Below are 116312 nucleotides of genomic sequence, written 5' to 3'. Positions count from 1 at the left end.
CATTAACGGACACCTTTGTTGCTGGAACACATTTAGGCTAGGTATATTTAAAAAAGGATTATTCTTAAACATTCCATCTCACGTTGTTCCCGAACTTCTTCCTCGCCAGCGACGCTATGCAAATCGAGCCAATAAGTTTTCGTGTTGTATTAATATTAACATAAAATATTAAACATTTCATTGTCACGGGCTGGAGTGGCAAGAAGTCCTCGTATGGGCGGAGACCTGTCTCGCGTGCAGCCACTTCGTCCGCGGAACAATGATCATTCCACAGCATTGTTCACTAATGGGTAGTGTTTTAAACGAACACCTTGTTGGTATGTGGCTAAGTAGCTTTGCTCAAAGCTCATTTTAACTAGACACAAAACAACGCAACAGCTTTCCAAAAATCAGACTAACAAGCTACATGATGATATGTGTAGGTATTTTTTGTGTAACGCCTCTTCGATAGGATCAAATATTAAGCGGCACAGCGAAATAAGAGAGCTATAAATCAAACACAAACTAATTAGGAACAGTAGTTATGATAGCGATACGTTACGCTGCGGTCGCGTAATCCGATTTAGGACGCGCCGCTCGTCCCCTGACAATGGAACAAGCCGAATGTTTATTTGCACAAGATATTTAGCCACTTCCCCGCCAGATTAGTGGACAAAGACGAGGGGTGCACGTTCGAACAGATAAAGTAAGTGAGGCTAATAGAAGGGGCGGCCCGCCCCGATGCAACATCTATCTACAATAATTGTGTGACTTAGAGGGATTACGAGAACTCGAACGGCGAAGTCGTAATCGAAACTTGGATTCACCAGAATGTGAGGTCGTATTTCAACTGAGAACCAACATGAGAAGCGATTATCGCTGTATACAATGAAATACGGCGTATGTGGTACTTTCACAAACATAGATTCGTAATTTTGTTGCTTTTCTTGTACTGCAGGCAAACTAATGTTACACATATTAAAGATCAAATAAAACATGATTTATCTCTGTGTTAACAAAAATCACCACGCATTATGTTAAGTTGTGTCCGGAAATGAAATGGCAATAAAAAACAATGACGAATATGCTTTTGTGTGCCCACAACACGACCATAAATAATCGAATTGTTTAGCCATCGAAAAATTCCCTAAACAACATTAGAGCTGAATGAGTAAATTGACACTTTGTCACCATGGTCGAGAAGAAGGTCCATAGGCCTCTGACAATCGGAGGGCATACAGAGTGCACCGCGGGGGGCCCTATGGGATATCTGGCCCTCATTTTTTGACTACTTATACCTCAAATATCAAGTTCTTGTCACTTTGTATCTTTTAAGATTCGGCGTGTGGTCATTTTTCAACTATCGCTGCTATAATATTATCATATTATTATTATGTTTACAAAATATGGCCAATAGGATTGTGATATTCTGAAATGTTTGAGTTTATACTGTTATCGCTTCGTCTTATTTATATAAACCGCACCTATAGGCAAAACACTTTAATAATATCGTCATCATAATAACAAACAAACTAAACGACTACAAAATCACATAAAACCTGGAGCGTAATGTATAATGCCAAACACAGATTAGTTAGATATTTGGAGACAAATCTGAATTCACGTAATGGAGTTCAACGGTCGAGGATAAACTTAACAAAACCTGGGAAATTAAGTAGGTTTGACCTAGCGCTACTTCTAGTTTACAAACAAAATATATACAACACTGGTATTTTTCATATTTAGTGTGCCCGATCGGGGATCGATCCTGGCACCTCAAGTTTCGTAGTCAGTTTCTCTAATCACCAGGCACAGCTACATATAATATCAATTAAAAAAGAAGACTTGTGATGTGACTAGAGACAAACATTGTAACGTTTTTAAGTAAGAATTTAATAATGGCGTAGCACCTATATGCGTAGGTAGTTACTTTGATTACTATAATAATAATAATAACTATAGTGACTGGGGCAGACGATGATTTTCACTTAATAATATAACTGTAATGACAAAATTCCAACTGAGCGACAATAACTCGCCGACACTGCGAATACTAAAAAAAGCAAATACACGGCAGCTGTTCGCCGAGCTTCGTGAAGTTTATTATTCCATTATTTAATTTGTCGTTACATTGTCCGCTGCCGTTGCCGCGCGGGTAATGTTTCCGTATTTACGATTTACATGCGGAATCCGGACAGAAGTCAAGTTTGACAGTGTCAACATGTCACAGCGACAATGGCCGTCACACGTCAGGGGCTGTCAATCGCGGAGCATGAGAAGGAAGCGGGCCCGGGGGAGCTCGTGGGATCAACGGTGAACGAACGGTCAAAAGAATTAAAATATACAAATTTCTAGGTTTGATGAAGGATTGGTCCCAGGACGAGATTCATTTTACGCTCACGATTTATTGTCCGACGAAATCATTAAAAAAGTTAGTACATGTTTGTAAACGCATAGTTTACAGCTCAGGTAGACCTAGAGCTAGAGCTAGAGCTTACTTCTATTTTTTATGCTGTGAATAATAACTGACAGTAAGCGGATAATATTTTAAGCGTGTTATGTTGTATCCCTTTTGCCTATTAATTATTTTAATTTACGATGTGTGTACACAGTGATGATGTATAGACAGTTATTTTCGCCCCATTTGTAGTTGTCTATTGTGTTCGATCACACCAAGTCAGTGTGGACGACAAAGGCACTAGCGGTGTGAGGAGAACTGTGCTATGTCCGCAAACAGCGAGGGCCGCGCCAGTGCACAATAACTGATTAATGGCTGGGTTTTTGTTATCATTCAACGGTCTTTATGCATTTTGTGGCCTCGTTTCACGGTTAATTTTATCAACTATTACTTATCTAAAGTAATTTAAAGGTTTTTTGTTTAAGCGCGTGCATTCAACGTCATGAGCGCGTAAAAAATATCGAAGTGACATTTACTTAGCTCTTACAAAATCCAACTATTAGCCGGTACTTAAAACGTATTAACGATGAACCATAAAATCAACTCATAAAGTGAAGTGTGCGATGTAGGAATCCACATAAAAGTATTAGGTTATTGGTGTTGGTCGGATTGAGCCCTACGCTGCGTGAGAGTCGGTTTTTTGGCTATAAAACGCGCGTTTTTTGTGTCACAGCGCGTTAACTGTCGCCTTATCGCCGTGTCGAGTTGTCGACGCCTGCGCCGCCCGCGCACCCACCGCAATCAAAACACCGTTGAGATGGTCATTAAAAATGATATAAAGGTTAATTTACAGTGTAGCAGGACGACGACGCGGCCATGGGTCAATAGATCAAAACCCAGGTCATTTCAAACTTTAATTAACATCATGTATAAATCCATTCAAAGTAAACATTGCTATGTTAACTAGATCCTTGATCTTGCATTCCTACCGATCATAGTAAAAGAACTAACAGCTTCATTTAGCTAAAAGTAAAAAAAAAACTTGTACTAGATACAATCAATATATCTACCTAACAAATACAAATAAATTATTCTTCACGTCATTATACTTATTACATTGATTTGTGTTTTCTAATATGTAGAACCAATTATAGCGAACATAAACAGATGTGCCATAATGTTAGTTACCTACCTCAACGTAACCACTAGAGATAAGTTTCAGGCCTTAGGAAGAAGGACAGCTCGGTGCAGATTCTGCAGTGTCCTCATCGTGCCAGGGCGCAGTGACTTGGCACGGCCGACGCCGCGGGGCGCGCATTGTTTACGGTTGTAGCACCACTTCCACTAGAATGATTTACGAACCGCCTGCGCCCATAAAAGTGGGGACACAACGCATTAAAAGATACAAAAGGTGCTAAAGAAAAAGTAATATATTTTAAGGTAGAGCGAACGGATATAAAAGTTTGGTGAAATATATCAGTTTTAGTGTTGAGCGCGAGTGTTTGTTTACGGGGACGATTACGCACGCCTCTTCACGCGCCGTTCGCTGCTCAATGGCAACATTCGTCACGACCGTTCTCACGTCCGAGCCTTGCTCTGCAGATTATAGAGCGTGTGGATGTCACAACACGCCAACTTGAGCTTTTATATCTTTTGAAGTGCTTTAGTTTGGCAAAGAAAGTAAAAAAAAAGAACTCGTAGCCTTAGGACTCCGGAGTAACATCGACAAGTTACATTTAGAACAGCTTAAATTAAATGGAGGTTTCACGAGTCTGAAGTAATTATAATTACTAAGTAAGTATATAATTACTAAGTAAGTATACTTACTGAATAAACAGGACTTTGAGGCACATAATGTTGGTGAAGCGGTGAGCGGCCGCAACCCGACACCCGTCAGCGTGGCTCGTTAGCGCTGCGCCTGCGCCTGCGCCTCCGCGACACATTTGTTTTTTCAAGCGACCTTTCACCGGCTGCGGCGGCTCGGGCGACGACGGCCCAACTACCGCCTTACACACAAAAAATCAGCTAAACGGATTCGTACGCAATAATCTGTTGGGATTTATTCCGACCGCGTCGGCCACCCACGTGGTGCCCGTATTTCTTCCTGAACGAGCTAACTTCATTATTGTGGCGTGAGATACAATAGTTAAGCGCACGATTTATAAGGCCAACACGTTGACTTCTGTTTATAGCTGACGGCAGGGCGCGGGGTGGGGGCGGGGATTACGTGCGTCTGCGCACCGATTTATGGTCGTGGCTCGATAAAAGCTTAAATACTCTCAAGTGGGAATTATTCAATGGGCCTGCGATTGTGCTCCTGTGCATTGTGGTCGCGCGCGGGAGTAGCTGAATGGCCAAACGCGAGCCGATCGCTTGATCGCGTGCTCTCGGCTTCCATCCCCGTCCGGACTTTCTGCTCTACCATTTTAAGAATTTGAGCCAGTGCCAACAATAACTTTGAAAAAAAAAGATTCATGACAGCTTTGGCAACTATAGGTATATGTACGACCGCATACAGCCACATAAATATGCTTAATACCTACCTATCTTTTTCTGGAGTCTTTCTATTGACTGAAATTATCCTGGGCAAAAGTTACTCTCGGTAGACCAAAATTTCGAATTGCCAATAAATTGCCAATTTTCAGGCTGTTGTCACTAAAAACACGCCAACGATGTAGATAAGTAATATAATTTAGTATACTTAGTTTTAAAATGCGTAAAAAAATGTTAAGAGTTGTTGTCAATGTAAAAGGCCCCTGTGACGTGAACCGAAGCGAACTTATTTAAATAGGGATTATCGCTCGCTTCGCAGGTTTCACTTTGTTATTTGTCCGACTACGCGACTGCGATTTACTCCCGCATCCACAACATGCCCTCATCCACGTCCAACGTTGTTTTAATAATAATAGTCAATCATTATCAAATTTTAAATCAAACCAATCCGTGGAAGTGGTTTTTAGACTTGCAAGATTTGAAGACAAGTTACATACGAACATTGCAAGTTAGATATAAAAGATTGTAAAAAGGAAAATATGGTTTATCTAGGGGCTAGTAAATTATATCCAGTGCAATTGAAAGGCTTTGTTTGTGTGTTTAAATATATATTCCTGCCCACTAATACATAGTATGTAATTATATGTTTGCTAACAAATCATGGCTTATACGACTCTACCTATCTATCGGTTTTATAAAACAAATGGTTAAAGAAATTATTACTGACATATGTTTAATACTTTAACTGTTAATGTTTGTGTTTAAAGTCTGTATGATAAAAATGAAGCTGTGGTGCTGGCCTAGTGGTTTGACCTAGATCCTCTCGATCAGAGGATCGTGGGTTCAAACCCCGGTTAGCACCTCTGAGTTTTTCGATATTCATGTGCGAAATTACATTCGAAATTTATCACGAGCTTTACGGTGAAGGAAAACATCCTGAGGAAATATGCACAAACCTGCGAAGCAATTCACCATTGAATGTGTGAAGTTCCCAATCCGCTCTGGACTCCCGTGGGAACTACGGTTCAAGCCCTCTTATTCTGAGAGGAGGCCTGTGCCCAACAGTGGGACATATTTAGGCTGGTATGATAGTAAAAAAATAATGTAATGGAATGCGTCATAAATCCAGTCTTTTTATACTAAAGATAGGCACACCTACAATAACTGTAAAATAACACTCGCTATTCAGTACAGCTGAAATCGGATGGATTATGTGTTACTTATTACCTGCTGCTTGGAAAATTTACTGTAATAACTGAAAGTAGATCTAAAATAAAATAATTGTCTTCTGCTCTTCTTCTCGTGTTTATAGACACAACCCACAGAATAAAACTAATTAATTAATTAATCTCATTTAGATTCCGTGTCAAGATGTCATTATAGATATGTATTTGGTTAACTAGCGTTCCTATAGCATAAAATAAATAAATAGTATAGTTGAGCAAACTCCCAGGCGAGCAGTAATTGTTTCAGTTCATCAATTTTACATTTCTTTGGCAATTATATGAGATGTCAACATGACAAGTAGCACAAATGTTCCACCCTGTTCCACCCTGGTACGCGAATCAGTTTCTTAGACTGCACTATGTAACATTGCGTGCAGTGCAGCATTCCGTCATCCATCATTTGAAAAAAAAAACCGGCCAAGAGCGTGTCGGACAAGCTCAAGATAGGGTTCCGGAGCCATTACGAAAAAATCAAGTAATATTTTTCTAAGTATTTCGTATTGTGTATTTTATACCTTAGGCTGCTATTGACTCTTAAACTACTAATAATTCTCAAGCAATCGTAGCGTTATATTTTTCCTTGTAAATTTTATATATGTCGGCGGCCGATCGTAAAATCCGCCAGATCACGAAATTCATAGGCATATCGTGAAACGCCGCCATTTCATGATATGCCTAAACGTTGGCCAGGCATATCACGATGTGCCTGAGAAATAATACGGCAGATCGATTAGAGCAATGCATTCGTCGATATTCCTAGCTCTATACCGGGCACATCGTAAATAGTTTCTTATTTGGCCACTGGTGACGCTGCGTATGCAATGGCGGCCGTGACCAGCTGACCGGCCGTGTTTGTTTAGCACGTGAAAAATGTCGGCGTCGCAACAAAATGATCTTTAAACCGAAAATAGTGATTGAATTCAAAATAGAAGTGCAAAAGAAGCTTTTGAACATCAGCTCCGTTCTTTTTATGTGGATCAAACGGATTCTGTGCACAATGTAAAAAAACCATGGACGTCTGCCCGTATTTTAGAGTTTAGTATTTTGTTGGTAAATAAAGTATTCACTAGTTGTTATTTATTTATACAGAAAAATTTAGGTACGACGAGCGAAGCGAGGAGTGGTTAGTATTAATTGTGATCACGACGCACGAGCCGAGCGAGCGAAGCGAACGTGCCGCGGCAGCGTCCGGCGAAGTGCCAGAACCGATATGGAGGCGTTTCATCATATGCCTAGGAATTTCATGATCTGCCTAAACTGGCCAAATCATGAAATGGCGGCGGTTCATGATATGCCTAGGAATTTCATGATCTGCCTAAACGTCTCTAGGCAAATCGCTAAACGGTGAGTTTTGAACGATATGGCGGATGTCCCTTAGCCAATTCATGAAATGGCGGCATTTCACGATATGCCTTGGAATTTCGTGATCTGGCGGATTTTACGATCGGCCGCCGATATATACATACTTACTAACATGCTGAATTTTTTCAAATTTTGCCATCCTGTTAGGTTTTGATTTTAGGGTTAACATTTGAACTATTTAGCAAACAGATCACTGAATCGAAAAATCGTCTTGGCAACCCCGCAATGGTTTTAAAAGACCTATGAAACGATATCCCACACTATAGTCAAGTTCACTTTAGTCAAGAAAAAAAAACACCCCCACTTTACGTATGTGGGAGGTACCCTAAAAATTTTTTTTATTTTTATTTTACCACTGTCAGCGAGACTGATATGTATATTCATGCCAAATTACAGCTTTCTAGTACTAACGGTCTCTGAGCTTACCTGCGGACAGGCAGACAGACAGACGGACAGATAAGGGTTCCTAGTTAATGAAAAACGAATATAAGTAGTACTTAGTAGTAGTTGACTACGGAGCCCTAAAAAGAAGGTCGCGGGTGAGCAGAGTAATGGTCAGTTCATCAATTTCACTATGATTTCTTTGGCAAATATATGGGCAGTTCACATGACGAAAGTAGCACAAAGGCACCTTGTAAGTGATTCAGTTTCTTTGACTGCACTTTGTAACACTGCGTGCAGTGCAGAATTCCGTCCACATTTGAAAAAAAAACGCCATACCTACCTCAAAATCATCATTTTTAATAACAGAACTTTATTCAGTGTTCCGTGCCTGGATTCAGATTAGAATAAGATGCCGTGGGTGTCATAAAAAGTGGGTGACATCTATTTGGCATACATTTTAATGTCCGAAACTGATTACGAATAACAGGTTTCGCATAATTTATTTACGCCGAATCATAAACTTGCCGAAATTTAGTTCGGCGTAATTTTGTATAAGCCGAATAATGGTTTACCCGAATTTATTTTAGCATAATATTAACATGGCCGAATTTTATTATGCATTATCTTGTTTAGCATATATGTAATTTAGCCGAATTTTGATAGGCCGAAATCCTGTCCAAATCTATGTCCGAAAATAAATTACCTAATTACTATTGATGACTAGAAAAATAGGTTATTATGGTTAGAATTGTATTTATAATGGAACGAACAGGCACCAGTAAAAGTGGCACGGGCATAAAAAAGGGAGGACAGGAAGCTCGGGGGGCGTAGCCCCCCGCATCTAAAAAAACATAACCCTACGAAGGTTTTTGAAAAAAAATGAATATTTGATATTCGGATAGGCGAAACAGGAAAGGGGGTACGGGGGGGGCGATGCCCCCCGAAAGGGGGGCTCGGGGGGCGGAGCCCCCTTCAATAAAGAAAACCCAGGTAACGTGATTGCTCAACTATAGGTTAGGTTAGGTTAGTATTTTGACAAGGCGCGAAGCGCCTTAACTAGGCGGAATAGGAGCTTCGCGAATCGGAGCTCCGTCGACTTTGCCTCAGAGTCGTTAAAGAAGTCGTTAAAAGTTACATTAAGTATGCGAAAGTTACTATCTGCGTAACTAATTTATGCGTAAGTAATTTTCTGCCTAAACAATATTCGGAATTCACAAATTATGCGTAAAGCCTATTCGGCTTACATTGGTTATGCGTAAGAGAATTCTGCGTAAACTGTTATGCGAAAACAGTTTCGGCATAAGTACTATTGTGCGTAAACAGATTATGCAAAATAGAATTATGATATAAAAAAATATGCGTAAACAAGGGGAACCCATAATGGGTAACTACATAGTGAGCAGCAGCGCTCTCTATTGCCTTATAAACGAACTCCGGACTGCAGCACTGCGGTGTGGAAGGCAACGGAAACCACCGCATTATATTTTCCCAAGAAAGCTGTCATGAAGTTTCACTAGTGATCCTCAAGCGACGCCCACGACCACTCTATCAAGAGTGTAGAGAAGAAGAAAGACTTCAGAGTTCAGCTCAGTTGATATCTTGATTTGAGATACAAGCTTTTTTCAACGTTTTCGTTGGTATGACGTTATGCAATGACCGTCCGAATCACAATCCTATGTTATTTGCTAATCCTGCCGCTAAGCAGCAGTGCTTGTGTGCTGTATTTTGGCTTGGAGAGTAAGACAAATAATTAAATTTTTGGCACACTCTAGGTGTGCAACGCATCAGCAATCCTCTGGTGATGCGGGTGTCTAAGGCTGGTGGTGCTCACTTACCACTAGAGAATTCCCACTTGTTCCTTTTCCATCCTATTCCTATTATAAATTTGGTATGTAGGTAGATAGTTTAAGACTGGGAAGGATAAAGAATAGTTTTTATCTCGGAAAACTTTGTAGTTTCTGCTAGATTATACGATTTTTTGGCAGATAAAGTCGTGGACAACCGCTAGTTTCTTATACTTTAAAAAAAAACATTGTAACCTAAACACGGTCACAAAGCACAAGTACCTACTTTTTCATCTCATTCGATCAGAATTGATGGCAACACCGAAAGCTCCAAAAAACAGAGGGCGCTATTTCGGTTGTCGAGGGCAGCGCAGGCGCAGGGGCCGGAAAGTAAGCTGAAACTAATCCGGCGCGCGGGTGGCCGCAACCCGACACCGTACATTTGTCATTTATAATGCGCGCAATTTGTTGCTCCTCACCTCACGAGCCTTTTTATGCTCACTTATACTTTATTCAAATATTCAAGCCTTGAGATGTTAGCAATATTTTTTATGACAGTATATGGCATTTCTGTTTGAGAACTTAAGCCGTAATGCTGTAAGACAAACCTGTTGGAATGTAGAGTTTGTTTAAGACAAAATAAAAAATAAGATCTTAAACAGAATATGTTCTGCTCTCGCTTCTATATTAAGTAGGTACGTGCATAGGCGTGAGCTTCGCCTGGGCCAAAGTTAGAAAACACGCATTTTCCCAGAGATTAGACGAAGCTAGATCGATTGTTCGCCCTTGAAAATTCCCAATAGCAAATTTTCTCAAAATCGTTACAGCCGTTTCCGAGATCTCCAAAATAAATGAAAAAAAATAAACTAGTAGTTAGTAAAATAGAGTTGTTTAAATAAGGTAGGTACACTTATTTCAGCAAGTTGCGATACGATCGTAGCAATAAAAAATTTGATTCACTGTACAGAAGCAAGTTAAACAATCAACGCAGAGTAATAAAAAAATGTATAACTAACTAGTTAATATTGTCACAGATGTCCAATCGCAGTCAGCAATTGATTATGCAAGCACACTCGTCGGCTGAACACTTCATTTCACGCACGATGTGCGGCTGATTTGATTTCATTAACTTTTTTGGCGAAAAGTCATAACTTTCCGCCGCTTTCTAACGTTGCACAATATGCGCCTTGTGTGGCCCAAGCACCATGTGTGTTCCTTCACAAATATTTGGTTGGTATTTGAAAGCCTCATTGATGTTTTGACGTTCAATTTTCAAATTGAAAAAATGGGCGCCTACAGCGGTCGCTCTTTGCGCAAACTGCGCACAATGGCCTGTGAGCTTTGTGCGTGGTCTCACAATCCATTTTCATCCATTCTTGCACTAGTCGCACTACGTTTTACGACCTCGTTGTTGGTGTTGATTTTGAGAATGAATTACGACTTCCGACGTCATGTTGTGGTAAATTTTTTATTTGCTTTGGTTGGGTTTTTGGTGTTAACAATAAAGTTTTTATTATCATTTCTTAGTGAAACGCACATGCTCGTGTGTGATACGATAACGATATGATAGAGAAAATCAAAGTACGACACTTTCCGTTAAAAATGTTTAAGCATCCTATGTATCAGATAAGTACTTTTGAATGAGCTTTGCAGGTTTTACCCTACCCCTTCAAAGTACTAGCGAAGCCGTAAAGAACTGCAGACACCATTTTGCCAAATTGAAAAACACCAGAGTGCCTCATAATGCCTCTTAATGTCTCACCGGGAGAGTTATAGCCCCTTAAGCACGCAGCATTTTTCATATTTTCTCAAATAATGCGCGTACATACGAGAGTTGTGGGGTTTTTATAGGTGCGTTGTAACGTTTGTTCCGCCGGGCTATGGGCTCGTTTCACGAAGGTACAAGGTGCAATGTTACAAGTTTTTTACTTGCTGTAGGTATATATTTAAGCGTGTTCTTCTTGACTTGTACATTTGTATCTTTTGGCTTTATGAAATGGGCTCTTGTTGTGGTTCTACGTAGGCCGTGAGTTGTCGCGGCTCGGGGAGAGCAACCCACGGCGTTGGCGCGGAAGGCCATATTTCACGGTTTATACCTATTACATGAACTCGCAACGCCTGAAGGCGCGCTGTGTTCTCTCATTTCACTTAAATCGGAATGAATTACTAAAACCCTTTGTGTATGTCGAGTCATGTGTCATAAAGTATGATACATTGCGTAAAGATATATTTACGTATCTTTAAGTATGTAGGTTTTGATACAAGGTGGCGCCAGATTTACGCTTGCTTGTTTAAAAAAAAATTAAATTTATGATCACTGATGATTTGGTAATTGAGATGGAATCCTATCGACAGTAGGCTACATTTTGTAATCTTTCTTCTAATATATGTAATACTCGTGTCACAGTGTTTATTATAACCAAACTCCTCCGAAACGGCTGGATCGATTTTTATGTTTTTTTTTGTGTATATTCGGTAGGTCTGAGAATAGGACGCAAACTCTTTTTCATACATCTACGCGGTCGGAGTCACGGCCAACAGCTAGTATTCCATCCAGCCATCCCAGCCTATATACGTCCCACTACTGGGCGCAGGCCTACTCTCAGAACAAGAGGGCTAGTATTGTCTAAAAGCAAATCAAATACTTTTGTCATGATTAAGTTACAGAATTATAAGGTTACATTAGAACTAATTCGCATAATTCTATAGCTCATTATTTAAAAACCGGTCAGTGAAACAAAAAAGTATGGGGAGCATAATACATAAGTATATCTGTTTACAACGTAGGTAAAACAAACAAATCTAATTCATTAACAAATTTATATTTATTTATATTTCAAATGTATGAATTCCTGACCATGAGCGATTCGATTCCTGACGCATCGAACCATAGAATAATAATAATTGTCATAGTAATTTTCCTTGTCTGACAATGTGATATACATATGATATTTTCTATGAAAAGGTTCCATAGCGATTCACTGTTTACTTGATTCGATAGTAATAGGTAAGAAAGTATCTGCTAGTTATGTGGGGTGGACATTTGCGTTAGGCAACCCAGAGAGCGCGAAAGAAGCGTGAGTTGGGTAGGTGTTTTTGGATTTTGGGTAGGTAAGTATACCAAATCAGCAGTTAGTGTACGCTTTGCTGTACTACTGATCACTGACGTTACGGTAAAAAAATTACGCAACCCGGAAGGATAAAGTTGTTACGGCATCGCATCACGGTACCTACGAAAAGTTTTAAAATAAACCGATTTAAGCAGAGCCTGTGTAAGGGAAGGGCAGTTATTTTTAGAAGTAATCCGAGCTTATGACGGATTGTTGTTTAGCTCACTTCCCGCTCCAGTTCAACTGAGAGCTCCCCTTAGGTATAAGTAACTAAAGCTACCAACTTATTTCCCACACAAGAAGTCAAAGTCGTAAAAACGTAAATAGTTATTCTACTGCCACATCTCTTTATATTAAAGCAAAAAAATAACCTCCCCTAATGAAATATTAGAATTTTAATAAATTCTAAAATAAGATTTTGTTAATAACCGGAAAAATTAATATCTCTATTTGAAAATACTTAGGTGAACAATTTTTAGTGCTGGGACAAGATTAGTTACAAAACTACATAAAACAGCTAATATAAAATAAAAATAAAAAAATTATCTACCCACTATTTCGTCATCATGGACCGCTGAAAAAAGTAGATACGTATCATCGGAAAGTTTGAGGTTTTATTTAATGAAACCATAAACTAAAAAAAACTAAAAGACCGGCAAGACGCGTCATGCGTGATCAGTTGCGAACGCGTTACTGACTGGTTGCTGACTAGTCGTGTCGCGTGCGAACCTCAATGAAAATGTATGGCGGTGGGTGACTATCAAGCAACTCGTTAGTAATTTGAGTTTGTAACTAGTCAAAGGCTTAGACTGGAATATCTATGTCTGTCACCCCCTTTTTAGGGTTCCGGAGCCAAAAATGGCAAAAATGGAGCCCTTATAGTTTCGCCATGTCTGTCTGTCTGTCCGTCCGTGGCTTTGCTCAGGGACTATCAATGCTAGAAAGCTGTAATTTTGCACGGATATATTATATGTAAAGTATGCCGACAAAATGGTAAAATAAAAAAAACAACAAAAAAAAATTTTAGGGTACCTCCCAAGACTTAAAATGGGGGTGTTTTATTTTTCTCATCCAACCTTGATGTGTCGAGTATCGTTGGACAGGTCTCTTAAAACCATTGTTTGCAAAATATTCAACTTTAAAGTGCAAATTTTCATTAAAATCGAGCGTCTCTCCCTGTAAAATTTAAACGGGTGGGTGGTAAAATTTGAAAAATGTCAGGATAGTAGTAAGTATATCAAACTTACAAGTAAAACTATACCTAACGGTTAAGCTTTCTTGAGAATTATTAGAAGTTTAAGAGTAAATATACCTAAACTATAAAATATACCTAAACTTGGAATATTCCGTACAAAATACGAAATCCTTAGAAAGATATTACTTTATTTTTTTTGTAATCCCTATTTCGGGCGTGGACACTCTTGGCCGGTTTTTTTAATTCGCTTTATAACAACAGGTTTGTAACTTTTATGAATACCTATTATAAGTCGTTATGAAATCGTCATAAGCGGCACTTGCGTAAAAATGTCTATGCCGTGCCGGATACCTAGCGATATTAGGTACCTACCTAAGTAAACAACCTCGGAGACTCGAAAATAGAGTCGAGTTAACTTAGGCAGCAGCAGTATTCGGTAGGTAGGTACAGCCACCAGCACCAATATCTGACACAGTAAGCGTGCATAAATATCTGATACGACTCTATTCCTAGGGCCAGAAGGACGTGTCAGATATTCTCCGCAGTGGCAGATACCTATTAATGCTGGTGACTAACTGTACCTAGATAGGTATTTATTTTTGAACAACTTTTGTTTTGAACTTGACGGTTAATTAATTCAAATGTATCTAAGTGTGAACTCTCAACTGAACTTTTCGCATAAGTACCTACATAGGCTTTTTTGTATACTTAGTCGGACTAAAGTCAAAGTCAAAATATCTTTATTCAATTTACATAGGCTATAACAAGCACTTGTGAATGTCAATAAAAATCTAGCACCAGTTCGGAAAAACCTCAATTGAGAAGATTCCGGCTAGAAACTCAACGAGGTATATTTTTTTTAAACAGATTTTTCAGACTAGTTAGTTTGTACCTAGATGGCTTGGTTATTTAGGTATAATTTACATTGCCTAGTTCAAAGTTTTAAGAAAAGTGACCACCTACTAAAGTAGTTATTTATTTCTTCTCATCAGTATTGATTGAATTGCTTACAATAAAAATTAATTTAAACCGTTTTATCTGTTTAGACTGTATACTATGCGATGCGTTAGGAAAGATGGACAGACAACAGACACTCATTACCAAATATTCCACATCTTTAATGCAAAAAATGCACGTGTAATAGGTAAATTTAAAAATACTATAAAATGTATAGAGAATCGTACCTACAAAAATGTGGAAGGAAACGTTTTTGTGTTCGGAATTTCCCGCCATTACATTTCAACCCTCTTGCGGCACTAACTTGCGGCTCGGAGCGCTGACAATACATCCCATCTCTCTCTAACACACGCATGTGCGCATACCGTGCTCGCGCTTTCCCACTCTACACTCATCTGTTTTATGGGCGGCGCACTCACTTCAATGCGCGCGCGTTTTTATCAGTTTTACTTCCCGTTGCTTCAATAAAATTTCTTTCAACATATTTTTAAAAATTGCACTTGTAACATCTATTTTAGTTCCTCCAATGTTGATGATTCAAACATCAATTTCAAATTATTTCTAATTAAATTACATTTAATTACGATTAGGTCAACTTCATTTTAAAATGCATATTTTTGTACATTTGCAACTGTAATTATTCGCATCACGTTTTGCCAAAAAACGTAATAGTCGCGAACGCATGTAATGTTATTACTTATTTTGGTGTGTGAAGGAGAGGTAGTACAGGGGAGGGGTGAGGGGGGACGCGACATCGGGTAGCGCGGCCAGTGGCTGCGCCGGGGGGCGTCGGCCCCGCCCGCCGCGAGCGCGCCGCGCGCTCAGTTCGCGCTCGCCGCTCCTCGCTTGCTCGCGACCGTACGTTAGCACATAACATTCGAATTTCAGTTTCAAACGCTTGCCGCGAAATGCGTTCGTTTATCAAAACAAGTGCGTAGCGATTTTTTTAGTGTCAATTTTACTTTTTTTTTTAAATAATGGACAGTTGGAGACAATGCGTGTGGTGAAATGTGTGTCGGCGTGGTGTTGGACTGAGGTCTGCCGCGTTTGATGGATGTGGGCGCGGAGGGCTGGTCGCGGGCCAGGATGGTGGCCGAGGCGAAGGGCCGCGCCACGGACTTCTCCATCGCGGCCATCATGGCCCGCGGCGACCAGGGCCCCGACGCTCGCTCCCCGCCGCTCACCGGTAAACAACACTTTTCCACTTATATTTCTTTAAATTTTCGCGATTTTACAGGACTAAATCACGCACCAAATATTTTTTTTATCTCGACAACACTGAAAACTATCGATAATAATTAGGTACATACAATTATATCAATTTTATATAATACGGTAGGAATTATTATTATCAGTTCTCGTTCTCACCTGGTACCTACAGTGCTGCATTTGTACAATATCGTGTATATTACGCTCTACCTACTATGCATTTGAACGCAACTGACTATAGCACGGCCCTAGAAATAGAGTCGTATCAGATTATTTTATGCACGCTTGTTGTGCCAGATATTGGTGCTGGTGACTGTACCTATAACAAACGATTATCTATTTGTCTACTATGCGAGGCTACGGAATATCAAATCGGTCTTTATTATACAAACCCAACAAATGTTAGATTAAACTTTGGAAAATAATGGATCTGTTTGAATGGTAGTTTTAATATTGACTCTATCTACCTCTACCTTCAATTAACTATTAAAAAATACAAATATCTCATCAAGGTTTGAATAACTAGATGTCTATACCAAATCTATTACGTATTGCATGTGCCCTAACTTAGTTGTTAACATTATAAATAGATAAATAGGTAGGTACATTGTGCTTGAAAATTGCAAAGCGTGCGTAGTAACTTTGCGACGGCTAAAAATCACCTGCTTATCTGTTGTTGAACTTGCATTTTTCCACAAGGAACATGTAATTTAAGAATACCTAGTAAATAAAAAAAATAATAAAAAAATAAAAATAGTAAAAAGTTAAGAAACCACTGAAATATTGAGTAATTAAATAAAACAATCGAATATAAGCATCTTCCACGTTAATTCATTTAATTCAACACTAAATATATATATATATATATTTATGTAATGTGCGAGGTCCGAATACAATATTTCTATTTCTATTTCAATAGCTAGTTGATTATAATTGATGACGACGATATTTGAGATTTAGAAAATAATTAGGAATTTAATTTTGAGTAATACCTATATACGTGCCATGATTAAAGAAATGTGTTCATTTTTTTATTGTCCCTCATATGGATCTCATGAAATATTGATCTCAGAGAAAAAATGCATAGAATCTTTTTTGTAGAAAATTTGATGTAGATTACTTATGTCTTAGAACATTTTTTGGTATGGGCCACCGTTTACGAGTGTTTTACGAAAAACTAAAAAAGGGACCTTTAGTCCCACCTCCACCCGTTAGCTTCACTCCCACCCATCAGTACTTTTAGTATATGGTTTAAAACACCATTCTCTACAACTATGCCAAAATTAGCTTATAGAGTTTTTTTTCCCCTGAGAGGCAATTTTTGGTCTTCGTTAGGCACGCTATTATAACATCACTTTATTTATTGTCTGTTTGTGCGTGCGTGCCAGTGTACCTACGTACCTACAGCGTGCGCTGGTCTCATGAAACCGTAAAAAAATGCGCATTGAGTAGGTACGTGACATCAAAGTAAGTAATCTTAAAAGTAAGTACCTTACCTACTATTATTGAAAATGTATGATGGCAAGAAGTATGGCCTCAAAATTCAAGTATGATTAAGTATAATAGAAAAAAAAACTTTAACTTCCATTTTGTAATGATAATTATATTTTTTTGCGCGATTTTGACTTTCGTTTAGCTGGTTTTTTATTTACCTAAATTACATATTTATTGTTTTTCTCCTTCTTGAGCTATCTGCACCTATTTTGACGGTATAGGGCTCCTAAAGGCACACTCTTATACCAGGTGGGCCCTGTAACAGGAGCAAAAAATTAAACCACAGCTTCCACTCTTAATCTTGAGCTAATTTAGTTCTACAACTTTTGAAAATAACTTGTATTATAATTTTTATTATAATAGTTTAAAGTTTTAAGTTTAAATCCGTCATTTTGTTATGTGACAGGCGATGTCATTTAGGCCATTGGATGCCGTACATCAAAAATACCATTTATTTTGTTTGGAATAAACAATGATAAAATTACTTAATTTTTGAAAGTTGCAGAACTAAAGTAGTTCCATTTGAGTAGCAGATTTTGTGTTTTAATTTTTTGCTCCTGTTACAGGGCCCACCCAGTATATGTACCTACAGTACAGCATGTATTTTTTTGAAAATCATTGAAAAAAAAACAGCCTGTGATGTATAGGCTGTTCTTTCATTGATTTTCAAAATTCGTGTTCTTAGTTTTTATTAAAAAAAAAACTTTCTGCCAAGTTTTTTGCGGAGCATTCTTCTTGGCAATGATGGTCTTTCCGAAAGCGCTGGTGGTTTAAAAATAACGTGTAAAAGTGCCCATTGCGGAATATTTACTGAATAAATGATTTGAATGGTTAGGTACATAAGTAGTTATGTCTATTAAATATTACTATTGTAACAATCACTAAAATGTCTACTTTTGATTTAATTACCTTAGTTAACCCATTGACAAATAAAAAGCCCAAGACTTATTACCTATTCCTATTTACCTATACAACTTAACACAGAAATCACCTAATAAATTTTACTACCCATTGTTTACTATCATAATTGAACATTCCTACACAGACTTAACTTTATTTCAAACAAGCTTTTACCCGTGACTTCGTCTGCCAAGAATTTGTTTATCTGACTCAAAAAATATTCTGTACCTTATTTATTTTCAATTTATTATTATTAATCGCCAGTTTGGATCAAAATGTGATGACCCTTAATCATATACGAATACTTTTCACAACTAAAGCACTGCACCAAATTTGATGAAATTTGGAATTGAAAAAAGCTTGCGCTGCTATAAAGTACGAGTAGAATATTTTTAAACAGTTAATGAGAGCGGATGAGTCCACGAAACACAGTTATTAAATTATATATAAATATAAATCGAATTAATATTATGTCCAAATTTGTCACTTTTACGGCTGGTCTCTATTTCTGGGTTTTTCTGTGTATCCATGTTTCAGTTTATATTTTCGTTGGATTTCACGGGATGACCGTAAAAGTAACTAATTTGCAGTTGAAATAAAAATATTAGAAGGCTTGAATAACCAATCTTAATTTTATGCTTACTAGCGACATCTCTTGTCCGGGTGAGCGGTTAGTTCCGAAGGAATGTTGACGTCTCTCGATCTCTCGGTCTTTCATGACTCCTATTTAGATCAAGAAATATTAACTCAAAATAATACAAATTAAATTTCTGAAATTTATGGATTATTTTGAGTTGACCTTACTCTTGATCTAGGAGTGGGATTTGTACCTACAGATTGCCTTTTTGATGCGGGAAATATTACGAGTAAGCTATGAGGCCAATCCCCGGGCGTCAGCTATAGTTACTACACCTGTAGGTACCAAGTTAATTTGTGAAATTGTTTTACTTTTCTTATTCATATAAATAGCTCCAAAAAATTATTTTCCGAGCGAGTTTCCACTTACCTTTATATTTATATGCTACCGTGAGCTCAAAAGATGCGATTTTTGAAAAGTATCATTTATATACGAAGCTGTAAAATAACTTTCTTAGCTTTCAAAAGAATCATAAAAGTCCAGACGGAGCTACAAGGGTTCGAATGCTAATTGGAAGCGCAGGCGCAGGTCGTGTTGCAGCGTTCGTTATTTCGGATTAATTGTGTGGAACGAATACTCCGTGCATCGACGGGTTGCGACACGCATATTACTATACTTAATATAAATAAGTATAATACGTCCTTTCTTGTATAAAGCCAAGTTTAGACTTGCAAGAAAAATCGAGCAAGTCTAAACTCTGCTTAAAGAAGGAGAACGAAGTACGTAATTGAGTATTATTGAATAGGTACCTATTAATTTTTGTACGGGTAATTCCTCAGTTTTGTGCACAGTTAGTTATGTCATTACCGTGAATGCAGGTAATTGCGTTTTCGACACAGTACTAAAATTATGATGGATTCACAAATTATTTATGACACGTGAAATCGTCATGAGAATAACGTTTATTTGAAATATTATATTTCAAAGAGTTCTATCTATCTATCCTAGTGACATCCATGGCAGTAATTGTGTGCATAAAGATGACAAATACCCAGGTAAAGAAGTATTTATGTTCATAGAAACAATTTTTATTTTTTTCGATGAATTGATAGTTCTAAAAAAGTTAATACCTATACGTACGAATATTCCAATCGATGTGAGGTAAGAATGTACCTAGCCTCGAAAAATTAGCAGCCACTTCACAGAAACTGATAGATCGCGAATGGTATACATGAAAGCCTGCGAACCTAATTTCGGTTTCGGGTTTAGTTTCGGCAGGTTTTCTGCGGAAACCAAAATCAGACTGAGACATCAATTTAACGCCGAATCTTGCTGAAACCGAAACCGAATATTTGGTCGGACATTTATTATGTCTGATTATGTCGTCTCTTGATATCTTATATACTTATCCGCCTGAATTTCTCCTAACTCCTAAATTGAAGCAGGTGCCTTATTTTTATTCCTGCTACCGCTTTTTAATTCGATAATAGCATTAAATTGTCAATGCCAGTCAAATAATCAAATGCGTTTACTACAACAAATCGGACTTGCATAAATTCCAAGCTAAAATGCTGTAATTTTGTGAATAATAAAAGGAGGCACAAGATTTCTTCAGATAATAACGATTTCTCTCTCAAATGTTTTTATAAAAGCTTTTATTTAACTTGCAATGTATGTTTAATGTATTACCTATCTATTTATGTGCGGGTCAAATCTTGCAAGTTAAATTTGAGCCACTTCTAGTAGTCGGATTGTCTTGAAATTTGGCATACCTATGTAAATTGCATGACAATACAATAATCTGGTAGTGACATCCTAGAAGTCCGACCAGGATCGTCTCCACGGCACAGAACTCTTCAACGGTTAATGGATTTGACTTGAAATTTGGTATGCAAATGTAGTTTGGGTGACAATGCAAGTACAGTCAACAAAAAGTACAGTCAGCAAAAAAGCTTGTATTTTTAATGTTTTTTTTCCAAAAACTTATTATTAGGTATCTACCGCAATTTAATTCTTAACTATGTGTAACTCAAACTAATCGAACTGCAATGTTATTTATGTAAACGAGTCCCGCTGCATGCTGCTGCTAATAATATTTTTTTCACACCTCTCCTTCAGTAACTTCTCCTGGTGACGAGAAAATATTTCATGGATGATTTTTTTAAGTTGATAATTGTAAAGCCACGCCATTTTCTATGCTGGTTGTTCTTTAATAATATTTAGAATTTGTTTTTTTCAAGTTTCTTAATGGGTGAAAAAAGCTACATTCTGGATTCAATGTACGCCCTCGCCGTAAATACACCATTTTGCTCCCTTGTGACACAAATAACTATTGCCGGTCTTGTCGACATGCATATATAGGTTAATTGTTAAACCCTTCATATGGTATCAACTTGAAATATTTTATCTCAGTTAACTATTGATTTAATATTTTCATTTATTAAACCGTTTCTTTTATTTTGTGTTTACTGGGCATTCGAATTATGAAACAAATCTTCTAAAACTCTTAGATAAGAAAACGTATCTACAGTTATCATAAGTATTCTGAAAATTAAGCCATCTTTTCTAATCATCTTCAAATAAGAGTCAAGTTCAATAATAATAATAATAATTAAACGTAAAATAAGAATATAAATCTATGCCAACTTTATAAAATATAAACAATCAATAAAACAAACAATCTTAAATCAACCTTCGCACTATTTGACCCGCTTATACTGCTTAATAGGAAGGCCGATGCTCCTAGGGTCATGTAAGTTACTTAATTGTTTGCTCACGATGCAATCAGAGCTTGATCGATTCTTGTAGACAACCCTATCATATGTCCCAAGAATTGGAAACCTTTGTTACTTATCAGACGACGATGCATGATGACGTCAATCAATTGTTTTACAGGTTCGGTGTCGCGGCAAAGCTCTCCCGCGTCCCTTAGCTCGCCGGCGTCCAGCTGCCGGTCACCGGCACCTGACGAAGACGTGGAGGTGGACGTGGAACAGTGTTCTGATGGCGAGGGCGAAGGCTCTGACCAAGCCGCGCCCTCACCGGCACCTTCCTCAGGTAAACAGAATTAATAGTACTTTATGCAACGGTTACGTAATAGGGGTCCTTAAAACACGAGTGTGTGCGCCTCGTTTCATAAAAGGATCACATGAGTGTTTTAAGGCATAATTATATTAGTTGCACACAATATCTTATCTAATAAACATATGATAGATAAGTACCTACTCTAAGATGGGTTCAGAAACCGATGACAAATGTCCTGCATTGCATTTTGCATTACTGACTTGTTTTACTAGTAGCATATTCATAGGTATTAAACGAATGTATCTACCTACTGAATAAATAAATTAAAACCGATAAAGGAATTATTTTTTACTTCAAGTAACAACACAGCAAAAAAAATAACAAACAAAATGACAACAGTAATGGCGGCACGAGAAATCTCTGTCACGAATGTTTTTTTTTTCAAGACACAGAAAAATCAGTAAAGCTTCTTATGTCGCTCGAGATCAAATTGTCGTGCGATTTATATTTAAAAACATACCAAAATGACATTTCGTATCGAGAAAATGTTGTGTCTAAATAATGAAAAAAATCTGATATTTTTTTCCATTGACTAGTAAGCTTATTCCTACCGATAAAAAAAAATCAGCCACTTTTGAAATTTCATCCATCGCCCATTTTGCAATACATGTCAACTGTTAAAATTCTTTTCTCAGGGTTGACATTGTATTGCAGAATTAATCAGGGTTAACACACTATTGCAAAAGAGCGTCCTATCCAGTTATTAAGCCCCTTTGGGTTTGCGTCATGCTACTGACATGACACAACCCAATGATGAATCAAATGATGTATTTAATTTTTACATTAAATATGTGCTGAAAAACCAAACAGTTGTAATTCGCTCTCCCAAGTCGGGTCACAGCTATCGGTTAATGATAATTGATAAATTAGCAAGGAAATGATTGATAAACTATTGACCAATATAGCTCTTCCCCTGGACGGATCCAGGAGGAAACCTCAGGTCTTAGGCAGGAGGTTACTCGACAGGCACTTTACAACTTAATTTTGTATTGACTTTTAACTTCGTTTGTTATTTACTGGGGCCAATGGCAGGCTTATGGCAGGTCATCTCAATCATTTGGAGAGTTTGACAGCTGACATCTGTCAAATGTTGTTTGTTTTATTTTTGAAAATTATTCCTGTACAAACACACCCTAAAATGTGCGTAAATTATTGAGATGAAGGCGTACCTATGTATGATTGTTGTCTATGGTAAGAATTTTTGTTATTTTCTTCATCATCATCCCAGCTTATGTACTTACGTCCCACAGCTGGGCACAGGCCTTCTCTCAGAATGAGAGGGAATGGTAAGAATTTGTGACATTTTTAATAATTATCATATGTGACGAAATAACTTGAAAGATTCTAAGCAAGAATAGAAAAAAAAACTGTCTGAAATTATCTTCCAACTAACATATTTAAAATTTAATTACTTCGTAACCATAGTGCTTAATTTATAAAAAAAATAAGTATCTATTTACGGCTACTTTGATGAGGCAAGTTTCGCATAGTCACGGTTATAGACATGTAATAGTTTACGTATGAAAGTAAGGACTTACTAGTGAAAATAATACTCCTTGAAAACGGCCCATAATATCTAAAATTTGTAATTTGTAGGCGAGTAATTGGCTTTGTACATAGGCATACAGCGTGAGATACACTCCATAAAGTGTTGTTTAAATTACGAATTTCATCTATATGTTAATAGAGTGATATCATTAGCTCCCATCTATATATATCATAATTTCTAAAGTTGTAGAGTTTACATGTTACCTACTTACTTTTTTAAAAATGCATCATAATAACACCTTTATAATCATTCATAGGAACGCAAAAAGTAAATTGGAATTGTGATTATAGCTACTGTTAGCATGATAAACAAGCTTTCTCATACAATTTGGTTCTCACCATATTATACGATTGAGTTCGTGTTAGAGCGATGATATCGTCTTATATGTCGGTAATAATGCATGGCGTCGTAAAGATGAACCAGTTCACTGGTTGGCATTGTTCCTCTGCAACCTCTAGTAGACTGTAATCCAGTGGGATAGAATGTGGTGCCATAAAATTTTATTAACTGTTAATTGTGAAAGAAACCGCTGAATATAATTGGTGAGACGTTCCGTAAATCAAATACACATGCTGTTAAGTAAAATAAATAGTTTTAATGGCTTAGGCGGCAATTACACTGCGTCGTTCACCTAATGCGGTCGCCGAATTTGTTTCAAACTACTTCGGCGAACGACTGTCGCCTTTACATTAGTCTGTCCGTCTACTGCGGCGGCCATATTAAGGCGGTGGCAGCTGTCGCTCGCCGAATGCGCCACCGTGTTCTTTACACTTTTGCGGTCGCCGTATACAGCAAGCGGCGAACGACTCAGTGTAATTGCCGCTTTAGTTGCGAATGAGTTCGGAGTGGTTATTCTAATTGTGGTTAGAGAACTTTATTTTACATTCCACTAATGAGATAGTACTGGATTATACGAAATGAAATCAGCGACACTATGTAGGCACGTAAAACCAAAAACAATTACTGCACAAAATTATTTACCTAGCTGGATCTAAATTTCAACCCTCTAGGTCACCTGAAAGTCAGTTAGTCCGTGGTAAAAATGGTGATTTTCCGACGTCAAAATCTGAACGGTGAGAGATTGTTTTTGAAATTCAGGGTTTGGTAAGGACGGTTTTACAAGATTCGCTAAATTGGAATCTTAGGTCAAAAAAAAACTTTAAAATTATTGGGTGTTCAAAGGTGGGCCGAAGTGGACCGTGTAACCTACTGCGCTATGGTGTGCCTTTATTGCTTCGCGCACTTGGCGGATACACTGCTGTGTGTCTAGATAAGTTTTTTGGTTTACTATCATTTGGCAAACAACGTTTAACAAATGATCATTAAACGAACAACGTTTCGCAAACTATTCATTTCACAACCACTTCATATCATAAACTGCTCATATCACAAATGATCATTTGATAAATAGATATACTTTTAACAAACTTGTCACTTTACAAACACATCATAATAATATGATAAATCATCATTTAAAAATTGCCCATTACCCAAAAAACACATTTTTCAAACTAATAACTAGTTACAAAACATCAATTTATAAATGATTATTTGACAAACTATTTAGGTAGGATTTGGTTCTCGTGGCTCATTTTTGTTTCGTATTCCTTAAGGTCGCAGTTCTTACCTAACCTTAATCTAAACAACTATACTATATTTAGCAACCAATTATTATTTCTATGGGTCGCAGTTCTAACCTAACCCAACCTACTGTACTGGCAGCAGTTCGTTTTTTCTTAGGGTCGCAGTTCTAACCTAACCTAACCAACTTTACTGGCAGAAGTTAGTTTTTCTTAGGGTCTCTCACTCTCAGTTCTAACCTAACCTTTTTCTTAACCAAGACAACCTGAGCTACAGGCACCTTTAATTACTCCTAATAAAGTGTTTACCAAATGATACACTTTATTAAACGTTTTTTTGCCAAACGTTGCTTTGACAAACGTGGTCTTGCCAAATGACGAAAATAATAAATGAATAGTTTGCCAAATAAAGAGTTTGTAAAAGGATCAATTTGTGAAATGTGGTGTTATAAAGCGATTAATTTGTGAATCAAAAGTTTGCGAAACGTTGTTTGTTAAATGAATATTTGTTGAAACGTTTGTTGCCAAATGATTGGATAGGTACCAAGTTTTTTACTAACACATAATTACAAACTACACTTAAAAACTACAATAACTAAGACTTACAGTCTGGCCAAAAAGAGTAGAAATTAAAAAGTGGCAACACTGTAGTGTCATCCCTTTCAAACCCTGTCAAACCAAAAAGGGAGGATACTACAGTGTTGCCACTTTTTAATTTCTACTCTTTTTTGCCAGACTATATTAATAATTAGAAAAATATTTTTTACTTATAACAAAAAAAATATTGATTGGGAGGAATCACTGAAGGAATGAATGAGTAATGAAGGAAGTAACAAGGATTTTAGATTTTGTTTTTAACGGAAATAATTATGTAGCTATCTATGCATTGTATATCTATGTATCTCCATGTCAAAGAAAATATTAAGCGCAGCAATGTAGGTATGTAGGCGCTCACCTTTTGGCGCATACCGCTTTATTATATTGTTACTTTCTGATTATGTTTAATCATCTTTGTAAAGTACCCACATTTATGACGTTTTGTTTTATTGGTTAGAGCTAGGGGAGCGAGATACGCCGTCGCCGGCGCGGCCGATGCCTCCGGTCACCTCCTGCAACTGCGAGGAGCTGCTCTCTGTGGACTGTCAGCTTGAGACCAAGGAGCTCTGGGACAAGTTCCACGATCTCGGCACGGAGATGATCATCACTAAAACTGGCAGGTAAGCGAAACAACCATCCGGGATTTGCGAGAGTTCGTTGTAAACTCATCAACCTAATGTAATCTTTCACTTCCCTAAGATCAAACCTTATAATTAATTCACTCTAAAATCGCCTCCGAACAAAGGGTTCATCGGAATGAATTCATCAGCCAAAGTGGCCAATTCCGGAATAATTACTTCGCGAACCCGGCAGTCCTTCAACCCTTTAACGAGATAAATTAAAAGTACATTTTTTCCTAACCGGTGGCGTAATGCCCGGCTATAAATTCACAAAGCCCCAAAGACAACAAACAGGGCTAGGGGGAGGGGAAGATGTTTTTATAGTCACGCCGAGAGGTTTATCTAAATAATTGCTTAGTCGGCGGCGGTGAGCGGAAAATTGACATTGTGTTCGGCGGACTGGGGACGCCACGGCGAGCGCGGGCCCGCTGGCTTGACGGACGTTACGAGTTGTCTCTAGAGACCCCGCAATATTGTCATTTCAAGTGACTTTTAAACGTAACTAATTTCCCTCTACCCTTACTTATTTCAGACATTTCCACTTGGTATAAAATTTACAACACGTTAACAAATTTTATTGGTCTATATTTATACTCGACGCTTTATGTTCAACAGTAACAGTTTTGTTTATAACCATATTTTTATTCAATGATTGCAATATTTATTACTCGCGAGGTATAATGTGCGCGATAAAAGACGATATTTTCATAAGTGGAGCGGCAAATGGGTTATTACGTCTCCTTCAGTTGAGTATACCAAGAGAAGGTGTGCTATTATAGATCGTATCAACATCCCCAACATAAACTATTTACTTTTTCTTATTATGAATAATGTTGTTATGATGATTATTATTATAATTATGATGTTCTGTATAAACGGAAAGATTTATTTTGCAGTGGTATATTAGCCTAGGTCTAGAAGTAGGTTATTGCTGGCTGATGATTGATTTAATTAAACGGACGAGCTGCATAAAAAATCGTAAAAGAAAACAAGGGATAAAAATAAATGGAAATATTCAGAACATAAAGTGATCCTATATGGGTTCCGCATTTTTCTATCGAGGTAAGGAACCCTAAAAATCACTCCAGAGTAAAACAAAAACGATTAGTGCAGCAAGTGCACACAATGGTATAATCCTCTTATTAGTCCCGTGTCATATGTTTGCACGGATTCTGGGGTCGGGGTCGCAACAAGTGCAGTTAGTCTAAATCACTAGCCGGCACTCGCAGGATTCAATCTCCAGAGAATAGGGGCGCTACTGATATCCCCGTGTCGTATCTATTTGACGTATACAATGAAATCGACCTATCTTGATACATTTAGGTAACTCATAGTTTAAAAATATAGATTGTTAAACAAAACTAAAAACGACCGCAAAACTAGTTGAAAGCTACATAGCTACCGTAAATTTAAATGTTTATAGGTAGAACTGGAGAAAATATTGACTGTTTTTGTACATGATTGCATCGGAATTCCTGCTTTGCATAATTAAGCCGTTCATTTATAAGTTAATGTTTGTAGAGACACGTATAATGTTTGGTTCAAATAAATTGTGAAGTATCAAAAACGTGTAATCTTCACACTCGACCTAAACAAGGGATAAATCAGCCCGTCTAATCAAAATGGGATATCAGGGGCAAATTTTACAAGGGGAGGGTGTCGGAGCGTGTTTTTAAATTGGTCTACGATGCATTGTCTATTAATTTTCCTTGCGAATTATTTTATCTCCTGGTCTATTTATTTTTGCTTCACTGTTGTTTATAAGTTTCTATTCATTTATTGATATGTTGTTTGTTTGATACACTTTACAAACTTTATTTTTAAAATTTCTACGACCTGTTGTAATAACTTTTCTACTTTTCACATATTTATGGTATGTGAAAACATTCCTTTGTTTAGATTTAGCCTAGTTTCGTACATGTTATAAATAAATGCTTTGGTACAACATCATTTGACGTGCCAACTCGGTGGTACCACTACTCGAGTAAGATGGACGACTTGTCGATAATATCGCGCAGCGACGTCGCGTCACTAGCAGCGGCGCGCGAGAAATGTCGGCCTGTCTCGATTTCTTTATTTTTGATTTTTTCGATTTGTCGTTTTGATTTACAAGCGGCCACTTTACTGCCGAGGGAACTTTGTTACAGCAAACTAACTGGTGGACGATTTATGTCCAACCTCACGGGACAATGAGTTTCTCCAAAATATTTGAATGTTAAGCAATAACGTGCTTATTTTACATCCCAAAACATTTATAAATGTTAACAACCTCATTGCTATATTTCATGTTGCGGTTGAGTAACTCCTGTAGAATGGTTCGTGCTGATTTTGAACGGACAATGTCTCACTCCGCTTGTGTAGTTCACTTACGTATAAAAGTCATGTTTTCCAATAGCACTTTGCGAGTTGTGTGTACTGTCAAGCGGACAGTGTGTTTTCGATGAGATCTATTATTAACTGCGAACGTGCGGTTAAGTTCGTGTAAAGTAAGAAAAGCAGCAATTATTTGCATGATAATCTCCGAGCCGCTGGAACGTCAAAGTTCACATTAAGCGCACGAGTTAAAGGATTCACGCGCACCTGACCCGCGCACCTTTTGATTAGCTTCTGCTCTCTTTGTGGCTCTCCCAAGGTCTTGACCGTTATAAAAAAAACTTATGACATTTAACAAACAATATTTAATGCCATTTTGACAGTTATTGCAGTCAATGATTATTGTTGATTATGAGCGGGTTTAATGCAGTTTTTGTTTCACTAGGGCGTTTCCTAACAGGTGCCTCTATATTAGCCCTGCAATAAAACGCTGCCGTATTTTATGCTAGGATTATTTTTGTTGGTCACAGAATTAACATAACTAAGTAGATAATAAAATAAACTTAGCTTAATGTTGAAACAGCGTAATCGAAATAAATAATAAAATGTTAAAATAGAAGTTTAGTTTGTAATTTGGAGAAGGAAGGGGTGTTATCAGAGTCGTAATATTTTAGGGGGATATAATGCGGATATAGCGATAAAGACGATTATCAAGCGAGGCGAGGAGTCGGTTTGGACAGTGATCGGTACCTATATAGTGTTCAACTGAACATTTGGTTTCGGGTTCGGTTTGAGTTTTGCCGTTAAAACGAAGTTTGTTTAGTTTCGGTTTCCGCAGAAAATCTGTAGAAATTAGCACTGATACCGGAACTGAGTTCGACGGTTTTCGTGCAGCTTTCAGATGTCATCAGTGTAGTGGAAAGGCTCCGTCACTAGCGCTTTTGCAATTTTTTCGTGACTACGTTGTTATTTCACATACGTACGTTTTATCGAATAATTGCTTCCATGAACACAAAATACACTACAATAGCCCTTGATTAAAGTTTCGGTTTTGGTTTCGGCCGAAACACAAACCGAAATTCGGTTTCCGGTCGGAATACTGGTTTTGGGCGGACACAGTAATCATTTTGAATAAATCGCGAGTAGCAGCGGCCCGCGCGCGCGCTGCTATGCATGCCGAAATAATTGAACATGTAGAGCTCTATAAAATTATAAATGCAAATTTAAGCTACTGCATAAAATTTCCTCGTCTAATTCTAATAATTAAAAAAAACAAGCAAACTGACACCGGCTGAAATTGGTTCAGTTTACAATTTTTTATTTAAAATTTGAGAACCTTATTAGTACGGCCTTAAATAAAAATTTACGTTTGTTTTGCAAATATAAATTCACTCTATTCTATGATTAGATTGATTTAAAATTTGGTACGGATAGTTATATAGTTTAGGTGGCAATGCAAGTAAAATCAGCAAAAAGTAACAATCGGCCAAAAATATTGTACTTAGATAAAAAATTATTAGTAACAAAACAAAACCTTACCTAATTTGCTCATTGAAAAATTACATCGATTATTTGTGTTCGTTTATCAGTAGCAGTTAAACAATTTGTTTGTTGGCTTCTCGAACGTGCGAGATGTAAAAGCGTGGTGTCGATCGCGGCCTCTCATGCGCACGCGCTGCAACGGCTGCGATGCCTCGATAACTTGATCAGCTGCTTGCCCATCGCAATAAAACTGAATTATGTTCACCTGTTAATTGACGACCAGAATTATCCCTGCAAAATCCGTTTTGTAAGCCTCATCTGCTGTATGTTACTTTATATGTACAGGAACGTTTACGTCATTTGAACGTTTCATTAAAATCTGTCATTAAGATACAAATTAATCCGTTACGTTGTGGAACGTTTTTGCAACTGCAGTTTTCTATTGTTATTAAGCATTTTACGATTGTTATACTCCTACATATTTATCGTTTGTAGATACTATTAGCTTCTAAGTAATTTAACATTTTATTTATAGGTTATGCGCTGTAAGCTATGATTATGACTAATTTATCTTCTGTTTTTGTTTACCTACTGTAATTGCGTATAAAATAATTCGTATGCATGTGACTAGTCTGTATCCATGTCTATTTTTTTAAACTACAATACAAAGCTGGTGAGGCTTGTAGCGAGTATTAAAAGTCTCACTATTAGATCGAGGACCAGGAAATTGGGCGATAAGTTATCGATATATCAACGACACAGAACATGAAATTTAATAGTTTTATGTCTAAAATGGTTGCCTGGAACAAATCATTTTCAAAACATTGACTATGACAATGGGCAGTTGCTCTATTTCACGTTTTTGTTTTTGATAATTCACTATACTTGGAGTTAGAAAAAATCTTCCCTCGAATAACTTGCGATTTCAACATGATTTATGTTATGGAAAGCTCTTGGTAGAGAAAATGAACTGAGCACAATGAGAACACCCACGCATGCGCGGAGCTGTCAGCTACTGTGCGTTTGCGCAAGGCAGGGACTTACCTTATCTAGTATTCATCGCGACAGATTGACGCTGAGTATCCATCATAATTGTGGGATTGTTCGGTACAGTTTGATTATTCAGGAACCTGAGCACTGGATGTGTATTTTGTTAATTGCTATATAAGTATTTAAGTAGTTTGAGGTAGTAGTAAAAGAAAAGGAATTGCCAAAAAATCTTATAATGAAAAAACTGTCCCAGTGCAAGTTGAGCTCATGCTCTGAGGGTTACGTACAAATTTAAAAGCCATCAAAAAATAAATTTGTATTTTCTTTTTTTTTCTCCACTAAGTGCCTGTTTTACTTTATTTTTACTTTTTCTATTTTTGAATTAATCTCTTTTAAGTACGGAACCCTAATATATGAGGTCCAGCTAATGTTTTTCAAAATGTTAGTATCTCATTATAACGAAACTAATTAAACTAAGTCTTAATAAGCTAAACCGTTTTCAAAATGCAATTTTAACCTTAACCCTAATCTTGGACGTCGATTATTCAGAATGCGGTTGAATTAAGGAGAGGCTTCATCAAGCGCGGTGTTCATTTTAGGGCCATTAACGCCTAAATATAATAAGCGAGTTTAAATAATTACGCAAAAAGGTGTAAAAGGCTATTGAATATAGAGCTGCGCTCGCGCCGCCCGATGAAAGGCTGACGCTCGACGGAGATTGATTACGTAATCATGGACAACGGGTGATTTCGGGAATCTCATAGAGAGTAATCACCATCAATCTCACGGCTCGTTGATGCCACATTCAGGAGATTCATGGTGCCCGGGCTTCGGGTTCCGCGCAGCCTCGGGGTCATAAAAGTTTAATAGTGTTTGGACCATTGTTATGTTTATCTATAGTCGTATCACTTTTTTTTATTCCAGGACTCGATTTTTTATGTAGAACCATAAGGATTGATCTCATTTGGATTACGTTTGTGAATATCTATTTAGTTTGATGTCACTATTTCTTGTTATCAAAGCTAGAAAACCTATAAAAATTAGATAGATGGATTCGGATAGAAATTGAAATAGCGTTTAGTCTTTTTAACAAACAAATACGATATTAACATGTAGTTTCTACCTTGTGGTTTGAGTTCTTGTGCACAACAAAGAAGGTGGTATCTGGCAGGCTGTCGTCGCACAATTAGCCGACCATTGTGCCGGTGCGCGGGCGCCGGCCAGTGTTGGTTTACCGTGCGCCTACGCCCATTGTATCTCCGCGATCGCGCAATGCCATTCCACTCACACTGCTCAATGAGATATTATCTCCACCATTATTAGCTGAACATTAGATGTTTAAATAGCCTATGATTTAATGTTCCTTATATTAGAAGGCGATTCATTGTGATTGATTGCTTTGATTCCCTAATAATTGACGTACGCCGGGAGCTTCATTGTGGTTGTGAACTGCAAGAATGATCAATGATTGCTCCTATTCATAGATACGTTACTTTGTATTAGTTTAAACTTAATTAAGTCAAGCCTTGAGATTTCTATTTAACAACATGGAACGCAAATAAGAAATATAATTATCTACAATTGTTTGTCGGCACGTGAAGTATTGTTGTAAAGAAACAACGTATTACCGTTGTCTCGTTAATTATTAATTGTGAGAGACAAGCTGCTCTGGAGATTTTGAAACCGGCACGACAAAGGTTATAGTGGCGGCGCGGACTTAATTATTTTGTGTGCGGTACAAACTGATCTTTGATCGTGTGTGCGCCGCTGACGGCGGTAGGTCACAGACGTCACAGCTCCAACTGGGTACACGGCTCGTGTGTGGCACAATACGTGCGTAATGAAGTGGGCCGCGAGGGGGCGGCATTGTGCGGCAAACGAGGCATTGTGCTGTGCGGCCGCGACCCACGACCCTGCTCGTTACCGCTGCCCGCTGCCCTGGCCGCCGACCTCGGCCGCTGCAACCCCGAAACTGGACACTCTTGTTAGCAGCCCGTACCCGCCCCCGCCGCCCATACCTAGCGCCGACCTACACACTTGAAAACAATCAGGAGAAGTAAACCACCCGAAGCCTCAGCCATTATGCTAAACACCAAACGCAATGTATCGTCTTGATCGCGCAATGCCAACCATGTAATTACGCTCAACTTAGTTCGATTTTATGTAGCAATAAACTTCACACATCCTTTATAGTTTTCTTTTATGTCTATTCGTGGAATTATAAATATGAACAAGTATGTATCTAGTAATATCATATACAGCATAATAACTAGGTATTTCAATTTGCGTTGGCTGAGTGTGGACCCAATAGGTTTCTTGATAACATACTGACATCACGATAGAGCGGTTCTGTGAGATAAGCTGTCATCTGCCAGGTGCTAATTAGGCTGGTTCGTTAGGCCCGCCACACAACGCGTCTACACGCGGAAGCAATACAGTTACAGCGTGAACTTTTTAATCGCACTCTTATTCTCCGCTTTAGGCAAGGCAGGCGATATTGTAAAAAACATTATCCGTCACCCTCATACCACAGACGAAGCTAAAGGTTAAAAAACTACATTAAACTTCGTCATGTGGTGTCGGTTTTTTTAAGAAATAGAAAATTTTCACAGCCACCCCTCGTTCGTATAAATTATTTTTATGTCGATTCCGGGTGGCCAAGTTTGCTCTGCAACAAAAACGTAATCGTTACTGCTTGTCGCGGAAGTAAGGGTTATGAGCTGCTTAGTGAAGGCTGCAGAGGCAGATGCGAGGCGAGAATTTTAAGAGCTTCCGTTCGTCACATTTTATTGCAATCAGGTATTAGGATTGATGTCCCCATTGAGTCCATTCTATTAGTCTATCGGGGTGACTCGTCTGTTAATAATTATGTGCGTGCCTGGAACAGAGAACTATGTAAATAATGATCGCCACAAAAGTCGACGGTGAAGTTTTCGTACAAATGACGTCTAATGCGACCAAATTATATTCGTCGTCGGGCGCCGCCCAGTGATGAAGACATTATTTTCCGTTTCCGCAGCGGTGTTAAGTCGATAACTCGAAAATGACGGCAATTCGTATCAACGAGCTAGCAATCTGTTGGCACGTGCTCATTACCGAATCATGAAACTCGACGGTACTTTGACTTGCGTCAACGCCGAAGCAATTTAGACCACGCAACGTCCTATTGGTACCTACATTAAGCTTCTTACAGAATTATGTCCTAGAGTCTCCGTGAGGGTGGAGTGCGACCGTTAAAGAAGTCATTAGTCTAAAATGTGTTGTAGCTCCATAGGGTTACAGCGACAATGTTATTGGTGACGTCACGCGAGCCGCTCGTCAGGTTTATTGATATTGTTTTATTGCTGCTTTACAACTTATAACTCACTCGGGGTTGGGGTTAATAAGTTATGAGAAAAATACACGCTTGTAGACAAATTGTCGTCGCTGTAGTTAGGAGACGGTATCACCTATGGTCGTGTCACATCTGATAAAATTATAGAAACTACTTATGTTTATCATAATTCACATTCACATCTTTTCTATGTTAAATCCTGTTTATTAGTAAAGCAGGTTGTAATGTGCAGAGGGTTAGAGCATTTTAGTTATCGTTAGTAAGCGTTTTTCAAAAGATAAGACCAAGCTAGATCGATTTTTCATCCCCGAAAACCCCTAATACATACCAAATTTCATCGAAATCGTTGGAGTCGTTTCCGAGATCCCCAAAACATACATATATATATGCTAGCTGTTGCCCGCGGCTTCGCCCCCGTTTCATTCTATTTTTTTAAATTTTATTACGCAAACCTTGTCCTGACAATAACGAAAACAACAATACTTAATTATCTAATTCGGTGTCGTCGTTCGGAAGTTATGCGCGTACATACATTTCGGCAATCCATTTGTATTTATACATGGATATATTTATACAAGAATTGCTCGTTTGATTTCAGTTATATATACTCGAGAACAAGATTCGTAAAGTTTCGCATTTTCAGCTACGTATACTCGGGCGGCTTGCACGGTAGATACAAAGCGTACAAGCATATGACGTGAAAGTTCACGTAGTCGACCCCTGTTTGCTGAGCGACGCGTAAATATGGCCGGCGGTGCGAAGGAGCGGGACACGCGACCCACGGCTGCGGCGGTTTCGTACATCGCCACCCGTCCGCGCCCGTAAGTTCGTAATTTGCCTTTCTATTAGAGTGAGGGCGTGAAAAAAGGAAAGCGTTTACGGTGTGTTTAATGGGAGTGAGAGGGAAGAAATATGACCGCCCGTCGGGAGAAGGGAAATTTTTGGTTTTTCAGAGAGTTTTTGCGGAGACGTGCATCGGCTCGTGGTGCGAAGGGGACGGCGATACTCGCGGAACGGCTCCCCCGAATAATTAGCGGAAGTCGTGGCTTAGTTTCCCCCAGGCGGGAGGGTGCGGGAAGGGAGTTCCTCTATTTGTCGTTTAAGAGTTAATCGGACGAGCGATTCGTCACCCTCGGGAGAGCATATTATATCTTTATTATGAGTCTGTCGGAAACGCCGACTGCCGCGGGCGATTAACGAAATCGTGATTATTGATAACTTTGTTTACCGCTCGACACTCGGGGTGTTGCCGCGTGCCTGCTTCTAACAATCGAATAAAGCTATTGTTGCTTAGAAATTCCATACTGAGTTAACTTTCTTGTTGAGGTTCCTATACCTAATATTACCTTCCTTTTAAAACTTCATAGATACATATTTCTTACATACGGCCTAGTAAGGCAGCATCGTGTGTTATTTAATAGTATGTAATAATTCTGAGCAACGGGCCAACATGTCGCCCCAATGTCATGTGTGGTAGTCATTGTTAATTTGAAAAGGTTTCTCCGCGGAATATGGGCGCGAAATGTATCATTAGTGCTGGGAAAGTGACAAACGCAGCAAATACAACTCGTGCGCCGCCTGTCAATTAGCTGTAATAGCGACCGCTCCGCGACATATGCTCAACGACCCAACGACCAACCTTAACATTTGTTACCTTTTTTACGATACAAAATTACACCACCTACTCACGATGAGCTATAGTTATCTCCTACATTGTATGTATTGACGTAAGCAATTCAGAATTAAGGAAATCCTAGATTGCTGTATTTAGTGTTTACATTGTTGTTTTATGACCAGCTTTGTTCCTCTGTTTTACGACTTTAGACAAGATATTGAATCATTAGCTATAATGAGGTTTTTATCACCTTACATTGGTATGTTGCAATAACAAACTCAGTCATTCCTGTCAGCTAATAAAGGGTTTAAGTATGAAAATGAAAACAACGGTTAGAAATTATGTTAGCAGTTCGCTTTATATCGACATTAAAAATTGATTTCAAATTGTGCACTACGTTACTCATATTCACATTTTGCTCCGTCAGTCGCTTTGGATCGGCAGTAAGTACTAAACTAAGCTCTATCGAGTATAATGGGAACCAATCAGCGACAAATGAGCGATGTTGGTAATTAAAACGGATCGCCTTACCGAATCAATAAGCTTGCGATAAGCCAATTAATTGCACATGCGCGACTTGATTCCCCGAGGTGGACCGTGGCCGATTCAATCGGCCGCGGTGGTTATCAATATACCTAGAATTCCAACTAGGCGTTGGTATTATGGCTGAAGCGACTAATCATACATAGATGCATAATAAGTACCTAAGCACAAGACGAGTCGCCGTTTGATAACTTCAATTTTTTTTTACTGCTATAAAAAACTTTTAAATCATGATAGACAGTTTTGATTCAAGAGTTATGAATTATTTCGTGCAAGTTTAACCATGCTTTTTGTAAAGTCAACACTGTGTGTGGCTAACACCAAATAAAGGACATACTACCATTTACAGCATTTTAAGTTTTCATTCGATAGTAGATCGCGGCGGGTGGCTTCTGGGAACGTCGCGGGCTGCGACTGCGAGGTGCCGAGCTATTAATTACGGGACAATAGGCTTGTCAACCTCCTCCACAAAGGCCTGGCTCAATGAGCTCTCGCGATAACATTCTGAGGTGCACTTGTTGGGTTTACTATTTTGCTTACGGACCCACCTAGACTGATTTATCGTTTGCACATGGGATATATTGGGGTCCTTCCTATGCACAACATCAAAGACGCTTGAAATATGCAGCATGGTTTATTGATTACATTTTTTCCAACATTTTTCTCTTAATAATTTATTTTAATAGTTGAAAGATGAATATATTGTTTTATTAATCGATAAAGAGCTTAAAATGAGTGGTAAGGTATTTATAATTGTCATGTTTGTGTAGCAAAGTTTGTCTGTGTGAGTGTTATGGCAACAACAAAGGTGTTTGCGTTGGCATTCGTCACGGGGCGCCGGCGGCTCGGGGCGCGGGCGCATGATTGATGGTCCGGCTCGCGTGGGAGACACGTACTCATTCCACCAACTAAAATTCAACAAAAACGCAAACTGATCACAACGAGTACAAAAACGAGACGTATCAGACCAATTAGATGATAACGTTCACTTCATTGCACCTATTTATCAGGAATGCTCAGTTATTTGCATCGTATAATGATGTGTAGAAGTAAGTTAATTGAATTAACATACAAAGATGTCTTATTCTTAAAGGGGGTGTTAAGGCTGAATTTCAGACACATAGGTATTTGTTCGGTTAACTATATATGTAAGGTGATTAAATGTCTGTTTAGTTTGTTCCGAGCAGGTAGGTATGCCCTTTACGTCAAATTTCACAACCTGCACTATGTTACTGATAATAAACTACTACTGTACCGTTTATAATTAAAACATGTTATGGGAACGATATAGGTAAAATAAATATTCAGCTGTGTTAAATTAACGACTTAGAAAATATTAAAAGACGCCGTTACAATGCGTCATTTAAAAAAAGCATCTCATCGAAATTCTTTACAAATTCGTGTGTAACATAAAACCTATACTTAATTCTGCCAAGGCTACTGGAGAAGGTGTCAAGAGGAAATATTTTCCGAACGCAAGTTCGTTGCGTAAATTATGGATTGTCATAGGTTACTCGCCGTAACTTAATATGCGGTCCGATGTTGCGCGATAGCCGGCGATATATTCATAATCTCTGGAGGGCTTCGTAAATAAAAATTATTTCATATCGGGACAGGTGGAGCGTCAGGTTACGGCGGCCGGCGACTCATTAGCATCCCGGACAGACGAATTAGATCGCCGTATCTACAGGTGCAGCCTGTCTCGTCAAACGATCGACTTTAGAACATGTCATGACACTATCGGGCCCCGTAATCCTGCTGTTTAGTAGCTAATAGCGCTCCTATAAACGAAAACGATTCGGTTTGCTAACATCGTTTTTTGTTGATTTTTTTTAACTGCTAATCAGTTTGAGGCCGGCTGATCGATTTGTAGCTTTTGAATGATCGATGTGTTTTTTATTATTTACATAAACGCACTAAGTGTTCACTAAGTATTGAAAATGTATACACTTTATTTTTTTAATTGCGATATAAAAAAATGAACAAATGAATATTGTAGGTAAATAAATAAGATACTTCTCGACATTTATTACAATGGTTAGTTTTCCATGCCATGTACTCGTAAGGTAGTCAAAGAAGGGGGAACCAATGTGACCGCTCCTAGTTTCATGTCGAATAGAAGTTAATGACAGACCCTTACTTATAATGCACTACTACTATGTACTAGTTAACAATTAGCGGAGGCTTAATTAAGTCTATTTGGGACCTGATAAGTTTTAATGTCTCAATATTGCGTGTCCCGAGGTAATTTTCGACCCTCCAACCAAACTCTCCGCCGCTACAAGCTGTAACCATGTCTAATGCGGTATTAACACAGGCCGCCGCGTGTTCTTATCTACCGCGGCAGAACGCCGGAATAAGCTCTCGATTCCTAATTTACACATTCAACTGACATACACACTCACTCCCTCGCCGCAGCCCTTGTTGCCAACCGAACTGGAACCTCACATAGGCAGGACTCACATAAATATACATTAGATGCTCATATTTGGCCCTCGGGCAATTGTTTACGCTTATGTAGTGTTCTATAAACCGTGGTAATTTGGTCTGATGTCTCATTATACCTGCTTAACTGTTCGTAGTTATTATTTTATTATTGTAAATTACGGGCCAGCTGTCCTATGATAGTGAATTTATAGATTTTATATTCATATTTCGCTTCTGTTCGGGGCATTAAGTGGCGGGAAACTGGAGCAGGCTATACGTCCGCTTGACCGATTCGGTCGATTAATAGAGATATTTTCAATCCATCGGATTACAAGCGGATAAGTGACTTGTCACCGAACGCTGCTAAAGTGCGTTATCGGTGACGGATCTGTGTCCTCTGGAATTCAATTGGTTCGACGCTTACAAATCTTAATCCCAGTGAAACGGTTTTGGGTAGGTACGTTAGACTTTATTTCGATAAGCTGAAGGTGTTTTTTGTTCATTGAATAAGTCGGCGGAGTGACACTCGTTTTGTGCTCGTCGCCTAATCTCGCGCTTAGTTAACCGTTTTGACAAGACTTGATGTAGCGGCGAGGCGGTTTTAACTTCTTGTTTTTTTTCATAACGATTATGTCTTTTACTTTTATTTAAAGGTCAAGATAAATAATATGTAATAAGCATGCGAGTAAAAGCATATATCAAAGTGTACAGATCAGTATGAGCTGTGAATTTAATACTAAACTTTTTAATAACGTGACTTGAATTAGGCTTGCTGGTGCCAGTATCGCTTAATTGCCTGTAAATCGATACCTTCAACGCACATAAGTGTACCTCAGTAAAATACTTTGTATACGTGTATACAAATCCAGCGAAAGTTCAACTAATTGCTAACTGAACGGAGATAATTTTATTTTATTTCATCGTTAGATTTTAACTTTTACTTCAGCTCCACTTGCACTACTACGGATTCCTGTCACCGACTTGTCAATATTACTACAGTTGTCGTTAAGACTGCAAAACAATGGTAGGTATATAGTTAGGTAGGTTCTGAATAGAGTAGTTTGTGATATGGTCGCTCATTAAATAAAAAGTTCAATTGAATTAGAATATTCCCACTGGCTTCTAAGTTCCTAGTCCAAGATACGATCGTGGCAAAGGCACCGACCACCGCCAGTGACAGCGGCCACAATGCAGTCGTTTAACACGCTCGTCGCATTTGGAACTTCTCCTGACAGCTCTTAAGCTAGAAACACACTGACGGCGGAGGCGGAGCGGTGCGGCGCGGCGCGGAGGCGCGGTACCAGTTGTAATATTCGAGCTAACGCGAAAGAGGCCACACAGAATACCGCGCCACGCTTATTTCCCGCGCGTGTTTTATTTTAGCTCGAATATTACAACCGGTACTGCCTCCGCGTCGCGCCGCACCGCTTCGCCTCCACCCTCAGTGTGTTTCCAGCTTTATGTTATGTTATAACGACGTCGACTTCAGCTTCGGCACCGAATAACTGGCGTTGATCGATTCTGTGATGTAGGAATTATGTTTTTTGTCGAAATTGTGCTCACATCTTTTGTGACGTGTGAGTAGGCAGTATGCACAGATCTTGTGAATGTTTTTCCATCGTGTTTTGTCGGATAAGTTGGTATTTATCATTCTTTCTCAATTCATTGATAAGCGCTAACCGACGGTTAAATGTGATGCCGTCTCCGTCTATTCGAACAAAACAAATAGAGACGGCATCACAACTAACCGCCAGTTAACACTAATCAATGGATGGTGAAACAGCCCCTTAGTAAACTCCAGTAAGCTTGTTGCAGACTGAATTATAACGATCATATTTAATTTTAAAACTAAAGAGGAAGAGAGACCGACCGACAGAGTTACTTTCGTATGTATAATAACAGTACGGACTTGAGGGAAGACCTCACTGTGAGTAGTTAACTTGCAAGTGAATGAAACTATGCAGTGACTATTCACAATCGCGGCTTTAGTTTCACTTTTAGCCAAGTCTATCCAAATCTGGGTGGACTACAACACACAGCGATAAACCCACTTATTGCTACTACGTTCCTCTGACAAAATGAAGTAGCGATTGAACAAACAGCGTGTTTCGTCGTCGCGGCTTGCGCTGTGCGCGAGGCGTGTCCGCGCTTCATCGATCGCCACGCAGCCTCCGACGCTCCTCGACGACGTCTGCTCCCCGGCACCCCCCGCGCCCCGCGCACGTTAGCGCCCCGACCGACTGCATTTACCACCCCCCGACAAACATAACTATAACTACCCTCACAACCTACCTGTCTACTACTACGAGTACCACCACCGCAAACGTACTACAAGTATCAAGACATTTTGATACAGGAAATGCTTCTCGCTGTAACAGATCTGAGCGTGATACTTCTTACGCACATTGACGAATATTATTCATTTTATACTTTTGAGCGCTATGCTGCATATAATTTTGTTGGATTAAACTTGGATTAAACAAATGGGCGGAGCTAGCGTTGGTACACTTTTGCATGCTTCGTCTTCAAAGACGACTCAGATCTATTTTTCGTAATACTTATTCACCAAAATATTGGTTCAAAGTTAACTTTCTAATGCAACGAACTTAGAGCAACATGGGAGCCCGTATTGCTCTAAGACAACGAAGCATAATGCGTGAATCCTCGCTGATTTTTTCATACCAACCAGATCATACCAAATTAGAATCGACTCGATAGATCGATCGTATTGATTTCATTTAATGCAAGTTTCGTTGCACAGTGATTTTAGCTTAACTTAAAAAAAAATGACTACGATGATGTTTATATGTCAATTCGGAACAAAGGTGTTGATTCGCACGATCGCGGTGCCAGCTCCAAGTATGCAATTAAAACGGTTTACATCTCTTCGCAAGCGATCTGTAAAATGTTATTTACGTTCATTAAACTTTCATTTCGTCGTTATTCTTTTACGCTCTTGATCATTTGATTCGTTATCTCTACTTGACGATATTTTTCAAGGATTATCTTAACCAAAATTTACACAAGGAACATTGTTATCTTCCGGCATCGGTGGCTGATCTAATTACTTAGGTACTAACAGGAAAGTTGAGGCTTATTAAAGTAAAAAAATATAAATTTTAATTTCGTTTCGTGCCTATCTATCGAAAATTATAAAAATTGTACCTACAGTTTTAAATTTTCATGATTTTCACCCTCGATTGCTATAGTATCTGCTCCGGCCTTGAATCAGAAATATTACAATATTACGTATTTATTGATAGATGTAGAGAAAAAAATGTAACTCAAATCATTTTTTTTAAATGCCGTTTGGTATGATACTTTTTACTTTATATGAGAAATACCTTAATCAACATGTTACTTTTATGTTGTTACTTTCGTGTTTGTCTTGAGGGCAGGGATAGATAGTAATTAAAGAAAAATAAAGCAAGCCAGTATATTTGACTATTCTTTAAAATACACTTAGGGTTTTATGAAGGGTTTTTTTGCAGACGTCAAATTACGCCATCACTGGTAGTCCTAACCCTAAATCTTCATCTTTGTTCGCGGCTCGTTATCGAGTGTATCGTGCCTGGGTGTAGTGGGCTCGTAAGATGCTATATATCTCTAGAATGCAAGTATTTTCGCAAATAGGTAGGCACTGATAGAGTAGAACAGTGTAACAATTTGGTCGTTCGTTCTCACAAAGTTCTACACATGTAAATATTGTCAGGCAAGCACACTTAGTCTTGGTAACACAGAATATCTAAATAGTCGAAGAAAATGACTCGCACAGCGCCGTATATCTTTACGTATACCTATCTTTCGATCAGAAGCGGTCTATCTCCGATCAGGTCACACATTAGGATAAATTTCAAGTAAGTTTTATTAGTATCGTCAATATAAATCAATTTATCAGTCAAGGTAACACGACATTAGTGTTCTAAATGAAATTTGTCGGGTATCGGTGCGCAGGGGCCATCGATCATCGTAATGGCGGCGGCTAACGACCGCTCTGTCACGGACGGACACGAAACACTGCTTCAATTGTTTGTGTGTTTGTTGATCAGCTTATCGATTGACTAGTATCTTCACTAATAATGTTAAAGGGTTAGATCATTTAACTGTATTTTTATAGAATGTAAAAGTTCTGAGTATTTTAAAACAAAATTATTTATTTGTAATTCCTATGTGCAATTATTGGAATTATTGCTTTACTTGGTTGATAGGGCCTAAGGAAAGCGTCCGAGAAGGGGAGATCGAAAGTAACAACGGCTTTGTAGAGTTATGCAGTGATCAAAATGCCACACAAGCGGCCGTACCTACTTAATATTAAAAACAATATATATTAAAAAAAAATTAAGTGTTCAACTGTCTTTTATCTATACTAATATTATGAAGAGGACAGATTTGGATTTTTGGATGTTTGCATTTTTGGATGTTTGTTACGAATAAACGCAAAACTACTGGACCGATTTCATAAAACCTTTAACCATTAGAATGCTTTATTATTCCAAAATTTCATAGGCTATATTTATTACTAGAAAAAATTAGGGTTTCCGTATTAAAACTTCAATACTGTAACTCAGTGTAAAAAAAGTTTCCATAAAATATCTTTCATCGCGTGCGCTGCGCTATTGATGATTGAACAAAAAAAATTGCTACGATATTAAAAAATATAATTATCAATATCTACAAAATACTTCGCAATTCTATATGTGTAACCATTGTAGTTATGAAACTATAACTACTTTTATACGTTTTAAAAGTTGATAGATATGTCGACCAAATTTAGACCACGTTATCCATATCTTTGCATTACTTAACTCTATCCAAATAAATTATTTCATATTCAAGACTGTTTAAATACCTGTACATTAATTTTTGAATCAATCAAGTCGGAAATTCCATTCAGAAGATATTATGAATTTAAAATATCAATCTAATCAAAAAATGCACGAGATACAATTTACTCTACGTCGACGCGCCCCGGCTTTGCGCGGGTATAGTTTTTAAAAAAGGAGCTGAAAAATGTGTGTGAATTGCCTCTGGGACCTTTTTACCCGACTGTTCAAAGGAGGGTTATTTTGAAAATTGTACCCGTTTCGAAAATTTGAGGCGGGGCAGGATAATTGAATTTCGAAGTTGGATTTTTTTCGCACAATTTGTAATATTGTGGAATAAAATACCTCGTAGTCCCGTTGAGACTATTAATTAGAATAAAAACTATTATTATTTGAACAAACATGTATTATCAAGTATGAAAAACAAAAAAAAAATACGTAGGTACATTAATAAACAAGTAACGAACGTTTAAAGGCGAAATTTTGAGTTTGAGCAACAACATTTAAAAATTCATACCTCCAAAACCGTGACCTAAGGGACCCAAAGTCCAAGGGTGAAAAGTTAGTAAATGACCCCAAAAATATCCCAAATAAATTTGACGGTCCAGTGCTACAACCAGTATAAAAAGTTGCGAAACTAATTCAGCTTCATACGTTATTTTGCTGAGGCAGGCTCTGTGTTGGCCAATTTCACAATTTACGACAAGACAACTGGCTCAATTATGATGATTGTCTGTTGCTGATTGCAAAAATGAGGTTCGTTTAGAGAAATACCTCTGATGACTTGAATTAGCTTGAACTCAGTAAAATATTCCTAACGCAAACGCTGACAGTAAATTAAATTGTTAGGACGCATTCAACATGAACATGAACGTTTGTTCGAAGAAAGCATAACCTAGATTCAGTTGTTTTAAATCCACAAGATTTTGCTTAACAAAACGTTGCTAACCATGTGCAATAAAGCAATCAGAACGGTTGCCTTACAGTTAATTTATCAATTCATTGATAACCTGTTTATTAAATCATTCGTATCTATTTGTTATTTTCATAACCAGTTGGAGAATAAATTACTATTATGTTTATATTTACCCGTCGGCAGTAGCCGAGCCATGTCAGTAGGGTAATGAAGTTCCGTACAAGCGAAATTTATAATATACAGGGTGAGAAAGCTGAGTATACAGAGTGGTATTTATTTTGAAGGAACCACCTGCACGGAATTAAACAGAAACAAGCCGAAGGGTGAACGATCTTGGCTATTAAATGATAAACGATCTGCTATAAGGAAAATATTTAGGTACTTAGTGAAAATTGATTAGATTATTTCACTTTTCTACTACTTTGTGTTTTTAAATTGATGTGTTAAATAAGTAGTATAGATCTACATATAAAATTGCAGATAGCGCAATGGATCGAAGTAGTTTTGGTTGATGCTGATTACTTTAAATATCTAGATCTACACGAGATTTCAAATCAGACAATTGATAAATTCGTTTGCCAACATTATTTATATAATAGTCTGATAACCTAGACCTTCTTCTAAAAACCATAAACACGAGATTTTGAGTAACCTATAACTCTATTTTACCATGATGTATTTAGCAGCACAGAATGACAATAATAACTTTCTTCTTTGGGTAGAGTTTTCATATTACGAGTATATTAATAACAAAAGTTTGTACACACTTTTCCGGAAAATTAATATATTTTTTTCAATTATGAAACTATAGAGCTATCTCCCCCACATACCTCGTCAATGTGTAAACATCATGGTGATCTTTTTTTATCTACTCGACTCGCAATCCTCAGGTTTTGTCTTTAAATGTAGAGTCATCAACTGGACCCATTACATTAATGAAGACTGTCTGTCAAGACCTCGTTTTCTGACCAGCGATTAATATCACCGGAATTAAAGTTCTGTGTCTGTGCTTACGTTGCAGTACGATTAAAAGTAAACACGACACCGGCTGCCCAAGGCTGTGGTATTAAAAAGCGCAGTGAGTGGTCGCCATTTTTCACCACTTTCAATTAGTTTGTCGGAGCGTTTCATTCGCAATGAACATGCTCTGCTCTTGTCTCACATGGATGTATGTTTAATTTATGGAAACACAATTTTTTATGAGGTATTAGTTGATGCTGGCGACTTTGTCTGCATATATTTGTCGCTAATGCGCGGGTAATAATGAAAAATTTCAAGGTAAAAATGTTCAATATCTGTCATGCTTGATTAAACCACAAACCAACAAAAATCATTCAATCAAATTCTAATTGATAATTATAGTAGAAATCTGGACTAATACGCTACTATACTATCTCTAGTATACGTAGCACTATATTTTATGTCCTATGTTGTGTAGATTCTGATGTATCTATTAAAGATTTTTAGATTATGTTCGTTAAATATCCTGTTCGCGTATTCTAAAAATATAAAGGGTATTATTTCGTTACTTTCGTTATTGTAGCACAATGCACAGTCCCAAGCAAACTCCTCGCTGCATCGCTAATTACATCAGCGGCAGACTTCAACTAAGTGCCGATATCAATCTTGATTCTTATATGCGCATGAGCTTCCTAAGTGGTAACATGCTTTAATGCGGTCTGAATAAATGCCTCGTCGTTGAGCACTTTATCTATTACGAGCACATTGTAATTAATGCCTTCAAGTAAAAAGAGTAATTGTGATTACGTTGTCTGCCTTTTACTTCAATAAATAGCATCACAAATATGCAATGTTGAATGACCTAAAACTAGTTTTTCAATGACCTAGTTGCACTCAAGTATTTTGAAAATTTAAAGTAAATTGAACAATTAATTTACAAAATAGCAATAAATCTGTCTAAGTGAACACATTAGCACAGAATTTATAATTGTACATGGTAGAGTGCAGTGCAGAGGCGCCGGCGAAGGAGGAACTATAAAACCTGTCATGCGCGAACTCATTACGAAATCACCGCAAGAATGCGACGCTAACTGAATCCCTTTAATATAACATCAAAACCCATGTCTCATAAAAACTAGATTATATGTAGCACGAACCATCTCTATAATAACAATTGTAAACATTGTAATTGTATAATGTTACAAATACTATATATTATTATATTGTTCTTTCTTTCTTTTACTTTTTACCCTCGGCTTTGCTCGCGTTAATCTTAAGACTAATTTAATATGTTAACAAGTTACACTATTGTTTTGGCTTAGTTCCTGTTAAATAGTTGTAAGTGTGGAAAAAAAATTCTGGTACAATACCGACATTTTACTGAATTTTCATGGGAGTTTGCAAAAAACTCCCTAAAATCCAAAGGCTACTAAATTTTCAGGATTCCACATGATCAAATCTCGATCATCTAGGATATCGGGATAAAAACAGTTTGTATTATTCCAGAGGTCCTATCTTTATATATATAATTATCCAAATCCATTTCATCACTCACAAGCTTTATCAAATAAAATAACAGTAGGATAACCATGTCATATTATTGTAGAGAAATTTTATATCCATGTCAGAACGGTAAGTGAAACGGACATTGGCATAAAACGAGGCAGTAATTGCAAGTAGGCACGACGTCAAATAGCACGGTGTGGCTCGGCTTGTCACAGGTTGATTAACGTGCTGCGATCGTCGTCCGCAAGTAGCAATTTGTCGATGGCTCTTGCCCTGTGCCCGCTTCGGCGATCGTGGACCTACAACATAACAAGCGGGCGGGAGTTCTTCCATGCCGCGAGATTTGGTCTTAGTGGTAGGTAATAAAGAGCAGGATGAAACCATGGACGTACTTCAGTCGGCAACACGATTGTCGACTCTGTGGCTAATGCAGTAATAATTGTTCACGATATCTCCGACGCCATTATGTTACGTTGATGCGATAATTGCAGTCCCGCAGACAGCAAAAGCGTGCTTTTTACTGCACATTCGACATAAATGTGATCTTTATTGTATTCTGATAAATTGTATAGAGATATTCCACGCAGTTATATTTCTTACGTTGAATAGTTTTTACAAAATACGCAGCAATTAGAATGTCCAGGTCTGGACCTCTATTAATTCACATAATACCTTAGCGGAGCCTTTGGAAAAGATAAATTTTAAAAGAACGTGCCTAATTAACTTAATAATTACTTTTCATTACGACCGTTACAGTTCTAAAAATAAATTTGAAAACTTTGAGTTGAAATATAAATTAACTTTTGATATTCCTCAGTCAAGGATAGGAGGGTTACGTTTGTAGATAGGAGCAAAAGGACGAGATGAGACGGTCATTAGCGAAATGAAGCCATTAGGAGCGTGTAAAACAGTTAATTACAACGGAGTAATCTCTTGCTCGCCGAGATGTTTACGCCGATTATAATGGACACTGATAATGAATGACAGAGTATAATTTCCATTTCTAAAGCCATGGTTAATTTGAAAAGGTTTCGTGTTTGTTAAATATCCGTGGCGTGATTCTATTTTCGTGCTATTTTAGAAGAAACAGATCAACTATATTGTTTTACTGCTTTTAAAGTATTAGTATTTTTTAACTCAATTAAAAAAAAAATACCACCCTTTACTGACATGTAGCAAGTGATATTATGATAAGTAATTATAGTTGTACAGGGACACCTATCACGTACAGTGTAAGCGTTCCTGCATGCATGGCGCTGGCGCGTACCTACAGGCAGGTTCGTTTAACGTTGCAGGCGACGGCGCGTCTGCTCTCGCCACGCACCGCCGCACACCTTCGACTATTTACTTATAAAACTAGTACGGACACTAGTCCGACCGAACATTCAGTTCTGGTTTCGGTTTCGGCTAGTTTTGACGTAAGCTAATTTAATATCAAGACTAGCCGAGACCGAAACCTAAATAACCGAAGCACAATTCGTTTTAATTTCGGCAGATTTTCTCCCGAAATAGGAACCGAAATCGAAGTCTGTGCGACATTCTGGACCAATCGGCGTCGTGATAAGCGGCTCCGCTACCCGCGAATAAGCAATCTTTTTGTGGCTACCTTGTTACCCCACATCAAAAAGGATAAATATATATATTCACTTTATTAGGTGTATCAATTTACCAATTGCTTGAATAATCGCTTCCATGAACACAAATATTATGTACCTGTGTATTTACAAAAACTAAACTGAACGCAAGCTAAAAAAGTATTCATTGAAATAGCCCTTGAACTATTTCGGTTTCGGCCAAAACAGAAGCAGAAACCGAAATTCTGTTTCGGTTTTGGTTTCAAATACTAGTTTCAGGCAGGGCACTACTGTTTAACCAGCCTTTAGCCTCGCTTCGCTCGCGTAAGCTATTGGATCTGGCAGAAATTCTGCAATATAACTGAATTCCCACAGGAAATCCCAAAAATTGCTCCGCAATCGTACAAAATTTCATGCAAATAGACTAGGGTTCAAAATTTTGGGATTTTATTTAGATTTGGTGGGTGCATGGGAATAAAAAGCGTAGCCTGTGTGTAGTTCCAGTCGAGGAGTTATCTCTAAGTACTATATATAAATATACGAGTAACAGAAACAATCACACACACGCACTTATAAAAAATCATACAAAAAACAAGTAAAAATCATACATTACATACAAGCAGTGACACGCGAGTCAATGAGCATGAGAAATACTGCTTTGCCGTACCAGTGACAATCACAGTTTATATCGCGTGATAAATATGTAGATAAAAAATACGGCCAAGTACGAGTCGGACCTGCGCATGCAAATGGCGTAAATTTAAATAACCAGTATTTTACACAGCATGCTTCTTCCTTCAAAAACATAAAAAAATGTTTTTTCACAATTTGATAAGGCTTTGTGTCAACAAGATGCTTATACTGTGAAAATTAGAAGGTAGCTCCAACCGTTTGGCCGTAAATACAATGTAACAGACTGACAGACGGACACGTGAGTGGACGCAATAGAGCTTATTGTTTGGACCTTTCGGGTCTACGGACGTTTGGACTCTACGGACGGATTCGTAAAATTTACAAAAACAAAACGCAATTAGGATAAGTATAATTAATTCCATAGCTAGGTGCTACATAATTTCTGTTCCTTAACTCATATCTTCACGACATGTTTTTATCAGATAGTTTGTAGTTGTATCATCATGCTCAAAGCTAAACCATCAAATGACCAGGGGCACTTGAATTTATGATAGCAAATGGTACACTCGGACAATAGCGGGTAGTTAAGGTTTATGGCGAGTTGGTGGGGCCACCGGAAGTGTCGTAAACCCGTCGTCGTCAGATTCCGGCGATAGTAATTAAGAGCACCTTGTTAATGTTAACCGTTTTATAATTGCTTCTCGATATTAATTAGCATTATATGGCCCGAATGAAAAACTATTAATCGTGCTTGAGCAACGCGTCTAGCGAAATTACAGGCCTTCGTCGAGTCCGGGGTACTCACACGCGATCTCTGTAATTGTACAGGAAAGCGAAATATTAAAAAAGATGTTTATTTGATAAGCTCCGTGAATTGACTGACGTACTCAATAGAGCTGAAATGGTAATTATTATTTAAACCAAACATTTATTGATTGCTGTATCAGATCAGAAGTAGTATTAGCTATTCGATTGCTACACAGTGTCATGCATAAACCACTAGTTTGTAAAAAATAATGTTTAAGCAGCGTTTCCACCAGAGACGTGCGAGGATATGTTGCGAGGAATATGTTTTTCATTAACCAATAGAAACGCTTCATTTACCTCGCCTCGCTCCGCTCAGCTGTTTCCACCAGAGATGTGCGAGGATATGTTGCGAGGAATATGTTTTTCATTAACCAATAGAAACGCTTCATTTACCTCGCCTCGCTCCGCTCAGCTGTTTCCACCAGAGATGTGCTCTGCGAGGATGTGTAAATGAAGCGTTTCTATTGGTTAATAAAAAACACATCCTCGTACATTATTGGTGGAAACGCTGCTTTAATTGTTTCTTGTGTTTGCGTTTTTGGATGAATATTCGAGCGTTTTCACTGTTCGGTCAAACGTCACTACCATCCCAGTTTATTAGCACAACGGATGGACAAGGTGCAAGAATTTTAATGACGCTAGCATTAAGCACACCCTTTCAAACTTTTTATAATCAATTCGTAATTGTTAGCGTTATTTTGTTACTGAAATATATCTACTTATTATATCATTCTACGTTCTAGCTTGCTTGCTTTTTAGCTCCGATTGTACGGCAAAAAAAACTGGTGTTAGTTTTTTGTACAAAAGCTTTGTCGAATATATACACTTAATTACTTTAAACATAAGGCGGAAGTTAGCATTGTTTAATGAACTAAAATAATTTCTTTGTTCACCCGCGACCTTATGATAGCTAAGTTTATGCAAGATATGCGTGTTCGTGCAGTTCCTCCACCTCCACACTGTAACAACACACACAAATCACACAAATCCATCTATCACCACCACCACAATACACTGACGTGTTTCGAACTCAACCAGAACTCATCTTCAGAGCAACACAACCGTACACCATACTAAGTACCATATGTTAGACTGTTTCATTGATATGGACCTCCGCAAAGTAACGCATGATTCAATAAATTATGTAGCATTGTTTTATAAAATGTTTGATGACAACTCACCCAACGATGAAAAAGGTCAAAAACAAAGTAATTCCATATCTGTAAGTATACCTCAGTTTTATAGGTACAATATAATACATTACAATAACTCTTTATTATAGTTACCTAAGTACTAATCGCGTAAGTATCTAAAGTGTTTCTTTATATAATTAACACAGTACACTCATTTAATTGCAAATATACCTACTGAGAGGGGCCCTTGCAATTATTTTTCAGCATGTTCGCTTGATTTATCTTTAATCTCCGAAAGATATGTTACGAGTAGGTACGTGGCCATTTTCGATGCGCGAGGGGTTTTTATTTCGGGGGCCGTTAATAAAATAAAATAACACCCGACCATCGGCCGGCTTCGCTACGCTATAAAACTTTAATGCGCACTCTTAAATCATTTCCGACTACCTTCCTTCAACCACTTGCCAAACTTTAGTGTACTAAAGGAGACGACGATCTACGAGGGGATGTATGATTATCAAAAACATTTTCTCTTCTACGAATATTATACGATTCACCTTGCATACCAACATTACCAACCAATAGGTACTTTAGCCAGTTCATATACCTATACTCAAAACTGGAGTTCAAGACCAAATATCTACGACAGATATGTCACTGTTAATTCTCTCAATGTCACTTCTGTCACTGTCAAATAAACTTTTCAGGTTTCGCCAACCTTTTTTAACAGTGATCACAAAATTCTATATTGCTCTCGTGTCTGAAATTTTTTAATGCGCAAGTTGTCTCCGCGTGGTTCCTGGAATTTTGCTATCAAGTTGCAAAAACTACAATCACCGTACAACGTGAAGAAGAAGAATATATTTATCTTTAATTTAACTGACATTGGCCTAAGCCTTAAGGCCGCCACTGAGGGGAATTAAATAAGGATGTTTAAAAAAAAAACAAATATTTAAGTACTAACTTATTTTCAACTCTCAACTAATATTGAGACAGTTTTATTCTAAAGGAACATAAACAGGATAAGGTTGCGTTGTTCTACCACAGTGTAGTCCTGAATATTTATTTTATTCCGTTTTTTCGTATTTGTTGTTATGGCCGCAACAGAATACATTATCTGTGAAAATTTCAACTGCCATGGTTTATGTTATGAGATACAGTACAGCCTAATGACAGACGGACAACTGATTCTTAGTAATAGGCCTCATATTAAATAACAGGAAAGGAATTTGAAAAGGTTCAATGAAATATATTTTTTAACAGTTTTAACCACCATATTATTATTTAGCCACCATAAACCCCATAAAGCGCGCTACACACTATTACTCTGCAGTTTTGTTGATTAGCTAAATGTATGTAAAAAATTCATCATCGTGAAGAAACCTGCACAAACCTGCGAAGCAATTCAATGGTGCGTGTGAAGTTCCCAATCCGCACTGGGCCCGCGTGGGAACTACGGCCTAAGCCCTCTTGTTCTGAGAGGAGGCCTGTGCCCAGCAGTGGGACGTATATAGGCTGGGATGATGATGATGATGATGATGTAAAAAATTAAATCAAATATTAGTTTGATTTTATCTTAATTGTAAATTATTGCACCAAATGTTATGAATACCTGAAGAAATACAAGCACAAGACCAGTTTTTCAACCAAAAATTACGAAATAATTAAGTTTTTATTCAGGCGTCTAGTATTTATGTAAAAGTAAGTAAACAAAATTACTTCTTTAAATTATAGAATCGAAATTACTAATAAAAAGAATATTCTATCGTGTGTTTTAAAAAAAAGGAATGTACTATTGTACACACATTTTATTTCAGTGGCAACATTGTCGTAGATTTTTTGGTCTTGAATTCCAGTTTTAAGTATACATTCTGTAAATGTATAACCTATTTCATAGGAATTAGATAATAATTAACAACAACAATTAATTAGCAACATTGTCGTAGATTTTTTGGTCTTGAATTCCAGTTTTAAGTATACATTCTGTTAATGTTTAACCTATTTCATAGGAATTAGATAATAATTACTGGCCTGCATGTAATGTTTCCGATAAGTCAACATACTTAGTTCAAAATCACATACTTAAGACGAGAGTGGCCTTTAGCTCATATTAGTACCGCATTTTTTCAGTCGCTAGTGAAGGTGCTAAAATGTTTAACAGCATACAAAACATACAAATGAAAACCATCCTATAAATACGAAACACAACTAAACAACCTGTAATCCCGTGAACCCGTGAGCGTTTATTGCCAGACATATTTTTAGGCAAAGGGCAAAGCGCGTATTAACATCTCCTTCTATATGTGCTTAGGGTCAAAATACATTGTTCGCATAGCTGCAATCCCAAAGCAAAAACAAAGAAGGTATTTTTAATTAGCAAAGCGTTTTCCTGTAGCGCGGCACCCCGCCGCGCCGCTACTTTACACACATTGCGTCGAGGTCGTTAACTAAACGTCACTTTTCATAATATTTATGTCTCCATTATTTTTCATGTATAACGACATCGTAAAATTGAATTTCGCTGATGAAGGCCCGGTATATTTATTATTTAAATTAGTACATACTTATAAACCTTAAATATAAATCAACGCGCTCGACACCTCCGACAAAAATCTGGCTACTACGTCTCGGTAGCTAACAAAATGAAAATATAAAACGAGATTGAACGACAAGATAGCGACTTGGAGACCCTCCTCCACTTGACAAAAGTAATAAAATGAAGAGTTCCATTTCGCACGATTACCCGGGAGACGACAAAACACATCAAGTGTCAATTTGTATAATTTACAGAGGAATTAAAATGGCGGTGTGACAGATGACAGTTCGCGTGGCGCGGGTCGGACGTCGGACTCGCCGGCGGCGGGGTTCGACATTCGACAAGTCTTGTTACTTTGGTTGTACCGCTTAGCGAACCTATGTTTTGTTTGTTTGTTGGTACATGGGTGGATTGTTCGATCATTTTCAGTTGAAGAGGGCTGCTAGCGGGTGTAACTGGATATTTGTTTAGAGATGAGCCGCATCGCGCCGACGCCGCGTGCCGACGTAACGAGACTCGTGACTGACAGCTGACACGCCGCACGCGACACTAATTCCGCCGCGCGAATGCTGCTAATAGTTAATCGCATCGTTTCGTATATTCCGGTTCCCGCCAATGCTTTTTCAAATTCACAGTTTAACACCTTTTTGCACGATTATTATGAACATTATAAACATGCTAATGAACTTGTAGAGAACACGCCAATAAAGTAAAGTGAGTTTGTGGTAAAGACAATAATTCCCATAAAAGGTAATATTAAAGGTCACTTACTTGTAATAACAAAAACATATGCGGCATATCTATCTAGAGGATTAGTGTTTTTCCGCAAGGGAAATAAAAATTGTTAGTAGTAGGATACGTTCGAAATTTGCATGAATACGCGTATTCAATGCTATTAGAAGTCGGTAAGGGATATAATTTAAAAAGTGCCTATCCATAGGTATGTATGGATAGCTAAAGGCGTTTGAAGGTGTTCTTGGGTGGTGGTGCTCACTTGTCATCAAGTAACCCACTAGCTTGTTTGCCCTCCCATGTCGTTAAAAAAGATTACTTTAAATATCAATCCGAGCAGCTTGGCCGATCCCTCGTGACGAATCGCTTTTTTGCCGTTTCTAAGGTGTTAAATATTCGCGCAGAAACGGTTACGAATTTATTTTTATTGTGTTTGCGGTTTATGTGTCAGAATGGTGGGTGTTCTTGAAGTGTCGACTAACAGTTTTATAATCCTCGCGTTATTTCCCTCATAAAAGCTTTTAGGTAAGCCGCTCGTTTTGATTACCGGTCTGTTAAATTAATTTTATAAGTATATTTTGTACAAAAAATTACTTACCTATATCTACGAGTAGTGATGTTAATGCAGTACAAGCAAGCAATATAAATTACACAACGGCCGTAAAACAAAGGCCACGCCTGTCCGACAGCTTGCATGGTGTTAAACACGACTTATTATAAAATGATTGATATTGCCATAAAACTTTTTTGCACACATAATGTGTTCGTATTAAACAAATCGATGCGTTTTTCGAATTTGTCCTTGTAATAAGCTATTTTTATTGAACTATCGGGAACCAATTAATATAGCTAATAACCGTGCTAACTAGGTCCGGTTGCCCGTCGTTGTAATTGTAACAAAAACTCTGTATATTTTAACACTTGACGATACATAATAACGCCGATGCGCGCACGCAACTGGTGCACGGAACGCATCGTCGACTCACAAAAACTCATTACTAATATTTAAAATACTCTTCAATTATGCCATAAATTGCCCGGATTATTATTGTGAGGCAGAGCTAAATAGACCTTGTACTTGGATGATTTGCCTAACTAACAACACTTCGAATTCGCTAAAGAACAAACACTATTCAACTTTTTACTACGCACAAACATTAAGTACCTACCTATATTTAAATAAACAAGTATTTTATATTTTTATGCACATTTTGTCTTCGGTATATGACGACAGTGAATAAGTGTGAAGTATATAAAATAGACGATCAGTTTTATGTTTTGTTGTAAAGGACAAGTACCTATTTAAAATGTTTACCTTTGTGTCAACTGTCAAGCAATCTAAATATCGTATTGTTTTGGTTATGCTCTCTAATAATGCACTGAAAAATTACTCGAAAGTAAAGCCAGGTTTTCAAAGTATCCACGAGTAAAATCATCCAAAGTAGGATTGTGATGGATCATTCAAGCCCCGCAATGTACCTATCTCGGGTAATTATATCGTAGTGCGAAAACCCAGCGTAAGTACGCATCCATGCATATACCTACCTATAAAACCGATAAAATAAACAGTGAAAATATGTGGGTGGAAGACAGACGCACGATTCGCGCCTTTCAGCGGAAGTGGTTGTCTGTAATCGTCCACCTAAATTACCTTCCTTCCAAGCGTGGCCACTGTCGCAAGGCTGCGGTGAGCCGCAAGCCGATGTAAGTGAATAATTGTCCCTCAATACAAACATGAACGATCGAGTTTGACCTCGATTCTACTCGTACTCAAGAGACATTTCAAATTGAAGGCAATTTAAATAATTATGAACTTGAAATGACAATGATTGTGATATGAAAAGAAGCATTTTTTTTTACTAACATGCATAAGTTTTTAATAGAGATGATTTAATGCCATCATAGGTACAAAAGACATCAACGATTCGACGTTTTCTTTCCGCACCATAAACAAAGTCTAGGATTATTTGACCGTAAATCATATTTAATAAGCAATATTTTGACGTTGTCTCGGACATGGAATTTCATCACAGCCCGACCTCGCTCGCTAATGTTCCCAGTCATCCATATCGCTTTCATGTTGTAAAATAACGGCGTAGCCGTAATATTTCAAAGTTCGCGCACTGCTCTGTGTTGCGCGGAGTGTAGATATTTTCGGTATTTGTTAAGCTTATCCGAGGGCATCGCGGACCGACGTTTATTAATGAATTATGTAAATACGGACCGACCGACCGACCACCAGCTTTATTATTCGTGAAATGCCACTTTAATATCGCAATTGTTACTGTTGTGGAACAAAGGTTCCGCTAACAACGGCTTTTAATTGCTCATTGAAATTAACGATCAAAATGATTTGATTTTTGTAACTTTTTGTCATCGGTTATTCCAAATAGCTGTAATCTGTCAAAATATTTCTATTTACGAATATTATGACTGCAATGGATCTAATAGTAAAATGTGCATGGGTAAAAACGTCAGCTCGTCTCGTCTCATGTAGACACATCTTTACGATTCGCGTCGCATTATGATGGCTGTATGAGTGGTGGCTGTATGGGAGCAGTCGAGCCGCGGCCGATCGATGGTTATCCGTGATGGATGCGCCTCATTACGCGCTGCGCGGGCGCGGGCGCGGTGGGTGGCGGCCGCGACACTCGCTTAACGACACACTCATAAACGAGGTTGACATTTACGTACTTATTGTCGAACGCGCCTGGAGATCCAGCACCATCGATACGGAACTATTCAAAACACACCTTAATACGATTTATTTATGACTAGTGCTTAACTCGGAGACCCTCAATACGCCTGCTTTATCGACGTCGTGCGCGACCCGCGTTCAGCCTCCGACAATTTTATAGGTCTCCTCTATTTATTATTATCATACTTTCTAAGGAGGGATGACATCGGGTTCGTGTTTTATGGACGCTAATAATTCTTTCTCTACTCCCGGATTTTATTACTCTGTCTCGAGGAATTTAATAAATGCATTCCGATCGTCTTGCCACGAGACACGTGTGATTGATCTCTTTAATGTGTCCTAAGTGTAGCGCGGGCAGCGGGCAGCGGGCAGCGGGAGCGACAGGCGGCGAACAAATTGCTTGACGGTTATCTTATCTGACAAGCTTCGCTTGTTTGGGCTTGAAAGTTACAAAAGTGCCGTTTAATATTAAAAAAATAATAAAGAAACGCGCGGCTCCGTCGTAAATAAGCAGTGGCGAGATGTTATCGACCCCCGGCCGGCAGGAAGCGCTTCAGCCCATTTAAGGGTGCATTAAAATCGAATACATCATATTTGTTTGATTTCCTAGTTCGCGTTATACCCTGTAATTATACAAGTCACCGTCCGTGGCCGGATCTTGGGCAGTTTTTGTGGAGATGCATTAATTATCTTTTTTTATCGCGAGCATGTGTTTTGGTCTCGTAAAGCACTTTCGGGCTTTTTGTATTCTTAATGTCTAATTTGGTTTTCGGTCGGTCCTTATGAGGTCATTAGCGCGGCGAGGTCCGTTTTGTTGGAGCCCGAGAATTTATAGTTGAAATTTTTATGTTTTATGCCGTTATAATTTGTCGCAATAACGTTAATACTCCCTAACGTTAAACGATTACGAGCTGAATTTTAATTGCAGTTGCATTCTTGGTTCCGAAAATGGTTTCTTAAATTATTAAAACACGCATATATTTTAAAACGTTACTAGAAGTCGTATAATAAGATTGTCACTTTTTTGTATTCTTGTTATATTATATTTCTGACACTCGTTTACAAACAGATAGTCATACTCGTAATACTCAGTACCTACATTCGATCACTCAATTACGTACTAAGATTATTATTGAATATGCATGACCAGTTTAGGTTTTTTAGGAGGTTCTCGGAAGGAGGATGAAAACCTCCCAGAATATGCGACTAGGTCAAACTTCTTCGGTGACGGCTTCTTTTGGTAAATTTTCTTACGTAGTGTGCTGTCGTTATGCTTTTGCTAAGTAAACGACATGTCTTCTAATGAAAGTATTTATAGGTCTGCTAAGCGGCAGGTCTTCTAATAAGTATTTGTTTGTGTGTGCGGCAGGCGGATGTTCCCGATGGTGCACGTGCCGTTCGCGGGGTGCCGCGGCGAGGCGCGCTCCGTTTATAGGTCTGCTAAGCGGCAGGTCTTCTAATAAGTATTTGTTTGTGTGTGCGGCAGGCGGATGTTCCCGACGGTGCGCGTATCTTTCGCGGGGTGCCGCGGCGAGGCGCGCTACGCCGTGCTGCTGGACGTGGTGCCGGTGGACGGCAAGCGCTACCGGTACGCGTACCACCGCTCCTCGTGGCTGGTGGCCGGCAAGGCCGACCCGCCCGCGCCCGCGCGCCTCTACCCGCACCCCGACTCGCCCTTCTCCGGCGACCAGCTGCGCAAGCAGGTCGTCTCCTTCGAGAAAGTCAAACTCACCAACAATGAAATGGATAAGAGTGGACAGGTATGTGCTTCCTCATAGATTTGTCTTTCGAATTGTGTTATGGAAACCGGATAGCCAAGTGGTTACACAGAGAGAGGCCATAGAGAATATAGATTCAATAAAAAAGTCTATATAGAGACTTTTACTGAACCAGTGGGTAATTAAATCTTCGGCCTCATCTGCTCTTACCAACAGTAGAGATAATCTCAATCACCAGTCGGCTTTAAATACAATAAAAGTATATTAGCAATAAATATATGTACCTAATTAAGTAATGAAGTAGCAATGAGTAGCAGCGCGCGCAGCAGTATTAGTACGGACAATGACTCATTTACCGACCTTGGGCTTCATGACAAGAAAATTAGTACGGGCAATGACTCATTTACCGACCTTGGGTTTCATGACAAGCACATTAAGGTCGAGGGTTTTATTTGGGGGGGGGTTTACGAAGGTAGCCTGCATGTTACGACACTGTTTACGAGCAAGTGTGATGAAAATTCATTCAAATATTCAACATCATTAACATAAATAAGCTGGCATAGAGAAAGTGTTGCAATTTAGTTGATACATATTCATAGTTTGCGATTAGCTTATTGTTGATTACATGTATATTCATAATCAATAAGAACAATACGCAATGAAATTGCCTGTGAATTCTGTTATTATCTTGATTTCATTACGGCCACTAAGTTCACACAAGTCTAATTAGCCATGTAATCATACTATAGCCGGAATATGTACCTTTCTGTCTTGTGGAACTGTATGCTAATTGTTCGACTGTCAAACAATACATGACGTATAAGAATACCGTACTGATTTAATCTAATTGTAGGTAGCTCAGGACCCAGTTTCTCGAATGATATTAGTCTAAAAATATTAGTGTTTTGTCTCATAAATTTATGAGACTAAACACTAATATTATTAGACTAATAAGCTTTGAGAAACATGGCTCAGGTGGCACAGTCAGCATCAACAGTAGCTGGTCAAATTCTGTACCTACCTTGTCGCTTTACAGCCTCTTAAGTAACGACGTAAAATAAAATGTAGATAAAGCGTTGATGCGATTAGGTACAAATATCACCTGCTTTTAACGCAGACTGTTCTTTGCACTTAATTAAATTCTATTAGTTGATCTTTTTTGACACTTAAATTTAGGCCTAGATATTAAGTAACTAAATTTAACCTCATACGACCATCATCACTTTTGATTATCATAATTTTAAACTTAATGTCAATTAAGAAAAGTTGTCATTTACTTAGTACGAGTATGTCCTAAATTTAGTACGCTGAGCCTTACGAGGACAAAAGAGCGAAATAAGTACCTATAGGTAATAAGTAACAATGTAGTATCTAGGACATCAATAGTTCGGAGAAGCTGTTTGTGGAGTGGGTATCGGACAGGCGATAAATGCGCGGAGCGGAATGAGCTATAAAGTGTCGAGGTGGGGCAGCTGATTTACGAAGAGCTTCGATGTTCACAACCGGGGATTTTTACCTACATATCTTGGGGAAATAAAATTGGATTTCTTTAATTCTTTTCCTGGGAAAATATTATCTAGTAAGAGGAAGTAAAAGTTTAGTTAAAGATTTGAATAAAAATAATAACAATGAAATGTATGAAGTTAATACCGATCATAATTATTTGTGACTAAATTTTAGCCCGCGACTTCGTAGGCTAAGAATTGGTTTACCGCTATCCCGTGGAATCTCTGCAATTTTCCGAAGAAAATGTTCTTACTATCCTCTATCTATGCCCTTCTCAGGGTCCCAAACTATGTATCTCCGTACCATAATGTCTCAATCGATTCATTTTTATAATATAGTGAAGAAAATCTTGCACTCGATTGCTGGCAATATTAAGCTAAAGTTTTTAAATTAATCAAGATTACACATGTTTTCAATTACAAAGATAATAAAAACATACCTAACTAAAGGCAAAAGATACCCTTAATTTTCTTATATTTAGAATTATTAAGTGAATGTATTTCTAATCTCTTAGATAAGGTAAACGAGTGCATAATTCTGCCCCAGTTGCGATCTTTAATTGTATGTCATTTGCAGTAAAGGTTACAGAAGAGTGTAAACTATTGGACATTAGCATATCGAGCCGAGCACTAGGGCATTTATTTTATTGAGTTAATGTTTGTAGTATGCAGTGTGACTAAAAAAAATGAAAGACAATAACGTTATTCACACACCGGAGATTGAACGTCTATAGCAGTTGTTACAGAATCGAATGCCTAAGATCGCCTACAAACAAACGAATGACTTGTTTTCTTTTAGTTCGTTCATGGTGTTAACCTGATTTGTTGTATTCACTAAAATACTGTCAATAAAGCCGAACGGAGAATCTGTTCACGTATTTGCCATGCCGCGATAGCCTCATTGCTGTTTTATAAAATTACCAGCTACCTCTAGTTAGTTGATACATAAAAGATTGTGATTTAACTATGTAATGGAAGTTAACAGCCTGGCTTACCTTGCTCAGATTATCGATAGTTAGTATACATCGCGAGGTTTATAAATTATCCGTCACCGTTTAATTATACACTGACCACCTTCGGAATTCAATGAAACGATCTTGTTCGCGATAAGATTCCCACAAATTAAATGCGTGTAGTTAGACAGATTTAATTAACGAAGTAGAGAAATGATTGATGTTTATTTATTTTAAATGTTGTTTTATTAAAACTTAATGCAAATCAGATTTTCGCTAATGAATGTGTAGGAAATTAAAGTACCTAGTAGCTATTACCTGTGTATTTTGTTGAGTTTCTTGCCGGATTCTTCTCAACAGAGGTTTTTCCGCACCGGTGGTAGATTTTTTTTGACATTCATAAGTGCTTGTTATAGCCTAAATTGAAGAAAGATATTTTGACTTTGACTTTGTATATTTTATGGAAATTATTACATGGAGAGTATTTATAAAAAGCCCTATAAAAGGGTGCATAGGCAGCACACTTCTGATATATATTAACACTTACCTATATAATACTTCCTTAATTTTTTTTCGTATGAAATAAACCTTGGTAGGTACGTCTTTTTTTCGAAACGTGACGTCTTTTCATGACTTCGTGTCACATGGACTTCTCAAAAGGTGTCGGTGGCAAATTATAGAACAGACAAAATTGCCGGTGCCGCGACACCTCGGGCGTCCGGGAGCGTAATGAGTGCGTTGCTACAAATTAGTCGCACATGTCGTGGTCGTGCGGCAGCCGGCAGTGTCAATAGGGTTGCCAACGTATGTAAGGTATGGCTAAGAATCAAAGCTTAAGGTCGTATCTACAAAAATATGTCGTGTTTTTCTCTAAATGCTAGTGGTGAAAGTATAACATAGCTTATTCTTAAATTGAGACTATCAAGTAACAACCAATGTAAATGAGAGTATGATGTAGCACTAATAAGCAAGAAATGTTTACTTAACTTTCTTACTCCTAGACGCCCGTTAAGCTGTTACGCTTATGTTAGGCAAAAGTCAAACATAATTTTGTCATTGTCTAGTATGTCAATATGTACTCGTATCAAGATAGTTAATTTTTATAAAATACATGGTCGGTCAAACTTTGTTGTTATAAAATCACTTCTAATAAACAAAGAAAAAGTAGGAAAATAAGCACCTATCGCTCACTAATGACTGTAATGACAAGATGTTAGTTTTTGACCTACATTTTTAAGCATGTTCTACTTTGCACGAGGTAACTCTACCAACCTAATTTGGCAACCCTAACCTCACCTGGCTGCTACTGCGCAGCGCAGGTGCTGCGGGCGATGCAAATGTCACGAGACCACACGCCCACTCTCAGCTGATCTCTCTCAACACAACCACAATGAAGCCCCGTTTGATTATACACAGATCAAGCTATACTGGTGGATCTATTTGCTTAGCGTAATTACAAACATCACGTCGACGTCGTCGTCGAACATAACAATCGAATAATAACGGAAAATATCGTTAATCCCACATGCCAAATATAACTATTTTATAATTATAAAAATTATGATATTGCGTATCGATAGTTTTTACTAAAGATAGTTAATTATTTTATTGTTTTTTGAAATTGGCGCGAAATTTCAGCCTTTGGCATCATCTGCACTTAACATCAGGTGAGAGTGAGATAGGGGTCAATCACGGTCAGTTTTTATGTAAAAATAATGCACGCGTAAACATTTTTCAAGCACATAACCAAAAGTTGATATCAATATTAGCTATGATCATTCTCATACAAATGTTCGTTTATGTGCTACGGAAGTCACTACGGCGGGTATAAGATTCGTTCTGGAAACGGTTGCCGTGGCTCCAGGTTTGCTTAAGAGAATTACCTCTTAAATATTCGTTGGGAAAGCTTCCAAGGATAATTTCAAATCACATTTTACTCTAGAATCCGGTATTAGGCTTTAACTATAACTTGAACGCTTTTATGGACTAATAAGGAGAATTGTAATTAATTAGTGTCGAATGTTTTATTGAGAAGGGCTTCTGTGCCGAGCTCGATCGCCATCGTCGCCTGAGCCAATTAGGTGCTGTGTTTCGACGAGTAGCGTCCATCCATCACCGCGCCACGCCCCTGACGTCTCGTACCAATACCCTTTGTCCTTTGCCTCCACTGTAGGCTCCAATAATACTTCCAAGTAGCATTTGATCCTAATCACTAGTAAATCATTCCATTGTTTCTTATGTTGTAGCAATACGATTTTTGGTCCAACCGTAAAAAGTCTAATTAGCAATATTTTATCAAACACGAAATTCTTGTGGGTCACTCGTTAATATTGGTAACAATGTGGCACCGGCCACGCGAGTCGTCGCCCGCACGCACGGTAGCACTAATTGTGGAACAAAAACTCCATGAAACCGACGAATTAATCATCGGCCCACGACTTAACTACCTGTATTCGAATAATACTAAAATAACTGCCGCATTCATAAGCCTTGTAATTTCTTAACCCCGCCAATGCTGCCCTTTCGGAGCCTGTATTACTGGCACTTGACTTGACTCATAGCTCCACCACTCATAACTAGCCAGGTGCTAGAATTATTGCAGCGGGATATTAAGAACCATTAAACAACTAGCTTGTTATAATGTCATATGCATAAATAAGTAGGCAAATATACTTGTCTTCACTGCAAGAACTTGTTGACAGATGTGGATATCATCATCAAAAAAATATATCTTGTAAATTTATTGGACTGTCATCCGCCGTTTAGATATTGCTAAGGATGAGTGGTATATCCAAAAAAACTTCACCATTTCATCCGGAATAAAGTTACCTTGTAAATTAAATATCATTAATAAAGTATTTATTTTTGTTTATATCTATTAATTTTCCACCATTTTTTTTCTAAAAACTAATCAGTTCCTGGTTTCAAGCTAAAGGAAGTCGAACTTTAGCAAGTTATGCATAAATAAGCCAATTCAGTAAATAGCTGGGACAGACCCGGTTATTTACTAATTCAAATATGTAGGAGTATTTAAACTAAACTGCCTCAATAATGTTAATCACGTCAAGGTAAAATAGTCCGGCTACTTTTGAGGCTGGCTGTATTTCGAAGTTTTTGTGCCTCGACTGGCCGCACGAGCTGGCCGGTGAAAATATTTAAACCACTTAAAAGCACCGTCAGTTTTTCCAAGTAACCGGTATCAAAATGGAGTCACTGAAGGGTTAGCTAAAAGGTTTATAATTTCGTGTGCCGTAAGCAGGTCAGCCGACGTTACAATTCAGCGGGCACGAAAGCGCGGCGATGACGGGCCACGATTGTAGCGTTGGGATTCGTATTGCGGGTGTAATATTATTAATAATACAATTTAGTAATAAATTGAAGTGCCGCGGTTAACGTTTGGTTGGCGGTGCTACCTAGTAGCAAACAAAATTAGTAAATAAACAGGCATTCAATGTAGTATTTTTTATAGTTATATGTTAAATAATTTCATTATAATGCGTAATGTAATAGGTACCTACCTAACTTTATCTTAGTTTAAATACACTTGATTGACTAATCACGACACCAAAAACTTTACATTTTTGTAATTGTGAATTGCATAAACTAATAAATTTAGCTGTTTTGACTACATGATGCCGTGATGTTTATAAATAAATATATTTGTTGATCTATTTATGTATCTGGAAGATTAATTGCAATAACCAGACAATTGGTCAAATCACTGACTGAGTTTTGACTCGCGATAATTATCTTATATCTTCGCTTTGCTCTCATTTCATACCATTCCTAATAGCACAGGCCCTGAATAAGCCCATGAACTCAACGTCACCCAGATTCATTATTCTTTTTCATGTTTAATTTATTGTAGTTGGGACAAAAATAGGTTCCTTAAGTCATAGATTATACGATAATTATTTTAAGGAGCTCGATAAGAATCTGAAGCATGCCGCCGGCGGCACACGTCCCGTAATCGCAGCCACTTATTTCATTTTTCACGCCGGATATATCGCTAGGTAGGTACGAGTATATCGTCATATATTCGCTCACCTTTCTAGTGTTTACTTTAATCCATATTTAAATTAATTAAGTGTAACTGTTTTATCCTTCTGAATCCCCACTTTTTGAACACGTGTAGGTAGTCGATACTTATATAGGACGAAGACGAGTGCCACCAGTTGTGTTATGTAAAAAATATATTGAATAAACAATTAGTGCTTTATAAGGTAGGTACATTTCGCAGTTTCTTAGTAAAACACGCGATAATTCATGACAATAAAGTAAGTTTATCTAGACATTCTTATGTGGTTTGATTCGCTTTGGTATACTTCATTTTACGTTTTACACAAAAGGTGCAATTTTATGCCGGTCATTAGCCAAAAGCCGAAGCCATTAACGAGGTTGTCACGCCGCCGTGCGGCCGCCGGCCCGGCCGACCTGACCGTACCACTCTGTCATCCACAAAGTAGGTACCTAACTTTCATTAATAATTCGCATAAAATTTACAACAGCTACGCGATCGTTGCAGGATTTACGGGCCAATAAAATTTAATAAAACGTTCACCGTACCTTCGACTCGTCTTAATGAACAACGGCAAGCATTAATTTTAGATGTTCATTTACGTTCTCGGTTGCTGTTGATATTTTTAAATAATTAAACGTTTTCTGTCAGTGGTAAGGTGATTATTAAAACAAATATTGTAGACAGGTGATTCGAGTAGGCAGTATCTGTGTCGTGTTTAAGTGTTTAATATAAATTAATAAGTTATTGGTCGTTGGCGGCCCCCCGCGGCCGCGGCCGCAGGTAGGCAGCAACCCGAGCCACGCTTCCACTGTCTACTTTAACACAGGACACTATCCGTTTCGTAACTTTTATAATTACGATGTTGATTTATTGGAAATGGATTACCAAAGCATTATGATGATCAGTATAATGCCACGAAATAACTAACCAAACATGACGTTTACTCGTACCCGACGATCTTATCGCGGATCGCATCTGACGAATCTATTCGTACCTAATAATGACCTCGTATCGAACGATGTAATCACCTCATTTTATCTAACAAACATTACCTATTCTGGATGTCAATCACGCATGGTGTGTTTATTTGTATTATCAAATGAATGATACGTATACATCTATTTTTTTTTTAGTTTACCTACGTCTCTGTTTTCGACCGCATACAGAAAAACATTAACCAGATAAAGCGTTGATTCGAGGCGAAATAAATGTAAAACGCATGTTCGTCAATAAATTATAAAGTCCATAATTTTGAACTAAGTAACACTGAACTCCCCTTTTCTAAGACTAAAACCAAATGCAGCTGCAAATCAGATTTGTAATTAACAATTTGTTGATTTGGATCGTTTAGAATACAGAGCGATGAACACTATTTTGGTGACAGAAAGTTAAACGTAAGATTAGAAACGCTTAAGAGAAAGGGTGACTCGCCAGATGAGTAAATACATATTTTCGCGAAAAAGATAAACCAAGAAATCACTTTCTTTATTCAAAATTTACACTAAACTGCAGTCGTAAATAGGGATAACATCCCTCTCTGCGTCCGCTCAGCTTAAATACAGCTAACTGCCGTTAATATACTTTGTGGCAATGTTAACACAGAATCTCATGAATTAAGTATTTTTATATCATAATAAGGCCAATCGAAAAGAGCAGGCGTGAGCGAGCGGAAGCGGGCGGGCGGCTTTGTGCAGCGCTCAATGCCTTTTATTGCTTATAATTGAGCGTTTACTTGCCCAGACAGACTACTTCGGGTTTATCGTACATCGACTACTCTCTTTGTATCCGAGAACAGCTCATCGCGAGTTGAATTACAACGGGTATTTTTTTTCGTATCTGTCGCATCACTTTTCTATTTCAAGTACCGTTGCTATAGCTTGGATAATATTTATAATTCAATAAGTAAATGATATTACGCATGAGAAACTTTTTTAACGCTTTGGTATGGAAACAGTTGAGCCAAAAAATATAAAATTTTGTTCTTTTTAATGCACTTTGTATTCGTTATGGCCGGATTTGATGAGTCAGTAACTGATACGGAGCTATTTGTAGGTATTTATTTCATTATTTGTAACACAATCGTGCATATCCACGTTAAGTTTTATGAAGCGGTCGGTGCACGCAATTATCAATAATATGTTTAATCTATTTACTGCGGAGAAAGCGTGATTACCTGAAATAATAATGGATGATTTAACGCAGTGTTTGTGTGTGCAACGCAGGCAGCACCTCAATTTACGAGCCAGTCTGTTGTCACTTGCGTTGGTGGTGCAAGCGCACTTAACACGCGAGTTTATGAAGCCGGAGGTAAAACGATTGTCTCATTACTTACTTGACATTTTTAAATGTATAAATCACATCGCACTGAATATTATTGCCAATAAAACTTGGTTCTAAACAAATACATCCGCTTTCGTATGGATTTATTTAGTGAGCAATTGTTTACAGAATTTAAATTAGCTGTGAATCAACTGATGTATTTCGCATTGTTAACAGTGTCGCTGCGTACGATTAATACCGGTTACTAACCAGTACTAATTTTTGGTGAGCATTTGATTAGAAGTTTCGTTATATGCATTATTAATGGATGAAACGTGCGTGCGTGTAAGCGCTGTTATCATTTGAAGAAAAGGACTGATCTTACAACGGTATTGTATGCAAATTTATGGGCTGCCTCGGCGCCCCCGTTAACTCATTTAGCGTTGTGATGCGCGGGGTATTACCACGATGCCGCTCAGGAGTAGTATTGTATTAATCAATTGCAGTAATGATTGTGATAGCTTTAGGAAGCGTCGGGGCGTGCGCGCGCTCCTCGCGGGGGGCACGCGCTGCGACATCACATTTCTCACTTCAATTTGTAGCCATATTTGTTTTTCTCGGTCCACCGTCTCACTTCATTTTGAGCGGAGGTCGTTTTTTAATAATCCTCTTCTCTTTTTTCATTCCGAGGTGACGTTTATCGTGACTGCGGCGCGGGGCGCGCGGTGACGCTCGCTTGCCTCTAGTTAAACGACGATTTACCAGTATTTCATTCGATCCTCTATGTCACTGCGATGTCTTTACGATCGAATATTTTATTCGGTATATTTTACTGCCACCGTTATTATGACGAACGTTTTATTATTACAATTGTGAACTTGAGACGCTTGGGCTCACTCTCATAATAAAGATTTTAACGTCCTTTAGTGCTGTTGCTTGGGTATTGATGTAGGTTATTTATAGTTGTTCATAAATTACTAGACTTCCAGTTGGTCAACGTCTGCGTAATGTATAAAAGGGGTGTTTGTGGACAAAGCATATCACGTGATTAGTAAACAACTGCTCTTTTTTCTTTGCAGTTAGCAATCATATTGCAAAATAAAGCTTGTATTTAAGTAGTCGCGTGGTAGAGTCTTTAAACATGGTAATCACTAAAAAAATTGTCTGCGGAGGCTAATGCAAATGCAGCAGAATCCGCTTCTTTAAGAGATCATTTCTCATGGCTTACCTCCACTGTTGACTTAACCTCCTTGACACTGGGAACAGTCATCGGCAAAAGTACCTACTACGGAAGAATAAAAACAAGATAGAGGGGGGGGGACACAATTTTTGCTACTTTGGGAGTGATTATTTCCGGAAATCTTCACCTAATCAAAAAAGTTTTTGAGAAACCTTACTATCTTTTCAAAAGAGCTGTCGAACTATGTGCCACACGTTGATGCGAGTTAAAAACTTTTTTTTTTTCAATTTCTGTTACGTGTATGGAGTGCCCCCCCCCCTATAAATATTTATTTTTGTCATTTAACTACAAAACTAAATAGCGGCTTTGACAAGACATCTGTACTCCAAATTTCATTGATATACATCTTGTAGTTTTCGAGTAAAATGCCTGTGATATACGGACGGACGGACAGACAGACAGACAGACAGACAGACGGACATGACGAAACTATAAGGGTTCCGTTTTTGCCATTTTGGCTCCGGAACCCTAACAAGTGGAAGTGCTATGTAGGTGCAGCGTGCGTGCCACAGGTAAGCGGCGGTACGCTTGCCTACTCGATGACGTAGTAATCCATCCATTAGTAAGATTTGTTCCTGCTATCATTTTTACATTCCAGAATTGAGCAATACGGCATAATTACTGTAAAACAAGGAATGTCGCGACACCACTAAACGTGACCATACTCTACGCAATGTTGAACACGACTGTCATAATAATCGAACCCGGGACTTCAAGCTTCCTAGTCAGGTTCACTAACGACTTAGCCACACGGTCGTCCATACGGTCGTCTAAATAATGTGGTATGGTAGGTAAATAATCTTCATTAATATCATAGTTATTGTGGAACATATAAAGTTTACCTCACCTCAAAGTAGGTAATCCGGACCGGCGGTAAATCACTTTAAAAATAGGAATTACTTAAAAAACAGAGTTTTAGTGGCGACTGTACGCGCCCACACTCCATGCATTCTCCCGATCTGTTGACATACTGTTGTAGGTATTGAATGTTCACGTGTCATTAGCATAAATAAAGTCATATGTATAAAATTGTCTGCAGTTTTTTGCGCGAGCGATATTCCAATTTATTTGACAAAGTCGCTGTAATACTTTATGATGTAGATCACAACCATGTCAAAAAGTCTTTTACAATATATACCTGCCTACCTGTAGGTAGTAGGTAAAAGTAGTGAAATAAAGATGGTAGTATTAACATTTACGGGTACTATTGCTAATATAAATGGCATACCGCAGGATATAAATTAGTTTGACATAATATTCAGCTTTTTTCTCAAACGACACTCAAACATCTTCACACTTTGACATCTCTACATTTTCTATTACCAATGTAAATGAGATAACATAGCGTAGGCTTGTAGCTCCGAGTTGAAGTCGTCGAAACTTCAAAATTCTGCTTAAAACGACTGATATTTTTACGGGGCATTGTCCTGTTTGTGTCGTCGAATGGTGGGTGTTGGGTCGTGGCAAGTGTAGGTACAAATGGGGCGATTTGTGCGCGACGCGAGGCGACAAGCCGCGCGTAATCCGCCGCGCCGCGCTAATCGAACACCGTCCTACCCGCGCTCTCTCCTGACACCTAGCGGGGTTGTTGAAAGTCCTCAAAAATGTTGGGTCTTGTTTGATAAATCGGGCACTAGTAATGAATTAGCAGTCTAAAGTTGATAAATATAGATAGTATCGGTAACAGCATAGAATAGACATTGCGCGAGGTCATCGCCCTCTTAAATTTACGAGTCTTAACAGAAGAAATGCAATCGTAAATTCAAAGCCATTTTAGGCTAGAATCTTAAATATATAAAAAATAGAATGAGAACATTGGGTTGTGAACGTGTAAACTTTGAACAAGTAATGTAGAGTCAACATAATCAACGAACGTTTAATGGGACCTTCTTTCTTATCTTATTTTGTTTTTAACGGATATATAGTAGGTACATATGTATAATTTTATCCAATGTGCTTGGCAATGTCCGCTTAACTGTAGGAAATATAGTAAGCGAAATTTTTCCTTAAAGAATGCCACAAATAAACTACTCACCCACGAATTGCTTTTTTTTCCGGCCTGGGCAACAATTTACTATTAAACTATTCAATTATTTTATTGCTTTCAGTTCTTTGTTTCTAGATTAATTTTTAGCAAACTGTAAATATTGTTTTTTCTGTGGCTTTAAAATACAAAATAAATACCTACTTATTCGGAAGTTCAGTATCACCATACAAAATTTATGGGGAAATTGCATTTTGAGAGTATGTTTTGTCAATTGTGGTTTCAAACAGATTATTATCAAAAACAAAGCTGAATCCGACTATCAATCTATACCTAAGTAAACAATATTTATGAATTTAATGATTCACAGTTAATAACATTACGCACTTGCATACATCATGATCACAGGTCTAAAAGTGGACCCGTATCATATCGTCCAAATATCGGGTGTTATTAAAGGTGGTCACGGTCTTCATCCCCTAGCAAATATAGCTAACAATCTTAAGTGGAATTCTGCTGTGGAAGACGTTGCATGGCACAACTGCCGTGCGCGCCGCTCGGCTGCTCGCAGCCATCTGGCGCGCCCCCACCGGCCGCCATGTTCCGCCCCTCGGCCCTCCCACCGCCCCACCGCAATTAGACCTATCTGGCCCTTTCCCAACCACACATTTCCTTACAGCTCAGGCATTAAAGATTAATATCGCACGGCGTGGGCACGCGAGGGGCCTCGGGTGGGCCGTACGTATCCCCTTGTCAGACCGATTCGTGTCGTCGCCTACGTTGTACGTGACGGTACTTAGATAGCTTTCATGAAATTTAACTCCATCATAGTTATTACCTTTTCACAATTAATTGCATAGTGAACTCTTTGGTAGTACGATGGAATATTAAAATGGTATTTGCAGCGAAAACGTTCCCTCTTGGTACGTCTGTTTTCATTTTCGAGTATTAATAAATAAAAGCCACTATTGCATCTGTTGCGGGTTCACAAGCAACTGGAGGTCTGTGGGGGAGGCCTATGTCCAACAGTGGACGTCCTACGGCAGAGATGATGGTGATGACTATTGCATCTATCTTATAAGAACTCGTACTCGTTACTCGTAGTTTTATTCTTATAAGGTTTCTTACGTTTAAGGGTTTTCTAAAAGGTTTACTTACATTACACACAAGTTGGTAAATATTGGAAAACTTGCACAGAAAAATGGAAATGTTGTGTTCAAATAATCTCCATTTAATAAAAAAAGTAAGTGAGTTGAGCAAAATATTTGGTCACACTTTCGTCAATAGAACCCACAACCGTCCGAAGCCGGGGCAGGCAGCTAGTCAAATATAAAGTTATAGGTGGATATTGATGATGCGTTTCGGATACAGTCTATGTTCGGATATTAATTCACTAGCGCAGGTGTCGAAATTAGAGAGAGCTTTAATAGATGTGGCCCCGCCCCGGGCCGCAGGCTCGTTCTTTGATTTCTTAGCTCTTGGTTCTTTTCATAAAATTGAAAATATTTCTGATTTGATATTGCCATGGTCATTAAAATATGCTATTTGGTTTGTAACTATGTTTGTGTAAGGTAGAGTCATGTGGGGGTAGTGTAGGTACATCAGCCAAATAAGTGGTCTATCAATTTTTAAACAATAAGTTCCTATCAAAGGAATATGTCGCCAAAGTCGAACTTTCAAGTTGAGAGACACGTCTATTGGCATTATTGTTTTAAGACATGCAAAAGATTATTAACTTTAGGGTGGTAGACCACATAGGTATTTGGCTGATTGTACGTACCTGGCTACGAATCTCATACATTCACATACACTGCGTACGGTTAACCCCACATGACTCTATGATAGAACTGTCAGTGAAAAGTTGCAAATCTTACTTAAATAAATAAATATTGTCGTCTCATTAACAAAATTAGATAACATACCTACCTAAATATAACAAGAGATTGTTAGTAGTATAGTAAACTTTTGCGTACGATATGAAAAGAGATTAAACACATTATTATACCTAATCTATGTAAGCAATTCCACAAACTAGACAACGACATTTACATCTAAAGATTACACAACAATAATTCCACGTGTAACACCAACGCTGCAAATCGCGAGATCTTAATTAACAGATACTTGGCAACGTTCACATTGGAACAATCGAAGCGGCACCCAAGGTTTCTACGGTGAATCGACACTTTTAAATTTCATAACGAGACGAATTAAATTAACTTATTAATTAACTTATGGACGTTAATTATCTCATCAGAGTCGGGAACGATTCGCTGGCGTTATCGGCGCGTCACATCGCGGAGGCAATTAATTACTACGGTGTAATGAGAAATCACCGGCACTATTATTATAATTGATAGCGCGGATAGTAATTAATGGAATGGCCCTCCCTAAGAGGGACGTAGTGTGTAAAGATTAGGCAACTACCAATGAAAGCAAATGTGACAAGCTTTGATAATATAGGTACTTCTATTTACCTTAATGAGAATGTGTCGTATTACTAAAGAGCAAATTAATGAATAGATATGTACTACTTGTACACTTGTGTACTTAAATATGATACACCTATAACTACCAACCTTCATACCTAACTAGGTAGGTACCAAACTGATTGCCAAGTTAAATTCTTCTGATAAATTGACACCTGTCGTCTGTTGGTTCCCTTTCTTTGTGCGCTTAAAATGAACAATGAGGCATGGTCATATGAATTGACATCCTTATTCATTGTCTAGAACTAAAGGGACTGGTACCTACTACTTCTGCACTGAAGAATAATGACGTGGCCAATTTGAAGGCATAGATACATCAGAATAGCATTTACATATTCGTGTTGAGTGAGTTGTTTCGAACATCTGCCTCTCCTCGCGAATTAGCTAATTTGCATTAATTTTAGGCTATGTTACGTTAATTCGATAAGTTTGTAGGGAAGCATCAAGTTTTATGTCTTTGTTAGTTATAATATATAGACATAGGTACATTCAGTTTAAATTTAAGCTCCAAGGCTTAAAATAAACGCAACTTCAATTAATAATCTGTGAATCTGTAAAGTTTTAATAATTTGCGAAATATGACACGTAAGTGCAATAACTGTAGGTAAGAGTTGAGCTACTTTGCTCTAACTCTGTAAATACAATAATTATTTTGCAACGAAATATAAATATGTATAATCCGAAAAATACACTCGGTGAAATACTGCAAACTGTTCTGCCTTGGTTGACAGCAGTTACCTACTGTTTTGTCTCAACGTGTACTTTCAAACAATAGCAGTACTGTGCGCGCTTTCTACTGTTCTGCCTCACTCGCGTTAAACTAGCATTAGGAAAAGGCTACTGTTGCTTTTTGCATGTAATAGTGCACAGAACTGATATGAAACTTATGTAATTTTCTAATTTGGAATTACTACAACATGCAAGAAGGGACTTCACTTTTAACCGAGAAATGTCTATCCATTAGGTACATAAACCGTAGCATATCATGAAAGATAGCCATAACATAAACGTGTCAGGCAAATAGTCATTTGTGTCACAAGGGAGCAAAATGGTGTATTTACGGCGAGGGCGTACATTGAATCCAGAATGTAGCGAAGGATTCTACAATAGAATCCTGAGCGTAGCGAGGGATTCTAAAGTAGAACCCTGAGCGTAATAAGGGATTCAAGTGTTAACGCCCAAGATGAAAATAATTTTGCTCCCGAGTCGCTCATACAACTTTTCACACCGAGCATTAAGAAACTAGAAAAAAATAAATTCTAAATATTATTAAAGAACAACCAGCATAGAAAATGACCAGCCAGCATAGATGTCTTTCCTATTATCAACTTCAAAAAATGCCATTTGCAATAAAAGACTTAGAAAAGTCTTGAACAGAAAAGTTGCACTTTGCTCCCTCTCGTCAGGGAGGAAAAGTTACTTTTCTGAAGGAGAGGTGTGGAAAATATATTCTTTGTATTGAATAGTATGAGACTATGCCCACTAGCACGTTTCTTGACCAACCGTCGTCGTCGCGTGTCATGTATGCGCTTGACATTCCGTTCCTGACACGTTCCTATTACGGTCTTGGCATTATGATACGGTGTAGAGCGTAGAGACCTTAACAAGTAGTGACAGAACCTTGTAGTAACTAGTTTGAAACTACCCTATATTTCAATGAAATAGATGAAGAAATAAACCCGATTTACCTTTTCTCAGATCGTGTTGAACTCCATGCACCGGTACCAGCCCCGAATACACCTGGTGAAGGTTCGTGACGGCGGCGGGCCCATCACGGACCTGACGCGGGAACAGCACCGTACCTTCGTCTTCCCGGAGACGGTCTTCACGGCCGTCACCGCCTACCAGAACCAGCTCATCACCAAGCTCAAAATCGACTCGAACCCTTTCGCAAAGGGGTTCAGGGATTCGTCCAGACTCACGGATTTCGATAGGTGAGTTTTGGGAGTTACCTTCAGTTATTATGATCAGGAGAATAGTAGAAGTTTCAGTGTAGCTGTGCGGAAAAGTTTCGCTACCATTTGGGTTGGTAGGAAATTAAATATCTATAGTAAGTAAATTACTTATTTTTTATGTATGACGGAAATATAATTGCTGGATATGATTTATTGACTACACAATTTAAAAGATCCGTGTCTGAAATGGATACTGGAATAAGTAAATAAGTATGGATATGGACATCTGAAACTTGGCACTGTGAAACTGGCTCAGATATACATAGTCCACATAATGGTGTAGGTCTGTACTAAAGACAGCAGATGCATGTAGGTATATTGTGTCGACAAAAGTCGTTTTCGAGACGAAAGTCGAAAATGTTTTTTTTTAAATGTCATTGTGCATTACTTACTCGCTGGCTGAGTCGCTGGCTGCGTTAAAACCTAAAATGAAGAAGAGTGACGTGCCCAGCACGTGGGCCTGAGTCCAAAGTGGGCCGAATCGATGCAGCGGTGCTCCGGGCAAGTTTGATAAATTGGCAGGTTATTAGCAACAGTTGAAAGGCATTAGGTCGGCCGCCCTGCAATTTGCGCGGCGAGCGGCTTTACCATGAATAAAAGATTAAAAACGCGCCTCCTCGCCTGATTGCGACTGATACGCGGTTGAATGCTGATCGCGGTACCGATTTAGGGATGTTCGCGTTGTTATCCGCCGAATCTGCTTAATCGACTTTCAAAATAATCGATATCTACTTATATTCACGTTCAAAGCGCTTTATTAAAGCAAAAATTAAAGAGATGGATGTGGTTAGGTATTTGTTCCCGTACATTTTGTATTGGATCTTATGAACTCAAAGACCTTAAATATAAATAATATGTAATTACCTACCTAGTGTAGATAAATACAAATAACATTACGGTAAGTAATTAACTATACCTTTTAATTTCTTCGATGTACTTATTTTGAACAACAGTAAAATCATACCTATCATTAAAGAAAGAAAGAAACAAGATATTTATTCACTTACACAGAAGACACACATATACAGCAAAATTAACACAAATAAAATAAAAAATTACAGAAAAACACATGAAAATATTAAATACAATATACACAATGTTGTGAAACGGTCGCTGACTCAGCATTATGCTGAAGCGTTAAACGCCTGCAGAGCTGATTTTCTGCCAGAACCGTCTGTGACTCACGGAACGATACACAAATATAATAAATAAATTATTAGGCATTAGGCAAGTAATATCACAAAAATTTAAACTACGCTGGAATTTAATTTCAGTTTACTTCCATTATCTGCCTAAGGAAGACGATAATTATGTAGGCTTATTTTTTACTCTCCTTACACGGCCGTATAATAAGTAAAACACCAAAGTGTGCTTACTATCAATAAAGTAGCTAGCTACAACCCAGCATTACACGGCCAAACGGAGCGACACCACAGCACCGTGGGAACGCAATCACGTCGCATTGTGCCGCGATCTGATTATTAGACAGCGGTTATTGGAAGCTACAAGAAGCTATAGTAATCTGTAGTGGTATTTGTAAAAAGGTACAAGCGGGAACGTGTTCTTGTCGCCGTTACGTGAACACTTACTGTGAAATACGTTTTCAAGTCATTAAGTTGAAGATCGGGCGATGGGCTGGCGAGGCGAGAATTTGCCGGCAGGCGAGCGGGCGTTCCCGCGAGGCGACCCCTACTAGCTGTTTCTTATCGCGTTCAGTATTATACGATAGAGAACTAATAAATTGGATTTCAGTATAGTAGTATGTAGTCAGGTGTTAAGTTCAGATAGATTTGGGTTAGTTAATAAATTTTAATGTATAGATCGAAAGTATCTAGAATATTTAAAGCAGATAGGTGTATCTAATCAAATCAAATGATAAACACACAAATTATAGAGAATTCCAGAAAACATGTGATTTTTTTCATTTGTTTCTCATTCAATTATGTATATGTAATTAAAATACTTGTTAAAACTATAAGTTCTTAGGTATTGGAAATGTAATATGCTACATCCATTCAAAATTCTAAATTACCGTTTCAACCCAATATACACTCCATAAAAAAACCGGGCAAGTGCGAGTCGGACCCGCGCACCGAGGGTTCCGTACACATTTATAGGTTAGGTATGTACCTAAGGAAACGGGAATCGTGTCTTGAACATATTAAAAATTCTCGCTTTTTCCGAGTAATTTAATACATCCAGTGTATGCAGAGCCCTACTCTTAAGCAAAATGTACGCAGTGTGGGGTCAGATTATATTCGTCATTGATATTTACAGACAGACAAAAAATCAAGATTTTCAGACTTTTCTAGTCGGTTCTAGTCGGTTGTGTTAGTAATAGACCTTCATACCGAAAATTTCAAGATTCTGAGTTTTGCTATGTAGACATGATTCCCTTGCGATTTCTGAAAATTATGCGGAAATTTGCAGCAGAAACGAGCGGTTTTTGATTGCGTTGGCTAAGAGTGAAGTTTTTCACAGCTTCAAAGCTTGTCCACAGTATTTGACCTATAAATTTGCTATACCTTCACGCGCGCAAGTCTTGGACACAACGGCTTCACAGACAGACGTAGACCTCAGTATTTGATATAAATTTCAGCTTGACGAGAAAAAGGGTCTTACAACGGTTCCGTTTTTTTCCTTTTGAGGTACGGAACCCTAAAAACTATGAACTCCTAATCCTATCCTACTATAATATTATAAATGCGAAAGTTTGTGAGTGAGTGGGTGTGTTTGTTACTCCTTCACGCTGAAACGGCTGAACGTATTTGGATGAAATTTGGTATGTAGATAGCTGGACATCTGGAATAAAACATATAGGCTACTTTTTATTCCGATATTCAAACGGGCTTAGAGTCACGAAATTCGACATGATTGTTTTTAATGTAACGTCAATAAAAACACGATTTAATTTCCGACGGGAAAATTTAAAAATCCCGAAATTTTAATTCAGTTGCTGGGTCTAATGATTTATGTGTGAATAGCCACGGGTAAGCACTAGTGTTAATAATAAGTAATAATGTTCTAGCAGTTCTCATAATGCGCAAAGATTGCGTGCGAGAGGCAAAGAGTAGAGGGCGCGCAGAACTCGCACGTCAACAGCGGCCCGGGGCTGCGGCGCGCGTAATCACAGGGCGCGCACTCATTATGCCTTAAACGACAAATTAAAGCGCATTTCTATTATCTCCCCATCGGTGTGATGCGCATTTCCAACGCTCAACCCAGTGGTTATCCCGCGAACCAACAACCTGCTGAATTATGCAAAAAACAATTACCTATCCTCATTTAAACTACATTGAAGGTCAACTAAAACACGGTAACCTATAATTTCCCGGGCACTTCGGAGAGATAAAACTTTAACGGTTATGTTTTCGCGAAGTAGCTTGTTATAGATAATTAATACTTTAGGTTTTATGATTCATTATTTCATTGTAAAGCGAGGAATCATTTAAAATGTTAAATGCCAGCAGATGCAACCTATAAAACAAACTTCAATTTGTATGTTTATTGTTTGACAAATCGAGTCGTGAAATATATTTTTTAATTTAATACAAAATAGAAATAATAAACAAACTTTAAAAGTCAAGCGTCATTTTTGTTAGCGAGTATCAAAGTATCAGCATGATCGTCGGAATTATCCACTCTATTATTAATCTAATCTTCGACACGACAGTACGTGACTACCGATTTGTATTAATTGATAGAGCGGCAGCGTGATGAGAGTTCACGGCGGTGATTGACGGCTAATTCAAGATGTTATCACGCAATTACCTCGGCGGTGTCCTGTCGGCCTCCGCTAGTAGCTACTGCATCGGCGTACCCACGCTTTCACACTTCATAATGCATCGTAATCCATTACGTTTTGTTACACAATGATGAGGATACATTGGTTGCATTAAGATGTGTTATTACATAGAGAAAACATTTCTGAAGCTCCTTTGCTCTTTACTGCGAGTTATTGTAAAGCGTCTTCTGCGTACACCATCAGCGTAACACTGCGATCCCCAAGCTGCCTGCCAAGCGTGGGGATTATGGCAAAATAATAGACGAAGAGTTGGCAGGCCTCCCACCAGGGGGACTGACGACATCGTGAGAGCTGCGGGAAACCGGTGGATGCAAGTGGCGAGTTGTCGTTCATTTTGGCGTTCTAAGGGGGAGGCCTTTGTTCACCAGTGGACGTCTTCCGGCTGATGATGATTATAAATACTTGATTGACATAACGTAAGATGCAAAAAATCTACTAGTCAGAATGTTTGTTTGTAGATTGATCTGTGCGTACCTTGCCAGTTAGGTACAGTCGATCTATAACGATGCGTTGGGTTGAGACTCTTAATTTGGCCGATACTCTGACTGAAGTATTCAAAAGTGTTTAAGAATCGTCATTTCCGTTCCAAACCCGATGCAAGTAGAGCTCCCATGTACAGTGGCAGCGGATTGAAAGCCGAGTAATTAGAGGCCTCGTATCTGATGAGCCGGCCGTCTGCTGTGCCCGCTACTGTGCACTTCTGATTCTATTAAGCTCAGTAACTTCGCCGCAACGATTACATTTAATTTGACTTTCTTCTTTTTTAGAAAGTTTCTTATGGCGTTAGTTCTCATTAACGTTCGAGGACGATATATATAATAAGTACGTTTAAAAGATGGCATTTGCTTTGGTTTCTTTTCCATTTTAAAACGTATGTTTTATTTTACCTTAACATTATATTTTAAATGCCGCTGTTATACTGAAACAGCGGCATTTACGTTTTGTGTCATTACATTAAATTAAGGGATTTCTTATGGCCGCGATACAGCCAAATATGTATGGTATGCTTTTTGATCAAGTCTTAGAGAAGATTTTGTAGAGTTAGGCCTTCTGGTGTTAAGGGCTTTGCTCCCGTCAGATCTTTTTTTTAGGAGTCCGTGCGTCAGTTGGCAAAACCAAAACGATTATAGACTTATAGTATCATTTTGTTGTCCGTCTGTATGTCTGTCCGTTCGTCCATTCGTTTATCAAGACCCTTTTTCTCAAGCAGGTGTGAAGGTATCAAGTGAAATTAATATAAAATAGTCGGGTCTGCTAAATGGTACTATAAGTAGTCCTAGTAACTTGAAATTCGGTGTGAAACCAATAATAAAAAATTAAAATCTTATTTTTTTATGTCTGTCTATCGATATCAGTAATCATCTAAAATGAGACATTTCGCTTAGGAGAGGGCTCTAGGCTATCACTGGATATTCATAGATACCGATAAATTTGTCTGGAACCCTCGGTGCGCGAGACCTACTCGCATTTGGCCGGTTTTTTAACAGTGAAAGCACTATAAAGCTAGCTTGTGAGTTTGGCAATCAATGTTCATGAAAAATGTTGGATGAAACGTGGATGCAAGTGGCGAGTTGTCGTTCATTGTGGCGTTCTAAGGGGAAGGCCTTTATTCAGCGGTGGACGTTTTCCGGCTGATGATGATGACATGAAAAATGTTATGACGAAATTTATTTTTTCGGACATTCCATTCCAACCTCATGCTCGCTCACAATGAATTCTGATTCGAAGGCGCCGACTTCCCAGCAATAAATCTAACCCAGTCAAATTACAATGACAAATACAAATGTTTAAAACAACTGGCCTAGGTCTAATGACTTCCTTCGCTGACGTCCGAAATCGTCAGACAATAAGTGTGATGGATTGCCATTGTGTGAGAACGTGTGGGATTTGGCGTGGTGGCTGGCTCCATTAATTAATGGGGCACGCCTCTCGCTCAATCAGAGCCGATATTTAAGCCGATATTTAGCGTGAGTCCCGACTCGTTGTTTATGTGCCGACGCACCTCTTCGTTAATTGCGCAGGATTCACTTAGGCGTAGGTGTCGGACTTGAAATATCCGTTTAACGACAACTGCGTGGCGGACGGGGGCGGGCCGTGTTTTACTGTTATGATTATGATATACCTACACTGGGATACTTTTCAGATACAGCTAATAATAGTGTGAAAAGTATTAAGTGGATTTCGAGCGCATTAACTTTAAATACAAATATATGTATAAAATTAATTTCGGGCAACATGGTCCATAGAATAAATACCTTACAGACTAACATTATTATTATTATTAAATTTAAATACAACATACTAAATTCAATTAATAAAAACCGAATTAAGCTAAAAATTAAATTTCATTTTAACCAATTAATTGTATGTTATGTTTATATTAAACTTACCTAATATTATTGCCGGTTAGTAATCTATATTCATTCATATGCTACTTATAACAATATCGAAAGCGTTTAGCATTCGTATGTTTGATAATTGCATTAATATTTACAAACACAATGGCAACGGTAACAATGCAATTCACAGAGAAATAATAATGTATCGAAATACTTACTTATTATTATGGGTAGCGATTTGTCGTGCTGTTTCCCTGCGGTTCCGACCACATTGCACTTAAAGTGGGTAGGAAGCATGATTCTAATAACAAAGAACGACGCTGTCAATAGAAAATATCCACCTAACGTAATATTATCAACTCGGTTACTAACTTCACTCGTATATACTTACCCAGTAATGGCTCTATACAAGCTAATTTACCAGTTGAGTAACAAACTTCAATATCTATATATTTATCAATTCAACATAAGTGTGTGTTATACCGGTTACTTAGGTACTTATTATGTTACCACATAGGAATGATCTTATTATGCTTACCTTACCTATGATATGCTATTAAAGAAATGCTGAATCATTAGTAAGAACTGCAATAAATTTTATCAAAAAGATAGGCATAGATAGACTCATTTTACATTCGCGGCGTAATATATATCGATAAGAGGTCCGAGACGAGATATCGATAAACCGCGCGGGCCGGCCGTCCCTAGCGGCGAGCCTCTAAGAGCCGCCGCCCTGTAATTTGCCGCCGGAGAGTGTTGGCTATTACTGCTGATACCGAGATCATAATAAATACGCCATTAACGCCCCCACGGCACCCGAAACGGCATAACCACCGAGCACGACAGGCGAAAGAACTCCAAGCGACCCCGCTTACGACGTTTCGACGTCTGACATTCGGAAACGTGTGAATTTCAGAACATTAACAGCATACCTATGAGTTAGTTAAAATTAACCAATTACTTCACTTTAAAATTAATAGCATTGCTGCAGCCGCCGATCGTAATCGATGCGAGATGTATGTAACGCAGATTTCATGGACTTTATGTTGATATTTTAAACGCCGTCAACATTTTAACACGTCATTAATAATTACTTAGCCCCGGAGCAATTTTTTAAAGTTGTTAAAACGGAATCAAAACTTGAGGAGGTTCATTACTTCCCTCGAATTGCAGTATAACCAAGGTGAAATCACCTGTTAATATAGCCGGTATTTTTTTAAATTACATACTCTGTGCGGTAATCAAAATTTTATGTCGCATGTTACCAGTGTGTGAAATTATTTCGACGGTATAGTAGCACGTGAAAGTTAATGTACGGTTTTAGTAACACCAGCACCCGCTATTAAGCAACTATTAGTTTTTATATTAGAAATTAGGAAGTTTAGTAAAAAAAGTATTTCGCCAAGTGCGAATTGGACTCGCACACGAAGGGTTCTGTACATAGTTAAAATTGCCATTATTGAGATCGAGCATAAACGCTCATAAGACTCGTTCTATTTGTGGAATACGTCCGAGATTGTTCATTTTCGATTTTTTTTTATCATCATCTTCATATCAGCCAGAAAAACGTTCATTGCTGGACAAAGGTCTCTCCCAAAAAGTTCCATAATCCTCCATTCATTGCCACCCAACTGGTTCCTGTGACCTTTACCAGATCGTCAGTCCCGCTTGTTGGGGGCCTTCACCCCTTTAGAATATTATTGCCGGTTCAACAAGCAATGTGCTCTGCCCACTGCCGCTCTTAAGTCTGGCAACTCTCAGAGTTATGGCTACTGAATTTGGTTCTCCTGCGGATGCCTTCATTCCTGATTCGAGCATTTTATTTTTTACAGTGGCTATAATAGGTATTTTACATACTAAGTGGAGTTTTAATGTCTACCACTACCACTAGATTTCGCCTTCAAAGAAAGGTATATACAACCCTGTGAGTCCAGTGATAGATTGACGAATACAAAGACAGCCGAGCCATTATTAATGAAGTCCAGTTGGCACCCTTTAGGAGTGGAACCCTAAAAAGCGTTTCGGTTGGCGTGTGTGGGCAACCTACCTGTATTAATACCCGGCGCGCCGCCGGCGCCTGCGGCCGCGGGATCATCGGTGATAGATTAAATTCGACACGGCATCTCGTGATGTCATGCCAATTTTGAGTCTCACCTCGAGCCGGCCGTGTCGTCACGCTCATTTGCCGCTCTCGAGCGCTGCACGCATCTCGCCCAACGCCTCCCATTATTAATAACTGGACGTTGACCATCCCGACTCGCGAGGAGTTACGAACTCGTTCGATTCCCATCGAGCGGGCGTGAAAGATGCATTATTGCATGCTCATGAGTGCGCTAGTTGATAGTTTCGTAGAGCGGCGAAAATAGCGTGTTCTTGGGAATCGCGGCCGGTGGCGCGGCGACAACCTCCGGGAACCGATAAAGGGCGCGCACTCCGCGCCGCAATAAAGGGCCGGGACGAGCGCGCGCCTCGTTAACGCCGCGCCAGCACTCATAAATGCGCTTCACAGAAATAATCCCTGGCAATATTAGATATTGCTATAACGAATAACCAAAAAGACGATAGTAATATGCAGCCAAATGTAACCTACTCACAGTCTTAAACTCAAAAGTGATCAGAAATGCTTTTGCAAAATGTCGACTTTCACTGAGTAAAAATTTAAAATCCAGTAAGTATTGTACCTGCCTACTAAAAAACGTAATCTAAAAATATTACATACTAATATTAGTATGAAATATTATAAAGCGCCACGTAACCTGTGCGAAGAAATACATTTCTCGAAGTCAGTTTTATGGACTACGGACCGCTGAAAGCCAACGAACAGGCAACACGCTACCGCCCAAGTTCGCGGAACTGCGCACGGGCTGCTTAGCAGGAACTCGACCAGAAGCCATTACCACTGGGCTTTCCAACACTAAGTTTGGCAAATTACAGCAAGTAGGTCTTACGATATTACCTCTTACCCGCGACTTCGTCTGCGAAGCATTTGTTTATCACTATCCCGTGAGAACTATGCAATTTTCCAGAATAAAAACTATCTTGTGTTTATTTAATTATGTTATGACCGATTAAATACCTTAAGCATGCAAGCGCATTTATAATATTTTTTAGCATATCCCATACGTTGACGTTTTAATTGAACAAAGGATACATCTACCACTCTAAAGTTCAATACCCGATCAAAAACTAAAGGTGTTTTCACTTTATATTAACCTTATTGATTTTTCAAGCGGGACCAGCTTCAGTGAAAACATCTCAATAAATTAGTAAATTTAAGCTAGAAACTTTTTGAATTTAAGCTCTGTCATGCTAGCGGTATACCGTGTCTCAATTTACCCTGTTTCTTTTTCCCCAGAGATCCAATGGAGCTAATGCTGATGGAGCAGCAGCTGTTACGTTCTCCGCTGCGTCTTTACGCGGGAGCCGAAGAGGAGGCTGAAAAGCGCGCGGCCTGGGCGCGCACTCCGCCCGCGCTGCAACTGCTGGCCCTGGGCGGCCGCGGCTGGCCCGCCGCCTGGCCCCAACCCCTCTCCCTCCCCCCAGACCTCTGGATGCAGAAGCCCCCAACCCCCCTACGCTACTGCCCCTACCCTCCCCCCGCGCACGCCGCACCCTCTGCCAGGCCAGAGCACGCGCCGTCACCGCGACATCCACTCTGAATCAAAAGACATTCCAAAAAGACGTTCTGCTAATGATTATCGAAAATGTGCTGTGAGGACTTGTATAAACTTACTCGAATTGAAGACATGTAGTACCTATTAGTGATTAAATTAGGTATAGTAACTATTATTGAGCTAGATTATGCTAAGGATGTACTTAAAGGTTCCTAATGGAAAAGATGATTTAAACCGCATTGTTATTACAGATCAGATTTTAACACTAGTTACCTGCTAGATGATTCCGACAATTTCTACTTATTGCGAGGTTCGTCTTAAGAAATGTTTCTTTCTACCTTTACTTAGCAAAAATGAAATGAAATAGGTATCGTGTTTGAACCAAAGAGCATTGTTAATCAAATGCAATTTTGTAAACAATATCTGTAGAGCTAGGGACTAGACCTGTCATTAAAATAACAGTGAAAAAAGCGAAAAGAGGATTTGATACATTCCAATAACATTTCCTAGAATAATATTTAGAAGCTGGCTTGATGTCGTATCTTCATTAGAGAAAATCAAATAATTATGAAAGCAAAGTACTGTTGTTATTTTTTATTTGAGCTCTTTGTTTATATTTGTATAAGTACCTATGAAAATCTCATAGTGAGTATTCCGAAATGCATAAATAAGTGAATTAAATATAAAACCATTAAAAAACGAAATAATTTTGTCCTACCTGAAAAACTGTTCTTATCTGCCGCTATTTGTCTACCATGTATTAGAAAAAGTGACGAAGAGTTTTTTGTTTTGCTTTTAATTGTGTATCTGATCTACACAACTTCTAATTCTGAATAAAATCAATCATTTAATTTTTTTATACCTAATTCACTTACATTGCATATTATTATTAGTAAGTTGTATTCGTGTGTAAAATATAGATGATATACTATTTATAATCCACTAGTAGGGTACCTTATATGAAGATGTATGTATTGTATAGCGATTGATTAAATTATTTTTGTAGGATAAGCACTGTACATACCAGAGGTCACTTAGATGTTTGTATTGATAAGAGGTTATGAAACTGTTTTAGTGGGCTAGCGTCGCTCGCATTTTTAACGTACCTACCTATAGTGTCATTTATGGCGATAGCATTATTAATAAGCACATTATAGCTACCTACAGTGGCTGCGACTAGCTTTGTCCACTCTCGAATGGCTCAGATTGTGAGCAACATTATGTTGCTCATACTTCATACAAGCAACAGTGCCGGCCCGAGAAGACGAGCTTTCATTCTTTACTAGTTGTTCTACCAATCTGAGCAAAAATTGGTTTAAATAACATGGTGCCTAGTTACGGCGTTAACAGATAGACGACTTGTGTAAAAGGTTGCGCAAAACACTGTGTGAACACATGTACATGTTTGCTTGTAAATTTTGGGAGTTTTTTTAAGTCAGATAGTTTAATGTAGCCAATGTTTAAGATAAAATATAGAGATTACACAACACACAAGATGATGCACAACAGTGTGGGCATGGAATAGATATGTTACAGTTTCTTTTCATAAATTATGGAAGGAACTCATACATAATCTTTTTGACTACCTCGAGCCAGAGGCTTTTTAGCCAGATGGGCGTCTCGCCAGATGGGAGATATTTTTATTCATCTGTTCTATTGTTTCGAGATTGTCAAATGAGATCCTTCAGTCTCTAAGAAACTCAGCGACAAAGCCAGTCGTAGAAACTTAAACCACCGGTAAATAATGAATTAAGATATCTAGTTGGAAATAACAATGATAACAAGTGACGGGGCAAAACATGTCAAGTATGTATGAATTTAAAACAAAGCCTGATGTACATATAAGTACAAAATTTTCCATTTGGAATTTGCACTGCGTGTTTATTCAACCTATAGGTAGCTTGTAGAGTCATAAATTTGTTAACAAAATGTATTACTAAGCTGATTTGAATTCATAAAGTAGAATTACAACACTGGAAGATTGATTAACGATGTATCTAAAGGAAAGTCTTTAATAATAATATACTGAGTGGCAAAAAATCTGGCCCTCAAATGTATGCAGAATCGGTAATTTTGTATGAAGGGTGGGCCAAATTTTATGCCGCTGAGTATAGTAGTCAAATATGAATTATAGATTCTAGGGTTAACAACATGAAACGCCTAAAATAGATCTATACGAGCGTAAGGGTACGGTTCTATTAAGGCAATGCGTAAGGGCGTACAAAATCGATAAATAAAATAGCCACAACGTAGGGGAGAGAAATTAAACTATTGTGATTGGTCGATTTGTATGTCTCCAATCTTAGATCGATGGAAACACTAATGAGACTGCATAACATCTTGTTGATGGCTCGTTGACGATTTTAACCTGTTGAGAGAAGGTAAGAAGTTGAGAGATTACTTGGAATATAGTCATTGACTGGAATATTTGACACAGTTTGAACAAAAAAATAATAATCTTGACCTGTCCGCCCATTCTACGCGAAAGTTAAATGTAGTGTTAAAGATAAAATGTTATATTCTTGACTTTGTGAACAGAGGCGGTTGCTGTTACATTTTTGAAAACTTATATGTAGTTGGTTTCTTAAATATTCAGGTATATATAATTAATTACATTCATTCAGTATATTTTTTATAACTACGACTACATCACAATCAAAAAGTAGGAAACATGTTCTTAATATTTGTAACTTCTTATGATAGATATTTATTGAATCATGTGACTGTAGGTTCTTTTGATCGAGTGTCAACAGTGTACAGTAAAAATATTATCTGACCTGCTCATTGTTACTATATATTTAATATTAAGAAATATTTAAGAAGCTATGTATATTATTTTTACCTTTAACTGTTGTACAATGTCTCTTGTAGAGAAACACTTCGTTCTTCTTATTCTTATGCAAGTACAACTAAAACTGAACCAGCCAGCACGCTGAGTTCACGCGTCGTTGATAAAAACAGACAAAAGATTTGTTGTAAGTAAATCGATTAAAGACAAGAAATCTGTTTCTATCCTTGATGCATTAACTAAGCGTATATGCATTAAGATATGTAACCGTCACTTTGTTACCAGTAGCAACTAGATTTTTTTTTCAATAATAAACTAGAGGGAGCATCCTGTACCTATTACCTAACTGGACAAAATATCATCTTAAGAGTCAAATGCCCACCATACGTGACCTCGCTATGTGCAGGATGGCGGACATTTCACACCTTACGCTATACGTATAAAGTAAAACTTTATGGGTTTCTATCTGGACTGCGTGTTTTTAGGGCACACAACGCGTAGTTACTCTAAACGAGACTCAGTCATTTTGTACTAGTGTTTTGAGAACATTGACGCCGTGTGCGCCTAAAAATATGCCGTGTGGATATGCCCTAACCAGTTTTTGACATTTGCTGTTTTTTATTATTCTGTGTAGGTGCGCTAAAATGTGAGCGCGCAAATGTAGCGACATATCAGGGCTCGGCCCTATGAGCTAATAAACTAAAACGAATTCTATTGTTGTTTTATTTTATTTATTTTTAGGTTTGTTGAGCACTTAGCTGAGTTAGAGCTAGTTAAGACCATTTATTTTATATCATGTTGGATTGACATACACGAAAGCGGTTAGACGTGGGCTAGACTCAAGTTAACCACCGCACTACTTACTGCTATTATAATTAGTTTTTTTGCATTAGAAAAAAGGTTCATATTAACAATCTTGACGAGTCTTTTTATTGAAAAACTTTTCAAAAATACAGTAACTATTACTTATGATACCAAACTAATGTAAATGATCATATGTCCTTGCTAAATGTTACATATTTGCTGTGACTTAATTTTCAAAAGCATTTTTAAATAAAAAGACACGTCAAGATCGCTTACCTTCATTCTAATGCTAAAAAAAACGAAGTATACAGTACCTATTTATCATCGAGAATATTTTTAACCCTTTTAAACGTCCCCATGGTCTAATCAAAGCTCAATGAGAGTTGTAAAGCGTAATTTTGATGTAACTACGAAATATTGCGTAGTCGTCACGAAGCTGTGGCTCAAGATAAGTGTAATTTTTTTCGCACCGTGTTACAACCATATATCTATAGCGTACTAATATGGCAGATAGCAGATAGGTAACCAACAAAAATTATCCGTACAGTTATAGATATTCAGACAATTAAATAACGAATGTATTGAGGTGTTCTCCGGAAAACTGGAATCTTTGCAATGGCATGCCTAATTGCAAGTGACCATGCAAAGACAATGCAAAACACCAGGTGTTATTTTGCTATACTCATCTACTTAATAAAGTTAATATTCATATTTGGTATGTACTAAGCTTGTAGCAATTAAACACTATTTAGGATAATAATAATAAAAATGATAAAAATACTTTAGCGATTAGAACAATATAAAAAGACATCATAATTCAAAATTAACGAACTAACTGTCCCCGACCTTATAGTACCTACTAGGTACGTAGAGTCAAGGAAAGTGAATCGCGTAGCAGGCTGTGCCCTTTTCATAATCAATTTTGCTGTGATTTCTTTGGCAGATGTATGAAATATCAATATGACATCAATAGGTAGCACAAAAGTTCCCCCTCGATTGCTATTCAGTTTCTTTGACTGTACTTTGATAAAAAAAAACGTTTAGTTTAAGGTGGAACATGAGACGTAGGTAGTAAGTAAAATACGTAGGTACATCTAGTTATCTTGATTTATTGAGCAGCAATTGAAAAGCAATAAATATTCCGACTTAATCTCGAAAAAGAAAAATGGCGACCGCTTTAAACTATTTGTTCCCTTTTGGTAAAACCAAATCCAGTCAAAGAACTTCACTCACGTGCCGATGTGGGTAATCAGAGCCACATTACATCGATGTGATGTAATGCGGGCTTAGCAATTTTACGCGCACGTAAACACGGCTTTTCTCCCCTCTGTCACTCTACTCTACATGGTAAGCGAAATGTGCGTTACCTACTTATTTGGAGGTAGTGAGTAGGTACGGAACGCTGCACCACTTTGGATATCACAGTACGAGTACCTACCTAGCTAGATACTTACATATTTACATTCTGTTTAGGTATTATGTGCTATTACGTTCCACCATAGTTATTATAATAACTCGTCGTCCATATATGGACGAGTTGGAGAAGTTGAACAGAACGTTAGTTAAATTAAATTCGAAATAAAAGTTTAAATATAAAGTTTATTTTTAAAGACAATTATTGTTTAATCCTTTGAACGCCACAGTCGGCCACAGACAACAAAAAAAAAACTGAAAATCGTTCCATAGGCGTCACGAATGCCGATATGGTATTTAATGTTTTTACGGCACATATTCTGTGACTATTTTCTGTGATATTTATACGAGCTATTTTTATTTTTACAAGCCCTGTTAGTATTTGTCAAATTTTGGAACATCATGGTTGGAGACATTTCGTACAACATGTAAAAGTTGGATGGCAATACAAGTATAGATAGTCAATCAAAAAACTTGTAAGGTAATCGCGATCAGAAACAGAGGATCAAGTGGGCACACCAGAGGCCGTATTGCCTAACGTTTCTGACGTTCGCGATCGCAATCAAATGACAGATTTCGCATACAAAAACTGTCATTTGATTGCGATCGCCAGCTTCAGAAACGTCAGGCAATACGGCCTCAGGTCAGCATCATATTGGATGGAAAGAATAGGGCAATAGCGTCATCTCTCTTACATTAGAATCGCGCCTAAACATGTCTCTGTCTACGCTAGTCAGAGCGCTGCTCGGAGACGAATCGAAACTTACGTCACAGAAGTAAGAAGTAAGTTATGCTTTGACGGTGCTAAAGTCAAAAAAACATTGCTATATTATTGGGCTTCAATCACTCCAGCGGGCTCGTGCTGAGGCACCGACTTCAGACTGGTAGGAAATTATTTTCAAGGTTTTTTGGTAGTCGGTTAAATTTTTTGTTATAACATTTTTTTTCACGCTTTTTAGTGTAAATAATCTAAGATTCAATAGTTTAATATCAACTGCTCGTCACCTTTTAGACAATATTGCTTTTTCCGATGCAGAGATGTTAATTACTGAGAAGTCCTGCATGGTGCTTCACCACCCATTCCATTTCACTATATGCATTACGACGAGCATAAATTGCTTAGCAACTGTGTTAAAGTAATTGAAATTCAACTCGTGAAATACTTGCTATTGAGTAGTAACTCCGATGGTCAACTGTGGTCTTCATCATCAGTTCCACTTCACCAAATGACTATTTTCAAAAGCAAATAACAAGCACAAGCACGCGTTATTACTAAATATATCAAAATTACCATAGACGTCCCTACAACATTTTATGAGTTACCTCGATTTCCTTAGTATCCAATCATCAGATCCTGATTTAGTGCTTATGGGACCTAATTGAAAGCATTACTAGACGAACGCAAAATCATTTTTTCAAATCGGTTCATAAATGACGGAGTTCTGAGGTAACAAACATAAAAAAAATACAACCGAATTGATAACCTCCTTTTTTAAGTCGGTTAAAAATAGGACTTTATTCACGTTTCATTTGACAGTAAGACCGGTATTGCCTTAGAGTACTTATAAATTGCTTGCTTATATATCGCACGCTGAGAACGAAAGGGACTCAACTCAAAAAGCCAATTTTTGACAAATCGCAAAAATGTGATTGTGTTTGAGGTTTCCTCGGGTTTGAACATATAATAATATGAGTTTTACTGTTAATTATCTATATTTTTTAAATAATAATTTTGTTTATTTAATTAAGTAACTTTTCCTTGTTTCATCACGATTACAGCATTTTGCTTGGTTATTTAAAAACATTTACAACCATAATGCATGTCTCTGAGTGCGGCAAAAAGTTAGTTAATTTCCTACTAATACTGATTTATAATTTACTGATTTAGATTTATAAATTTGGTATGTAGACTTTTGATAGATGTGTGTAAGTACATACCTACTAAAACTTCTGTGCGTTCAAACCACTAAGTACTTAAGGCTGGAGTTGCCTTTAGTTTATGTTTGCATTAAATTTGTCTTTACTCATATGTTAAAATTTATCACGTTCCCACAATCTCACCCAAAACACACAAATGAAATTAATACTTATTCTTATTCATAATGAAAATCAACGACCGAACCGATAGAGTCTTTTTCAACCTCGACATCGACGAGAGCATCGATAGTACGAGATCTATAAAGACAATGAAATGAAATATGAAAAAAATACATTGAAAAAAAAATGAATTTTAAAGAAAATCGTGTCTTGTCGTCACCTCTGTCATAGGTGCAAATTCGATCAAATTCAACTGAAGTCGAGAAGCCTGACGTGAGTTGTCATTAGTTAACCTGAAGTTATTTAAATGGTGGTCTAACAACAATAATGGCTATTTAACTTACATCGGCGAAACGAAGCTGCCTGTTTTTCGTTGCACTTCCAACTTTTTACCTGTAAGTTGTATCCGGCGTTTAGGCAACATGTAGCTTTTTTCGTCTGGCTCTGCACCGTTACCATTTACATGGCAGGTAATAAGTAATCATCACACTTTTATTTTCTGTCTTTATTAACTGTCATTAGGCATTATTAAGCGCGTATATCGATGATGATCGGCCTTCCGTCCGTCCGGTAATTGCCGTCGATGTAAGCGGCCTACAAATTGAAAGCGGCCGCGGCCCGAGGCGTGTATTGATGGATCTGCTGCCATCGTGAAATTATAGCCAGCCCTTGCGACAGCTTCGCAAATTATGCGTATAATGCTAGTAAATAATACGCACTCGCTATAAATTCATAAGATGCTAGGATGCGCGTGAAGCTTGCGCCTGGATGGGCATCCGTCATAGTTCGATTCGTATCAAAAAAGCTGCAATAAATGCCAGGCAATGCAACAAGTTTCCACGGCCCCATTACCTTTTGTCCACGTAGAATATTATTAAACAAGAAAATTACGACAAGACACTATTAAATGTGAAAATTGCAGCGAGCCTACTCTGCGCAAAATGCATAAATTAGCGCGGGCGTATTTCGCAGACCCGGACTGATTGACTCCTTTCATTACCGTCTTGCATTGTTCGGCTCGAGAGAAAAATTACGAATCCTCTCGGAATCAGAACACAATTCATAATTATGGACTATTGTGGTGTTGTCGAGACTAATTTCTCGGAGACGAGCGCACTCTTCGCCCGAGGAGTGCGCGAGATATATCGCCCAACGTAAAGCCAAAGGTTGATCCCATAATGGCTGGCGCTGATTAGTTTTCAAGGCAAAGACTAGTTCGAAGAAAGGTCTTCAGATTTTAATGTCTTGTCAGAGCACTGTCCAGAGTTGCATTGTTATCTTTATGTTCCTGCATATTCACACGCAGAATAACTTAGGATTAAAAGAGACAATTCTGGCTTCAAGATTTGACATTAATTTAAATGGAAACACATCGAGATAGTGGATGTATAAAGATTTGCAAAGAGGCGGTTGTGATCGGCGGGGTATTTAGAATTATTGGCATTAATTGCGCTCATTTGTCGAATGCATGGTTGTATTGTTCCCGAAGCAGCAGATTATCGCTGATTAAAGGCGATAGACGTCTCCGGGCCACGTGCGAGCCCTGTGCCCGGTCGTGCCCTGGGAGAGATTGCAATCTGCCATATCGCGCCTGTGGGAACGCGCTTTATCAATACCTAACTACCTATAAGTACTTGCCTCTGTAACTTTACGTTTATTTTCAAAAACCCTCATCACATAACTTCTAAGCGTATTTTGTCTAATTTAAACTTTAAAGTTGTACCAGCTTATACGATACGCTTTTATAATGAAATGTTCTTTCAATTGTTTCCTGTTTGATGCAATCGACTGTGCAGTTTCTCGGCGGTCAATCAAGGAACGGTCTAGTTGTCCGTGTCGTTTACCCGCTCCGACGTACAGACAGGTCGGTTGTTCCTGGCAAATGTTTTTCTAAGTTGTTCTTGTAACGGTGTCCGTCTGTCGGACGCGTCCGGCGTCAGCTGCCAACTCAGGTCGGCGGGAGAGACAAGTAAATAGAGCTAGGCTAATCGTCGCGTCCAGCAAGGGAAACGACGAATTACTCCGTCACGCCGCTCCCAACAATTGCTTTTGTTATTGGCGATAGGCGCACTATCGAGTGATACCACTTGACGTCTGTGCGAACTTTGGAAAACTAAAATTGGTACGAGTATTGTTGGAAATGTTTGTATTTTTGGCCGTGCTAAAAGTAACGACAGGATTTTAAACTGTTGTATTAAACTGGTTTCTCATGATTTGTAGGCGCTATTATGGTTCGCTGTTGCGTTCCGAGTTAGTTTAGAATAATAATAATATGTTGACTATGTTTATCGCGTCTGATTGACAGTCTAGTTGTTGCAAATGATCGTGATTATATCGGCAACCGGTGAGAAGTGAAGGTCGCTGTAGCGTGGTGCGGAGAGGAACCGTCGTTAGGTTGTGAGCAACTGACAGGTTAACAGTCAGTGTTAGCGTAGACGGACTGACAGGGCTCGATAGGTGCACGGGTAATGCAGCTGTCGGCAACCTACAATCTACGGACACTTGAAATAGCTGCCTTCCCACTGTAGATGCGCCTATTTTACTTATTGTAACTGTGGAATTTCTGATCGCGTGAGTTTTATGAAAACCCATTCAAAATCTAGTGCTGGCATCTACCCCGGAAACCTATTATTTCTATCGAATGTAAATGTATATGAAAGCTCCTATCTCACGCTGCACTTCCTCTCAATATCACTGCACTTAGATCGATATCACCTGCGCAGGCCAACGTCAAATAGCAAGAATTTATGATTCGCGTAGCTTGGTCGTGACCGGCCGGGGGGAGGGGGTTGTCGGCGAGAACAAAGAGGCTCAGTTCAAACGTGCCGCCGCCGTGGCCGCTAATAAGCAATAAACAAGGGGGCGGGGCGAGGGCGCGCACCTGAGGGATCACTTCGCGCCTGTGCCGTACCAGCTCCGGGCTGCGCCGGCGCACCGCCAGAAAGTCTCGTGTTTGCGGATGAGGTTAGAAACAAACCGTGAAGGTAACAGGTATTACTTGATTTTGAATTTAAGGATATTTTACTTATTTTAGTTTGCACTTGAACCTTCAGTTAGATTCTCATAAAAAGTAGGTACCTATTCGCTTCGCTCGCGTTAACCTGGCATTTGAGTTGAAATTTCGAGATTCTCCAAATTTTCCCTAAAATATTTCAAAAATCACATAGTTTCTTGATTTCAAACGTTGTGTATATGGTATAATACCTACTTATTAATTCATAATTATACACTGTGGGAGCTGACCAAAAATGAACGACACAATACCACGAGATCATAGTCACCGCACCAGTTTATTTATAAATCATACCACACACTTTATTATTAAACGACATTAATTTATCTGACAACAACACCGTCAAAATTCCAGAAACGAGATCGATATCAGACCCAATTCAATAGTAAACGCATTAGGGCACCTACGTAGGTAGATTTCGGAGTGTGGGTGCCACATTTTTCGGATACCACTAACGAGAGAATGACAGGACGCTTGACGGCCTTTGATTTCACAGAGCTCATCGGCAAAAAAAAGCTGAATCACGCAAATTACAGCATCGATACGTATCGTGTTCAAAATCCACTATCGCGGAAAAAAGTCGAACAATGTCTAAAGCCACAAATTTTAACGAAGAAAGATGAGGCTCATTCTGCGGTGAGCAGTCCGGTTCCGTATGTCGTTGCTAGGCGGTGTTCCGCTTTAATTCAAAAGTCGTTGGGTTAGCGTTTATTTTTGGCTGGGTGTAAGTTGGGATTATGATGTATTGGTATGCGAGTGGTGGAGATGCGGCAGATAGTGGCTGGGCGCGGCGCGCGCTAATGGGAGTGATAAGATCGCGCGACCACGCCTTGGCCGCGACCGTCCTGGAGACCATGGCCGAGCGTGTCATCAGTAACTGCACATATGAGATAACTAGGTATAAATTGGAACCTTACAGTCTGCTTAATAATGGTAGATTGTTTCACCAAGCAGAAAGTTATTTATTACTGCACCGAGTGCTGATTTGGAGTCCGAGCGTCAGCGAGGGCTTTAAAAAGCACGAGGGTAATATAAATTAGTTAATGCGAGGTGCATAATCTGCTTTTCTTTCAACTATTACATGAATAGTAGTCGAAAAAAAAACTCATGCTAAACAATTATTAGAAAAGAATTAGCACTTGATGATTCCATTTTTGTAAGTTTACATTCGCACTCTCAAAAAATGACACGGAAAATTCGCAAGGCTCCCACCAATTTGTTTTTTTTTTATTTATTACTTTTTTTGGCAGAGTATATAGCAGATATTTTTACCCGCGATCTGTCAAATTTCGGATGGGCGCCAGGTTGGCCAACCAAACACACAGTTTTTTTTTAAATATACGGCTACTTACTATTTTTGGTAGGATTGGTAGCAACAATTTTTTGTACGCAATCTGTCAAATTTCATAAGACCGTCAGGTTGACCAACCTACACTATGCACTATGCAGGCTAATTTTATAACAAAAATACTTGTGTTACCTATTCGGTCGTGCAATAAAAAAAAAACTAAAACAATAAAGGATTTTCATAATTTTTTTCTGCTCTAGAGCAGAAAAGTCCCGCTTTGTGCTGGGTATTTAGTGCGGTTATGATGAAATTAAAGCATAGTTGTAATAAAAGAATTTAGCGTAAGATAGGTACGTTTGGATAGTAAACTCATTTAAATTGACCTTTCATCTATTTGATGGAGCCGGTGTCACCGGTATGCGAGTAAGTATACCTACGGCAAATTACTGACTCATGTACAAAATTATTCGATATATCTACAGGTGCTTTATACCAAAGGGAGATCAGATTTATTGAATTAACTTTGGGTCAAATGTCGCGTCTGTACAATGCTGCCAAATTTTACCACTAATGAAATGACCTTAGATCAAATCAAAATTCAAGACAGAATGACAGAATTCCGTGAATCTGTGAACAACAAAATCAGGCCGTGCAAAACTACGCCTCGCCTCTTTCATGCATAGTTTGCTTGGCGAAGTTTGATTGTTGTATGCATCCAAATGGATGCAAACTGGGGGCTTACTTTTTATTTGGTATGAGGCATACCTACCTAGATTAGATTAGTGGAAATAGCGAAATGAGACGATTAGTTGATGACACGCACAACCGCAAGCATTCCACTCTTTACAGCCGATCGTATCGTCTAGTCATAAACACACGAACTCTTTGCACTGCAATTATTGAGCACACGTAATTAAATTTACAACTTTATTGCGCTTAAGTGGACGAGCACAATCGTGCGCCTGCACTGCCGTTAACTTTAAATTTGCACCTGTAAAGTTTTAATTTTGCAAATTTGCAAGTTATTATTCTGTTATTCGATTAGCGCTTTTTATTAGGTATCAGCTTATTGGCAAAGTTTAAGATAATTGAAATCCTTTGAAAAGCTTTTCGAGGTAAGTTATATATCTAAGGTTTGCGTTAAGAAGACCAAGCAATGATAATTTGTAGAGGTGACAGACTGACACGGATCGAATAGACATTTGTTGCTGTGTTTCGTTTTGCGTTGCAGTGCGTCTGGTTCCAACATTCGCAATTGAAAAGATAAGTTTTACTAATAGAACCATTAAAAAGATTTTTAATAGCTACATAATTCATATAAAACATTTCCTTCGGATCATTAATACATAATTAGTCAGTTGCTTACCCCTTCCTATCGGCAACATTGTTGGTAATCACACCGACTATGCACAGACCGTGAAAGGAAATTAACTGTTCGACAGTAAATTGTAACGGAATGCACTTTATAGCATTTGTAGCATATTAGTTTAGTTTTTAATGTGGTAATCGGCCTTTGCGATTACTGACCAAGCTCGCGGTATGGTTAAGTTGTACCTACAATTATTCATCGAAATTGTGCTGACCACACGTCTTTTAAAACACATTTTTTAATGTTTCTATTTTAAAAAAAGCTACAAGGAAAATGTTAACACGATCAAAATTTTACTATGTGAAAAGAATATTCCTGACTGAATGAGACATCAACAGCTAGACCTTGTGCCTGCAATAGGTACTTACATTTTACAAAGAGGCTACTGCCTACATACATTCACATACTCGTAGTGGATCAGCAAAGAACGAGACATTTTTTAAAATTTAATATTATTCAGTCATTGCGGGCGTAAGCAAATTAAAGTAATGAAGCTCGAAGTTTTTAGGATCTGTATATACATCTCGAAAAATTTCGAATTTACGCCTATGGTTTAAAGTTTGTTGCAAGTTTAGTTTATTTATTCACTCAACATAACAATTACATTACATAAATACATTAAGTCAGATTATATAAGAATTAATTTATCTATTTACGCCTTACTGATTGCTTATTATAATAATATGCCAATTTGATGTTCCTTACAGGCCTACTCTGCCTTTTAAAAGAAGTCTCAATTAATTCCTGTTCATTTTGGTTATCATGGTAATAACATTCTTGCCGACTTAGCTGTCTGCGATGAGGGGGAACTCTTCAATGGACGATAAAATAATGAAAAATGTGATCGTTTAATTAGGGCTTCCGGAGCCGGGCAGTAAACGCGGTCTTTCATTAGCAGTCCCGTTTGATGTGGCGCGAATACCTCTAATAACAGGACACCTTGAATTGGGACGTTGGACGGCACCTTTATGATACCGGGCGTAGATACTTACTGTCTATGTTTTATGAGCGCATGGGCTTTTGTATAGGACCAAGTACCGAGACTAATGGCAAATACTGTTTATAATTTAAAACGTTGCACGTTAGCTTTGTGTTAATCGGGTGAGCAGTTTGGGAATGCACCCATACAATAATATGATATAATATATTTTTTTCATGAAAAAATCATTAAATATGTAGATAATTGCACATATGCCTACCTATTTTGTCATAATATAATACGTTATATTTTTAGTGTTTTGTCCGACCGTCCGTATGTTACAGAATCATCTTTTTTCAAGACACTCGATTTCACTGAGTGTGTATAAAACTGATGCTATTACCGACTCACATTTGGTCTGTTTTTATAAGGGTTCCATATCAGAAGGGTGACAATTGGAATTCTATAACATACTGTCACTTCGCTGTTTATCTGTTTGTATGTTTGTACGAGAAAATGTTGCATGCGTCAGAACTTCTCTTGGCAGGAAGGAAGACAACGAAGGCCTCAATTGATGTCTGTGCGATATCAAAGCTCTCCGATACTCGAGATCGCGAGCCTGTCTCCTTAGGGCCTAAGATAAATCGCATTTTAAATGAACCAATATAGTCCCTGGAACCAAGTCCACAAGGCGCAGATACCCGTTTACTTTGTAAGGGTTTATGGGAAGTAAATCAAGTGCACCTGCCACACTATCTCTCTGATTCTATCGCCGACTGAGGCGTTTTTAAGACGCTGTTTCTGCCCTTTTTCAACAAAGTACCTACGCAATAATTGCGAACATGGGTTGACCTATTAGACAATTTCGGTTAGGCAATTATTAGAATACTGCCGATGTAATTTTGTTACTGTGTCCGTTACAATCAATCAACCCAGCCTATATAGGTACGTCCCAGTGCTGGGCACAGCATAAATTATACGTAAATTTCTCTAGGTATCTCTAGGTAAGTAAATAGATAGAACTTTACTACATATTCAACATAAATTATATTGAAGAAGAATATTAACAAGTTGGTAAATAAAAGATCACTCCCAAACGCAAATATTTTATTATTATGAAAATATTTCACAATACTCCGTGAAATATAAAAGTTGCAGGGGAAGAGTCCAAAACCCAATTAGATGAAATTAATTTACTTAATATATATAAATTACATTAACCTGAGCCAATGCGATGCTAGCAATGAGGGCTATCGTTTTTAGTCTTTCTAGATGGCACCACTGTTGCGTGAGGTTTAAAAGTGTGGCTTTAAAAGTCTGTTATTACGGGCGTGAAAACAAAGTTTAGACTAAAATCATATTTAATACACCTTAAAACTGTACCATAAAAATATCGAGCAACCACAGTGTTGCGTAGTCCCGTTTTGTTCGGAAAAAAGGGAGGAGAAAAGTTTCCGAAAGACAAAACTGTCTCAAAACACAGACATTCATTGCCCCGTAACGCAGAATTGCCATGATTAATTTCAGGTAATGCAAAATATTCACAAAATTATTCTGATTATAAATAAGCCCGCGTAGCTCAGCCAAAAACTATGAGATTTGACATTTCGGGACCTCACGCTACACTAGCGCCTCTAGCGGCAAATTCATACGCGATAGCCCTCATTGACTAACTCTTTGAGGCTGCGTACACCGCTGGCGCGCGTTGCTTGGTTAGCGCCTCGTGATTCGTGCTCACGCGGCGCCGGCATGCTCGCTTCGTCAGCTAATGCAGCTCGGTTGCGGTTGCGATCCGTACCTAGGCTAGGCACATAGCGTACATAACGCGTGAAAATTTGATAAAGCTCACATCTACGCTCACATCTGTCGTGAATCCATCTTTAAAATTTTGGCCACATACCAAATTTAATACGGCTATTTTGTATCCTTGTCGCAAAAAAACAGCATAACAACATTCCACCATAAAATGATATTCCAATGGGCATTGCTTTGTATCGAAACTTCACAACACTTACAGGCTTACAAACGATGTAAGTAACAAGTCCTCGAGGTTGTCATTAGTGCAATCCGCGCCGCAGTGACTTGTCACATTGTGTGATAGCATCACGTGACTCGCACCTTTGCCGAAAGTTATCTTGCATCTATCGTAATACCCAAAGCACGCATTGTTCCCGGCCTGATTCTGTTGTCCCATCCATCAAAAATGAGCTAAGTCCTCAAGGGGCACCGCTTCTTAAGAAAACGTTCTGGTATACCGCCGAAATTCCTTTGAAAATTAACTTTGTTAAAAATGAGCTTATTAGGTACTAGCTATTCTTATTTTGGTTTTCTAATGGATTGTGTAGCAATACGGTAGTATGTATAAACAAAAGTGGTTGATAGGTATGTAGAAATATGAGATAAATTTAATGATGCCATAAAAATAATCATTCTTGTAGTCAACAATTTGGGTTTGTAATTGAATTTCTGTATAATTTTGAATAACTGTTATGAGTCTTTATAATTCTGCGTAAGTATTAATGATTTTTATAAGTTTTTAAATTACAATTTTTATGCCTATTAAAGTTATGCTCCGTCCTATTTCAGCATCGTTTCAGAAATGTCATAACGCAATCTTTATGTTCATTGTACGAAGGTTCCAAATCCATAAAGGAAAACCACCTAAGGGCACGGTTTCCAAATTACATTGTCAAAAGCCAAATTAGCCAGACAATTCATTAATTTTACAGTACTTTAAGGCGTTTCATTTAAGACTTTTACTTATTTGCGTTTAATTTATCATCATGCTAACACTCACTTTTTCAACGCAAACTTCAATTAACGCAACGACATTCGCTTAATTATAAAAGTAATTAGTTTCTTTCCGTCTGAAGTTGTTTTAACAAATTGCAAAAGGCTACCTCCCAACTCGTAGAACTCATTGAAAAAGGTTATCTGCATCTCGCAGCTGTTGGAGCGCAAATGGCATTAACTTTATACCTACTCGTACACAAGTAAACAGCAATTATCAATTTAAATATATTTTAATAAAAATTCGTTGAAATTAACGTACTTAATTAAAATACGTAATTAATGTACGAGTACCTGCATGATACATTTTCGGTATTGAGTTTAATTTGAATTAGAAGCGTAAATACTAGTGGCCTAAAAATACTAATTAATCCGTAAGATAAATTATCAGAAAATAATAAATATTGGACAATGAACTAAAAGAATTTAATTGCTCACCCGCGACCTTACGATAGCTAAGCTTATGCAAAATATGCGTGTTCATGAAGTTCCTCCACCTCCACACTGTAAGAAAACACACAAATCACACAAACATAGATAGATGCGGGTGGGTGGGGATAGTAAAGCTCCTCCGCAAAGTAACGCCTGACTCAATAAATTATTATTGGACAAGTATTTTTTCAATTAAACAAAAATAATGAAGATAAGTATAGCCAGAGGTACTGCGTGACGTCATGCTCTGCGGCACTTTTTAGCACGAGGGCGTTTCCAGAAAAAGGTGTTGAAATTACTTTTTTTTAGATTTGGATGAAATTTTGTTTCCCTACTCAGAATCAGAAGCACTTCCGATTGTAATAAATAGGAGAAAAAAACTGTCCCAAGATTTTTTATTCCATTACGTTACCGTATTTATAAGTACACGTTTCTAAGTATGGCGGTAGTGTAATGGTTAACACGAAATTATTTAAAAAAACCTGCACCACTATTTTCTCCTATTACAATTGAAAGTGCTCCTGATTCTGAGCAGAAAAACAAAATTTCATCAAATCTAAAAAAAGTCATTTGAACAACTTTTTCTGAAAACGCCCACAAATGTGACGTCACGGGCCAGCACTATCCGAACACGCTTCATCTTTGTCTTATTTTGTTTTCAATGTTTACATGTAATACACCATTTAATTATAGCACTATGTTATACTATAACTTGAAATTAACTGAGTAATGAGTGATAAGATGACCTATGTCGGTACTGAAACATCTTCAGCATTAATTTTATTTATTTAATTGCGCTGAAGTTGGAACGAGAGCCTCTCGCAGTGTTTAGAGTGAAGCTTGTTCTATCCGTGCATGTCTAACATGACATTACCTACGCAGCAGTGTGATATTTCAGTACATTACTTCTTTAATTTCTTTAACAATTATATTCTTAAAATGGTTCAGTGATTTTGCAAACGATTTCTAGTTTGTTAAGATTTAGTACCCGATGGATCGGCGAAATGCACCGTAACGCGATACGCAATGATAGCAGGAAGACGGCGACGGCAACAAAGTGGCTGAGCCATCGGCACTCTGTCACTATCCCCATGCTATGACTTTATCTTCAACTGGCTGCGTTTGATCATTGTTGTAAATAGCCCATTTTGGAGTTCCGCAAAATAAGACGCGCATATCAGAAGTTACGGAAAGGAAGAAAGGTTTTTATTGGAGAAAAGTTTGATATTAGGTACAGAAATAAAACGCAATAATAACCATAAAAATACATTACGATATCTCGTTAGTGACTAGTGCCTAAAAGCTTAGTGACTTTTGTAGTTCGATGTTTTTCCATTTTTACTACAGCTTCAAAACCATACATTAAGTAGACAAGAACATTTTAAAAATTACATAATATAACAAAGTTTGTGAAACCTTTATGTTTAATAACAATCTAGTATAAAAACTGTACTGTACGTATGCGGAGCAAACCCTTCGTTTATCCAAAGCAGCGCAGTTTCGAGTAACCGTGGTGTTTGGCGTTCATACCAGTTAACCGAATTTATATTGGACCAAACTTGAATTTAATTTCTAATTTGCTTTATAATATAGCGGTTCCGTATTAAAGGGATCTGGTCGACAGATGGCGCAACCTAATTCGTTCGTGAACCCTACCCTTCCTTGCAGACTTGAATCGATATGAACTTTGCTAAATTATTTACAACTTCACTATGTTTGAGGTTGATGCGTGAGGTTTGGTTTAACTTTGTTATATTGCTGATAATGCTAGGAACTAGAGTAAAGAGAGATCTCCTGCACCTTTTGATAACTTCTTGTTAGATGAAATACTGCATGTATTAATATTGGCAATTTAAACAAGCGTACCTACCTAATTTTTTAGTAAAAATATAATTATGTAAGTAAGGCTTCTTTTATATATCACTTTTTACCCGACTGCGAAGAAGGAGGGTTATGTGTTTGACCCGTATGTATGTATGTATGTCTATTCCTATGTACTCTCGTAACTACTCAACGGCTCAACCGATTTTAATAATTGATACGTCATTGGATTTATCTTAATGACGTAAGTGACACTGGGTACATAAAACTCTTAAAAAAAAAATGGCGGATTTTTGGCGCCAAATTGTGTCTACAATTTTTTTTATTAAAACCTATCGAAAAGGGTATCAAAATGAAAGTATTTAAAACCAGATTACAAAAATATATGCAAGTCATGTGTTTTTATTAACCGTTTTCACAGAAATATCAAAAAAGTATGAAATAAAACCATAAATTAAAAAAATCAAAACCCGACTGCGTTAAAAAATACTAAAAATAAGAAAACAAGACGTGGACGTAGTGGTCTAGAACTCTGTTAAGTAGCTAACTTAAACTTTAACAGTCGGGACCCATTCAAATCGCGACCAGCTCAAAACTTCTTAATACCTAATGGGTCCCGACTGTTGAAGTTTAAGTTAGCTACTTAACAGAGTTCTAGACCACACATCCGGCCACGTCTTGTTTTCTTCTTTTTAGTATTTTTTAACGCAGTCGGGTTTTGATTTTTTTAATTTATATTATAAGTACTTAGATATACCTACATGGTGCCACTAGAGTTGATATCACGTACACTAGAACATGTCGTGTAATGACAGCAGGATTTTGACATTTACTCATTCATTTAATTCATTCTCCTTTTGTGCAATCATGGTTCTTTTTGTAGCTGTGTGTGTAATCATTAACTTCAACTCTCGTAGCGTAATAGAAAAACCATCATTGCCAAGACTGCGCCGCAAGCGACTTGGCACATTTTTTTTCACCAAACAAATTATTGCAGATGTACGCAAACAACCAGACGCTAACCCAATCTCAACCCAAAAAGTTAATTTAGAACTCAACATCACTTACTCAATAATAGTAAAATTGCTGAGCTCCTAAATCCGTTGCTCAGTTTGCGGTGACTCTTGGCACCAAGCAAGATCCCAGAAAACGACTTTATATTGTTGATGAAATGGTTTCATTTCGTATGAGGATGGTGAGTTGTAACTTACGCTTAAATCAGAGGGTCGAATGATTAGGGTATCATAAACGTGTAGTGTATTTTGAAACAGACAGGGACACTGATGCACTTATTACAGGCGCGGTGGCCTCCCAGGAACAGTTGTGTATGTGTGTGCGGTACACAGCGGCACATGTTGTGTGAGGGTGGGTAAATCACTCCGGAACAAGTTTACAAGTGTAATTGTCGTGGTGGGTGCTTTTAATTGATTTATTCGGTCCCATAACTTCCATCTATGTTGCTGTTGCTATGCTACAGCCTGTGATTACTACTGTGTTTGGGGGAAGTAGTGTGGAATGATTGGTAACGATTGATTTTTATTGCTTTGGGCAGGATTGCCTCATCTTGGTATTGTTAATGGATTCGCGCGCACTAAAGCGATACAAGTAAAAAATAAATACATTTTAAAGGAAACTTTTACTGTCGCAAGGTTTACTTGTGTAGATAGATATTCCGATATACAATACAATACAATAGGTACAATGAGCCTTAGTAAACACCAAATCATAGTAAGCAGTATAGAAAACGTAGGTATATATAGATATTTTCCAAGGTAAGTAATAGGCGGCCTTATCACTTCAGAGCGATCTTATCTCATACTTTTTTCGGAAATCTCACGCCAAGCTTTTGTCTTGCAAATTGTGTACCTAATGCAATGATTGATGATTTTTTTTCTTCTTTTTAGAGCATTTATTAAGTAAAATCTGGTTTTTAAAAACGTTTTTAATTTTAATTTATTATCCAACCTACCAATCTATGCTTTAGCTGTTCGTATTCTGGGGAGCGCCAAAGTTCGCATACTCTTCTCCAGTCGTACTGTAATTTTTGTCCGAATCATCGTTTGATATATTTTTTTTCCCGCTGAAACCTTACAGTTTACAACGACTAATACGTATGTACGTATGGCGACATTTGACAACTGACAGCAGTCAGTCCGACCTCTTTTTCTTAAATCAAACAGACCAAGGCACAAAACCTATTAATCCCACAAAACGTGTGGTTTGCCAAAATGAAGTTTTAATATATTTTTACAAAAAAATGGCAAGTGGAAATAAATAACTATCTACAGGAGTGAGCTTCATTATAAGTCTACTATCGATAAAAAATATAATATGGAGCAACCTAGAAAACAGGTACCCAATCATTGGATTCAGAGAAGAAAGAGTTATGACAAACGATCGTTCTGACAAACATCACATTCGGACTTCCAATAAGTATGCGAGCCGATATGGACCCCTTATTCTAAGATGAGGCGTGAGCCCAACAGTGTGACGTGGATTGGCTGGGATGACGATCTATGCTTAAAATGGTCTCACCATTTGTGTTTGTTGTATCATTTGTGTTTATTATCCTATTGTTATCTCACTTCTATCTCAAATGTTTTTGAGAAAATAACCATGTAGGACTTATATACCTACTTATTTACGATTTTAGATTCAACTTGTAAAATAGGATAAGTCCTCGAGTCTTGGTGCCTATATGAAAGTATATTCGTATCAATTAATTAAGAATTCAGCTTCAGAAAACAAGTGAGGACCTATCTTAGGTACATTATTTCTTTTTAATAGTTACACATTCATCCGCCCTAAGTGAAGACGTTACATTACGCCTCGCACTGAAATGGATGCTCTTAACGCCCCCGATGGTACTAGCCTCTAAAAGGTCCGCACATGCTTTCGTATTCAGGGTATTGACTTGAGCATTTTACCGATACGCGTAATATTTGGGCGCAATATAAAGATCATAAATATTTAATAGTCATTTTCCCACAATGGGGTGGCCATTCACACCCGTTAACCCTCAAGAGCGCCGTAAAACAGGGACCGATCGAAATCACATAAATATCCCAACCCTCTGAGCTTACTAAGCAGAATTATTTGCTTGTTCCAGTTATTGTAGCTTTGGCAAATTATTTTATTCCATTAGGAACTCTGGCAAGGGGTTTTTGGTTGTAAGTGGCTATTATTCGAATGTGTTCTCGCAGTAACATCCATACTAATGTAAGTATTATTAATGGGAGTGTGTGTTTGTATGTTCGTCCGTCTTTCACGTCCAATTTTGGCATAGAGATAGTTTATAGACCAGAGAGTGACATTATATATGCTATTTTTTATCCCGGAAAAATGCACAGTTCCCGAGGGAACAGCGCGCTATAACCGAATTTTAACCGCGGGCAAAAGCTAGTTAGAAACTAAATTTTTAATACCATGAAAGTTATATATTGCAAAAGTAAGTTACATTTGTCAGAAAAATAATCTTCCCATTTCTGTGTTTTTTAAACCAAGTATAAAAACAAGTTGATTATTATAAGAAAACAGTCTGTAAGTCTTCATATTAAGAGAAGTTTCTTCGTTCCATTCTCTATACAAACGTAGTCCCGGTCTCATTTGAAAACTAGGCAACAGAAGTAGATGAAATTTTGTAAGTATCGACTACACGTAATATCTATGCCTGTGGTTTTTCAGATTTTCATATAAATGTGTAATAACAGAATTACAGGAGCTCAAAAGTCGACAAATAAAAGATGTCAACTTTGCACGAGAATTACAGACTAATAAAGCATTTTTACAAAAATCGAATAAAACCACAGGCATAGAAAATATAATGAATATCTTAATTGTAAAATATCATTTATTTCTGTGCTATACTTTTCGTATAATATGAGGACAACGAAACCCAAAATTCAACCGCCCAAATCTTGAAAAGCCTACAGCTATCTCGATATAAATAAACGGACGTAGTTGCGGAAGGCATGGGGGGGACGGCTGCGAGCGCTTATGTCACGAGCGATAAAGACAGCAATATCCCAAACTAATACCTAACGCGGCCACGCGGCCGGCAGGGAAACTTCTCTTAAGGTAAGTGTTATTTGAATTTTAAAACACGGAGTAAATAATGCATTGATTTCACAACAGATCGCACTGTTGCTTTCTTTTTTGACTGCCCTGTCAAGACACTTCAGATTCAGATACAAATGCTGGTCTTGAAAGCCGTTTTATATGGCACGTGACCTCGCCAATAGAGATTCTTCTTTTTTGTTTGTTTATCTCGACTCCTGTCGGAGAGCGGTTCCGCCTCTCGCCTGTCGTTGGCCGCCCACGCGTCGCTTAACCGGCTCACTACTGTCTTGTCAGCCGAATTCGCGTGATATGTCCGACAGTTCGACAGCTTCCACTTGATTCTTTAAACTTGCTAATGCTTAAACGCCCACTAACTACGGGTTTTTATGGTAAGTATCACTTGACCAAGCAAGATCTCTATTCAATGTATTTATTTTATTGGGAGGTTGAATGTGAAACAAATGCGGGATCTCACTCTTACTCATTGCAGATGGCACGTGAAGGAAAGACACAATATCTAAATGGATTTCATTGAATATTGTGCTGTTCGGATTATGCCCAAGCAAAAGAAACCAGTTCATTGAAGTTGTAGGTAATTCATAACAATAGCTACTCCGATATGATTGACCTTTACCACACCTCTTGTGAACTTTCTCTGTTGTGTTTATAAGCTGAAGCAATAATGGCTTCAACAAAGTACTTAAAAGTGGGTTAAATAAATAAACAAATGAATTGTATTACTGTCTATAGTGATCCTGAACAGTTATCATTATCAATGACTTTGTCTACTGTTTTGTGTTCCCTCGCATCACTTTTACTGAAATTAGTAGGTAGTGTACATACATACATACAAACGATTAAACACTATTCACGCCTTCGACTACCGACGCAACACTCGAATGTTAGAAAGGCATAACACAGACTTCTTAGAACGCAATCTTGGACTCTGCTCAGTCGGTGTTTAGGTAAGTGTTGGTTTGAGTCCGGGATTCTTTTCAATTTTCCGCCAATCGAATTTGGCTGTAACATCAATCGAGTTCCCACATTTTCCGAGCGCACTTACACAATATCAATCAAGTTTTATTGGTGTTGTCGGGCCAGGAAGGCGAGGGCGGAGGAAGGGGGAGGGAGACTATTTGTATCAATAACCTGTCAATGGGCTCGCGCTCCGCGGGGACCTCTGCCCGCCTCGATACTTGGGTCTGTGACCGCAGAGATTTGATTAGAAAACTATTCTGAAGAATTACGATAGTCGTGCGAAATTTTGTAATTTATAAGCGCAAGAATACCTATGCTATTTTTGCACAAACTATTCAGTGAAATCGATACGAATACTCGTATGATAAGATAGGGAAAGAATATGAAGAATTTCTAAACTCACAAGCATTCTTACTACAATATTTTAAAAGAAAGTTTGTGAAGTTGTTGGAATGCTTGGATGTCAGTTGTGCAAAAATGCTATTAGGTCTGAATCTATTTATATAAAGTGAGGCATGGTGAATGGTGATAGTTTGGGTTCATGGGAAGGACATAAGACAATTACATTTCCTGGTAAATTGCATAGTACCCACGGGATAACGATATAAACGAATTCTTTTTTGACGAAATCGCGGGCAAGAGCCAGTCGTTAATAATTTACAGTTACAATTTTATTGCATTGACTCATATTTATAAGTACGGTATGAGTACCATGACTCATTCAAAAGTCTGTTTCAAGTGGTACTTAATCATCATAATAATATAAATGTGATTCGCAACAGATGAGTTCCTATACCGATCGATATTCGCCCTGAAATTAAAGAGAGTTTTCACCTCTCTAGTTGTAAGAATGACTGAAACATATTCTCGTTACATTTGCATGGGTTCCCATAACACTATATTATGTGCCGTAAGCGACGGTCGACAAAAGTAAAATTGGGGACACCTTATTTCCTCGGTTGGCTTGCAAAACACGTTCACGCTTGCCACCTATCCCCACATCTCAACGCTTATAGATAGTATCTGTTACACCTATTAGATGTTAAGTCGGGCGCTGCCACATTACCCGTTCACTATACACTGCGGTGTTTGAACAGCATTTAAATACAACTGGGGATGAGGGGGGAGCAATGTGATGGTAAAGGATAGATTGGGTCGTAATTTTAGGTGTCGTTCGCAAGTCCGTGATGTGAGGTCAGGTGAGCGCCGTCTTCACGCCGCCGCCGCCGATAACACGCTAATGCCCTCAACTTTGCACCGCAAGGGGGTGCCGGGGAGGGTAGGGAGAACAGGGTGGGGCCATTCGTGGAGGAAAAACGGGAAAAGTCAGATCATTCGCGTTATTGAACGCAAATAACTGAACTGAGTTGCCTTCAACTATACCTACTTATGTAGGTACCAAGGGGCTGATAATGTTATACCTACGTTTTTTCTGTTTCAGGGACGGAATGTCTTTTGAGTTTTGTTTATATCAGTTTTATTGTTAGGTATAACGAGAGCGAACTAAAAATTCAATGTAGGATAGCCAGTAGAGCAAGAACTAAAATATACTTAGTTACAACAGAGTTGTGTTAGTGACAAATACCAAAAAAGTTGTATGTACAAATATAGATATCTGAACAGACACTTCTGATTCATTGTTTATCAACAAAGTGGTTGTTAGGTTTGAGTGAAAACGTTGTGCCGATGTGTAATTGGCAATAAATAAAAATGTTCAATTCCATTAGCGCATCATTCAGATAATGTGCCCACCTTTAGCGATGGGCTGTTGCGTTACTCTTTATGCATTGTTCCAGCGAAACGCGCGCGTAAACGTTAATATTTCATAAAGCACGTTCGACAAGTTCCGCGTAAACGGCGGACCCCCGATTTGTTCCGGTAGCGACTGCCAAGGTAAAGAGTACTTATATTTGCGGCAATAAACGTGAATTTATTACCCAGTTACGTTTGCAGTTTTACTGAAATGTGGAGATGTGTGAGTGGAGCGGCGTTAGCGCCAGATGCCTCCCCGCAGTCTCGCTCTAGGGTGCGGGCTCTGGCACGTACAGCCTGTCACTATGATAGCTCTTAATTTTTAGTATTATCTTATATAGTTAAGGCTACAAAAATTAGTATAAGTATGTTGTTCTGAATTATCAATACAAAAAAACTTGATCTTAATACTTCCACACTATTAGCGTCGCAAATTGGCTCATGTAAGTCCCTAGTACCTACCTAAGTGCTCATCCTGAGGCGCTATTGTTGAAGAAGCAGACGTTTGTGATCACTTCACCATGTATCTAATAATACTAGTACAATTATACAGGTGAAAATTTCAGTGGGCGTGTGAGAGTGTATATAGAGATATCTCTCACACACTAACGTGTATTTGTTGACGTTAAAACAGCTGGATAGATTAGGAAGAAATTTGATAAATAAGTATGTACGGTCGGTTCCCTAACTTATGTATCCACTTTTTCATACTATAGTTGCACAGAAAAGTGGATACTTATGTTAGGGCGCCGACTGTACTCGTAAACAGGCTATATTAACAAAAGTACCTACGAAACGGTTTTGAAATAATACTAAGGCATTTTAAATTTAATGTATTATATTTCAACAGGTAACTGTGGTCGACAAATGATTCCATACATAGGTCAATGTTCAAATTGTTCTGCGACAAAGTCGTGACTACACTTTGAATCTGCACATCCGATGAAAATCTTTACGGGGGTATCCGTCACATTATTTTTATCATCTGAAATCAGCATACCAGCCTATACTGGGTGTGGCCTGTTGTAATACGAGCAAATAGTTAAAACACAGGTCATACTCATCAAACCGAACAACATTACTTCAGCGACTTTTAAAAATAATTAGTTTTTTAATTTTTATTACACTTTTAAGTTTATTCGAAGAAGCAATGTAAAGCAAAATGCGTCGTACCTACGTCCCACTGCTGGGCACAGGCCACAATGAGAGGGCGCGGACCGTAGTCCCACGCGGGCCAATGCGGATTGGGAACTTAACAAATCATTGAATTGCTTCGCAGGTTCGTAAAGGTTTCCTCACGATGTTTTCCTTCACCGTAAATCTCGTGATAAATTACAAATGTAAATTTCGCACATGAATTTAGAAAAATTCAGAGGTGCGAACAGGGGTTTGAACCCACGATCCTCTGCTTGAGAGGCCATAGGTCAAACCACTTGGCCACCACGGCTTTTTTGACCATCTGAAATATTCGGATTAATTTTAAGATACGTATTGTATACTCGTCAGCGCGCATCGAAGGAGTGCGATGCGACCATCGGCGTCGCACCCGCACCGCGACCGCAGGGTCGCAAAGTCGCGCCGTATGCGGCTCACGTTCATCGCAATCCGCAGTTAAAAGGGGATTATGAGACAGGGCCAATAACACCCCCTTACGTGCCCTCGCGCAAATAACTACAATAAGTTTTTACTTTGCATTTAAGTAGATATATTCCCTTTATACCTACACACTCGTATTTCTAATTAGTTTATTTTTGGAGTAAATGCTATTTAATTTGTGATAAAGTCAACTTCTACGCTGTCTTCGTTCATTGATTAGACGATTGCATAGCCCGTTTGATCTGAGAAGAGCCTAACTACAAAGCTTTGAACCTGATTTCGATCTCCGATCTCTGATCGGGACAGATATAATATTACGAATATTATGTATGACAAATAAGAATTTTGCTCTGAAATCTTGGGTGTGTCATGTGTTTTAAGTTTGTTAATCCGTTGTCTAATAAGTCCCATAACACAAATTTTGCTTAATTTAATATGTGTTGTCCCGTGATATTGTGATATGTATTTTATATTACTTATTGATTTTGGAAATAAATTCTCTGTCTTGGTCACTTTGAACACAGTAGGTAATTTGGTGAATTATATGATTGAATATGTATAAACTAGGTTATCTTAGAACTAAGATGCAAATTTAAAGTCAATTTGGTACGAGTGCAGGCAGTTTCAGATTTATCCATAGTTTTAGAACCTATTGCCTATTGCTTACCTTGTAATTTTCTCCGTGTACCTGTTTTCTATATCGCTCACTATTTCTGGTGTACAATAAAGAGTAATTGTATTGTATTGTATTGTCATCAGGTACCTACAAAATCAAAATCAAAAAAGTTGTTCTGCGAGGAGGTCACATGTAGAGCTCTTTTACATTTCACTTTTTTATACTACAAGCAATTTCGGAAAGATCATCATTGCTAAGAAGAATGTGCCGCATCAAACTTGCCAGAAAGTTTTTTTTTTGGTTGGAACTTGTTTGGCCTATCGTCTTCTTGCCTGCTATAGGTTTGCCTAATTTTAGATAAACTAATATCACTTAACCTAATGGCTCATTTTATCAAATTTTTAACCGACTTCAAAAAAGGAGGAGGTTATCAATTCGGTAGTATTTTTTTTATGTTTGTTACCTTAGAACTCCGTCATTTATGAATCGATTTGAAAAAAAATATTTGCGTTCGTCTAGGAATGTCTTCAAGTAGGTCCCATAAGAACCAAATCAGGATATTGGTACTCTTTGACTGACATAATTATTTTTCGTCTAACATTATAATAAGTCTATCATAAGTTCGATTCTGCGCGCTATTGTGGTCGTAGGTCTAACCTAACCTAACTTAACTAACTGGTCGCACTTCTAATCTTAGTAAAAACATTATTTGGTTATGTAATGATTAGTTAAAATAAGAATCGTCAAAGTAAGTTTCAAATAAACTAATATCCGACAAAACAAGAGGTATGAAAATGATCATTTAGGAAAAACTAAATTCGACAAACTAATAATTAGATATGTAAAATTAATTTATACATTGACATGGAAAAAAAATCAGTATAGTAAAAGTTGTTAGACAAACTGAAATTAGACAAAAAAAAGTCAAGGGAATACCTGTTTTAGGTAGGTAAGTAAAAAATTGTTTTTTGTACTTTATGTTTCTTTTGGTAAATTCCTACTTTGTGGATGGGAGGTGTGTACTCCACCAGAAAAATCTGCAAATAGCCCTAGACTACACCTTAAATCAATCTAAAGGCGTGCTAACGCAGCAATGACCAATCCTTAAACCCGATGGCATGGCCAGAGACGATGGTAAGCGCCCCGACGGGGCTACTCTGGTGCCATGGAAGCTGGGTAGGGCTCTGGTGTGGGACGCAACGTGTGTCGACACTTTCGCGCAGTCCCACATTTAGGCAACCCGCTCACAAGCCGGGGCTGCAGCTGACCAGGCCCAAGTTCTCAAGTGCCGCAAATACTCTTCTCTTTTAAAGGACTATGAGTTTGCGGCGCTCGCAGTGGAGACAATGGGTCCCTGGTCGGCTGACATGAGAGCCTTCATAGGGGCCTTGTCGTCCCGGCTGATAGAGACCTCAGGAGACCCCAGAGCTGGCGCTTACCTCTCCCAGCGAATTTCTCTGACTGTACAGAGAGGTAATGCCGCCAGTGTGTTGGGGTCTATGCCGCAGGAGGGCCTCTTTGATGGTGTTTTCTTTTTATAGTTAGGTATATTTATGTAATTTTTATTAATTTTGTTTCCTATCATATTATTGTATCTTGTGTTGTGAATAAATAAAATTATTTAATATTTAAATATTCAATTCAATGGTGCGTGTGAAGTTCCCAATCCGCACTGGGCCCGCGTGGGAACTATGGCCCAAGCCCTCTTGTTCTGAGAGGAGGCCTGTGCCCAGCAGTGGGACGTATATAGGCTGGGATGATGATGATGATGATTTAAATATTCAGCACAACTTTCACGATTATAGAAAAAATGTAAAAAATTGAACTAAAACATTCTAATCTCAGCAATTAAACACGCAGACCGCAATAACAATAAACGAACCCCATTAACAGCAGCGGCACTAGCGCAAATGAAAAATCAGTCGCACGACAAATTCAATCAGAGCATAAAGTGGCGTCATCCAGCAATTTCTGCGATTGGAAACAGTTTTACAAGCAATAAATTGCTGCAACACCCGGGGAGGGTATCTTGAACATTTATTAGCTACAACCCAGATTAGATTAGCGTTGCATCCCGAGCCCCGGGGCCAGGCGGGGGCCCTGGGGCTAGCAAGCCCCTGGGGGCCCCGGAATTTGTCCCAGTAATGCGGCCACGCGCCACACTAATTCGATGGAGCGCCGGAACCGACCCTCGCCGATGTGACTCGAATGACGCCTCGCCACTGTTTGGCTATAATTGAATAGTGAGGGTGTCACCCATTGTTTTCCTAAAGATAACTTTATAGTCGTTTTGCATAATTGCCGGCCGTGACGCTCTAATTTGTCGCAATTTTGCAATCTGTCACAGTTGTTGTTTAATCAATAGTAAATCGTTGGGTCGGATATAAGTAACAGTTGGTAGAGCAAGTGAAACTTCTTCTGTATTTTTGTGCAAGTAACGATGATAAAGACGGACTCGATACCAAAAATAGGTACCTATAGGTATTAAAAATAAACGAATGTAGATAAGCCTTACCTATTCCAAGGTTATGGCTACGGCTACGTCATAAAATTTAGATCAGATTAGAATGACCAAAATGTGTGAAAGAATATCTTCTTAATGTGAAGGAAAAATCTTAATCTACATAAAAGAACATAAAAAGTCTGGATTTGCTTTTTTTACTATTGAAGTCTGGTAGAACTACGTAGGCGTTACCTGTATTCCACGTAAAGCTCGGAGTTCAGACAGAAGGACGATATAGGCGTTCTCTACAAGACACGTAACGCCATCTAACGGTAGCGCGGCAAACGACAGTGCGGCACAACACGCATAGATACGCGCTTCTGAAACTCATCGCGGTACAAGTTCGTAATTGGTTTGAAACATAAACATTTTAGAACACCCTCTGTTTTTTTTAAAATCGGATACCAACTTTAATTTGCAACATCGTCAGGAATCAAAACGTTCTGTAGGTACCTAGGTTTTGGTCTAGCATCAAGCAGTGGCGAATGATTTTTGAAATTACATCCCGCAAAACACCATTGGTGGTAAGTGGTGAAAAATTGTTCTATTTGAAATACGACTAGAGTCCTTAGTACTCTAAATTACAAATAAATTACAGCTGTATTTTTGTAAGTAATTGCCTAATTTGGTTAACTAGTCGAAAATTGAATTTGGGGTGTAGTTTTGTAGCTATAGGTACCACCTATATATCATTTTCAAACGGTATGTACGAAAAAAAAATTCGGCAACGGC

General features: G+C 38.2%; 1 protein-coding gene across 1 annotated transcript; it reads left to right on the top strand.

Moving 5' to 3' along the window:
- Positions 1-15682: 15682 nt before the first annotated feature.
- Positions 15683-88902, top strand: LOC141426726 (T-box transcription factor TBX20-like). Its single transcript, XM_074085856.1, has 6 exons — positions 15683-16074; positions 21964-22125; positions 26336-26498; positions 59007-59280; positions 75388-75623; positions 85144-88902. Exons 1-6 carry the CDS (start codon positions 15939-15941, stop codon positions 85445-85447), a joined length of 1275 nt encoding a protein of 424 aa, XP_073941957.1. The 5' UTR covers positions 15683-15938; the 3' UTR covers positions 85448-88902.
- The last annotated feature ends 27410 nt before the right edge of the window (positions 88903-116312 follow it).

This window comes from Choristoneura fumiferana, chromosome 3 (genome assembly GCF_025370935.1).
Source record: "Choristoneura fumiferana chromosome 3, NRCan_CFum_1, whole genome shotgun sequence".
NCBI classification, from domain to species: domain Eukaryota; kingdom Metazoa; phylum Arthropoda; class Insecta; order Lepidoptera; family Tortricidae; genus Choristoneura; species Choristoneura fumiferana.
This window is presented reverse-complemented; position numbering and strand designations above follow the sequence as displayed.

What these genes read in the sequence shown, in the direction of transcription:
- LOC141426726 (XM_074085856.1), top strand. Translation starts at nt 15,939, where the DNA reads ATGGATGTGGGCGCGGAGGGCTGGTCGCGGGCCAGGATGGTGGCCGAG. An exon ending in ATCATCACTAAAACTGGCAG is followed by an intron (nt 26,499 to 59,006) that starts GTAAGCGAAACA and finishes TGTGTGCGGCAG; the next exon opens with GCGGATGTTCCCGACGGTGC. An exon ending in AGACTCACGGATTTCGATAG is followed by an intron (nt 75,624 to 85,143) that starts GTGAGTTTTGGG and finishes CTTTTTCCCCAG; the next exon opens with AGATCCAATGGAGCTAATGC.